The 144,179-nt window shown below is 42.2% G+C and overlaps 4 protein-coding genes and 1 pseudogene across 10 annotated transcripts; 2 read left to right on the forward strand and 3 right to left on the reverse strand.

Annotated features, from left to right (window-relative positions):
• Window positions 1–271: 271 nt before the first annotated feature.
• Window positions 272–16,347, forward strand: SYNC (syncoilin, intermediate filament protein). The gene is made up of 4 exons (XM_028113816.2): window positions 272–324; window positions 5,690–6,839; window positions 14,537–14,661; window positions 16,275–16,347. Exons 1-4 carry the CDS (start codon window positions 272–274, stop codon window positions 16,345–16,347), a joined length of 1,401 nt encoding a protein of 466 aa, XP_027969617.2.
• RBBP4 (RB binding protein 4, chromatin remodeling factor) lies at window positions 15,954–39,852 on the reverse strand. Its single transcript, XM_028113817.2, has 12 exons — window positions 39,712–39,852; window positions 38,978–39,125; window positions 33,782–33,927; window positions 26,793–26,966; window positions 26,328–26,443; window positions 26,050–26,210; window positions 25,829–25,955; window positions 25,613–25,690; window positions 22,897–22,973; window positions 22,726–22,783; window positions 22,528–22,638; window positions 15,954–18,256 (listed from the first exon to the last, which is right to left on the reverse strand). Exons 1-12 carry the CDS (start codon window positions 39,725–39,727, stop codon window positions 18,191–18,193), a joined length of 1,278 nt encoding a protein of 425 aa, XP_027969618.1. The 5' UTR covers window positions 39,728–39,852; the 3' UTR covers window positions 15,954–18,190.
• Window positions 39,853–40,467: 615 nt separating this feature from the next.
• Window positions 40,468–93,484, forward strand: TSLIG1 (tRNA splicing ligase complex subunit 1). 7 transcript variants are annotated; one of them, XR_015768001.1, is made up of 12 exons: window positions 40,468–40,610; window positions 50,214–50,238; window positions 50,512–50,633; window positions 51,088–51,170; window positions 52,137–52,189; window positions 53,692–53,728; window positions 68,642–68,753; window positions 79,754–81,462; window positions 83,319–83,433; window positions 88,508–88,848; window positions 92,695–92,913; window positions 93,290–93,484. XR_015768001.1 is itself a non-coding variant. In XM_028113736.2 (8 exons), exons 1-7 carry the CDS (start codon window positions 40,517–40,519, stop codon window positions 68,705–68,707), a joined length of 480 nt encoding a protein of 159 aa, XP_027969537.1. In that variant the 5' UTR covers window positions 40,468–40,516; the 3' UTR covers window positions 68,708–68,753; window positions 79,754–84,060. The 7 variants fall into 7 exon arrangements, 3 of the variants coding, with proteins under 3 accessions (XP_027969537.1, XP_027969536.1, XP_027969538.1); XR_015768002.1 differs by having other exon boundaries at window positions 83,331–83,433; XR_015768000.1 differs by having other exon boundaries at window positions 79,754–83,433; window positions 92,647–92,913.
• Window positions 71,361–116,059, reverse strand: ZBTB8A (zinc finger and BTB domain containing 8A). The gene is made up of 4 exons (XM_028113740.2): window positions 115,969–116,059; window positions 79,746–80,576; window positions 76,032–76,201; window positions 71,361–71,693 (listed from the first exon to the last, which is right to left on the reverse strand). The coding sequence occupies exons 2-4, from the start codon at window positions 80,566–80,568 to the stop codon at window positions 71,361–71,363; spliced, it is 1,326 nt and encodes a 441-aa protein (XP_027969541.1). The 5' UTR covers window positions 80,569–80,576; window positions 115,969–116,059.
• A 19,601-nt stretch (window positions 116,060–135,660) lies between these two features.
• LOC114217249 (U2 spliceosomal RNA) lies at window positions 135,661–135,762 on the reverse strand (annotated as a pseudogene).
• Window positions 135,763–144,179: the final 8,417 nt, after the last annotated feature.

A 144,179-nucleotide genomic window follows, 5' to 3' on the forward strand; every position in this document is an offset into this window, starting at 1 on the left:
TGAAGAGAAAGAAGGTTCGGGAAGAGCTCGGGGCGGGCCGGTCTGGGCGACGCGGATCGGCCACCCCCCACCCCCGCCCCCCGGCCGCGCGGCCCGCTCCCTCCTCCCGCGGGCGGGAGCTGGGGCCAAGTGGGCGCGCCCGGCCCGGGGCGGGCGGGATCCGGTGTCGGCGGCAGCTGCCAGTGCGGCCGGCGCGGGCGCGGGCGCGCAGCGAGCGGCCCGTGGGGCCGGCTATTAATAACGCGGCCGCCCAGCCCGGGGTCGCGCAGCCATGGCCAGCCCGGAGCCCCGGCACGGCGGGGACGGCGCCGCCCAGGCCGCGAGGTAGGACCGTGCAGGGCCCGCGTCGCCGTCCGGTGGGGAGGGGGCGCTGGAGGAGCTCCCCTCCCCCGCCCCCGCGAGCACCTTTCTCCTGGCTGGGGGTGGTGGGCCAGCCGGGGTGTGGCAGTGGCACCCGGCGGAGCCACCGGCCGAGGGGGATGGGGAAGGCCCGGGGTCCCGGCACCTCTGTTTGTCCGTGGCTTTTTATAGCCCCCCCACCCCCTTCCCGGGGCTGGGTGAGAATGAGTCCTTTCGAACTGGTGGGCATCAACCATCAAATGCCACTGGGCCGGAGTGGCCAAGGACGCTGGCTCCTCGCTTTCCTTCATGTCTCACCCCAAATGCAACTGGAGAGGGAGGTCTCCGGCTGCCGAATTCGCTGTGTGGAAGAGACTTGGTGCAAGGCTGGGCGGCTGCCAGTCTGGAGTTAGGAGTCTGTTCTGGCAGCTCGCTCTCTCCTGTTTGAGGTCTGGGATGGGGGCTGGGGGTGGGGAGGGTCGCCCGTCCCAGGCCAGGAGGAGGACCTTGGCAGCCGGCCGAGGCCCTCCCCGGACCATCCACACTGTCAGCTCACCACTGCTTAGGGGGAAAGGGCCTGTGGCTCAGGGATTTGGGGCCAGTAGGGAGGATTTCTGCCCCAGGTCAGACTGTACCCCGAAGAGGTGGAGGTGCACGTACACCCACGCCATCCCCCTTCAGTGTCACGCACAGCACAAAGCTGAGCATCGTTTTGCACGCATGATCGCCTGTACTGCTATATACACATACAGGTACACACAGTCAGATACACACCAACTCATGCCTGCACTGTGTCACAGACACTCCTAGCGGTGGCGTTGATGCAGAGTAGGGAGCTGCTGGAGTCCTTCAGCACCAGGAACCAAGTGGCAGAGGCAGGCTGCTTGGAGCCCAAGGAAGCCTGAGGTCAGGGCCCCCAGCTGAGCCGGCTCCCTGGCCCCTAGACCTCCCATACTCTACTTTCCCCAGTTCTTAGAGACAGCTGTGTGAGGGCAGCATCTAGCAGAGGCCTGGCGCGGGGGGTGGGAGGGTGGGGGGGTGGGGGGGGCGGTAACCGCGGCAACCACAGTGTGTGGGGTAACAGCGCTGCCTGGGGTCAGGGGGCCAGGGTTCTACGTCCAGCTGGGCCACTTGACCTTGCAAGTATCCTCCTTGGATCCCAGTCAGCTTCTGCCTGAATTCCCTCTACAGAGCCCCACCCTGAGGTCCCCAGGGAATGAGAGCTCTACTTGTCCTTAGGAAATGGACTCTCAGGGGACACACGGACACACTCACTGCTGTAATACAGAGTGCCAAGTGCAATGATGAGCTGCACACAGAGGGCCTTGAGAACGCAATAATGGGTTTGCGAAATACTTTGGGGGAGAGATGCAGTTTCAGCAGGGCTTGAAGGATGAGCAGACATTTACGCGTAGGTAAATAAGTCTATTTTGAATGCTAAGCTGCGTTAGACCTGCTGTAGCTGTTGCACCTGTTTTGGAACTCATGGCTGTTCTGGGAACAGAGGGGTCAGCGGGAGCTCCATCCAGCTTTGGAGCCAGAGGCCATCTTCTGCAAGCTCCACCACTTACTTATGAGTCATGGAACTTTGAGTGAGTTCTTTACTCAGTGCTTTGGTCTCCTCACGTACAAAACGGGGGTAAAAGATGAGCATCATATACCTGACTATTCATGTGAAAGCCTTGGAATCCTGCCTTGAACACAGTTACGTCATTCCAGGGGAGAGGACTCAGCAAGAGCGTGTGAGGGCCGTCTGCTGGGAAAGCAGGGGCTCTACTGAGGATCGAAGGGGGTCTGGCTGGCTGAGCAGGTGCATCCTTCCTGTCGCTAGGAGCTCTACCTTTCCAGGTAGTGCAGGACTGTTCTCTAATCGGGTGGCCTACAAGGAGCTGTATGTTCTCAGCTGGAGCCTTTAGACATAGTGGGCTAGGAGTAGGAGGTGTGAAAGTGTTACCGCATGTTCTGGCTTGTCAAGCCCTGGGTGGGCGGCAGGGAGTAGTGTGAGCTGAGGTTGAAAAGGTCTGTTGGGGCCACATCATTAAGGGCTTTGGATCTATGCTAGGCAGCGGGCTGTCTGTGCGTGAAGTGGTGCAACACGGCTACGTCCTGGCAAGGGCTGGGGCACTGTCGAGAACGGACGGGCGTGAGAAGGAAGAAAGCCCGTCGGAAGGCTCTCACGCAAGTGCAGGTGTGTGGTGATGACTTGGAGTAGGGCCCCGGCAAGGGAGTGAGGAGGGGCCAGAGACTGGAGACTTTCTGAGATCGGTTGGTTCTCAGAGAGTTGGCTACGTGGGTGAGGGAAAGAGCTGCTTAAGGATTATTTGCCTCCTCAACCTGCTGTATGGGGCTGTGCTTTTCCGAGCCGGAGAATACAGGTGTAGCCAGCCCAGGGATGAGGATAGTTTGAGATGCCAAGTGATGCCAGGTGAAGACATCTAGACAACACCCTCTCTGGTAGAGGGATGGGGACAAACTAGGTGACTGTTGAGGCTGTCTTCAAGCTTTAGGTTTCAGTGCGGGTGCTGGGTGGTGTGAGGCCAGGGACGTCTGGGGTCTGGTGAAGCCACACTTATGGTTTCCCGAGGGCTACCGTGAGACACAGAATGGGAAGCCAGGGATTCCTGGGGTGTTAGAGAGGAGGACAGAATACACAATGATTTAGAAGGAAAATAATCTGGGGGCACCTGGGTGGCTCAGTCAGTTAAGCGTCTGACTCTTGATTTCAGCTCAGGTCATGATCTCATGGTTGTGGGATCCAGCCCCGCGTTAGGCTCCGTGCTCAGCATGGAGTCCGCTTGAGATTCTCTCTCTCCCTCTGCCTCTGTTCCTCCCACTGCTTGTGCATGCTCTGTCTCTCTCTCTCAAAATAAATAAATCAAATCTTAGAATAAAAATAATCTGTAGTGGGAACTTGGAGCTAAGATATAGAGCTTAAAACCTGGACACAAGTAGGCCTCTTCTTTCTTTTTTTTAAATGTCTTTTTTTTTTTAAGATAGATGTATATATATGTGTATATATATATATATACACATATATATACTTTTTTTTTATTTGAGAGAGAGTGAGAGCGAGCACGAGCGGGGTGAGGGGCAGAGGGAGAAGCAGACTCCCTGCTAAGCAGGGAGCCCGATGCGGGCCTGAATCTGGGACTCCAGGATCATGATCTGAGCCAAAGGCAGACACTTAACAGACTGAGCCACCCAGGCACCCCACAAGTAAGCTCTTTCAAGACATAAATTCTTTGATACAGGGGCTTTTCATTTATACTTTATATCTAAAGTAGTTTTCTTGAAAACTATACTCAAATTTAGACTGTCTTATAACTGGTGCCCAAGGAGTATCTGAGTTCCCTTGAGCAAACTACTTAATCTCTCTCTCTCTTTTTTTTTTATTTGACGGAGAGAGAGACAGTGAGAGAGGGAACACAAGCAGGGGGAGCAGGAGAGGGAGAAAGAAGCAGGCTACCCGCGGAGCAGGGAGCCCGATGCGGGGCTCGAGCCCAGGACCCTGGGACCATGACCTGAGCCGAAGGCAGACGCCCAACGACTGAGCTACCCAGGCGCCCCACATATAAGATCTTTATAAGTGTAATTTATTGTTGTTATTTCCATGGTACTTTATATTTTCAAAGAATTGCTCAGAGATCCAAGGCAGATAAGATGCATTGGAAACAGGAAGGACCAAAGCCATCTGAAGGCCAAAGAAGCAGGAGGATATTCCTTAACAGGAACTGGTTGAGCTAGCAGGCAACTGGCAGCTGGGTTAAGGAGTTTCTCTGTCAGAATCACAGAATCTGAATTCAAGAGCCTTTGATAGGCCAGACGATGGGCCAATCCTAACAAGACGAATGAAGTTTTGTTTTGTTCTGTTCTGTTTTGTTTTGGAGAGGGAGGGGGGATGGGAAGGGGCAAAGGGAGAGAGAGAATCTCAAGCAGGCGCCACGCCCAGAGAAGAGCCCAACACGGGGCTCAATCCTACAGCCTTTTGTCAAATGCCTAACCAATTGAGCCACCCAGATGCCCCAACAAGATGAAAAGTTTTACAGGAACAAGAGATGTGATTTAAAAGCACTTGGTGTGAAAAAGTCTTAAGGCTTTTAGTCAAACTCAGTATTTGTCAACGATATGATAGAGCTGCTCTATATTGGCAATGTTAGCCTTTATCAATAGGAGTATAGTGTCCAGAGATTCACTGCTCAGAACACATCTGGGTACTATTTCCAATACCCATCCCCAAGGGACAGTGACAATTTGGAGCCTAGTCAAAAAGAAGTGATCCAAATGAGGAGGGCACTGGACACTTTGGCATGCATGGAATAATTGAAAGATGTTACTGTTCTTTAGGTGTCTAAAGAACTTACATGAGGAAGTAGTTAGGTTTGTCTGATTCTAGAAAGAGGAATGAAGTCTAGGTAAAAATTGCAGACAAGGAGCGCCTGGGTGGCGCAGTCAGATAAGTGTCTGACTCTTGGTTTTGGCTCAGGTTGTGATCTTAGGGTTGTGAGATCAAGCCCCGAGTTGGGCTCTGTGTTCCATGTGGAGTCTGCTTAAGTTTCTGTCTCCTTCTCCCTCTGTTCCTCCCCCCATCCTCACTCTCTCATTCTCTCCCTAAAATAAATAAATCTTTTAAAAAAAATATTCCATCCATTTACTTGACAGAGTGAGCAAGCCAAGCAGGGGCAGCAGCAGGCAGAGGGAGAGGGAGAAGCAGGCTCCCTACTGAGCAGGGAGCCCAATTCGGGGCTCAGTCCCAGGATCCTGGGATCCTGACCTGAGCCAAAGGTAGATGCTTAACCAACTGAACCAGCCACGTGCCCCTAAAATAAATAAATCTTTTAAAAAACATTGCCGATGGGCATCTGGGTGGCTCAGTCAGTTGGGCATCTGTCTTTGGCTCGGCTCATGGTCCCAGGGTCCTGGGATCAAGCCCCACCTGCTCGTCGGGAAGCCTGCTTCTCCCTCTCCCTCTGCTCCCCCTGCTTGTGCTCACTCTCTCTCTCTCTCTGTCAAATAAATTAATAAAATCTTTAAAAAATAAAATTAAAATTAAAAAATTGCAGAGAAGGTTTTACTTCAGAAGACACTAGAATTTTCTTATGACAGCGGAACAAATTGGGGCGGCTCAGGTGTGAGTTTCCCGGCCTTGAAGGTATGTATTTATGTATGTAAGCAGAGACGAGACACTGATATCATGGGGATGCTGTCAGGGGACCTGAGCGGTGCGTGGATGGGGGAGGGAGCAGACAAGTGCCCTCTGAGATGTGAGACCCGGATATAACCCTAAAGGCTCCCATTGCCAACCATCCTGGAATTGTGGCTGTCCTCTCACTTTAAGTCATTTCTCTTGCAGGGAAACAAGAGCAGAAGGCAGTTCTCCTCTTGAAGAAGAGAACTCTGAATCCCCCCATGAGGCGGGGACTTTGGACCCAGAAGTGACTCTGTCTTTGAAGGGGACCTTGAACTTAGAGGACATTCTCTCCCTGGGGGACACAAGTGACCTCGATGAGATAGATGAGACACTCTGTGTGGAAGAGACAGAGAAGCCCGAGGAGACACTGCACATCGAGGAGACCAGGCAGCCAGGGGAGGTCCTGGACATGGACGAGCCTGCGAAGCCAGAGATCCTCTATGTGGAAGAGCCCGCGAAGCCAGAAAAGACCGCAAGCCCAGAGCAGACCGGTCATGGGGGAGAGACGGGCACGAGCGAGGAGAAAGCTCGCCCTGAGGAGGGCCTCAGCGCTGGGCCTAGTCCCAGCACAGAGAGCCTGAGCATAGAGGATCTGGAACTGCTGGAGGAGCGTTTCCAGCAGTGTGTCCAAGCTGTGGCCCAGCTGGAAGGGGAGAGGGACCAGCTCATCCACGAGCTGGTGTTGCTCCGGGAACCAGCCCTGCAGGAGGTGCAGCGGGTCCATCAGGATATCCTGGCTGCCTACAAGCTGCACGCCCAAGCGGAGCTGGAGAGGGACGGGCTAAGGGAGGAGATCCGGCTGGTCAAGCAGAGGCTGTTCAAGGTGACCAAGGAGTGTGTGGCCTACCAGTACCAGCTGGAGTGCCGCCGGCAGGACGTGGCCCAGTTTGCCGAGCTCCGGGACGTGCTGACCACCCGGGCGGCCCAGCTCTCCGAGGAACTGGCCCAGCTCCGGGAGGCCAACCAGAAGCAGAAGGAGCAGCTACAGCAACAGCTGGAAGCGCCTCCAAGCCAGAGCGACGGGCACTTTCTCCAGGAGAGCCGGAGGCTCTCTGCCCAGTTTGAGAACCTCATGGCGGAGAGCCGCCAGGGCCTGGAGGAGGAGTATGAGCCTCAGCTGCTGCGCCTTCTAGAGAGGAAAGAAGCTGCGGCCAAAGCTCTACAGAAAACCCAGGCCGAGATCCAAGAGATGAGGGAGGCTCTGAGACCCCTGCAAGCAGAGGCCCGGCAGCTCCAGCTGCAGCACAGGAACCTGGAGGACCAGATCAGGCTTCTGAGGCAAAAGCGGGATGAGGAGGTGCAGCAGTACCGGGTAGGCCCCCTGGGCGTCCGCACAGTGCCGCCCGTCAGCCCGGGGGTGGGGGGGAAGACGTGGCCGGAGCGGGAAGTCTTCCGGGCACTTTGAAGGATCCTCTCCTGTGCAGGAAGGATGGCTTACTCTTTGGGGCGTCCACTCACTTCTTTACTCCACTCTTCATTCCACTCAGTCAGGCCTGTGCTAGGGGCTGAGAACCGTCTGCACCCCTAGTGCATGCAGCACCCTGACACTGTTGTCACTCGGTCCTCTCGTTAATCCTCCGAATCAAGTATTATCGCTTTCATAGACGAGGGCGCAGGCTCAGTGAGCTGGGGATTTTCTTTTTTTTTTTTTTAAGATTTTATTTATTTAATTTTTTTTTAAAAGATTTTTATTTATTTGACAGAGACACAGCGAGAGAGAGGGAACACAAGCAGGGGGAGTGGGAGAGGGAGAAGCAGGCTTCCAGCAGAGCAGGGAGCCTGATGTGGGGCTCGATCCCAGGACCCTGGGATCATGACCTGAGCCAAAGGCAGACGCTTAACAACTGAGCCACCCAGGCGCCTCTGAGCTGGGGATTTTTGCCCCCTGGTCTGACCAACCCTGAATATTTCAGTGCACTTTCCACGGTACAATTTTCCAATTCTTTTTTTTTTCCTTTTTTAAAACAGCTTTATTGAAGTGTAATTGATATACAAAAAAGTGTACATACTTAATGTGTACAATCTGATGAGTTTGGACACATACATACACACAAGAAACCGTCATCACAATCAAGGTAATAGACGTACCCATCACTTTTAAATGTTTCCTTGTGTCCTTTTTGTATATGTGGTAAAAATGTTTAACATAAGCTCTACCCTCTTAACAAGTTTCACATTTCTTTCCCTTTAAATTTTTTTGTTATGTTAATCACCATACATTACATCATTAGTTCTTGATGTAGTGTTCCGTGATTCATTGTTTGTGCATAACACCCGGTGCTCCACGCAGAATGTGCCCTCCTTAATACCCATCACCAGGCTAACCCATCCCCCCACCCCCTCCCCTCTAGAACCCTCAGTTTGTTTCTGAGTCCATCGTCTCTCATGGTTCGTCTCCCCCTCTGATTTATCCCCCTTCATTCTTCCCCTCCTGCTATCTTCTTTTTCTTTTTTAACATATGTTGCATTATTTGTTTCAGAAGTACAGATCTATGATTCAACAGTCTTGCACATTTCACAGCGCTCACCATAGCACATACCCTCCCCAATGTCCATCACCCAGCCACCCCCTCCCTCCCACCCCCCAACCACTCCAGCAACCCTCAGTTCAATTTTCCAATTCTGCATGAATTGTGCTTGGGTACAGAGAGCAAGAGGGGCGAGGCTAAGTGGCGTGTTCCTTCTCTCCCTCCCCCTGCACTCACCCTCAAGTCCCACCTGTCCCATCTCTGCCTGAAGCTTCCCAGTTTTAAAATTGGGATGAGGGACACCTGGCTGGCTCTGTTCAGTAGGGCACACAACTCTTGATCTCAAGGTTATGAGTTCGAGCCCTACACTGGGTGTAGAGATTACTTAAAAACACACACACACAACTGGGACGAAATCTATAAAGCTCTAGTCCTCATTTTGTTTTTAGTGCATTGTCACCATTTCGCTTGTATTCGAGCTACTTCTGATTAAGTGTGAGCCAGTTTTTTGGTTTTTTTTTTTTTTAAGATTTTATTTATTTACTTGTCAGAGAGACAGAGAACACAAGCAGAGGGAGCGGCAGGGAGAGGGAGAAGCAGACTCCCTGCTCAGCAGGGAGCTCGACGCGGGACTCGATCCCAGGACCCTGGGATCATGACCTGAGCTGAAGGCAGACGCTTAACCAACTGAGCCACCCAGGTGCCCCCTAATCTCTTTATAGACAGAGTGGGATATAAATACTAAGTGAAAACACAATTTTGTCTGTCTGTCCCACAGACTGTGAGCTTTCAGAGGGAGTATGGTTTACTTACTTCTGCCACTCCGGCTCAGGGGACATATCAGTTTAATGCTGACGTAAGCACCGTGGACCACTGTGAGAGCCTTTCAGAGCAGTATTTTCATCTTTTGAAACACACATCCTTTGGATAAACTTAAAAAGCTTATGCCCTTCCAGATATTGATACATCCTTCAAGGAACAGGTCCTCTGTTGAAAATGGCTGCATTCACTTCACTCAAGATTTTGTCAAGCTTTCTATAGTTTGTATCATGAAAGCAATGGGGTTTTTGGTCCTAAAAGTGAATGTATTGTGTACTACCCTCAATCCCCTCCCCCACTGCTTGCTTATTGGTTCACAACGTAGTCAAAGAGCCTTTTTTTTTTTTTAAATAAATACTATCCTTAATAGCTTGTACTCAAACAGACAATAATTGTAACCCAGGGGAGAAAGCAGCATGTGATTTAAGAGAGGTGCATCTAAAAGTGCTATAGGATAATGAAATTATTTTAGTCATCGGTTAAAGCACAGAACACTTCATGGAAGAATGGGTATTATTTGAGCTGGGTATTGAAATTTAGGCAAGACCTAGACCAATGTTGTCCAAAAGAAATATGCAAGCCACATACGGAATTTTAAACTTCCTAGTAGTCACGTTAAAAAAGTAAAAAGAAATAGGTGAAGGTAATTTTAATATATTTAACACAACATATGCAAAATATGTGAGAGGTGAAAAACTGAAAGGTGGGGTGCCAGGGTGGCTCAGGTCATGATCCTGGGGTCCTGGGATGGAGCACCCCTCCCCAGCATCAGGCTCCTTGCTCAGTGGGGAGTCTGCTTCTCCCTCTGCCCCTCCCCCAATCATGCTAGCTCGCTCTCTCTCGCTCTGTCTCAAATAAATAAAAGAAAATAAAAAGAAAAACTGAAAGGTGATTTGAACTGAAGAGCTAGGTTGGGGCAGATCATATTGGACTCTGAAATCCAGACTAGGGAATGTGGATTTCATTCAGTAGTCAGCGGCATCAGTAAAGGGAGTAACATGACTGCCTCTCTACTTTTAGAAAAAGTACTGGTGGCAGTGTGCAAAATGGGCTGGAAACTTAGAAGCGAGGGGAATAATTAGGAGGCTATGATAGGTAAGGGGAAGAAATGGTAGCGGAATACAAGAAAGGGGAGGGCTTCGAGAACAAATGCAGGATAAACGTGGCCCCTGAATGAAGGGGGCGGAGGTGAGAAGTCACAGAGGGTGTTGAGACCTCAGGCAAGGCTCACTGGGACAGTGGTTCCATCAACAGGGAATCCTCTGGCGGAGCTTTTTTGTTTTTTAAAGATTCAATTTATTTGAGAGAGCATGAGCAGGGGGAAGAGCAGAGGGAGAGGGACAGACTCTTGTGTTGAGCGCGGAGCCTGACATGGGGCTCAATCTCACGACCTGAGCCAAAATCAAGAATCAGGCACCCAACCCAACCAACTGAGCCATCCAGGCACCCCCTCTGGGGGAGTTTTCTGACACAAAATGAGGGTTGTAGAATGTTTCCTCCCTTGGGGTGTCTGGGCGGCTCAGTTGGTTAAGCGTCTGCCTTTGGCTCAGGTCATGATCCCGGGGTCCTGGGATTGAGTCCCACATCGGGCTCCCTGCTCGGCAGGAGGCCTCCTTCTCCCTCTCCCACTCCCCCTGCTTGTGTTCCCTCTCTCGCTGTGTCTCTCTCTGTCAAATAAATAAAATCTTGGAAAAAAAAATGTCCCCCCCTGTAATTTTCATCACTGTACTGGATTTGTTTCAGATCTGATGGTTGCTGCAGCTTTCCAAAGATCATTCTATGAAAAACACGCTTGATGAAATGTCTCCTATTGCTATATCATAAAGTGGGAATCAAGGTCTAAGTGAGCAAATTCTTCTTTCTGAAATGGCTTCCCAGACTGTTTGCCAAAGGTCACTTAACGGCATCTGACTACTTTTCAAGGGTACACTTCACTCTTGCAGTTGTAAACTTTGCCTCTTTCATCACCATCACCTGTTCATTCAACAAATACTTTCTTAGTGCCTACTTACCATGTGCCAGGCAATGAGTTAGGTGCTGGCAGAGGAGATGAGAAATGGCTGGCGGGGGGGTAGTTCCTGCCCCCAAATGGTTTATAGTCCAGGAAGGATACCAGATAAAATGAATATATTTCATAAAATCTAAGACACTTGTTTTTAAAATGCACCCTGACCTGAGATGTTAAAATGTGAAAGCCTTAGAATCAATGAAATAATTAATATTCTTCAATGTAATAAACACTGTAATAGTTGTAGGAATAAGGCACTGTACCAGTGAAGTAGATTTGTGAATCCCAAGTGCCTTGGGAAGCACAGGGGAAATTTCATGAGGATTAACAATAGCTAGCATATATTTTTAGTTCTTTACATGTATTAATCCATTTAATCCTTGCCTGTCTGTGAGAGAGGTACAAATTAGTCACTGTGAAAAATGAGGAGAGAGATGAGACAAAAAGTTAAGTCATTTCTTCAGGGTTATATGGCTAGGAAGTGATGGAAGGAGGATTCTGACCCTGGGCAATCTAGCTCAAGTTCACATTCAGCTTCACAAGGTGTTTGAGCTGAGCCTTGAAGAATAAATCCATTGGGTAGACAAGGGAAAGGCATTCCAGGCAGAGGGAACAGCTTACACAAAAGCATAGAAACACAAAAAGACATTGTTAAGGGAAGTGAGCTCAGTGTGGCCGAATCATAAAGAATGTAAGCAGTAGACAGATGTGGCTGGAGAGGTAGACTGGGACTGGACTGTAAAGGGTTTGATGTATTCAGTCTGGTTTTCAAAAAAAGGTTTCCTCCAAAGCCACAGACCCATTTCCCCCAAACAGAATCTTGTATGGAATGGTAAAAGTGAGGAGCTACTTTCTAACTGTGGCAAGGGCACTTCAATATGGCCTCCTCCTGGGGTTTCAAGCACAAGTCTGAGGACCACTGAAGAGCCGATAGATAAGAAGGCGGCGAAGCAGTTGCACAGCATGAGCTCTAAGCCAGCGGCAAATCCTGGCTCTACCACTTTTTTTTTTAAGTTTTTTTTTTTTTAACTAATCTCTACACCCAACATGGGGCTCACTCATGACCCTGAGATCAAGAGCCGCTTGAGCGGCTCTTCTGATTGAGCCAGCCAGGCGCCCCTGACTCTACCACTTCTAACTGGGAAACTGGACAAATTACTTAACCTGTGACTCCACAGTCCCTCACATGTAAACTGGGATTAGTAATAATTCACATCATAGGGCTCGTGCAAGGAATGAGGTAATATTTGTGAAACATTTGCAATGGTGCCTGGCACATAGGTAAGTGCTCTTAAAATTGGCAGTGTGCAGGATGAATTGAAAGAGCCTGGAAAGACCACTTTGAGAGAGAGATAATGTAAGATACGTGAAGTAAAATATTTGTGTAGGATTTGGTGACTGGTGCAGTAGGTGGTACAAGGGATTTGCTGAGAACATTGTCAAAGTTTTTAGCTGAAAATGGTAGGTCGCTTATGCTTAACTATGGAATGCGTACTATCTACATATTTCACATCAAGCATTATGTGTAGGGTGCTGGACAGGAACCTACAATCTGATTGGGAGTTAGACATGAATAAAAAAGATAGTGATATAACATAGCAGATGCTGTTTAGGTGACAGACCCTAGTTCCAGTACCTGATAGCCACATGTGGCCTGTAGTAGTTTCCATACAACATGGTGCAGGCTAGAGCAAAGTGTTCATATGAAAGAATAATGGAGGTTCTAGTTAGAGGTAGGGGTCAAACTAGAGGGGTCTGAATGCCAGACTAAAAAGATGGAAAGCTTTTGAAGACTGAGATGATAAAGCAGTTTTTGGAAAGTTACTCTGGTTGGTACTACACAGTGTTAAGACTGGAGGTTGTCTTTTTTTTTTTTTAAAGATTTATTTATTTGACAGAGAGAGACACAGTGAGAGAGGGAACACAAGCAGGGGGAGTGGGAGAGGGAGAAGCAGGCTTCCTGTTGAGCAGGGAGCCTGATGTGGGGCTCGATCCCAGGACCCTAGGATCATGACCTGAGCCGAAGGCAGACGCTTAACGACTGAGCCACCCAGGCGCCCCAAGACTGGAGGTTGTCTTTAATGCCAGTCGCTCTAGCAGTATTTACTTCATCCTGTGACATTGTTCCTGTCAGTTTATCACTGATGGTACAGACTGCCTTCCCAAGCAGATACTTTTATGCCTCACCAAAATACAGGTTTGCTGGCTTGGGAAACTGGGGCAGAGGTATGCAGATGCTTCCCTTCAGAAGACAGGCTTGGATGGTAATAAGGCTGCTTCTCTGTGTGGTGCCAAAGTATGGCTAAGGCACTAAAAAAGGGCCTTTTGATAAGGTTGATGGAAGCTGAGATTCAGCCAGAGTATCAAACACTGCAGACTGATGTGCTACAGGTATACTAAGGATGACTCATAGAACCAATTATTTAGACCCGTCTAATAACAGCATGTACCCAAACTGGCTTCCTGTCTTATTCTTCAAAATCTGAGGTGAAATCATTACCCCTTTAAAATAGGCCTTCCAACTTCAACTTCCCTTCCCATCTCCCTCATGCTTCCTAAGGATCCACACCAGCTAGCAACTATGCCAGAGACTGATTTGCTGACATCTTCCTTACCTCACTCCTCAGGCATTAATCCTGGGCAGAGACAGTTTACAGAACGTATCCTGTCTGGTTTTGGCAGAATGGGAAACTGACAGTTATCTTACGGCTCCTGAAGGCCTCCAGGGCATTGCTTCTTCATCTTCCAATTTAGCACTTTGGAATGAATTCACTTTTAGTGTAATGAGTACAGGATATAGGAAATTAACAATTGTGATAGCCAACATCCTAATAAAGCACCTATGTGCATAGGATGTTACAGTTAAGTACCAGGTAGAGCTATCTTGGACTTCAAGGAGGTTCAAATATAAAACTTGTATTTACTGTTTTTCCTGTAAACAAGTGGACTTCTAGTACTTGAACTCTCCTGGAATTACAGTTAATAATTGCTTACAAAGAATTGATTTTTTTTTTAAGCTCCACACCCAACACGGAGCTCGAACTTAGAACCCTGTGATCAAGAGTCGCATGTTCCACAGACTTGGCCAGCCAGGTACCCCAAGACTTGGTTTCCTTTAAGTTGCAGGATGATATATAAAAACGGATTATCCTAACAAAAACAAACTTGCACCGAGCCAGAGGTCCATGAAACTCTCAGTGTACCAACTAGAGGACCAAAATCCTCCCCACACTGAAAACTGCAAAACAGGGGTGCCTGGGTGGCTCAGTCGTTAAGCCTCTGCCTTTGGCTCAGATCATGATCCCAGGGTCCTGAGATTGAGCCCCGCATCGGGCTCCCTGCTCCACGGGAAGCCTGCTTCACCCTCTCCCACTCCCCCTGCTCGTGTTCCCTCTCTCGCTGTCTCTGTGGCAAATAAATAAAATCTTTAAAAAACAAAACTGCAAAACAAACAAAAATCCCTCTGAGCACCCACCCACCCTTTGCAGGATCCTATTAAACTGTCATCTGCAGGTACAGACAGGACTCCTTTCAGGTCACCATTGGCAAAAGTAGGATCGCTTTGTCCAAACACCTCTTTGAACCTGTTTCTCAACCTCAATACTGGTGTGAAGGTTAAACCATGTGGAAGAAAGTGCTTTATCAACTGTAACGGACAATGTTCGTTTTTTACTGTTCTGTTCATTAGAGATGTTCTTGGCCTTCTCACTGCAGGAGCAGCTGGAAGAAATGGAAGAACGACAGAGGCAGTTAAGGAGCGGGGTACAACTCCAGCAACAGAAGAACAAAGAGATGGAGCAGCTAAGGATCAGCCTTACTGAAGAGCTCTCCACTTATAAGTCAGTTTCTGCTGCTACTCAGATCTTTACCAACACTGGCTGAGGGGTGGTGGTGAGGGCAGATGTTGCTCAGGGGAAATTTCACTTAACAGGGAAAAGCAAAAAAGTGACTTGGGAAATGATTTCCAAATTGTGCTCATCCATGACAGATGGAAAATGGATCTCTTTTTTTAAAGGGCTATGCTACCCAAGAGCCTGGGACAAGCTAACGCTCCCACTTCTCAGGCAGGTGGAACCGAGACACAGTCTCAAGGTGATCCTTGAGGGTGTAAGAGTGGTGTTTGCATTATTGCTGCTCCTAACTTAACAATACTAATGCCTTAAGAAAACTTAAGAGTGTGTCAAATGACAAGTCTGTTAGAAGTAACACATACCTCCACATTGCCTGGTTTCAGCATTCAGGGGTCACTTGGAATGTTTGTTTCTAGCAGGACTCAAAGTATGCTCTAATTATCGCCAGGAATTCTCTAACAGGATGACATATCCGGGCTCTGTGCATTCTTACTTTCCTTGGCCTATCCTACCCCATCTGCTATTCATAAATAGCTTCCTTAGAATAGCAGAGAAGACAGTTATGCTACCTAATTCAGACTGTGACAAAGGAGGCCAAAAGGCTAAATTAATCTCGAGTCATAAAAAAGGCTCAAGTGGATGTTGTTATATTATAGCCTGTGGGACAGGATTATTGCTTAAAATATGAAACAAGCAATACACCTATTCATTCATTTCTTTATATACTAATGTTCTTATATTCTGTATAAAGTCCTAGATTCTCTCGGATAAAGAAACTAAGGATTAAAAAAGGTTTGGGTCAAGTTGTATACTAGACAGATGCCCATAAATATTATTCTTAATTTCCTGGTTAATCTTGTGTCTTGGATAAAAACTCACAAATAACAATTGTAACTGATACTTTTCCTAACTTACTAGCATTTTCTTTTACCCTGTTTTATCCAGGCATGACTGATTATGCTTATAGTTTGGGAGATTAGGAACCTTGTAAATAAGGAAAATGATATGTTAAACACCTTTGTGTGGATCAGATTTAAAAGTACAATAGGGAAAGGGCAACAACTCATCTTAAGAAAACGAAACTACAGAATCCCAGTTACTCTAATACCCATGTATGGTTAACGTGGGCAGAGAAAATCTCTAGCTAGCCCCTCCCATCACCACCACATAGGTTACCATTCATTCTGTTTTGTAAATAGGAGGCACCCAAATAGGCATTTGGTGAGGAGAAATGCATCACTAATCATATGTAAATTATACTCTAGCAATCTCTCCCCAACTTAAATTTTTTTTTTTAAGATTTTATTTATTTATTTGAGAGAGAGAGAATGAGAGACAGAGACCATGAGAGGGAAGAGGGTCAAAGGGAGAAGCAGACTCCCTGCTGAGCAGGGAGCCCGATGTGGGACTCGATCCTGGGACTCCAGGATCATGACCTGAGCCGAAGGCAGTCGCCTAACCAACTGAGCCACCCAGGCGCCCTCTCCCCAACTTAACCAGCACTAACTAAACTTCAGAAGTTTGCTGTGATGAACTTTACACTGTATTACTTCAAGCTGCACCAAGTATGAACTTAATTCTTTTTTTTCTCAACCTTGCAGGGGCTGTTTAGAAACGTATGGCCGAATCTGTAACCCAGAAACAACAAAAAACTTTTTAGTAAAGGATCACTAAGTACCCTTTGGACATACTTTTTTTTCCAGAGAAGGGAGTGCCAAGGACTTGGCAAGCAGTTCACCCTGGGAAAGTTACAAATACTGGCTGACCTGTTTTAAATGAGCCTTCTGTCCTCTGACAGCAACTCCCACGTGCACAGAGTAAATAACGGATATATGGACACTTTAGTGTTGTGAAGAATGTATCTTGCCTTGTGTTGACCCAAAACTAAACTTTTTGGAGCACAGGTAGGGTCAAAAAGGCAGCCGATTTTCATGATATGGGTTTACAATTTGAATTCTTCTGTGCCATGAGTGTTAGACTTTTAAAATGAATCCTTTTACAAAGTTTAAGTCTGTGTGGACTCATACAGTTTACTCCTGTGTCAAAATAATTTTCACTACACTCAGAACTACTAACTTGGAAAAAGAAACCAATCTAGATTTGAACCTAAAGGTTTAAGGATATTCAGATTTTCCCAAAGACTGTCCCTCATGAAAATGATTTTGGGTCAAAGTGATGTACTCCGTTAAATTGAGTGACTGGCAAAGAACCAGGCATTTTATCTGGTTATGGCACTTGGTGATAAAGACTTGCAAGAGCCTATTATTTCTAACCTCTAAATACAGGCTCCAGTGAAAAACATACTGGGGAGAGTCAACCTCTCTACGGGCAAAGGTTCAAACACCTTTTCCAAATTTAAAGTCTGCCTTAAATGCTCTCTGCCACATTGCCTTTGACAGTCTTGAAAGTCTACGTCTTGCACTTTCCCTGGGAAGGAGTAAAGCTCTCTTCTATAGCTCTGGATCTATTATATTTAATTCTGCTCTTGATAGTCAAAGACCATACACAGTAACTGTCCTCTGAACAACTCTTCAAGAAGCCAGACTGGTGTCTGATAAATGTTGTATACCAAATAAAACCCATCATGGGGTTACGTAGAAAAGCAATTTATTCCATTATAAGCACTTACACAGTTAGTCATGGAGAGTAACAGGCCTGCTGGTGAAACAGGTCACCCAAAATAGAGATGGTACCAAACTAGTGGTCAAAGACTAACTCCTAAAAAAAAAAAAAAAAAAAAAAAAAAAAGCAACTCTTATCCAGGATTAATTTAATTTTAAAAACAAATACAAGCTATCAATTCACTCTTCTCAACTCAACTGGACAGTCTACCTGTGGTATAACTGTCAGGTAAAAACATACATCTTTACAACTTGGTGGTCCCAAGTTTTTTAAAAAACCATTTCACAGAAAGGAAAGAAATATGAAAACAGCTCAAGAAATACACTAACAAGCAAAAATATATGGGGGAAAGAGGAACACATAGTTTTGACTTAACTGAAGAAACTGAGAGGAGACTGGTCTACATAGCAAAATGTGCATCCTGGAAAGTCAGGTGGGAAAATTTTAGAATAGGAATTTATGACTTGAATCTCCCCCATTTCCTGAATAAAAACGACATCTTGTGGTATTTATACTTCATGGCTCAGACACCTACCTTACTTGGCTCTACTCCTTCCTTACTTTAGCCTTTACTTAAAGGAGTCTGAAAAACTTGGGGATATAGCCTAAGAAGAAAAATAACCACACATAATATTCCCCTTTCTGTGGCTACTTGAGACCTGTGTTACTAGAAAATTCCTAAAGAAAATTTAAATATTAAGTCTGTGGCTTTACTGAATCAAGTCCCCTAGTTAATATTTAGAAAACACCCTCTGTTTGGGCTAATAACATTGTTGATGGTACCTATCAGAGGGATAGCCAAACAAAGTCTGTGTCTCAAAACCAGTGTTAAATCAATCTCAGGGTTGAGAGGAAAAAAAAGGGGAGTCTAAAATCACAAGAAGTGCAGACATATCTAGGACCCTTGTCCTTCTGGATCCACGCTTCCTTCAGGATCTTCATCATTATAAATGTTCTCTGCCTGCCCAAAAACAAGAAACAGAGAAAAAGGTATTCAGTAAACATGAAGGATACTTCTTGAAGTTAAAGTTTCAAAAAACAGACTAGGCCAGGGAGACAGACCGTGAGCCACAGTCTCTGTAGCAACTATTCAACTCTGCAGTTGCTGCATGCAAGCAGCCAGGGACCATCTGAAAATGAATGGGTATGAATGGCTGTGTCCCAACAAAAACAGGCAGCTGGCCCACAGGCCAACTAGATCAGGACATTCCCACAACACCGAAGTACGGTTACTATTTGTCTTGATACTCAACCTTCAGGAGTCCTTCTACTGGACATTATTCACAAGAGTCAAAAAGTAAAAACAACACAAATGTCCATTAAATGACCAATGAATAAATAAAAATGTTATCTGGCAATAAAAAAAGCTACTCACATATTGCGTTTTTAATTTATATTAAATGTCAAGAACAGACAAATCCATAAAGTAGACTGGGGGTTGCCTAATGCTGGGAGGACTGGAGGAAAATGGGGAGTGATGCTTAATGGGTAGGGGGTTTTTCTGAGGGGTAAATTACTGTGAGGATGGTTGTATAATTCTGTGATTATAGTAAAAATAAATAAATTAGAAAGTCTTCATTAAGAGCCCACCCTCAAACCATGGGTTCCAAAACTCAATTTATAAATATTTTTAAAAGAAAACTGCTTTAGCATAAAATCAGCTCTACTTCTATTACTTGATGAAAAACTTGCATCCAAAGGCATAATTTTTTTTTTTAAGATTTTATTATTTATTCGACAGAAAGAGAGACAGCAAGAGTGGGAACACAAGCAGGGGCAGGGGGAGAGGGAGAAGCAGGCTCCCCGCAGAGCAGGGAGCCCGATGCGGGGCTCAATCCCAGGGTCCTGGGATCATGACCTGAGCCAAAGGCAGACGCCCAGTGATGGAGGCACCCAGGAGCCCGAAAGGCATAATCTTAAATACAGAAAACACTTACATTTGGGCAAAGTTTACTGTTCTTACTTAGCATCTACTATGCACAAATCACTAGGCTACGTGCTGCAAAGGATGGGATAGTCTTCTCTTTAAAGAGCCTGTAATCTGACTGCAGGAATAGGAAAATATACAATTGTGTAATGTTTCTGATGACAAATATATAGTGTCTTTTTCACCCAACTGGGTGTCTAACAATTCAATTCAATCCTGACACTAAGTGCACCTGAAAGTAGCGTCAGACTCCATAGGTTTAAGGGCCTAGTCCCACAAGACTATGATCCTCACTTCAGAGGCCAGTGTCAAGCCCTGAGTGCCTAGACTACCCATGCACTTCTGTCCAACTTGGCTATCAACTCAGGAGTTTCCACAAGCCATCCTCCACCCCCCACCAACCCCGCCACCTTAGATTTGATAATTTGCTGGAATGACTCCTGGAGTCATGAACATGCTGCCTTGCTTACTATCAGCAGTTTACTATACAGCTTACAACTCAGGAAAAGCCAAATGGCAGTGAAGCACTGGGCAAGGTGAGAAGGGAATGCAAAGCTTCTAGGTCTTCTCTGGACAGCATCAATATATTCAACAACCCGGAAGCTCATCGAATCAAGAGGGTACATAGAGCCTTTTCAACAGTTTTACAGAGCTCAATCCCCTCTGCCTGTGGGTGGGAGGGACTGAAAAGTTCTCCAATCACCTATTTGGTCTTTTGGGAGACCAGCCCCATCCTGAGGCTTGCCAGGGGCCCTAAGTTACCTCCTGAGCCTAAACTCAGGTGTGGCCAAAAGGGGCTCCTTATAAACAGCAACAGAGACTTCTACCACTCAGACAACCCCAAGGGTTTAGGAACTTGGACAAAGACAAAATATTTACTTGTTTTACGGTTCTTTTTTTTCTTTTACCACAATTCTAAAAAAACTGAGTAAAGGAACAACCTGGCCCGAAGGTGATACAGTTCAATCTCCTACAACATTCCCATGGCAACTACTAAACTATCTTTAACTGACAGGCTATCCAAGGCAGCACATTTCACCTTCCTGTCAGAACTCTCAACTTTTTATATTATACGTGGGTGTATTACAAGGAAAAGGTAAGGTAGATCTTCTGTTTACACATGTAATACATAATTTTTACAAATTATAATACTGAAATGTATAAAGAAGAAATCCAAAAACTGCCTAAATATACCACCCACATTATGGCAAACAAGTGTCTAAACAGTTACATGTAATTAAATTCAAGACTAGCTACAATTTTATTTTACTTTTTTAAAAGTATTTATTTATTCATTTGAGAGGAAGAGGGAGAGAGGGAAGAGTGTGCAAGTAAGGATGAGCAGGGGTGAAGGGGGGCGGAGGGAGAAGCAGACTCTCCGGTGAGCAGGGAGGCGGATGTGGGCTTGATCCCAGGACCCTGGGATCATGACCTGAGCAGAAGGCAGCGCTTAACCAACTGAGCCACCCAGGCACTCGAGCTACAATAATTTTAGTACGAGGGATTATAATTGTTCTACAATCCGCTTTTTCCCTACTTCATGGCATAAATATCTTATAAAAAACTAAGCATATTTCTTTTTGATACATGATATTCCAAAGTATGGATATACCATATAATTTGTTAATCTCATAGACCACGAAACCTCTCATCTCTTTTTCATTTTATTTAACTAAGATTAACAGCGCTATTTTTTTTTTTTAAGATTTTATTTATTTATTTGAGAGAGAGAGAATGAGAGATAGAGAGCACGAGAGGGAAGAGGGTCAGAGGGAGAAGCAGACTCCCCGCTGAGCAGGGAGCCCGATGTGGGACTCGATCCCGGGACTCCAGGATCATGACCTGAGCCGAAGGCAGTCGCTTAACCAACTGAGCCACCCAGGCGCCCTAACAGCGCTATTCTTAAGATTTTATTTATTTGAGAGAATGAGAGAGAGAGCACGAGAGGGGGAGAGTCAGAGGGAGAAGCAGACTCCCTGCTGAGCAGGGAGCCCGATGTGGGACTCGATCCTGGGACTCCAGGGTCATGACCTGAGCCGAAGGCAGTCGCTCAACCAACTGAGCCACCCAGGTGCCCTAACAGTGCTATTCTTTAAGAAAGTTCTGTTTTAAAGATTTTCTATTTGAGAGAGAGCGAGCAAGTGCATGCACAAGCAGGGGGAGCAGCAGAGGGAGAGGGAGGAGCAGGCTCCCTGCTGAACCAAAGGCAGACGCTCAACCAACTGAGCCACCCAGACACCCCAAGAAAGTTCTGGTTATTAAAATATTTTTCCTCGTGTTGAGCCAAAACCTTTCCCCTGGAGCTTATTCCTGCCTCTAGATCTATCCTAAAACAACAAAATCTTTTTTCTAAATCTTTTCATTAATCAGGCTACCATCATTCAAAAGTTATGCAATTAAAAAAAAAATTTGTGGTAAAATACATATAAAATTGCCCTCTTAACCATTTTTAAGTATACAGAGTTCAGTGGCATTAAGTCCATTCACCTTGTGTGCACCTGTCACCACCATCCATCTCCAAAAGGCAAGTGTTTCTTATATTGCTATACATAAGACATTACAGTTACCTTTATTATAAATTCCAAGCACTCTGGAAGTTCGAAAAAGGGTGATCACTTCCCAACTGGGATATTAAGAACAGGGCTGTTTTTGGAGCCTAGTAATATTTCATGGAGAAATGGCAGTAGCTGATGCTGTGCCACTGTGGTAGAAACTGTGCTAGGCATGTTCAGCTCCAAGCCACTTCAAAGGAATGACCATTCCCAAAGACTCAACTGCTAGCAAAGCAGGGAAAGCAAGAGGCCAGCAAAGAGGCTACTGCAACAGCCCAGCAAGTAGTAATGAGAAGCTGACCAAATAACCAGGGTGTGGAGTAGAAACAGGAAAGCTGGGTACGTAGTGTGCTCTCTATAAGATTAGTACAGGTATGAGCACAGTGCAGATAGACAACGTAAAATCTGGTAAGTAAACCAGACCTAGAGGTGAACAGATAATGAAGAACTCTTGAGTTTTCAAGTTGGTTGAGCTGGGGGGGGGGGGCGGTGTGATGACACTGGAGCCATATAGGAAACAGGAAAATCAGGAGAAAACGGGAATAAGGAGAAGGGAGAAAGAAGTTTGAGATACCAGTGGGATAAGCAGATAAAGGTAACGAGCACGCACCTGAAAATGATAATGTGCAGCAAGTGCTAAAGTCATACTTGGGAGTAAACTAACCAGAGATACCAGTTGTATTCATAAAGTCTGTAAGTATGAAGTGATACTACATCTTATTACCTAATGTCCGAATAAATGACAACACTTACCATTTGCCACACTTGCATGATATTGTCTTCTGATACAGAACAAATCACCCAAGGTTCATTGGGATTCCAGGAGAAGTCAGATATCTTGGCAGTGTGACCACCATGAATAAACTGGAAGAGGGAGGAAAACAAAGATATGAAAAGCAGAAGGCAATAAACAACGGACTATATTAACACTACTCAGTGTGCAGAACATACCAACAATTCTGGTGGCCCATCTTCTGCATCTTCTGGGGATTGTTCCTCTCCAATTTTACTAGCACAAAAAGATTTTTAAAAAAGTTAAAACAGATTTATCCCAAGTAACTAATTTGGAAAACTATAAATAAAGAAAATAACTCCACAAAGAGTAACCAATGCAAGACTTACCTTAAATCCCAGACATTCAGTCTGCGATCAGTACCACTGGAAGCCAAAATAGTCTCATTGTGAGGCGACCACTGAACCTACAGTAAGAATGAAGTAAACAGAAAAGCTGTTACTTAGAAAATTAAGGGGAAAATACCTAAATTATACTTAACAGTTAAAAAATTTCATAAATAAAAAAGAAATCAAAGTATTTTAGACATTATAATTAAAATTGACAGCTGGAGGGGGTGTCTGGATGGCTCAGTTGGTTGGATCATGCAACTCTTGATCTCAGGGTTCTAAGTTTCAGCCCCAGTTTGGGTGTAGGGATTACTTAAAAAATAAACAAACAGAAAAAAACAAAAAAACCCAAACCTTCCCCCCATGAAAAAAAACCCCCCAAACCCCAAAAAACACAAAAACACCATGACAGGTAGGTAAGATGGTTTCTTGTATGAAGATAACCTATCACTAAAGCCAGGATGTCAGCTTTTGTTCTACTTCATTATCTATCTATCTATCTATCTATCTATCTATATCTGTGTGTGTGTGTGTGTGTGTGTGTGTGTGTGTGTGTGTGTGTGTTAAAGATTTTTAGGGGCGCCTGGGTGGCTCAGTTGGTTAAACGGCTGCCTTCAACTCAGGTCATGATCTCAGGATCCTGGGATGGAGCCCCACATCGGGCTCCCTGCTCTGCGGGGAGTCTGCTTCTCCCTCTCCCTCTGCTGCTCTCTTGCTGGCGCTCTCTTTCAAATAAGTGAATAAAATCTTAAACAAATAGATTAATTTTAAGTAAACTATTTCATCCTACACACACACACACGATTTTTAATTTTTAGGTAAACTCTACACCCAATGTGGGGCTGGAACTCATGACCCTGAGATCAAGAGTCACATGTTCCACCTACTGAGTCACTCAGGTGCCTCTCATCTTATATTTTTGAAGATCTGATCTTAATCTAGTTTTACTAATTCTGGCTTCTGACCAAATGTAATCCAATTCTGACCTCAGAACTAAAGTACAGAACACACACATACAGTATCTATTTTCTCAAGTACTTATTATAAATTCAGTATTACACATAAAACTGATAAAAAATTAAAACAAAGAAACCCTGACCCCTTACAATAATGATTTTATTAAAGTTAGCTACCACACGTACAACAGTCACACACTGTTGCACTGTTCGATAAGAAGTCCTAGCTTCATGTACAGACAAAAGGGCACAGTGACCAACACTTAGGGAAGAATTTAGATACTGTCCAGGCAAGAGCACCATTACAGGCAAGGACAAAGAGACAGGATAAAGATATAATGTTCACTGGAGCAGCCTAAGAGTAGAAAGTAAGGTTAAGTGAGACCAAGTGCACAGGAGTATGGCTCACCTAGAGCCTAATTCAGAGGCCACTTTCACACACCAAAATTAACTTTGACCACCCTTAAGTTCTTTTTTTTTCTTAAGATATATTTATTTATTTGACAGAGAGAGAGAGTATAGCGCACAAGTAGGGGGAGCGGCAGGCAGAGGGAGAAGCGGGATTTGATCCCAGGACCTTGGGACCATGATCTGAGCCAAAGGCAGCCACTTAATAGACTAAGCCACCCAGGTGCCCCCTCCTCCCATTTTTTAGATTTTATTTACGAGAGAGAGAGAGCACGCACACACAAGATGGGGGGAGGGGCAGAGGGGAGAAGCAGACTCCTCGCTGAATAAGGAGCCCAATGGGGGGCTCAATCCCAGGACCTCGGAATCATGACCTGAGCCAAAGGCAGACCCTTAACTGACTGAGCCACCCACCCGAAAGCGCCCCCACCCTTTAGTTCTTAACACTTAACAATCTTCTGTTAGGTGAATCTAAATGGGCCTTTCCAGGCTATAAAACTGTAAGCTTTTGTTTTTTTTAAAGATTTTATTTATTTATTCATGAGAGACAGAGGGAGAGACAGAGGGAGAGAGAGAGAAGCAGGGGGAGAGGCAGGCTCCCAAGGAGCAGGGAGCCCGATGCGGGACTCGATCCCAGGACCCTGGGATCATGACCTGAGCCGAAGGCAGATGCTTAACCATCTGAGCCACCCAGGCACCCCTGTAAGCTCTTTTTTAAAGATTTATTTATTTGACTGAGAGAGAGCAAGAGAAGGAACACAAGCAGGGGGAGTGGGAGAGGGAGAAGCAGGCTTCCCGCGGAGCAGGGAGCCCGATGCAGGGCTCGATCCCAGGACCCTGGGATCATGAGCTGAGCCGAAGGTAGACACTTAATGACTGAGCCACCCAGGTGCCCCTGTAAGCTCTTTGATAGCAAAGACTATATATAACATATTCCTCACAGTGTCCTGGCAATAAGCACTGAACATAGTGCCATATTTCTTGAATTGAGTCAGAGAGCTTTTTGCATGTTAAGAAAGGAGCTTAAACTGATGAGGCAGAAAACATGGAGCTAGTACTTTTGGCTTCAACTGCAAAATCAACAGACATGGCAAGTTCTGGAAATAAGGGAAGAGACAAATGTCAGGAACATGAATACAATTATCGGGCACCGATTTTCTTAATACCTCAAGAGTGGCCAGTGACCAGTTTGAGGAAGTATAGAAATAACAATCCCAATTCCTACAGAGATTATCATAGATACGTAGAAGATTTCTATTATTGATAGTAAGGGGATAAAGCACAAGTGTGCCTACTCACACATCCAGGTTTTCCTTAAACAAACACACAAATGCAGCATTAGTTTCTCTTACCTGGAATATTTCATCCTTATGTGATTCAAAGGAATGCAACTTAAGTTTCAGATTTCTCAGATCCCACAAGGCAACAGTCTATGTACAAAAAGAAAAGCAAGTGCAATCAATAATTTTTTTATGAGAAAAAAACCTGCAATTGAAAGAGCTCTGTGCATTCAAAGGAAGCAAAACAAATTTACCCAATGTTTTTTTCTTAAAATAAACCAAACTGACCTTGTCGGCTGATCCTGTGGCCAGAATGAACTCACTATAAGGATTGAAAGATAGGCAGTTCACTTCAGCAGTGTGAGCATCAACTGAGTGGCTTGGTTTGGAAGTATTGTTTGAACGAGTATCCCAGCTTTAATAAAAAAGGAAAAACAAGAAAAAAGCTTGAAAGGGGTAATATAAAACCTAGAGAACAAGGAAAAAACTAAAACATGGATTCTACTCACATCATAAGTTTCTGATCATCAGCAACTGACCCAAACAGAGACTCATGGAGCAAATGCCAGGAAACATCTTCTACTACCGCTGTATGTCCTGTAAAGATGGTCTTCGCATCCACCACTTTTCCTTCCTTTGGAACAGCACTGATGTCCCAGAGGCAGATGGTCTTAAATGTAAAATTAACTATTATATAAATGGAAGATTCTCACTTCCCCACATACCTCAGAAAAGAAACCAACTGATAACCAGCCCAGATTTGCATCAAAATGAGAAGGATACGTACATGGTCGTCTGAAGCACTAAGTAAGTGCCCACTGAGATTTGGGTTCCAAGAAAGTCCATAGCCTTCCTTCTGATGTCCACGCAGACGCAAGTCTGGGTTGCACTCTCCAGAAGGGTCTGCAAATTAACAGACATATCAAGACTATCCAGAGTCTACTGCCTCTTTGGGTCTACAAAGCATAATGGAATTTTGATGAAGAGGTCTAAAGCTCTTCATATTTATAGCAAAACAGACCCATTATGATCAAATTTTTAACAGTTAAAATGCACCATCATTTGTTCTGTGTAAAAAAAAAAGCATTTTTTTTTCACCTAGGTAAGAACAAAGGAAGAATATCCACATATACCAGTATACATCACAGGATGTTAAAATATACAAATAACAAGCAATTAAACCCAGATTGAGTGGAACAGTGTACTCCCATAGTGACTCATTATCTGTATTTGAACTGAAGAGGGCAGGTACCTGGTTTGGAAGGATGTTTTGTATAGTCAAAAACAAGAACATCACTGGATGGAGTCTTTGTTGCAATGATGCAAGGGTTCTGGGGCATATAACGTGCCCGGTTTACTTCTCCTTCATGGTTGATCTTGATTTCTATTTCAATTTTTCCACTAACTGAGCCAAAACCTCCAAATTCTGTAAATAAGAAATTGCAAATGAGGACAAAGCAAGAGCTACTCTGTCACTCAAATTATGACACAGGCAAGCTTTTTATCAGCAAACTGGTATAATTCTAGAAATAATCTAGACATTTGTTAATAGTATAAAGTGTTTTTATACCTCTTATTTCATTTGATTCTTACTGCAGCCCTACACAGTAAGGAAAACGGTTAATATCCCCCAAAATTTTACCAAGAAAAACAAATTTGGAGTACCTACACTAATCTGTTCTTAGTAACAGGACTATGGCTGAACCTAATGTGAATTCCCATTTTCCTGATTCCTAGCCTAATACTCTTTCAGCTGTACCTACACCAATTCTAGATAGTATTAACTATCCAAAAGTAAGGAACACTACCATTTCCACTTCGAAAGTAGATTCTCAGTAAGCAATTTTCAAATCTCATCTAAAGTAACAAAAAGTGCTGAATAAATAAAACCCAAGTTACTATTTTATTTTTTTAAGATTTGAGAGACAGCCAGCGATAGAGTACGTGCATGAGAGCATGAGCAGGAGGGGCGGAGGGAGAGAGAATCCCAAGCAGACTCTGCACTGAGTGCAGAGCCAGACGTGGGGCCCAATCCCACGACCACGACCTGAGCTGAAACCAAGACTCAAGATGCTCAACTATCTACTCCAGCCATATGCCCCTTAAGTTACTATTTTAATGAATATTAAAGTACACAGTGTGCCAGATACTAAAGAGTCCCCTTTACACCATCTATTTGAAGCTGTAGTTTGGAATGACCTTCCTGAAATACCATCACACTGTTATCTTTTCCCTGTACCATTTCTCTTAGTCCAGCGAAGAAAAACAGAGCCACAATAGCTAGTTGCATTTTCCTTAACCCCCACTTATACATGCCAACCACAATCATTAGCTGAAATAAACCAGGCAGGCAAGGACTAGATAAAAACATTTTCATTCACATTTGACTACTGTACGCACTTAGTTCTCCCAAGTGCCATTATAAAAGGTATAACAATATAATTTGTGATTATGTAAATCCTGGCAAAACAACATATAAACAAAGGTAGTTAATGATTAGTCGAAGAATTACAAAAAGCAGCATGATAAGATACTTAAGAGTCGGACCTTGGCCTGACTGCCAAAGCTTGGTGATTTGGGGAAGGCCTTCAATTTCTGAGTCTCAAATATCTTCTCCATAAAGAAAAGTTGTGAGAGTAACTTATAAATTAAAACCCTGTCAACAGCACTGTTATACAAGTGTCACACTTTGAAGGACAAAAATCTTTTCAAAAAGCAAGGACATAAGATGGGTAATATGGTTGGCAGATTAGATAACTTTCAATTTCCAAATAACTTTTTACAGTTGAAATGCAAATGTTTCATAAAGACTAAAAATCTAAAGTTAAAAACTCAGAATAGACTCTAAAGGAGAAAACAATCCCACATTAAACGAATTTTCCCCCAGAACTCTAGACCTTGAGTATCTACAATGTAAAAAAGAAAGCATAAGATAGGGGATTGCAAGAAACTTTCAGTCTAAACACAGAGAGAGAAAACAGAACTACAGATGACTATGACAAAAAAGCCTAACTGCCAAAAAAGCCTAACTGCCAAAAAAGCGATCCCGATGACAAGGGAAGGGAACAGCTGCAGCCGAGCCCGCAGAGCAAGGGCACAGACTATATAATGTGGGGTATTTTGGTATTGGAGACATACTAAACAGAGGGTGTCTCCCTAACTGCTGTTAAAATACAGTAGTAAGTCAGCTTAAACGATTCACAATGGAGTTTTTACAAAGATGAGGACTCATCTATTTAAAAAATAATTAGGAGTTCCCAAGCAGAAGCTGACAGACGAAAGGCCAAATCTGAAGCAGGAAACAAAGACTGAGGTATCAATGTACAATAAATGACTATCAAGGTCCAGTTGTATTCCTATTTTGTTTGCTTCTCTCCATATAAAACACTATTAAAAAAACTTGGGGGGGTGCCTCGGTGGCTCAGTTGTTCAGCGTCTGCCTTCGGCTCAGGTCATGATCCCAGGGTCCTGGGATCAAGCCCCGCGTCGGGCTCACTGCTTGGCGGGAGGCCTGCTTCTCCCTCTCCCACTCCCTCTGCTTGTGTTCCCTCTCTTGCTGTCTCTCTGTCAAATAAATAAATAAAATCTTAAAAAAAAAAAAAACCACAAAACTTGGGGGGGGGGAACTTGAGCTATAATGTACCAAAAGTGCCTAGCTTGACAAATTTTTACAAATGTATACACCAAGAAAACCAGCACCCAGATCAAAATATAGAACATCTCCAGCTTCCCAGAAAGTACTATCATGTCCCTCCCAACAAATATCCACCCTCCCCCACAAACAGGTAACCAGCAGTGATTTCTACCTGTAAGCCACTCTTTGAGTCCCTAAACACCTTTTTATCAAAAAAGAGTAAACTCTAACAACAAATATTCAATTATCTCACCATGATTTAATAAGTTTATTTTATACAATTCAGAAAAAAAACTAAAGATATCCTAAAAAAAATTCTCCAAATAAATTGCTAAAAATAAACTTGTTGATACTGAAAGATCTTGCTAACAGTGTCATAAGTAAAATTTTACACCTATCTATTTGACAAGGGCTTAAAATGTGACTATAGCCAGGCTGACCCTAATATAAACACACAAATTCTTTTTACTGTCAAAACAGGACAAAGCCAGTTTTCAGTTTTCACTTTGAAAGTTCAATGATCTTTTGAAGCTGTCTGCCATCCACTACCTAAAACCAAATGGGGTCAAGTGGATGGTAACTAATTACAATAGTTCAATCTGAGAGCCCAGGATATTTCATCTGAGAGCAAGACTGATAGTAAGCTAGGAATGGAATGTGAGTGTTCCTCAAGATACCTAATAACCTAATAACCACCCAAGAGACATTAGGATATTATCTACCTCCACCATTGTTAAGACCATACAGAAGAGAGCACCACCTCTCTTTAAAGCACCAAGCCTATCCAGTGATCTGAAACTGGGGGGGGGGGGGGGGAGTAAAAGGAAGAGAAGAGAGAGAAAGTGAGATAAGCTCTGTAACTTTAGGGCAAGTTACAAAACAACTATTGAGTATCAGTTTCCCTATGAGGATTAAATAGGGTGATTTATATAGTTGTACAAATATATCACGCATTATTAAAGTATTTTTTTAATTGTTCCTCTGTAATTAAGCATTAAGAGGGATAAAGCAAAAGTTGGTTTGATGTTATTCAAAAAACTCAGTTACCAGAGAAAGATGAATACATTATGTTAAAAAAAAATGCCACCTCAACAACCAGTGAAAACAATTTGCCAGCAAATGGAATTTTTTTTTTAAAGATTTTATTTATTTGACAGAGAGAGAGAGCGAGAGCAGGAACACAAGCAGGGGGAGCAGGAGAGGGAGAAGCAGACTTCCCGCTGAGCAGGGAGCCCGATGTGGGGCTCGATCCCAGGACCCTGGGATCATGACCTGAGAGCCGAAGGGAGATGCGTAATAACTGAGCCACCCAGGTGCCCCAGAATTTTTTTTTTTTAAAGTAGCCTCCACGCCTAGCATGGAGCCCAATGCAGGGCTTGAACTCACCACACTGATATCAAGACCTGAGCTGATCAAGAGTCGGAATTAAGCTTAACAGACTGCCTTCGGCTCAGGTCATGATCCTGGAGTCCCGGGATTGAGTCCCGCATCAGGCTCCCTGCTCAGCAGGGAGTCTGCTTCTCCCTCTGACCCTCCCCCCCCATGTGCTCTCTCTCTCTCTTTCATTCTCTCTCTCAAATGAATAAATAAAATCTTTAAAATAAATAAATAAATAAATAAAATAAAATAAAAAATTGCTAACCACTTAGAAAAATGCTTGGATTCCTACTCTGTACCCAATGCCAAAACAAATTCCAGAAAGATTACAGTTTTAATGGCCAAAACATAAAGCAGTACCAGAAAATAACAGGTAAATATTTTAAAATCTTGGAATGATAAAAGTGTTTCCAAGAATGACACAAAATCTGAAGGATTATCAGACGAAAGTTGGGACAAGTAAATCCAATGTTGGCAAGGACATGGAGAAATACACATAAATACATCGCTATTGGTGGGACTGTGGATCTTTTTTGGAGGGCAACAGCAGTTATTAATTTTACTTGAAAACGTTCTTGCCCTTTGATCAGCATTCCACTTAGAAAATTATTTTATGGGCGCCTGGGTGGCTCAGTTGGTTAAGCGACTGCCTTCGGCTCAGGTCATGATCCTGGAGTCCCGGGATCGAGTCCCACATCGGGCTTCCTACTCGGCGGGGAGTCTGCTTCTCCCTCTGACCCTCTTCCCTCTCGTGCTTTCTATCTCTCATTCTCTTTCTCTCTCAAATAAATAAAATCTTTAAAAAAAAAAAAGAAAAGAAAATTATTTTATAGCAAAACTATGCAAGACATATGGTACAAGAACTGTTTTTCAAGCCAGAAAACTGGAAACCACTTAAATGTCAAATAAGGGATGGTTAATTATGACACAGTATACAACCATCAAAAGGAGATACATCTTACACAAAAAGATGTCCAAGATACATCAGATCAGAAAAGCATATTCTATGCTGCATCCTTAGTACCAAGAAAAAAGCCTGGCGTACAATAAGTACTCAGCATATATGTTGAATGAGTGAGCCAATAAATGGGATAGATAAATCATTCAAAAAACAATTTAACAGTGATCTACATGTAGAAGATAGGTTTATGGCAGTGGCAGGGTCCATAGTTCTCTATTTGCTTTGATTTCTAAAAAAAAAACTTATTACATTACCAGAGTATTTGTTTTGTCACTAAATAACCAAAAATCCTATTTAAAAATAATTTATCTTCATTTAATAGAAAGGAAGCTGATACTCAGAGAAGCTAAATGATTTATCCAAAACCACACAGCTAGTGAGTGGCATAACAGGATCTCAAGCCCAAGACCTCTTAAGTTCAGTGTCCATCCCCACCCCCACCCCAACACTAATGTCTACCCAGAGAATAACTTCCCAATAATTGTATCACGCATAGTTGGGTCAGTGACACAGAATTGTATTTGCGGACCTTTATCTTAAGAACTTACTACTTTGCATTCTGTATCACCCTAAGGAAATATGGAGCGATCAAAAGATTAACTGCACACAAGAATCGTGGCAAGTAACTGGAGCCCAAAAGAACTTAGATAATCTAAGAATGGATTCTACTAATCAGGAGAAATTTAAGAAACAGTAAACATCCATTTTTTAGATCACACATCTTAATGAGAGCGTATCTTTTCTCTCTTGGTATTAATTTGAGTTTAGGGATAACAACAAAGGTAACTCATCCATTTCTACCTCTATTAAAAGGAAGAGTTAAGTATTTCATGAACAGCTAAACCCTTAGATTATCTCCTAATATAGAATTAAATGGCTCATTTAATTTTTATATACATATCAAGTGTCATGATTGTCATTTGTACCACTTCAAAATGGAAAGGGTAATTTAAGTCATTGTTTCTCAATCTCCCCCCCCCCAAAAAACCTTGTAAGACATCTTTTCTGTCACTCCTGATGAAATTTTAATACCACAGATATCTTGTGTATTTATGTATACCATGTATATCTGTGCTTTATACGTTTAAAGAATAAAGATTGTTGGGGAGCCTGGGTGGCTCAGTCGTTAGGCACCTGCCTTCGGCTCAGGTCATGATCCCAGGGTCCTGGGATTGAGCCCCGCATCGGGCTCCCTGCTCCGCGGGAAGCCTGCTTCTCCCTCTCCCACTCCCCCTGCTTGTGTTCCCTCTCTCACTGTGTCTCTATCAAATAAATAAATAAAATCTTAAAAAAAAAAAAAAAAAAGAGGAAACACAAGCAGGGAGAGTGGGAGAGGTAGAAGCAGGCTCCGTGTGGAGCAGGGAGCCCACACGGGGCTCGATCCCAGGACCCTGGGATCACGACCTGAGCCGAAGGCGGACGCTTAACGACTGAGCCACCCAGGCGCCCCGTTGTGTTCCCTCTCTTGCTGTGTCTGTCAAATAAATAAATAAAATCTAAAAAAAAGAATTAAGATTATTTTCACACATCCCCCTTTCCAAGAACCAATTTTCATCCCTTTGGGGCAATTATCTCCCATGCTGAGAATGCACAAATGCATGCATGCACAGCAGTAATAAACGGTGGACTCTGGAGGCACCTGGCTGGCTTAGTTGGTAGAGAATGTGACTCTTGATCTCGGGGTTGTGAGTTGAGTATAGAGATTACTTAAAAGTAAAATCTTAAAGAAACAAAAAAACCTATGATGGTAATAATTTGCAATATGTGAGTGTATCAAATCAATACCTTGTACAACTTAAACTTACATAATGTTATATGTCAATCACGTCTCAATAAAGCTGGAAAAAAAAAAGCCCCCCCTTCCCCCCAGTAAAGGGGCACCTGGCTGGCTCAGTCAGAAGAACATACAACTCTTGATCTCAGGGTCTCAGGGTTGAGTTCGAGCCCCACACTGAGCGTAGAGATTACATAAATATAACTTAAAAAAAAAAAAAAGAATGAATGAATGGTGGATTTTAGCTTCTTTCAATTCTAGACCCCCTCCATCTAGTAGAGGAAGGTTTCTAGAAAAGACACAGAACCAAGTATGCATTAAGTATGTCTTCTGATATCTAATATCTGTATTGCAAACGCAGGGTTTCCAAAGCTCAAAATCTTATTACTAATTTGACAGGCTACTTAATCAAACTTTACACCCTTGTCATGATAATTCAAAGGTATGAAAGATATAACCCACACATCATTCCTTCTTTCAGTCTGAGATTCCTACCTCCTTTCTCACTGTCGTAGTGTGAGGCATCAAACTGAGCATCATCGTTAGGGAGCTGCACACTGGCTATCACAAGATGGTTTTGTTCATCTGACGTGTGTGTTCCCAGGACAAGTCGATGAATGCTGAAGTCTTTCCCTTCCGGTCTGTAATAGCAATACATGGTCACTATTCAAATTAGTTAACGCTAAGAGAGACAATGAAGTCAGTGATATACATGGTATGCAAAAGGCACTATTACAACTAGGTTTTGGGAAGAAAAACTTAACAAGAGCCACATTTCTGGGATGCCTGGGTGGCTCAGTCGGTTAAGCGTCTGTCTTCGGCTCAGGTCATGATCCCGGCATCCAGGGATCGAGCCCGAATCGGGGTCCCTGCTCCACAGGGAGCCTGCTTCTCCCTCTCCCTGCCGCTCCCCTGCTTGTGCTGTCAAATAAATAAATAAATCTTTAAAAACAAACAAACAAAAAAGCCACATTTCTGACTTTTTAAGATTTTATTTGTCAGAGAGAGAGAGAGAGAGAGAGAGCGCGCACAAGCAGGGGGAATGGCAGGCAGAGGGAGAAGCAGGCTCCCCGCTGCGCAAGGAGGCTGATGTGGGACTTGATCCCAAGACTCTGGGATCATGACTTGAGCCGTAGAGAGATGCTTAACTGACTAAGCCACCCAGGCATCCCCATATTTCTGACTTTTATTGTATCTTCCATAGAGGAGTATAAGGAGGATCACACAGCACTTAGTTTTGTAAATATTTCTTAAGTTGGCCAAAAATTTACAATTCCTTTGGGGAAAAATTCTAACGGAATAAAATGTGAATTAATTACTCACCCTTTACAATAGGTTGGGGGTAAAGAAAACAATTGCTGGATACACTAACACTTTAGGTTACTTCATTAAAAGGTAAAGGAAAGAAAATAACATTAGGTAAACTAATTGTTCAAATATTTACCAAGTACCTAATCAGTAGACAAATTGTGCCAAATACAATGAAGTACAAAAATGATTAAGACATGATTCGTGCACTCGAAAAGCTAGAGGCAATTAGATAGCCACGTACATAAATAATTAAAATATAAGTTGGAGGGGGAGATGAACCATGAAAGACTATGGACTCTGAGAAACAAACTGAGGGTTCTAGAGGGGAGGGGGGTGGGGGGATGGGTTAGACTGGTGATGAGTATTAAAGAGGGTACGTACTGAATGGAGCACTGGGTGTTATATGCAAACAATGAATCAAGGAACACTACATCAAAATGTAATGATGTAATGTATGGTGATTAACATAATAAAATAAAATTTAAAAAAATCAATTAGCTAAGGAGAAAAAAAAAGTCAACCAATATTACATGAAAGGCACACAAGAAGATGGGAGTTTATATGAGAAAGATTACTTCTGGAATTAAGGAAGTGTCCGTTAAAGAGGTGGTACTTCAGCAGACGTCAAAATGAGAGCTAAAACCCAGAAGCGACAAGGGCTCTGGTAAACAGTATTCCAAGGAAAGGGAACTGAGCATAGGGCAAGTCCACAAAATCCCAGACACCTAAGCTGTTTACAAACCATGTATCACTTAAAGATGAAGATACCTGAGGTTTAGGAAAAGTAGGCAAACTTGTTTAAGATCATACAACTACTAGGACTGATATCCCAAATTGACTTTGGATGTGGGAAAATGCAGTCAAAGAGAGAAGGCTAAAAAACAGATTCTAGGGTGCTGAATGCCACCTTAAGGCCTTCATGACTCTAGACTGCAGGGGGAACAAGGGACCATGGAAAATTTCTAAGGAACCTAACACCATCTGAATTACCACAGAAGGATTAATCTAACAGTGTAAAGCAGAGGTTCTTCAAGTGTGGTATCAGGACCAACAGCATCAGCATTACCTAGGAACTTCAGCTAGAAAGGCAAATTAAATTCTCAGATCCACTCCAGACCTACTAAATTAGGAACCTGGGATGTTGGGCACAATGGCCTATCCTAGAATCCCTCCAGCTGATTATGATACATGTTCAAGTCTGAGAACCTCTGGTCTAGAAAAGATATAATAGAATCCACTGGAGCTTGTAAATGAACTGTCAAGTAAAAAAAAAGAGAAAAACCTAGGAAATGTCAAGCCAAAGTCAACTATGATAAAGAGAAATAGGAACAATAGGAGAAAGCTGGAGTGGGACTCTATGGAAAGTATATACTCAGTCTGGAACATGTGATGTTGGGGAAGACTCTAAGATACTCCAGAGAAGACACCAGCAGGCAGCTGAAAATTCAGGAAAAGCTCAGAAGTTGGGTCTAGAGATAACCAATAGGAATTCCTCTGCACAGAGGCAATAGATATCTATATCCTACATAGAAAAAGTAGAGGGCACCTGGGTGGCTCAGTCGTTAAGCATCTGCCTTCGGCTTAGGTCATGATCCCAGGGTCCTGGGATCGAGTCCCTGCTCAGCGGGAAGCCTGCTTCTCCCTCTCCCACTCCCCCTGCTTGTGTTCCCTCCCTCGCTGTGTCTCTCTCTGTCAAATAACATCTTAAAAAAAAGGAAAGGAAAAAGTAGAGGAAAGAAAGAGAGCTGTCAACACAAAACTGGGAATGCCTGCATTTAGGATAAACAAAGAACCACAGGAAGTGAGGGAAGAAAAGTATTACAGAACTACAATTGTATTAAAAAAAAAAGATATGAATAAATACCACCACTACCACCACACACACAAAAAAAAAGAATGAAAAAAAGACACCAACAGACACAAAAAAATTAAACACTTGGTATTAGGTATGCTTGCTTCTAAGTAATCCTCATCTTAAAAAGTAAATTAGTACTGCTGGGGCACCTGGGTGGCTCAGCCGGTTAAGAGTCCAACTCATGATTTCAGCTCAGGTCATGATCTCATGGGTCGTGGGATTGAGCCCTGTGTGGGGCTCTGAGCTCAGCAGGAGGCTGCTTGAAGATTTTGCCTCCTCCTACTCTCACTCAAAATAAATAAATAAAATCTAAAAAAAAAATTAGCATTGTTATATGTGTGGAATCCAAAAAAAGGAAGGTAGAGGCTGGGTATTTGGACCAACGTCAAACACTACGAAAAGGTTTATTTACCTAGTTCTGCTAAAGTAGAAAGTTACTAAGATAACACGGATTTCAACCTTGGGGAATTTAGTCTAATTCATTGCTTTCTAAGTTGAGCTAATTACTGCATTATATGGGAAAGTTTTTAAAAATATGGCTCCAGAATGATTTAGTAGGTGTGGGGTGGCCAATGTTGATCCACTGATCGAATATGATACAGCTCATGACTGTGGAACCACCATTCAACTATTTTTCATCAAGTATTCTGCCACCAGTTCCTAAATGGTTTGATTATTACTGAGAACTCTTCAGAGAAATGACTCCACTTAACCTGAACTCAAAGAATTCTTTTTTAAAAAAAAATTTATTATTTATTTTTAGAAAGAGTGTGGGGGGAGGTGCAGAGGGAAAGAGAAGCTTAAGGAGACACCCATGCAGAGCCCGACGTGGGGCTCGATCTCACAACCCTGAGATCACAACCTGAGCAGAAACCAAGAATTGGGCAATTAACCAACTATGCCACCCAGGCACACTGAACTTAAAAAATTCTGATCAATTAGTTGAACATGGGAACTCCTGGTCATGATGAAGCTTCCGACTCTAAATTTCTAGGTATTAATTATTAGGAGTTTGGTAAACATCATTAGGGCAGACTTCTTCATTTTTTAATGAGACTGTGAAGGTAGCAACCTCTTTAAGTTATTAGTAAAATTTGTATCAAATTTCCATTACTTGAGCTGAAACATAGCCTAAAAACCACATTCTGCAAGATCTTGAATTCTGAAGACATGAATTTTGAAGAAATTAGTTATTCAGCACATAATATAATTTTTAAATGCTATTCTGAATGGTGAAGCAATTTTATAAAATACCCATTATCCCAACAGGCGTATTGGTCTTGATAAAATCTTGTATTTAAATTCACCTTCATCTTTGCACTGTCACTTCCTCCTGGAAGCCTTTCACGATACCCTAGGTTGAGGTGATTTTTCCTTGCCGTGATCATTTTATCTGTGCCACTCTTAAAATTATTTTTTACTGTAACACAGTAGCCCCCCCATCCGTGGTTTTAGTTACCCGCGGTCAACCACAATCCCCTCCGGAAGTAGATGATCTTCCTTCTGACTTAACATGAGGTCAATAGTAGCCTAATACTTCATCACAATGCCCATGTCATTCATCTCATTTTATTTCATCACATAGACATTTTCTCAACGACATCACAAGAAGGGTGAGTACAGTGAGAGATTTTGACAGCAAGAGACCACAATCAGATAGCTTTTATTATGGTATATTATTATAATCACTGTATTAATTATTAGCCTCTTACGTGTCTAATTTACAAATTAAGCTTTACCGCAGTTATGTATAGGAAAAAACATAATATAGAGTTCAGTACTATCCATGGTTTCAGGCATCCACTGGGGATTCTCAGCCATATTCCCTACAAATAAGGGGGGGGTGGGGATATGTACCATACTATATATACACAAGTCAAGGCTAGGGGGGTGTCTATCTAAACTCACACACCATGGTTATGTGGTAACTACCAGACCCTAAATAAATGGAAGGTAAACTTAAGTATGATTTTATCTTCTTAGAGGTAAGCTTCTCAGGTGTAAGACCTACCCTGCAAGTGATTAATCTCTCACTATGCACAATTCCCTTATATAAATACCATTCCACCTTCAGGTTAGTTCTAAACATCCTAAGCATCTCTGTAAAACTGCTCTTAGCACATGTAAGTATTAGTTTACATCAGCCTCTTCAACTATACGCGTGCTCCTTGAAGGCAGGTACCATGTCACATAAATGTTCGTACTAACCAGCTACCACCTCTAGATTCCAATGTTTTGCTGAAAAAACTGAACTCATCACAGCATTTTTTTGAAAGCTGACACATTTTACATTATTTGGTCAACTGTAGTTACAACAGACTATTCAATTCGTTATCAGGAAAAGTTTTCTCTTATCAGGTACATTGCAAAACTATTTTTACATTTTGTCTTATTTTTTGGCCCAGAAAAAAACGTCACCAATAGGTTTTGATCACGTGCTCGCTTTGGGTGACTGGAGAAAATCAACGTGAGAAATCTACACTGAGGAGGACACAACAAGATAACGTTCAAAAGATTCACATCACCTGGTTACATCTGGAAGCCACTGTGCAGTTAGGCTAGGCCACTCCAGAGCATGGGTCATCACCAAATCGTAAAGAAAAGGGGTGTTCTTTTTCCATATTTTGTACTCTTCGTTGATCACACGTTCTTCTACTGCGTCATCAAAGGCTGCTAAAAAGTTAAAAACAAATTAAGTTAGCGAACACAAATGGAAACTGAGTCAACACTTCCAAAGCTACCGGCCCTGCTCCAGTCCAGATTCTGAAATGGAAGAGATAGGTGTAAATCTCCCCCGCCGCGGAGGTACCAACACCCCTCTCCACCCGCGCGAGCCCGCAATTACTCTCGGGCTAGCCAGGCCAGTCACTCCGTTAGCCGTTCGGGCGACGGCGCCGGGCCCCACGAGCACGCTCCCGTTCGCGCTGAGTCTACAGAAGCCCCGCGGACGCCCGCACACCGGCCCCTGGGGTGGGGAACGGCGCAGGCAGAACCGGGAGAGGCGGGCAGACCGACAGGGACGCGGGGAGGGACCAAATAGCGGCCGGGGCCCCCCCACCAGCTCCACGCCGCGGCGACAGGCCTCCGCGCCGGAGGAACTGGCGCGCCGTTAGCCCGCCCCGCGGGGCGATCTCTCCTCACGCCTTCGATGGTGGGGACAGCACTCAAGAGTCGGGCTTGTCTTCACTGCTAGGCCCTGTCGAGGCCGCGGCCCAGCCCGGCACCCCCCGTCCTCCTCGGGCGGCCCCAGCACCCTCACCTTCCTTGTCGGCCATGGCGGGCAGGCAAGCTGGGGGGATCCCGGGGTCGAGCGTTGCGGGAGGGGCGGGGAGGCTACGGGCGCTCGCTCTGCGCGCGCGGCCTCTATTGTTTCCTGTGGCCCCTGCGTGAGGTCCGACTCGCGCACCTTCGCGCCAACACTGGCCAATCGGAGCGCCCCAAATGGTAGGGTGGGCGGGGAAGCCGCGTTCGCAGCCTATCCAGACACGCAGAGTCGCTTTCTGCGGGTCCGAGGCGCGCGCCCCTCCCCTGCCCCCGTACGGCCCGGAGCCGACTTCCTTCGATTGCGCGCGCGCGGAGCCGGTGGGAGTGCGACCGCCGGGTCACGTGAGAGGTTTAGTCCGCACTCTCCAGGGGGCAGCCATTTTCTTAAAGGCCGTTTAGCTCCCGATACTGTCAAAATACTCAGATGAGAAATGTAGGATGCTTTCGGGTCTAGTTAACAACTCTGGAAGTGAGGCGGAAAGAAAAGGCTTCCAACCACTCAGACATAGGGGTGTCTAGTTCAAGTGTCTCCCTACTCCTAGGTCCTCCAATTTCTTTTTCCTTATTTCTTAGAACGGATGAAGTAAACGCAGAAAATAGGGCCTAAGCCTATTAAAGATGTGCTCCCAGCAGCAGGCCCTAGGATAGAAATCTTAGGGTATAAAGTACATAGGCGAGAATGGAGTCCTGGTTCTTTAAGGGGGCGTGCCAAGGGGGGGCGGAGTCTAGAACGGAAGTTGTAATTCAGAGCCGAAGTCCGGCTAACGAAGGGCGGAAGTAGAGTGTAGAGTGCTGCAATTATGGCGCAGGAGGAAGATGTTCGAGATTACAATTTGACTGAAGAGCAGAAGGCGATCAAGGCCAAGTATCCTCCAGTCATTCGGAAGTACGAGTGTGAGTAGGTGGCTCGCTTCTCTCATGTTCTCTCTCTCCTTGCACAGGTCTTCCGGCCTAGCCTTCAGGCTTGATCCCGTTTCGCCCTGTATTGTAGGTCCCTGTCTGGGGGATGCTGAAGGAAAAAGCCACCTGGTCTGAGAGTCGGGAAACTGGGCTGACACATTTACAGTCTCTTGAACTCTTTCTACATTTACCTAGTCACATTACCTTGTGCGAATTTTACCAGTGTATTCATTCTAAAGATAAGCATATTTTCAAGCGTTTGCCCGGTTGTCGCCCGTATGTATCTCCAAAAGTGGGGTGGTTAGAGTGTGGTTACGTTAGAGGACTTATAGAAAGCCGAGTAGGGAACTGCTAACTTGGTGATTTACCTGGATCGTGTTTTTAGTAAAAAGACTTGGTTTTGCCATGAACAGCTTTGTCAACTTAAGGCAAATCAGATAACCTCTCTTTGCACCTTAATTCCTTCATCTAAGGAGTAAATCAGATAATACACCTGAAAGTATAGTGCAGATTCTGATCTTCTATATAAACGTTTAGTTATCCTCCCTAAAGGTTGCTATGGTTTGGGGAGCACAAATCTGACTTTTATTTTTCTACTTTAAAATCTCATTAATTTGGGACACCTGAGTGGCTCAGTCGTTAAGCGTCTGCCTTCGGCTCAGGTCATGATCCCAGGGTCCTGGGATTGAGCCCCGCATCCCGCTCGCTCCCTGCTCGGCGGGAAGCCTGCTTCTCCCTCTCCCCCGGCTTGTGTTCCCTCTTTCGCTGTGTCTCTCTCTCTGTCAAATAAATAAATAAAATCTTTAAAAAAATAAAATCTCAATTTTCTTTTGTCCTCTGTAGAGTTTATTTACCATGGCATACTGGGTTCTGAACCCACATATCTCCCTTGCTCATTTTTCTCTTAAAAACAGTTTTTTAAATATTTTAGTTGTTTGAGAGTGATAGATCGCGGGATCACGAGCGGGAGGAGGGAGAGAGGGAGAGGGAGAATCGGACTTCCCACTGAGCAGGGATCCCTACTTCGGCTCCATCCGAGGACCCCAAGATCATGACCTGAGCCAGAGGCAGCCACTCAACTGACTGAGCCACCCAGGCGCCCCTTAAAAACAGTTTTTAATAAGTCTTGTATCTGGGGACGCCTGGGTAGCTCAGTTGGTTAAGCGGCTGCCTTCAGCTCAGCTCAGGTCATGATTCTAGAGTCCTGGAATCAGCCCCGCATCGGGATCCTTGCTCTGCGGGGAGCCTGCTTCTCCCTCTCCCTCTGCCTCCCTGCCACTCCCTCTGCTTTTGCTCTCTCTCTCACTATCTCTCTCTCTCTGTGTCAAATAAAATCTTTAAAAAAGAGTAAGTCTTGTATCTGGTTCAAAAAGTACGAGAGGTATACTGTGTGAAAGTCTCTCTTAGCCCTGATTCCCGACCATCTAGTCTTACTCGCCAGGTCAACATCAACAGCCCTTACCATTTTCTTACGTATACATGCAAAGATGTTCTCTAACATTTACTTTATTTAACCAATTTCCAGCTGATAGACATTTGTGTTATTTCTAGTCTTTTGTTATTAGAAACAATGCAGCAGTGAATATACTTGTGCATCTATTGTTTTGCACATGTGCAAGTATATCTGTGAATTTCCAGAAGTTATGCTGCTCTGTCAAAGGATATGTACATTTTTATTTTTAACACTTATTGCTAAATTGATCTCCAGTGAGGTTATGCCAGTTTATACTCTCATTAGCATTGTGTGAGCGTGCCTCTTTCCTCACACTTCTACCCATTTATTGCATAACCATACTTTTTGGTCTTTTCTAATTTAAATGTCTTGTCATATTAGTTGCATTTTTTCTTATTATAAGTGAAGTTGAACATATTTCTGTATGTGTGGAGCTATTTGTTATGTCCCTTTCTGCGATGTGTACATTCATATTCTTACCCATTTTTCTGTTGGGTGGTTTTTGTTTGTTTTACTATAGAAATTTATTTTTATGTAGTGAAATTTATTAACTTTTTATGGCTTCTGGGAAGTCATACTTAGGAAGGCTTTGCCCACTCTGAGATAGTAAAATAACTCTCCTGTGTTTTCTTCTAGTACATTTGGAAATGAAAACTTTTTTTTTTTTTGTAAGTAAGCTCTACACCCAATGTGGGGCTTGAACTTACCACCTTGAGATCAAGAGTTGCATGCTCTATGAACTGAGCCAGGCAGGTGTGCTTGGAAATAAAAACTTTTATTGAAGTATAATACACGTACCGAAGAGTGCATATATCATAAGTGAATGTTCACAAACTGAATACACCTATATAACTGACCAGATGGATAAACAATATTACAGCTTCCCCGCAGCTCATCTCATGCTCCTTTCCAGTCACCACCATTCTCCCTACTCCCATTAGCCTTTTTTTTTTAAAGATTTTATTTTTAAGTAATTTCTACACCCAACGTGGGGCTTGAACTCATAGCCCCCAGATTAAGCCTCTCACGCTCCACCAGCTAAGCCAGCCAGGACCCCCCCCCCATATTGGCCTGACTTTTAACATCATAGATTAGCTTTGCCTGTTTTTGTACATTATATAAATGGAATTATACAGTATGCCTTTTTTCTTTCTAACTTTTTTTTATTTTAAGTAGGCTCCATACCGAGCGTGGGGCTCAAACTCACAACTCAGAGGTCAAGCATCACATGCTCTACTGACTGAGCCAGCCAGGCATGCCCAGTATGTCTTCCTTTAGTGTTTGGCTTTTTCTTGCTTGTATTTGTGAGAACCATATTTTTGCTAATAGTTATAGATTGTTCTTGTTTCTAGTTTTTTTTTTTAAAGATTTTATTTTTATTTATTTGAGAGAGAATGAGAGAGAGCACGAGAGGGAAGAGGGTCAGAGGGAGAAGCAGACTCCCTGCTGAGCAGGGAGCCCGATGTGGGACTTGATCCCGGGACTCCAGGATCATGACCTGAGCTGAAGGCAGTCACTTAACCAACTGAGCCACCCAGGCGCCCTAGTTTGTTTTTTTTTTTTTTTTAACATTTTAATCTTCAAAACATCAGAATTAGAGTAAGGTAGAAATTAGGTATCTGATTTAATTATTTTCCAGGTGACTTACCAGATGTTCTGACTTCATTTCTTCAGCAGTCTGTCTTTTCTCCTGTGATTGAAATGGGACATCTTTCTCATATACAGAATTCTCCTACCTATATTTAGGTCTGTAGCTGGACTTAACTATTCTGTTCCTTCCTTCTGTCTCTTTTTATGTGCCAGTGCTGTAGTTTTAATTATTGAGGCTTTATTCTATTAATATCTTGTAGGACACTCTCCCCTCACTATTTGCCCCTTTCCTGCCATTCTTTTTTATTTTGGGGGGGCAGAAGAAGAGAATCTTCAGCTCTTAAGCAGCCTCCACACCCCGTGCAGAGCCCAACGTGGGGCTCGATCTCACAACCTGAGATCATGACCTGAGCCAAAATTAAGACAGGGATGCTTAACCAACTGAACCACCCAGGTGCTCCCCCTTTCTTGCCATTCTTGCTTTTTTTTTCCTGTATAAGGATAAACACCAGCTATATATAAATGTAGACAAAACTAAGGGGATAGTATGATGACTTCCACGTATACATCACTCAGCTTCAGCAATGAAGAACTTGAGCTTACATAGCATCTTGACAGGAGCAGTAATTTTGTAGAGAAATGACAAGACAATGGAAAAGCACTTTGTACTTGTGGGGCAGCCAATTGTGGGAAGATAAATATATGGGGGAACTAATGGAAGATGAGGGCTAGTTAGGAAACTTTATTATGTTGATTCCTCTGGTGCTGACTCTGGGTGGATAGGGGTCTAGAGTTTTCTCTGATGATTAATTTCCTTGCTGATAGGCAGTGGGGAGCACCTTTACAAAATTCTGTTTTAGGCATATAGTGGGGAAGGCAGAGAGTTTTTCTTGTATCTTCTCTCAGTCTTCAGCTCAAAATGATCTTTATGCCAGAGTGGCATTTATTTGGCTACCTTTTCACCTCCTTTCCTATTATTATTTTTATTTTTTTTAAGTAGGCTCTGTGCTGCACCCCACATTGGGTGTAGAGATTACTTAAATAAAAACTTAAAAAAACCCCACAGATTGAAAAATTACTATTGGTATTTTTCATTCATATTAATTATGAATTTAGGGAGAATTAAAGCTTTAATATTTACATTAGTTTTTTTCTCCAGGGATAGGGTATTCAAATCTTATTTTGTGTATCCTGAGAAGGTTATTTTTAGGTATTTCGTCTTTTTTGTTTTTTTTTGGGTAATGTCTGTGTCCAACGTGGAACTCAAACTCATGACCCTGAGATCAACAGTTGCATGCTCTAAAAAAAAAAAAAAAAAAAGTTGCATGCTCTACCAACAGAGCCAACCAGGCACTCCACATCTTTTTGTTTCTGATGTAAATGTAAATGATCCTTTCTTCATGCTATCATCTCTGTCTATCCTGTTAATTGATTAAAATTGTGAAAGCTATTGAGTTGTATAATTTTTTACACTGCCTTTTTATGGAATTCTCTTACAGTTAGTATAACTTTCAGTTGATACTCTTGGGCCATCATCTCCAATTTTTTTTCGTTGCACACTTTGAATTTTGTATGCTTTACTGCATTATCATAATATATGCATTATAAAACATCTGTTTTCTTTCCTCTGACACCACTCTTTTTAAGATTTTACTAATTTGAGAGAGAGCTGGGGGGAGGGGCAGAGGGAAAGGGAGAGAGAATCTAGAACAGATTCTTCGCTGAGCCCAGAAGCCGACTCGGAGTTCGGTCCCACGACCCTGAGATCATGACCTGAGCCGAAATCAAGACCTGGACGCTTAACCAACTGAGCCACCCAGGCACCCCCTGCTAACACCACTCCTGACATGAAATGTACGGTTTCTCCACATCAAGCAGTTTTCCAGTTCTCTGACACCAACTAGGTGTCCATCAATTCAATTCAATTCTGACACTAACTCCCCAGAATTAGCACAGACCCCACTGGTTAAGGGCTCAGTTCCACAGGACGGCTCCCACTTCAGACCAGCCCCAAATGGGGCACCCAGGCTACCTACACTTCTGCCTAGCCAATTGCAATTTCTGGTGGTCCCACGTATCCCTTCCAGCCCCCCTTCGGCTCAAGTTCAGTAATTTGCTAGAACAATTCATGAACTCAGGTAAATGCTTTACTTGGGTTTACCAATTTTATTATAGGGGGTACAACTAAGCAACAGTCTAATGGAGGCCATGCATTGGGCAAGATAGGGGGAGAGGGGCTTGGAGCTTCCATACCCGCTCTGGGCTCGTCATCCTCCTAGCACCTTGATGAGTTCATCAGTGGGATGTTCTCTAAATCTCTTTACGAGTCTATAGCTTAGTCTCTTGTTCCACCCTCCACAGGCCAGACACACACTCATTGCTGGTGAGGGGGTGGGGCTGAAAGTTCCCACTCTTTAATCATGTGTTTGATCATCCTCGTGACCGTCCCATTCTAAGGTTATCTAGGAGCCCTACCCTGAGTAACCTTAAAAGCATAGACTCACGTGTGGACAGAAGGGGATAATTAATGAATAACAACAAGACACTCCTATCATTTAGGAAAATCCAAGCGTTTTAGGAGCTTTGCCAGAAACCAGGGACAAAGACCAATTATATATTTTTATTATACCACAAAAACATTCAGTAAATATAGCAATTAAGAATGAGAGAAGGAAAGAGTTTAACTTTTTTCAATTTGTTGTACAGAAAAAATCCTTTTGCTCAAAAATCCTGTTAATATTTTTATGATACATTTCATGATTATATCTATGGAGCGGATCATATATGAGTTACATTAATCTGTTTCCTAATAATTGAATCTTGGCGTTCTGGAATAAATCCCACTTGATCATACTGGATTCTACTTGCCAACATTTTGTACAGTCTTTGATGTAATGTGAGATTGGTCTGTATTTTCTCCTAGTTTCATTTCTTTCCACAGATGACCCCCAGACCTCCTCCCAAGCTTATCCTGTATGTAGCTCTGTTTTTCCGTTTAGACTCAGCATAGTTACCATCTCGTTTATTCGTTCAGCAATATGGTTGCACACCTGTTATGTATCGGGCACTGAGCAGAAATTGGGAATAAGAGAATGAGCAAACAGATTCAGAACACCCTTAGTCTCTTGGCTCTTACAGTGTTAAGTCTTGTTTCCTTTGGGAATTCTTAACCCCTCAGTCCAAGTTAAATTTATTTCCTATTCTTCCATAGTTTTCAGTTCTCAAAGTGTGGTCCTTGGACCCTCGGGTTTCCCAGACCCTTTCAGAGGATCTGTGATGTCAAAACTACTTCCATAATAATGCTGAGCTATTTGCTCTTTTACTCTGTTGATAGTTGTGCTGATAGTGCAGAGGCATTGGAGGGGTAAAACTGCTGTCCCTTTAGCACAGATTGAGGCAGTGGCACCAAACTCTGCTGGGAGTCACTTTATTCCTTACTGCCTTGTAGTTAAAAGAAGATTTTTACTTAAAGATGTCCTTGATGAATCAATAAGGACTGTCAGTTTTATTAAATCTTGACCACTGAGTACATGTCTTTTTAATGTTCTGTGAAACAACATGGAAATTATGCATAAAGTATTTCTGCTGGTTGTCAAAGTATTGATTACCTTGAGGAAAAGAACCTGTGTAATCGAGCTGTGAACTGTTTTTGTTTTGTTTTTGTTATTCAGATGGGTATTTGGCAGATAATTTCTTTAAATAAAATGCTGTCACATCAAGGAAAATAACATGGTATTTGTTGGCAATGATAAAATTCAAGGTTTTGAGTGAAATTCAAATTTTGGAAAACTTGTATATACCATCATGAGCTTGACAGTTTCCCAGTAATTAAAGATATTTTTGATGAGATTGGTGGCACCTGGCTGGCTCCGGCGGCAGAGCATGCCACTCTTTATCTCAGGGTTGTGAGTTCGAACCCCACAGTGGGTGTAGAGATTACTTAAAAATGTTTTTTAAAAAAGTTCGGTAAACTGATACATACATGTATTTATCATTGGAGTGTGTTATACATTGGATTGTAACCAAACTTCAATCAGGCTATAGAACATTTCCATTACCCTAGAAAGTTCCCTTTTGCTTTTTTCCTGCAAGGCCCCACATCTTTACTTTGAGGCAGTTTGGATTTCTATCACCAGAGCTTAATTTTGCCTGTTCTAAGAGTTTCACACAAGTGGATCCACACGGTATAGATTCTTTTATGCCTGACTTCTTCACTCAGTATCAAAAATAAATGCAGCTGGACGTTAAAGTGGTGAATGGGATTTTATTCAGTAACTACAGTAGGAGAAAGAGCTGAGCTCCATTCCGAATTGCACAGAGGTGATGGGACCTTTTAAAGGGCAAATGCAGAAGAAGGGAGAGTGGGAGCTCAGTAGAGTCAGAGAAGTGAAAAATCACTAATGGTTAGTCTGTAAATTCAATTAGGCCTACAGTATGGTAGCAGGCAGTTACCGAAGTTCGAAGTTCAGATTCTATCTTCCCACAGGGACTGGGAGTCCTTCCAGATGATTACATTTCAGAGGAATGGCTGTGGAGTCCTTGAGAAGGACCCTGCTGAGTTGTAAGAGATAAATATTCACTGTTGTAAGCCCTTTTTAGTAAATGCTGTAAGAAAGGGAGGTTAAGGGCCTATTGTCAGGTTTGGGCTGGAACAAACAGTAAATTCTGGCTGTGTAGCACTTTCTCCAGCAGGTAGTCTAATGCGCTCGGGCTGGGGTGATTCTAGGAGCAAGGCTTATGCTGTTAGAAGCCCATCTGTGCTAAAGTTTGATCACTCTTGGCACAGGAGTTTTGGATACGGGTGTTAGGTGCTGAGAGTTCTGCAGTTTTCATTTAACGTTTTTGAGATTCATGTTAATGCATGAGTCCGTAGGTCGCACTGTTTTATCACTGAGCAGTACCGCCTTGTGTCTTTGTTTTACTCAGTTTTTATTTATTTATTTATTTTTATTTTTTAGAGATTTTATTTATTTATTTGAGAAAGAAAGAGAGCAGGAGAGGGGGGAAGGTCAGAGGGAGAAGCAGACTCCCCGCTGAGCAGAGAGCCCGATGCGGGACTCGATCCTGAAACTCCAGGATCATGACCTGAGCCGAAGGCAGTCGCTTAACCAAGTGAGCCACCCAGGCGCCCAGATACTCAGTTTTTAATTTGGAGGAATAAATTGCTGTGAGCATTCTGGACAGAGGCGTTCATTTCTCTAGGGTTAATACCTCACCTTTTCGTTTAACTTGTTTATCTTCTCTCCTGGTCATCTCCTAGTGCCTCAAACGTATTAAGTCCACAGGAATATTTTTGAATGAATTAAAGACGGATTTGAACCTTGAGTGCCACCAGAAGACTATATGTTATGGTGCAAAGTCTACTAGCCTGGTGCTTGGGACTTCTCAATTCTATGCCCACCTTTGCCTCTAATCAACAGTAGTCTTTAACAAGTCACACGATCTCTTTGGATTTCAGGTTTTTTCCTTTTTGAAAAAAAAATTTTTTTAAATGATTTTCTACACCCAACATGGGGCTTGAACTCATGATCCTGACCAAGTGTTGCATACTGTACAGACCAAGCCAGCCAGGCGCCCCAGGTTTCTTCTTGTAAGTGAGGGAATTATAATAAATGAGCTACACGGCTTCCTTCTAGCCTGACTATTCTATGATCCCAAGTGGGAAGAACTGATAGAAGTCATGATACCAGTGAAGAACAGACTGTGAAACGTTGAGATACAGATCCAGTAGGAGTTTGTGATAGGAGCGGTTGTTAATTTTAGGTGGGGATATCAGGAAAAAGCTCACAAACATATTGCAGAGTTTACTTTCTAAAACCACTTTATTAGCCAAGGGTATCATTGAGGAGACTTCAAATGAAAGAAATCAACAAATAAAAAACTTGGCTCTTATTTTAAAAAGACAAACCTGTTTTGTATAGGATTTGGTTAGCTGTTCATGAAAAGGTAAGACAGAGAAATCTGAAATTTTATATCTTTGATGAAGTGGTTCCTAGAATTTTGACCATTCACACAGCAGATATTTAGAAAAGATACTGATTTGTTGAGGAAAAGTAACAAATGGCAGGAAATGGCATTATTGAGATACTACAATGTATTAGACACTTTAGATCACCTTGAAGCTCCTGGCCCTGCTGCCTCCTAGAAATTGTTATTTAAATACAAATCTTGACCTTTTAAGAAGTAACCTTTAAGAAACCAATTAACTTTCTTATGTAAATGATAGCAAAAGGTGAGGTTTGCCCCACATTTTCTTGTTTTTGAAGGATAATTTTTTTTTTTTTTTAGGATTTTATTTATGTATTTGAAAGGGAGAGAAAATGAGCAGGGCCGGGGGAGGGGCAGAAGGAGAGGGAGAAGCAGGCTCCCCGCTAAGTTTGGCGCCCAATGCGGTGGCTCCATCCTAGGACCCTGGGATTATGACTTGAGCTGAAAGCAACCAACTGAGCCACCCAGGCGCCCCAAAGGATAATGTTCTTAATAATGAACTAGAGTTTCTTGTGATTTGCTAGTCAAGTTTAATGACATAGTGTATTTTTCCCTCTTTCCCTCAGATTTGGATCATACAGCAGATGTCCAGTGAGTACACCTGCAATTTATGCCTTTGAAATCATGTTCTTAAATAGGAAGTCTGATGTTTTAATCTTGCTGTCCCTAGTTTTAATTCTCTCTTCCTATTTTGGTTCCTTTACAACATGAAAATGATGATTTAAAAGAACCTGGTTTCCATGCCATTAGATTGATTGAGGCCTTTGGATTTGTATTTATCATGCTGATTTTATTTTGACCTTGCTGTAAGTTTTCTCTCTTGCTGTAGATTTTATTACACAGGGCATAAATGTATTTCCTTAGGTTACATGCGTGGGGAGATACTCTGGAGGAAGCATTTGAACAATGTGCAATGGCCATGTTTGGTTACATGACAGATACTGGGACTGTGGAGCCCCTGCAAACAGTAGAAGTAGAAACCCAAGGTAACCAATTTATTCACAGGGAAGAAATTGTCATGCAAATGTACAGTGTTCTGCATAACTTAAGTACATTTTCACAATAAGAACGACAAAATTAATTATGAGCCTGTTCTTCCTCTTTTGGCTAGCCTAAGAATTTGCTCTTTTATTTTATTATTTTTTTAAACTATTTGTTTTTTTGTTTTAAGATTTTATTTATTTGACAGAGAGAGACACAGCGAGAGAGGGAACACAAGCAGGGGGAGCGGGAGAGGGAGAAGCAGGCTTCCTGTGGAGCAGGGAGCCCGATGGAGGGCTCGATTCCAGGAACCTGGGATCATGACCTGAGCCGAAGGCAGACGCTTAGTGACTGAGCCACCCAGGCGCCCCATTCCTTGCACTTTTAAATTCAAACAAGTTTTTAGAGACAAGAATTATTAAACCTCATATTATCGTGATTCTTCTTGATCCTATGTAGGAGATGACTTACAGTCTCTGCTGTTTCACTTTTTGGATGAGTGGCTTTATAAGTTCAGTGCTGATGAATTCTTTATACCCCGGGTAAGCAAGGGTTTTTCTTTTTTACTGAGCAGTGGGTTCTTAGTTCAGATTTTAAAAGAAAAAGTGATTGAGAATAGAACACATGCAAAACGAAGCCATATGGATACATAAGATGATACTGATTTGAAGAAAATAGGGACTTCTTGGTTAACCTGACTTGCCCTATGTATATGCATTTTGTAATATTTAGATCTCTTACCATATACTTGTCACTAATCAGGATTGTGTGATAAGAATGCACCTGCTGTCTTCACCCACACTTTTTTATGTCTCCCAAGTATGAACTATATTTATGTCCATCCATGTGTTCCCTTGTCCCATGCAAAATTTAGTAGTTCTGCCATGTTGGCCTAAATTTAAAAATTGTTCTCAGCTTTCCTTAACATGAAAAAGGAAAAGCGAAATGGATATTGCTTGTTGCCATCAACCTTGAGAAGGGAACCCCTCTCCAACATCATTGTTAACCTAAGACACAGGGCCCTCCTTGCTTCCACACCCCTCCATTCTCTCCCTTCCCAGCCCCACTACGTACACTCTTCTAACTGGTCACTTGTCTTACAGAGGTCAAGAGCCTACAGTGTTATTTACAAATGGGCTGAGAATGATTGAAATCCTGTATCATCCTATTCTGTTTTACAGAGAAATTTCTTGACTCATGTTTTTAGATTGTACATTTTTCAAGAATATTTCCCTTAAATATGTAAGAGAAAGCCTTATTTCCTTGAAATATATTTCATTTGTTCTACTTTAGTTAACATTTTAATTTTCTTTGCTTCAGAGAAGTAGTATGCTATTGATTTCTAGGAAAGGGGATAACCTAGGCATGTTTTTGCAAATTTAAAGTATAGTTGATATAAAATATTAGTTTCAGGTATACAACATGGTGTTTTGACAATTATTAGACATGTTTTAGTAGATGGTCTGTTACAAACACTTTTTAAAATTAAATTTTTTTTTCCTCTTTAGGAAGTGAAAGTACTTCAGATTGATCAAAGAAATTTCAAATTACGGTCAATTGGGTATGTTTTGAAAATCTTTTTGTGCTCGCTTTGGCAGCACATATATGAAAATCTTTTAAGTAGCAAGTCATGAAGGTTGTTAAAATTCTGCACTGAACCTAGGATGCCAGAAGACAAAAATATGAAGTCAGAGGTCCAGTCGCATCCCAGTGGAGCTCTGCAGGTTAAGCTTTATGAGCCCTGGAAGCAAGGGTTTTGGTTCTCAGCTTTGGAGGACCAGAAATTTGTCAGAATGAAGTTGATACTGGTTCTTGAACCTGATTCCCAATTTATTGATTTTTAGTGTAAAATTTTTTTGCATGAAGCCTGGCTGGGTGACAGGAAGCACTGATGCATCCTTTTTGTAGATCCTCACACCTGGACTCTGTTCAAACTGGTCCCTTCTGTTAACAAATTATACTTTTCCTGCTAGAGTTTCAAACACTTGATTAGATCTCTTTGATTGGACTTGGTGTTTCCCGAATCTCTTCAATCACTTAAGGATATCTTTTAGGTTATTTCTATATAAAGTCCATTTCTTCCACTTTATGTTGAATTTGATTTGTTTCTTTTTGTAAAATGAGGTCTTTTATTATTTCCCCTCCTTTTCTTTTTTCTTTCTTTTTTTTTTTAAATGGGTAAGGAATCCGGCTTCTCCAAGGGTACTTAGCTAATACATAGTTGAACAGAATTTTAAAGCTTTGTTCTTTTGGGGTGTCTGGGTGGCACAGTCACTTGAGCGTCGGACTCTTGGTTTTGGCTCAGGTCATAATCTTGAGATGGGACCAAGCCCAATGTTGGGCTCCACACTTGGCAGAGTCTGCTTGGGATTCTCTCTCGCTCTCCCTCTCCCTCTGCACCCACCTGAGCCCTGCTCTCTTCCTCTTCTCTCGAATAAATAAATCATTAAAAAAACCCACAAAGCTTTGTTCTTTCTGCTACCACTACTGCTTCTCCTCCTGTGATCTCTAGTCACATTCGTGTTAAAGGGAGAGGAGATACTTATCCCAGGTTCTAGGAGAGTACCTTTTTAGGGCCTTCTATATACAGACCATGGACATTTTCTGAAAAGTTATAAAATGCAAACCGATTTAAGATAATAATATTACAGCATGTAGTATTTTGCCTCTGCAGTACTCAGACCTGCTTTCTGCAATAGGAGATAGTAATTAATTAGTTCTGTAGCTTTGAGTACAGTGAAAATTTTGAACATGCTACTGTATTATAAAACAATAGTCATTAAACAATGTGTATTGAGAATCTACCACATGCACACTATACAAGGGCACTTTTTTTTTTTTTACGGCAACCATCAACCTTGTTGAAATAGCTATAGCACATAAGTCCCTCAACAGCTGTATTTACTGGCAGTCAAACTGAAATTAATAGCTGCCTTACCCCCCCCATCTCTTTTGGTTTCTCATATCTTAACCACATTGATAAGGTTTATTTTAAAATATGTAAAGGATAAATAAATATTAAATCTTGGAAGTCTTAATCATGTTTTAATTTTCCTTCTCAAGGTGGGGAGAAGAATTTTCATTGTCCAAGCACCCTCAGGTATGTTTTTAAATCCAGCCATTAAAAACATTTTATACTTCCTTACCATAAAGTCAGTATATGATGGTAAACCTCAGTGAGTTCTAATAAATTGGTGTAAAGTCGTAAGGTTTCCTCAGACTTCTCTGACCCTGTTATGTCTAAACACTGGGACATCACTCATCTGACTTGGTGGATTAGGAGTCAGTACTTGGGTTCTAGGGTCAGGCTTGTTACAGATTTTTGTAAGACTTAAAAGTCCCTTTGCCTTTTCGAGCTTCTGTGTCTCTCCCTTTAATGAAGGTGTTGGACTGAATGTTCTCTAAAGCACCTTCTACTTTCTGTGCATCTCCAGATTCTGTATTTGCCACCCTGTATGGCTTTACTCTATACCAGTCAGATCTGTATGGAGGAATAGGGGCAGGCACATGCTTTCTGTAAAGAGCTAGATCATGTTTGAAGCTTTGTGGAACAAGAGTGATAGAAGAGCAATATTCAGCTCCTCTGTTGACCACTGCGGCTACCACAGACAGCACAGAGATGAACGACTGTGGCTGTATTCCAGTAAAACGTCATGGCCACTGAAATCTGAATTTCATATCATTTTCAAATGTCATGAGATATTCTTTTGTGGGTTTTTTTTCCCCCCAACCATTTAGAAAAGTAAAAGCCATTCTTAGTGGGGGGGGGGGCTGTACAAAACCAGGTAGCCGGCTGGATTTGGCCCGTGATTTGCAGTTTGCTGACCCCTGTTTAGGCCAAGGAGACCTAAATTAGTTCAGGGTGACTGAGGACTCCTGGTTGCTTCTAGGACTTGCGGTATCATTTCTTCAAGCACAACATGATGAAGTGAAGCCTGGTGAGGAAACCTTGGGAGAGAAGCAGTAAAGAAGAGAAACCAGGAGAGGGGGCCATGTGAACTATAATACAAAAGACACAGTGGAACTTTCTTTTGAACATACTATGTTTGAGGTGTATATTAGATATCTAAACGGAGATGTCGCATAATAGGCACTTGTCTGTAGGATGACTTGTTTGGGAGATAGGTGGATCTGGAGATCTCAGTCTGGAAGCCATCACTGAATGGACGGTATTTATAGCCATAGGACTAGATAAGATTACCAAGGAGGGAGCTACAGATACGAGAGAGTATGGAGAAGACTGAGCTGTGGGCCCCCAACTTTGGAAGGGACAGAGCCAGAACGGAAAGGAGAAGGAGAGCCTCATGAGAGGGAGCAAAAGAAGGGTGCCCTAAAGCCAGATATCACATGCCCTTGAGTCTGCTCAGAGTGAGATGAGGATTGACAGTTGACCTTGGATTTACTAATCAGTGGAAAGATGTGTGGGTCAGAGAGCGAATGAATGAGAGAGAGGGAAGTGGGGGCAGCATATTGAGACGATTCTTTCAAAGAGTTTGCAGAAAAAGGGAACATATTGGATAGACCAGTAATAGCCAGAGGGGAATGTGGTGGGGAAGGGAAAAGTTGTTTTGTCTTGTTTTGGCAAAGAGGTTTGTAGCAGCGAGGAGTAGTGTAGTCTACGTGGAAGTGATCTAGGAACTCAGGGCAAATGGATCATGCTGGAGAGGGAGAGAATAATTTCAGAGCAAAGACCTTAAGTTGGTAAGGGGGGTAGGGGACAGAGTGTCCAGGGTCAGGGGTCAGCCTTCTGATAGGAGCAGGGCCGGGCTGTTCGTTGTAACAGGAGGCAAAGCTCATGTGAGTCGAGATGCCGGAGATGGTAGATTTGATGGGAGAAGATGAGCCAGTTCTTCCTGATCGCTCCTGTGTTCTCTAGGAGGCACGGCCTGAGGGTGAGAATGAGGGAGGGATGCTGGTGGTGAAGATGGAAAGTCATGCTTTCAGAGGGTGAGAAGGTCTCAAGTAGGTTGAGGACCCTTCTGAGACTGTGGACATGATTTCAGGTGATACCAGTTTAGCATGGTGCGTGCTGCTGTAGCAGAAAGTTGAACTGGATTTAGGTTGTGGTTTCACCAGGTGATTAGGGCAGAGGGAAAAAAAGCAAAAGTGGGTGCCTTTCAAATCTGTCTGCAAAATCGTCAGATTTCTTTTATGCCACGGAGCTAGCAAATGCCAGTCACCTATTGCCTGAGACATTTTGCACTACACGGAATTCTTGTAGATTCTTTTCTAGAACAGGAAGGAACTAAGAGGATGTCTAATCCTGGGGTTCTAAACCGGGGCCGGGTTATCAAAGACATGGAGAGAACCCCATGATAAAGTGAGTGGGCAGCGGAGGAGGAGAGAAGAGTCTGTGTTCCTCGGGCCCGGGTCACACTGCAAGCAGGAGGTCTTGAGCCCTGAGCCAGGCAGTAGGAGAGCTTTGGGCTCCTCCATTCAAGCCATTTGATAAATGGGAAAGCAGATGCTGGAGAGGTCAGACACCCTCCGTAGCCAGGCGGGAACAAAGCCAGGCCTCGAGCTGCAGCTCTTAACCGCCCAGCCGGCTCACTTTCCCTGTGCACACGTTGCATTGTTGCTGGATGAGTGGAGAATGCTATACAAGTAGCTGCTTGTTTCATGTGGCTTTTTAGTTTTTCAGAATAATAGTAAAAGTTGGCCTTTCTGCCAGTTGTTGCTAGAATTAATAATTCTGATTTCGATGTTCACTTTTTCTTTCTTGTTTTTTCTCTAACCCCTGCTTTAGGGAACTGAAGTCAAGGCAATAACCTACTCAGCAATGCAGGTCTATAATGAAGAGAAGCCAGAAGTTTTTGTGATCATTGACATTTGAGATACCAAAAAACAAAACAAAAATCCCCTCCTAAAAGTCCCTCCTATGAAGAACTGTTTTTTCCTCTTCTCAGAAGATCCCGTGATATAAATTCTACAGTATCTGTTGATAATATGGAGATTTGCAGAACAGAGCTTTTTTTTTAAGATTTTATTCATTTATTCGACAGAGAGAGCGAGAGAGCACAAGTGGGGAGCAGCAGAGAGAGAGGGAGAAGCAGGCTCCCCCCTGAGCAGGGAGCCCAATGTAGGGCTCGATCCCAGGACCCTGGGATCATGACCTGAGCCGAAGGCAGCTGCTTAACGACTGAGCCACCCAGGCGCCCCAATTTTCTATATATACATTAGGAGAGGTTGTGCTTTAGATTCCTGTGGGACAGAGCCATCCTGTATTCCACTTGATTTTCTTAGAAGAAATAATTATAGTTTAACAATTGGGAGACTTCTCTAGAAAGAGCTCTGAGTTTCTCTCTCTCACATTTTAAAGCACTAATGTATGGACACTTTACTGTTTTCCCATAAGAAAAATTAAATACCCTTACAAATGGGCCCTTCCTTCTAACATGTAATTTTATATTAAAGCCAGTATATTTATACACTTAGAGAAGAAAATAATTGTTTTAACATTTTTTTTTAAATTACCGAAGATCTTCGTTGTGGGAAAACCATGGTAAAATGATCTGAACTTTTCAAAGGAGGTAACTTTAAAAAAAAAATGAAACTTCTTTTGTTTGATTTGCAGCGTTATTCTACTGTCTATTCATTGATTGAGGTATTCTTTGTTGCCATGACAAGAGTTTGCAAAGTTGCTATTTATTCACACATAGATGAGAAAAGATTGCCACTGGGTGGTGCCAGCTATCATTATAGCATGCTAAACTTGACCTAAAAGGAAGAGATTGTCTGTGAGCTTCCTAAGTATTCTAAGCACTAATATTTTTCTTTGGGTATTTAACAGAAAGTAGAGGTAATGGAGACTAGGCCAAGAACCATGGTTTGAATAGTAGCTCTTCAAATGAATACATAGCAGCATAGTTGGGGTGGTGCTTCTTAGCCTTTTTTATTGTTAGGCACATTTTGTAAATTTGAATTGTGGTCCTCCGAGCAAAAACTGTCTATAAGAATCTCTTTACCTTTTGTTAGGATGAATTTCCAGGCAGACATAGGGCTCTTTTTTTTTTTTTTTTTCCCATGGACGCCTTTGAATATCATGCGCTGTTTGGGGCATTGATTGTGAAAATGTGCACTGGAATACTGTGAGTCTAATGGAAGAGCTGAATCCAGAATAGGAAGAGCTCTTGGGATATATTAAGCCAAGTAGGGTACAGACTTGAGTAGGAGAAACAGAGTAACTACACCTCTTACCACCAGTGCTATATAATGGGGTTCAGTAAAAGCAAGTCAGTTGTAATTATGTGATACAAATTATGTTTCTTTTCATTTATAGTAAATTTATAATTTGTTACAATTTTGTGTGAATTTTAAAATGTTTGTGTTTTGGGTTGCCTGGGTGGCTCAGTTGGTTAAGCATCTGCCTTCATCTCAGGTCATGATCCCAGGACCCTAGGATTGAGTCCCGCATAGGGCTCCTTGCTCAGTGGGAGCCAGCTTCTCCCTCTGCCTGCTGCTCCCCCTGCTTGTGGGAGCTCTCTCTCTCTCTGACAAATAAATAAAATCTTAAAAAAAAAAAAGTTTGTATTTTTAAATATGCCAAAATGAAGATACTGAGTAGAAGGAGAATGAGTATGTTGCCCTTTGTATGTGAAGTTGGCATTCTTGACTTACGAGCAGCACACACTTTATTTTTGTTCATTTACTGAGATGGTTGCACCAGGCTCTCACCAGACTCTCATACTAGAGTCAGGTATGTGTCTTGGCCTAGGAAACACGTCTTTCCCCTTTGGAAGGCAGCTCCCCCACCCTATAACATACCCACTCATCTTCACTTTTGTGTCTTATTCTCCTATCTGGGCTGTCTTTCCCATTTCCCAAAACATGAATAGCACATTCACCGCCCAGGGAGTCAGGGGCGTAATGAGAATGAACTGTGGGTGTTTAGCTGAGGATTTATGCCTCTCAGCTCTTGCCCTTATTGCTAAAGTGAATATAGGCCTAGTGTTGCAGTTTTCATGATACTCCAAAATAGGGATTTTCATATGAAAGCTCCCGAGTTTGGGGGGGAAAAACAACAACAACAACCCACTATGGGTCATCACAGTGGAATACAAACAAATTGTGGGTGGGCTGAATCTTGTCCACAGGTTGCTGGTCAGAAAGCTCTGCTTGAAAGCACAGCTCAAGTCACATTTTCTCAAAGCTTCCCTAACCCTTCCAGCCTTCAGTGGTCTTTAAACTATGCCTCCTTATGGGGCACCTAGGTGGCTCAGTTGGTGAGGCGACTGCCTTTGGCTCAGGTCGTGATCCTGGGGTCCTGGGATCGAGCCCCACATCGGGCTCCTGGCTTGGCGGGGAGCCTGCTTCTCCCTCTCTCTCTGCCTGCTATTCCACCTGCTTGTGCTCTCTCTCTCTCTCTCTGTCAAATAAATACATTTAAAAAATATCTTTATAAAATAAACTATGCCTCCTTAGTTAACTTTAAACCTTTGCAGCCTTAATTTTATACTTGTTCAGTGTTTGCAACCTTGTCCCTCTGAATAGAAGGAGCGGTTCCAGGTGGCATATAATAATAGATGGTCAGTCACTACCTAACGGTTCCTGGGCTAAGTAAGCATCTTGGAGTTACATCAAACTCAGGCAGAGCCTGCAGGTGAGCTCCTTGAGCAGATCTACAAGACTGGAGGATCGCAAGTCACAAGTCTCAATCTCTAGCCCTCAGTCGGCTGTCTGACCGTGGACCTACTTCCTCATCTATGTATTAGTAGTGCTCGTGATTCCTTAATTCCTTTCCAGTTCTAAGTTTCTGTGATCCTGTATTACTGTATTTTAAACAGCTGAGAGCAGGAAGGTTTCTGTTCCTGAGACAGTTTTTGGTTACTTAGCCTAAAAGGTCCATATCACACCATGAGCATCTTCTCCTTCACTCCGATTAGATGGCCTTTGTCATGAGTATGGCAGTGGCTTTTCAGGGAAGTCATCGTGACATGACCTTTTCTCCCTGGTGCCTCTCCTTCCAAGCGGTATAAGTGGTTTTGTGTCCCTACGGCCACTGTTGCCAATTCTCTTTCCACCTTGCTATTACCACTTGGGCTTTGGAAGAAAATGTTCAAAAAGGGTGAGAAAAGAACAATTTATACCCTCAAAGTGGGGCATGTGCACCCAGTGAACTAGAGTTCTGGCCCCCTCCCCACTTCTGAAATCTGAGCAGAAGGCTTGAGGATTTCCAGATTGAGAATTTTGTTTCTTCATCTAAGAAACCAGAAAATTGGAAAGGACGTCCTCCAAAAGCTCCTTCCAGAGCAAACATCCACAGAATTTAGTGACTATAGTATTTTATAAATGTTTCCCATCTAATGTACTATGAATAGCTCTTACTTTGTTACCTATGAAATGAACAAGGTCAAATTCTGGACAAAGAAGAAAGTACTCTTAGAAAAAAGGCCCACATACTTATTTTTGTCATAAACATGTATCCAGGATTCATCTGAACAAACTACTTTCCCAAGTGCTTTCAGTATGTTGTCCATTTGTCCCTCCAGTATTTCTATATGTGGTGCATTTATCTTGCATTTTACAAAGATGGAAATTCGTAACACCTAAAACTACCCGGCTGTTAAGGGGAAGATTTGGGACTTTGTTTATTGTCTTCATACAACATCCTTTAATGTATAACAAATCACACCTACGTTCTGTTCTTTTGATCCATGTAATAATCCTGTGAGGTTAGTATAGCAGCTGTTACGTTTTGTATATAAGGAAACACTTCATGTTTGGGTGATATTTGTGAGATACAACCCAAAAGGAGACGACTGACAGACTGCCATTTTATTTGACACTTACTCTAAAAGTTCAAAAGCTAATGTTATTTAGCAGAAACTTTTTTTTTTTAAGATTTATTTATTTGAGGGGGGAGGGGCAGAGGAGTAGGGAAAGGGACCAGCAGACTGCGCTGAGCGTGGGGCCTGACACGGGGCTCGATCTGATGAGCCTGAGATCGTGACCTGAGCTGAAACCAAGAGTCGGATGCCTAACCGACTGAGCCACCCAGGCGCCCCAAAAACATTTGAACTGTAGAAACAGTTTCATAGGACAAGACAGTAAAGAAGAATAGATTTCTATTGTTTCTTCCCACTGCCAAATAAATATACAACTGTGTGTGTGGTTTGTTTGTAAGTAGACTCCATGCTGGGCGTGGAGCCCAGTGCAGGGCTTGAACTCACAACCCTGAGATCAAGACCTGAGCTGAGATCAAGAGTCGGATGCTTAACTGACTGAGGCCACCCAGGTGCCCCAATGTGTGTGGGGTTTTTTTGTTTTTGTTTTAAGATTTTATTTATTTGACAGAGACACAGCGAGATAGGGAACACAAGCAGGGGGAGTAGGAGAGGGAGAAGCAGGCTCCCCACTTAGCAGGGAGCCCGATGCGGGGCTCGATCCCAGGACCCTGGGATCATGAGCTGGGCCGAAGGCAGACACTTAACGACTGAGCCACCCAGGCATCCCAATGTGTGCGTTCCAAGTATAAACGTTAAGGATGTTAGAGTCGAATTCCAATGCTGACTCTGTCATTCGTGAAATGTATGACTTTAGGAAATTTCCTCAACCTCTCTGAGGCTTAGTCTCCTCAACTCTGAAATGGGTAGGATGACTACTGTCAGACCAGGTTGCTGTGTGATGCTCCGGTATTGCTAGGGTAGTGAAGAACCTCATTTTGTAAGCGAAGAAAAAGGAGTCATTTTGGAATTATACTTGGAGCTGTGGCATTTAAACGACTGTGCTAACATTATTTGGAGGACTTGGGGTGTATAGTGGTTGATAGCACAAACTGGAACCAGATCACTGGGGGTCAAGTCCTGGTTCTGCCATTTACTAACTGTCCACTTTGGACACGTTGCTTTGCCACTCTGTGCCTTAGTTTCTTCATTTTAAGTGATGATGATAGTACTTGTAGGGTTGTTGAGAGAATTAAATAAATGTGTACACATAAAGCTCTTAGGACGGCACCTGACACATAGTAAATCCTCTATAAGTAAGGGCTAGTATTACTTTTGACAAGCATAAATGCTAACAGCTCCCTTACTCTTTCTCCTTATTTAAAAAAAAAAAAAAAAAAAGTCCACAGTGTTCATTCAGTTAGGGGCTGTGGCCAGCCTAGAGACAACCCTGGCGGCCGGTGCTATTCTGCTAAGGTCTGTGTTTATGAAGAAGGGCAAAAAAGCCACTTCTTTCTGCTTCTTCCCTCTTCTGTTTTCTCTTTAGACTTCTTTTCCTTTCCTGCTGTTCTGCTCCATGTTTTTCCTGTTTAATTAATCTAGTTTCCTTTCTTCCATATGTGAGTTGAGCATCCATCTTCAAAAGCTGCGCCCATCTCTTGATGCCAAACCAGTTTCCCTTCTAAGGAGCTCCCTCCCATTTGTCCCTTCCTGATCCCCTTGTAGCTCACATTCAAGGGTGTAATGAAAAGAAAGATGAACAAGTTATCGGGCAGCTTTGTTTCTGCCTTTATCTTTGTTCCCCTGGCCCCTTCAGAGCCCTCTCGGGACCAGTGGAGCCCCCCATCACCCACCAGCTAAGTTCACATAACACCAGTTCCTACCTTTGACTTTTTACCCTGATTGTTTTTATAACAGCTTCAGTGAGATATAACTCACATACCATACAATTCACCCACTGAAAGTGTACAATTCAATGGTTTTTAGTATGTCTTCACAGTTGTGCAACCATCATCACAATCAATTTTAGAACATTTTCACCCCCAGAAGAAACCCACTACCATTTTTACGCCCTCACCCCGCCCCCCAGCCCTAGGCAATCACTAATCTACTTTCTGTTCTTTAGATCAGTCTATTCTGTTGCCCAGATTCTTACCTGCCAACCCTGTTCCTTTTCAAAATCACTGGAAATTCACCTTTCAGAAGCTATTTGGATTCATCCCACCTGCTTTTGATCCCAGCTTTACTGGGTTCCCTCAAGTCCAAAGAAATACTTAGACGATGTTCTAAATATTTGGATACATTGCTGCACAAAGCTCCTTAAGTCATTATATGAAGTCACAACTCTTTTAAGTTGTTCCTGAAGCAAGGGAACTGACTTCTGGTTATGATATATACCTTATTTGAACCTTCTATCTTTAGTGGTGTGTTTCAGTGACACTTAACCCAGGTCTTCCTGGATTCCAAAGCTCCTGGCAACATGCTCCTTAAGAAGAGATCCTTAATGTCATGTTTTCATATCCAAATTCCATATTCCTTATTTCTATCTATAGCGCCCTTGGCCTCCCACTCCCCAGACTGCAGCTGTCTTGGATTCCTCTTAGACTTTCATTCCCTGCACTCATTCCTTAGTTATATTGATCAACCAACCCCCTTTTCCCTTCTTTGTGTCTCTTAATTGGATGTCCTTTCCATTCGAGGCATAGCTCAAAATCATCTTTTCTCTTTCTTTTTAAATCAGCAGATGTTATCTGTATGTTGGGATGAATGACGATTTTTGTTATCTATATTCGTTTTTGTGTAAAAACAAAATAAATGTGACACTCTCCCCACCCAAATTTGTCTGAATTCCATCTAGAGATCTGTGTGCTTGGAGGAGGCTACAAAGGGTAGATATTAAGATAGCTGTTGGATGAACAAATGAATATGCTTCCGGCACTTGGTACTTTCTACCTCACTCACATCATTTTTAGCCGTTTGCCCGTCTCCCCACCCGAAATGTAAAATTCTTCCGCTCATTTCATTTCATTCCTACACCGTGCACGTGACAGGGGTTCCCCAAGTCATTTGAAATGCCTAATCTTTCCATATGTACGTAAATGTAGGAGCCGGGGCTATGCTTCCAGTTTCCTTCTGGAAACTTAACCCAATTCTGGTCTTGGCCAAGTCTTTTCATTCTAAGGGTATTTCTTCATCTGCCATAATAGCACCTACCTCACACTGCTGGCATGTTAAAACGTTTGTTGCCCAGTGTTTCGCTTAAAGAGTTATGACCCCCCGAAAATGGGGCAGGGGGAGAGAAGAGGGGCAAAGAAAACAAGAGAAAGGGCATTCACGCTAGATAAACTTGAGCACCGCAGCGAGGTCCTGGCTGAGTCTGACCCGCAGGAAGTTCCGGAGTGGCAGGAGTTCTGGCCAACAGCGGGTCCTGGCTCCGCCCCAGGTGTCTTTGCCCGGCTCCTATTGGCTTGAGTTCGGACGCCCGGAGCGCCTAAGGCTCTCATTGGCCGCCGGGGCCCGCTTCTCCAAGCCGCCTGGCTGGCCCGGCGCCGCGGGCTCTGTGGTGTCTGGGTGTCCGCTGTTGGGGTGTGAGGGTCGGGGACTCGGACGCAGTGAAGCGCTGTGTCGCAGACACGGCAGTATGGTAGCCGGAAGTCGGGATAAAATAGACTAGCTGTCCCTGGCCTGGCCACGATTTTAGGCACCTGTGGGTGTCCCATCGCATGGGCTCAAATCCCTGCCCGGCCGTCTGTCAGGGTGGCTCTGGGGTCAGTCATTCAACTTCCCAAGCCTGTTTCCTCCTTCTGTGACGGGGAAACTGAAGCACTCCATAAAATCTGCTTTTTGTTCCTTTTCCTGCCTACACCCCCACTTTACACATGCCTCATCATGCAAATAGCGTACGTCCTCCTTGTAAGGGGCAGGAATTAATGATTTCTTTGGAATAGATAACATCTAAGGAAGGAGCAGGGGAGAATGACCCGGAGAGGCTATCAGATGCGCATTGCAGACCCCTGGCGCTGCCCAGCTCCGGGCCAAGAGCCCTGGCTCTAAGGAATAACACCTGGACCCTCGTCTTTGTTCCAGGGTGCCCAGATGCCTGGGAGGACCCGACATCAGACCACAGTCCTCAATAAAAAAAAACCCAGACCCCAAGCAAAGGGCTCTCTCCTCTCCTGAGTCTCCCAGGCACTCTGTACCAGCACTCTCTCTATAGCTTCAATAAACTCACCTCCTGCTGGCTCGAGTTTGGTTTCTAGATGGCGCGCAGCCAGGGACCCACTTGGCTGGTTCCCCCAGGACCTCCTGTGGGTCCTCACCAGAATGCAGGCATCACTTCCAGTTGAAAATGGGGCCGGCGTGAATGCCTGCCTCAGAGGACTGGGATCCAGTAGACACTCAGCAAATGTGGGCTCTTTTAATTGGGCACCCACTTTGCAGGACAGACTTTTCTGTCCCCCCCCGAATCTAGCCTTGGGGTGTCTGGTAGGTCGCGGGCCTCTCTCGAGGTCGAGCTGTGGTCTACTTTCCAGGAAAAGTAGTTGTGGGAGAAAACAGGACTGAAAAGGAAAAGGGAGGTTCCTATTACTCACTGCTGTAGTCTTCCCTTGTAGAAAAGAAGATAGAAAGCCACGCGGGTCACCCACCTGAGCTCAAATAAATGTCGCGAATGGTTATAGGGGGTATAATACTGGAGCTTCTAGTGCCAATACGTATAGGCGCCGCTTTCCACTGTTTTGTTCCTCATGGATTTTTTTCCTCCAGGGATAAAAAAGTTTTTTTTTTTTAAAGATTTTTTATTTTATTTATTTGAGAGAGAGAGAATGAGAGATAGAGAGCACGAGAGGGAGGAGGGTCAGAGGGAGAGGCAGACTCCCCGCTGAGCAGGGAGCCTGATGCGGGACTCGATCCCGGGACTCCAGGATCATGACCTGAGCCGAAGGCAGTCGCTTAACCAACTGAGCTACCCAGGCGCCCCAGGGATAAAAAAAAGTTTTAAGTCCACTCAAATACCCAACAAAAGCACAGTATCTATTTTTATTTCAGCATTTAATCTTTTTGGAAATTTGCAAAAAAAAAAAGTGCCACGTCGCTATTGGATGAAAACTTGTTTTTGTAGGAAACTAAGCCAGAGAGTGTCTGTGTATACAAGACTGACGAAGGGATATACCTATCCTATTTGAATTGCAAGCACAACCTTAGAGGTGGGCATGAGGATGGTACTCTACTCAAAAGTTGATCTAGAAAAAAAAATTTTTTTAATGGCAATACTTGAAGGAAGAAATTTACTTTTGTTTCCAAATTTGTCCTCAGCCTTCTTTAAATAACACATCTTAGTATGGAGTCCTACCTCTCCAGTATGACATTTAACTTGAATAAAAAATGATTTAATTCAATTCATTGATGGAATTCTAATGTGTAGCAATTAAGTTCTATAGTGCTTAGAGAGTGTCCTGGTTCCTTCTTCAAAAACAAAGAGAACAGGGGTGCCTGGGTGGTTCAGTCGTTAAGCGCCTGCCTTCAGCTCAGGTCATGATCCCAGGGTCCTGGGATCGAGCCCCGCATTGGGCTCCCTGCTCAGCGGGAAGCCTGCTTCTCCCTCTCCCACTCCCCCTGCTTGTGTTCCTGCTCACTCTCTCTCTCTGTCAAATAAATAAAATCCTTAAAAAAAGAGAGAGAGAGAACATTAAAGCTTGTAAAATTTCAGGATATAGTATTTCAGCCACCTATTCCTAATGCAGGTCTTATCAATCTGAAGTTCTGTGTGAATTCCCAGGATGCAATACCCATAATCAGTTCATCCCAAAGTAAAAATGGACTAGTTTAAGACTACCCAATAATTTAGTGTTATTATTTACCCTAATAAAAAATTTAAATAAGGGAACATATACAGTATCTTGACATTTCACAAAAATTACTATGTTCCTAAGGTTGAGAACCAGTAAACTGGAAGGTCAAATGGTCTGAATGCCCCTCATAGCATCTGTATGAGGACAGAGGGAAACCTTGAAGAGGGGACCTGTTTTGCACAAAAGACACTGGGAAGGTTTTTAAAAATACTTCATCCAAGCCCCATCTGCCAAAGATTGTGATTTGCTTAGGCATCTGTATTTTTATTTTCTATTTCTTAAAGATTTTATTGATTTGAGAGAGAGAGACAGAGCATGGCACGAGGAGGGGGGAGGGGCAGGGGGAGAAGGTGAAGCGGAGAAGGGAGTCTGCCGACAAGGGGCTCGTGCCAGGACCTAGCTGCCCAACCAACTGAGCCACCCAGGCGCCCCAAGGCATCTGTATTTTTAAAAGCTTCACAAGTGATTCTAATGTGCAGCCAAGGCCAAGAACTATGGTCTAGGCAGAAATGTTCCATTTTCCTCTGAATAAAAATAAGTTACTCTTTAATAAAGAAACTAAACAGTTGTAAATAATATCGACAAGGAATTAAAAGATTTTCCCAATGGGAAAATCAAGAAACTATATTCCAACAAAGGAATTCACGTATCTAGAAATCTGAAAGAGCAAAGCAAAGTATAATAAATTCTTAGATGTATTTTATAAGTTGTATTCCATTTAATAATGTTTGTAAATAATCTAATCAAGACCAAAGGTAGAAGTGACTGGCATTATGTTGGTCACTGGTTTCCAATCTAAAGGTGTTAAGTTTCCAATGGCTTTTGAAACGGGTGTGAAAATAAAACAGCCAAAAAAAGATGGAGAAAGGTGTTTATCATGCTATTTCAGTATTGAAAAGCCTTGAAAAGTTAAGAGGCCCTTGGCTTCTCTGGTGTGTGGTTTATTGTTTATTAACATATTCGACCTATTGTTGTCATGAATACAAATTCTGTAGGGAAAAGACTAACATGTTCGAAGATGAAGTTTATAGGTCCTCTGTGGATTTCATTTTTCTGGTCTATTCATGGCTCCATTAGCATGAATAGTTAAACTCCTATATCAAAATAAAACATTAATTATACTTCACAATATATAAAGCCACTGGCTAAATGGTGCTGTTTCTGTGATAACCTGAATTTTATCATTAAAACTCCTATAACTAAAGTCACATCCTTTACATAATATTTATTCTGTATAGGATTTATCCACATACAATGATGTCAACTTTAAGACAATTGACTATTATTTGTATAAAGGCATCTTATAAAATAGGGTAATACACAACACACCTCAGTGAATTAAGCTGATATTCTAGGGTTCAGAAAATCTGATCATTCTTTTTTTTTTTTTTTAAGATTTTATTTATTTGACAGAGAGAGCACAAGCAGAGGGAGAGAGAGGGAGAAGCAGGCTTCCTGCTGAGCAAGGAGCCCGATGTGGGACTCGATCCCAGGACCCTGGGATCATGACCCAGGCCGAAGGCAGCCGCTTAACCAACTGAGCCACCCAGGCGTCCCAAAATCTGATCATTCTAATTCCTATTTTTGCCATTGTTTCACTGGGTTGCCTTAGGGAGGTTGCTTTACTGTTCTGTGCCTCAATTTCTTTACCTTTCATGTGAGATAACTGTCCTATTTCATAGATATGTAAAGAATAACATAAAAATTATTAAATACTTTGCAAATATAAAATGCTATATAAATGATAAATAGTAATACTGATCCACTCTAATATAAAATAACATTTATAATCTAAAGTTTGGTCCTCCAGTACCTATCATCACCCCTCCCAGTTAAATACCTCTTACACTATATTGCTTTTAGTGATTTTCCATAGTATTAAATTTCCATAGTATTAATTTAGGATATATATATATATATATATGTATACACACACATATATATCCAATATGAGTGGAAATTTCAATGTATCTTAACATGACTTTGCAAAATAATGAATTCAGTTCTGAGCTCTTAAGTAACTGACACACCAAACTTTCTTCATCCATTAAGCAGTAACTTCATGGCATAAGAGCAGTTACTATGTTTGTTTTGATTCTATTACTCAAAAATACACTGTTGAAAAGTATGCTTTTCAAAAGTCTTGAGACCTGATAACTATATACGGAACATTCTATAGACTAAGGATGTGATCTGCTGCTCTAGAAGACCCTCTGATTACCAGCTTGTAAGCACAGTGAGTAATAGGGGTAATGAAGTGAGACCCCAATGCTCAAAGGGAATTCAAAAAGCTCTCCTGTTCCAAGGTTTTCAGTGCTGCCCTCCCGAGTTCTGCAGAGGTGTCTGGTGAAAGCTAGTAGGAGGCTATAACAAAAGCAGCTCTGATTTTACAGTTTCTCCCTTAAATGGTGAGGTTCTCTATGAAAGGGTTTGAAGAAAGGGTTTCTTGGGTAAAAAAAAAATCTCTTAAACCACTGATCTAGTCCATTTTGCTTCCTCCAGCCACTAGGCATGACTGCAATGTTGCTTTATTTTGCAAGACTTCTTCCCATCACCACACACTCTTGAGGACCAGAGTTAGAAGGACGTTCAGAAGCTGATCAACAGCATTACTGTAAGAGCAAATTTTGTTCTAACCAACTCCCACTATTTTGCTAATATTAAAAAAAAAATCCTTGGCATAAATAAAGCTTATATTAACAGATTATACCCCTACATAACATTTTCCCACATTTAAAAGCCAAAGAATTTTGTTTTCTCAGAAACCATTAATTTGACAGTCTCACTCTAGGAAAGAATCGGTCTCTAGTCTTAGATACATATGATATGATAACTGGAGTTATTATTTACAACTTACAAATGTCACAAATGTTCTTTCATGATACTAAAATGGTAAAACAGATACACTGTCTAGTTTGATGAACTTGATGGCTGTTTTGTGGGGAGAACTTGATGCTTGTTATAAACAATGAGAAAGCATTATTTCAGATAAGGCTGTCCAGGTGCTGGTGGCAGTGTGTTCCGTGGACTTTGCTGACGTTCATGCTGATGTTTGCATGCAGAAGCGTTAAGAGAACAGTTAGATCACAGACGAAAGTGTGTTATAGCATACACATGCACTACTTCATTCTCATGAGTAAAGCTCCAATCACTCATTTTTCCTATTGGCTCCAAGGACTAAAAATCAGATAATAATTTTAAAAAAGATGTTACCATCTGGTGAGACTAAAGAATGACAAGTGTTCCCTCATTTGGATACAACTTAATTGTTAAGACTCCTGATTCAGGAACAGTCATGCTGGGAGATAGTGAACTCGGTGCATGCCATCCAGTCTTGAATCAACTGGAAATTTACCATCAGGGGAATCTTGGAAAGGTCTCAGCATTAAGTACCATAAAACAAAAACAAATGGTTATTCATTCTATTTGTAAAAAATGTTTTAGAAATGAACCATTTTAGCCCTCCAATCGGTATCAAGGACAATCAGTAATTAAAGAATAAGAGAAAAAAGAAAATGAAAAGTATCATCTTGAGGGATGTAATGACATTTAGAAATACAGTATAATACATGGAGCCCTATCAAAATTAAATTATATCAAGCTTAACTGTAATAATTTGAAGCAACCTTCAGTAAGGTTGGTTCTTCCGGGATTCAGATTTTATCTTCAGAACTAAAATAATGCTTCTCTGATTGAACTTTACTTTTAGAATGTTTCATAATTCATATAGGGAAGGAGTTTATTTTATATAAAAAAATTTTTTTTTAAGTAATCTCTACAACCAACTTGGGCTCAAACTTACAACCCCCAAGATCAAGAGTCACAGCCAGGCACCCCTTACAGGGGAGGAGTTTAAACATATCTTTATATCCTAGGAGAAAAGTTTGTTTTGAAAAATGATATAAACAAGATAAGAAAAATGCTTAAAGCATGTAAGAGATAACTTCTTCAAAGAGTGTTATACATAACATTTACATATAAATAACCTGACATTAAAAACAGTCAGTAGACGCTGGAGGGACATCTCTGAGCACTCTTGGGTAACTCTAGTCCAAGTTATTATGTGTTGTTGAAGCTTATTAATTTCTTCTTTTATACTTTCTAATTCGAATAGGCTTTTTTTTCTAATTACTGCAGATTGGTGAGGTTTGACTTCAATTCTTTGCCATTTCAGGAGACAATACAGGGACAATTGAAAGAGGGCTGTTTAAAATCAAGACCTGTCCATCACCGGTCCAGCCACTTAAGCTTTCTGATTAATTTCCTCACTTGTAAATTAGAGACAATAATATCTAGCTTGCTGATTAAGTGAGAAAATGCGTGAGAGAGCACTTTAGAAATAATATAGCAGAACAATAAATGTTAGAAATTACTCTTAAGAACTGGTAACCTCCAATTTTCTTGTTCATCATTTTTGGTTTTTTGTTTGTTTTCCTTTAGAGAGGAAGAGAATTGTATTGACAGATCTTCACAAACTACCTTGACTTTTAGGCAGTATTTGTTTCCTGCTTTAGAAGATGATGTCTGTATGTAATCTCTGGTCTGCCTCTATTTTAGGTTTTGTTTTGTTTTAAACAATACTGACTACATAAGAGTCATATTTACCTTAATGACAAAAAATTCAAATATGAACAGTTTCACACATTTTAGATTTGTCTGCCATAATCCTAAAACAATATCTACAATATTGGGATACTGAAAGGTTGTTTTAGATCTGAAATTAAATTAGATCTGAAATTAATAGAAAGACTTATAATTCAGTCAGGTCAGGGTGCCAGACCCTTAAATGTGCTCTTACCTGGTTCCTTGTGAAGATTCAATATTGGTAGTTTGTGTTTTTGAAACACCTTGAAATTATCTTACTATAAAGTCTGGTTGTGGTAAATTTATTTAAAATATTTTCTTTGAGAAAAGTTTGCTAAGTAGATCTTTCAATATTAAAAGAAAAAAGGTATCTCTGTAATAAAAGGAAGAGCATTAATTGTTCATCCATCATGCCAACTCAAGCTAGGTCTTTCTTTCCAGTGCAGCAACGTATTTTAGGGCAACAAAGTTCAGAATGGATACCATGACCTGTTCGGAAAGCATGCAAGTTATATTAGGTCATCACTTTTAAGTCAGTCTGATACCTTTGTGAGCCAGACTCTGACCACGGAAAGAGAGAGATACAGGAAGTCAGCGTAAGTTGCAGACATGCCAGCTCTGTTGGTTCCCACGTTAGCTACCTAATGTTAGGCTTTATCTCCTTCTCTTCTTCCTCTTCACTATCATCAACCTGTTGTATGACCAGATCAGCAGATCCATCCTCTACAATCTCCACGTATGATCTATTCTCATCTTCACTCAAGTGCCATCTGGAATCCTTATCTCCATCTGATGGGGACATAAGATGCTGTTCAGCTTCCAAATCAATGGGGAGGCTGTCTATGCCCACTTCAGCGAGGCACTCATTACAGAGTCTGTAGCGCCTGGTTCCTTCCTGGACCACTTGCCCTGTTAGATCAGTCACGTGGCGTTTGCATTTTCTGCAGATTAGTTTGCATGCCTGGTGAATCTGTATAGAGATTGAAATAGTGATAAAAAAGGATTTTTCAAAAGCAGCACAGTTGGATATCTAGGTACCAGTTCATAAACTTAAGATGTCCAAAGCCAAGTGCTAATATTAAATAAACATCTAATTAGTAGAAAAAGATCACAGGTTTTGGTGATAAAGTGACATCACAAATAAACACCACCTTTCTCTAAATGATGGCTATACCGTTTTTATGATTAATGAAACATGCTTAATAATTTCACACATCCCTTAATCCAACAGTATTTTGATATCTGAGGTAACAAGGGACACCTTCCCAGAATAATAATCATTGCAAACACTAAATATATCACTATTCTAAGGGCTTTTTTTTTTTAAAGATTTTATTTATTTATTTGAGAGAGAATGAGAGATAGAGAGCATGAGAGGGGAGAGGGTCAGAGGGAGAAGCAGACTCCCCGCTGAGCAGGGAGCCCGATGTGGGACTCGATCCCGGGACTCCAGGACCATGACCTGAGCCGAAGGCAGTCGCTTAACCAACTGAGCCACCCAGGCGCCCCTCTAAGGACTTTTTATACCTTAATTCTGGCAAGGGAGAAACCTCATTTCATGTGTTAATTTACTGTTATCAGCTAGAGAAAAATATATTGTCTCAAATTTAAATTTATCAAAACATACTTTTGGATAGAAGGATTATTTGCCACTTCTATTAATGAAAGATCCTGTAGAAAGAGGACTAGATTAGGAACAGGAAGGCCTGGGTTCTAGCCCTGTTTTGTCATTTACTAGCCATGTACCTTGAAACAAGTAATTGAAAACAATATAAACCTGCTTCCAGGGTGACAGGCAAAGTATTTAACAACTCGTAAGGTATGGGCACCACCCAAACAGAATGGAAGCCTGACAGTCAAAATGAACATTGGTCCTGACAATGACCCTGGTGGTTCTGCTATATATCAGCCTATAATTATCTCTACCTGCTTCCATCTTACTAATGAGAATACAATTCAGGTTGTGAGGACTAAATGAGTTAGTATGTGTGAAGTGCTTTAGGAAAAAATTGTAACTGATAAATAATTACATAATTATAGTTACTAATAAACAACTTTAACAGCTGTCAGAGCAGATTATGGGTTCTACTCTAAAAACCATTACAATTTTATAATGTCGAATTAATATTTATGGCATATTCATTTAGATAAAATCAGAACAATATGGAAGTAGGCCACCAAACACAAATAGCAAAAAAATTAAAAAAAAAACCAATCAAGGAAACTAATGCGGTCTGGTAAAATATCTAAGAAAATGTATGGGACTACGACTTAGTATAGTTCTTATTTTCTGCTGAATGGTTGATACATTAATCAGTAAATATTGAAAGTACACAATTTTAGTGTACCCGTATTGCTGCCGAGATAGTAATGTTATGGGTATCATATGTGGTATTGTTTTTGTTAGAAAGTTCTGGCACAGATTTGTGTTTATCCTCCAGCCCCTCGATTCCAATACAGTTACTAAGTCAAAGAAATTAAGTGAAACACTATAATGTTAAAATTGAAAATATCATCACAAACTCATTATTCAAAAAACACATATCTTCTAGCTCTGTCCACTGAAATAATGGAAGAGGAATGACCCCCTAGTAAAAGGGAGCACCCCAGGTATCCAAAGTTTGGTTTCTAATTTTACTCCCCATTAAAAGGAACCAAATGTCCTTTAAGAAGTGGCTGGTTCCAGGTTTGTGACAGGGAAATACAAGGTGAGCCTAGGGAAATCTGAGGGCCAGAGAATGAAGCCACCTTGAATATGTAATGGAGTTATGACAAAGGGACACAAGAACCAGCTTCAAGTTGTCCTCACTGGACAAAACTGAAAATTTGAGTATCAAAAAGAATAATAATTGCTGTAGATCCAAACAATGAACCAATGAAAATTTATGAGACTATATGCTATTTAAAAAAAAAACAAAGCCAGAAAAAATTCATATTACCATTTGAAACTGCTATTAAATCAACTCTTTACTTTGAAAATTGATAATTAAAGGGAAAGAATTAAATATTTATCCTGTTTCTCCTCTAGTAACTGTATTTCAAAGTAACTGAATTGTCCCAGGTGATGGAGGAAAGTTTTACTTTATAGAATTCTAGCTAATAATGTGAAAGAAATGATAAAATTAGTAAGTCATTCTACAACCCAAGTAAAATTAATCATCTGGACAGAGTTTATCAACTGATATTAATACCATTAAATGCATGATTGATGGGGAAATGGATAGTAGCGTAATGCCAACATAGCTCCACACAGATTCCTTTCTAATCACAAGGTGGCACCTTTAACTGAACAATGGCGGGATCACAGTATCATTACCCTAACTTAGTGACCAATCTTAACAATATGAATGATGGGTCCAACAGATATTATGTGTCTCCTAATGTGAAACATTATGAGATAAATAATTTCATCCTTGATGTATTCTAGCTGAAAGTATTTACCTCGAATCCATTAAGCCTTTATTTATTTATTTTTAAAGATTTTATTTATTTATTTGAGAGAGAAAGAGAGTGTGTGTGAGCAGGGGGATGGGCAAAAGGAGAGGGAGAAGCGGACTCCCCACTGAGCAGGGAGCCCATCGAGGGGCTTGACGCAGGGCTTGATCCCAGCAGGACCCTGAGATCATGACCTGAGCTGAAGGCAGACACTTAACCGACTGAGCCACCCAGGCGCCCTTCCATTAACCCTTTAGATAAAACATCTAGTTTATAGAAAATGCAGGGGGACAGAGGAACAAGCTAAATGACACCAGTGAAAGCAAGCAGAGAAATCGAGAGGTAGGTTATTTTGTAAAATAATTATCTTGGTATCTTCAGTAAGTCAGTGTTACGGAAATGAAAAGGGGGGCAGGGAGGACTATGCTCTCTTAAAAACATATTTAAGAGACTTAAGGAGATGTAATACAGGATCCTGCATTGGATACTGGTTTGGACAAACAAACTATAAAAGGTATTGGGGGATTACAGGGAAATTTGAAACTGAACTGGATGTTATATAAAATTTTATTGAGATGGAAAGGTAGAGATTGTTCACTAATGATAGCAGGCACAAACAGTATGATCTAATTTGGTTAAAAAAAAAACCCATACATATGCATGTGATAAAGTCTTAAGAATGGTAGTATCTGAGAACACCTGGGTGGCTCAGTTGGTTAAGTGTCTGCCTTCGCTCGGGTCATGATCCCAGGGTCCTGGGATTGAGTCCCACATCAGGCTCCTTGCTCAGCAGGGAGCCTGCTTCTCCCTCTGCCTGCCGCTCCCCCTGCTTGTGCTCTTTCTCTCTCTTTCTGACAAATAAATAAATAAAATCTTAAAAAAAAAAAAAAAGAATGGTAGTATCTGGGTGGTGAAAATAAAGTATTTTTATTTTCTTATTTTTACCTTTTATAATGCATAGTCATTGCTTTTGTAATAATAAAAGGTTCCTTTTAATTAAAAAAATACAAAAACCTAGCTTCATAAGGTTAATGAAGGCAGAGATTCCTGGCACTGAGAACACCTGCAGGATACCTAGCACTGAGAAAAGGGGCGGGCACATAGGTGCTCAGTATGTATTTGCTAACTAACTATAGAGCAATGCATGAAGAAATCACCTTCAGTGAGCCACTGCCCTTTAAACTTAAAAGGGGCTGATATAAATGGAATAGAAGTATAAGCAATAGAACACAGATTTTGTAAAACATTCTTGCCCCAAGACGAACAGCAGAGTAATCCGAACGTCCCTACCTCAGCCGCCCGCCAGAGCCCTGAAGAGCAAATTCCCTGAGATCTTCCTGACTGCTGACGATCCCGTCCCTGATGGAAGTGGCTCTACTGCCCATCTTGCTCCCTTCCTTGAGGAGACTAGAAAGGGGGTACAGTGGCCAGAGGACGGACAGCAGAAACCAGACCGAGATCCTACCAGAGAAGCATTCAAGAACCACTAGTAGATGCAGAGCATCTGCAGTGGTGATTCTGACCTGGAGATTCAGATATCTTTAGTTTACCTTGTCTTTGGCTCTTGAAAAGACCAGTATATAAAAACGTATTCGATTTTAAATGAACTAAAATGCATATTCCAAAAATAAAAAAATAATTTAAAAAATAAAATGGATATTCAAAAGAGTATCTCCTACTTAAAGGTCTCAAGGGTGAATAAAAATATATCTATATTAAATTATGCATTATGTGCAAAGTACAAACATGTCGGAAAAATTTCTAATACAGCAGAGTTGTATGAAAAGATTTCCCTCGGTAAAGTAGATTATCTGACAGCAGATAAACCCACACATTTCCTAAGAAGGAAAATGATGAAAAATCATGTACGTACTGTTCGGAAGTGGCTACTGAGGTGGTCCAGCCTGCTAAATCTCTTCCCACAGGCTTGACAGGGATAGGGTCTTTCTCCCGTGTGGCAGCGAAGGTGACGCTTCAGGTCCGCCTTCCGCTTCACCACGTGTGTGCAGTATGGGCACTTGAACCGCATCCGGGGCAGATCATCTGTCAGGAGACAGTTTGATTAAATCACTGGAAAGTTCATCACAACAATTCTAATAACATGAAGAATCCCAAAGGAGTTGGTGAGTCCAATCTTAGAAAGGCAGGAGAAAAGGAGAAGGAAGAAATATTATTAAGACTCAATTGTCCATGCAATCCTGAGTCCAGAACTGTAACGGCGGCACTTGGGAGATTTATAAAGTTGGGGTAAATTTACACTCTCGCAATTATCTTCTCATTCAGTGTTGTAGAGTCACTGGATTTGAAATGTAAAAAGGTAGTGCTGGATTTTTAAAACTGGAGATACAAAAAAAAAAGACAAAAACAAAAGAATTGGAGGTACAACCCAAAAGTATTTCATATTACAGCTTTTAGTAATGTGTTTTATTCACATATTTTTTTAAAGATTTTATTTATTTATTTGACAGAGAGAGAGACAGCCAGAGAGGGAACACAAGCAGGGGGAGTGGGAGAGGGAGAAGCAGGCCTCCTGCCGAGCAGGGAGCCCGAAACGGGGCTGGAACCCAGGACCCTGGGATCATGACCTGAGCTGAAGGCAGACGCTTAACAACTAAGCCACGCAGGCACCCCTTATTTACATATTTTTATCCCCTTCCCTCTACTTTTCGTACACTCATAATACTTTTAAAGGTAAAAAAATGTCAAGGACATTTAATTTTTTATTTTAAAACTCATGTATTCAAGGGGAGCCTGGCTGGCTCAGTCATTAGAGCACGTGACTCTTGATCTCTGGGTTGTAGATTTGAGCCATACGTTGGGTGTAGAGATTAGTAAAAAAATATATAAACTTTAAAAAATAAAATACGGGGTGCCTGGGTGGCTCAATCGGTTAGGCGTCTGCCTTCTCCTCAGGTCCTGATCCCAGGGTCCTGGGATCAAGTCCTGCATCTGGCTCCCTGCTCAGCAGGGAGCCTGCTTCTCCCTCTGCCTGCCTCTCTGCCTACTAGTGCTTCTATCTCTCTGTCAAATAAATAAACAAAAAATCTTTTAAAAAAATAAAATAAAAAATAAATAAAATAAAACTCATGTACTCAAAATGTTAGTTATGACTGGAGGCAAACGTCATCAATTAAATAGCCATTAAACTCAGCTGTTCATTATTGAAGTTAGGTTTGCATAACCTAGATTATCAAAGTACAGAGCCCAAAGAGAGAAAAGATCACTCTTTTCCAGTTTTAAAATGCAACAAAGATTTCTCATTTTTGCTCTGTTGTTTCTGTATGTCTTGGTCAGTGGTCAGAGCTCAGCAGAACTTTCAGTAAGCTCTGTAATAGGATACAATTTCATGTATTTTCAGGTTAGTACTACAGGAAAATGCAGTTAGTAAAGATCCAGCTGGTTGCTTCTTATTTTAAAGTATGTTATCTACAACCAAATTATTTTTAAAAATTTATGTGACGGGGTGCCTGGCTGGCTCAGTCATTAAGCATCTCCCTTCGGCTCAGGTCATGATCCCAGGATCCTGGGATCAAGCCCCACATTGGGCTCCCTGCTCAGTGGGAAACCTGCTTCTCCCTCTACCACTCCCCCTGCCTGTGTTCCCTCTCTTTGCTCTCTCTCTCTCTCTGTCAAATAAATAAATAAATAAAATCTTTAAAAAACAAAAAAAAGGAACTGTTAATTTTGTTTAGGTACAATTATGGTATTGTAGTGGTTTCGTTTTTTTTTTAAAGACAACTTTATTTTTATTTTTTTAAGTAGGCTACATGCCCAACATTGGGCTTGAACTCACAACCCTGAGATCAAGAGTCGCATGTCCTGGTTTTGTTTTGGTATTTTCTTAGGGGTGTGGAGGGGCAGAGGGAGACAGAGGGAGAGAATCTTAAGCAGGCTCCATGCCTAGCATGGAGTCGGAGGTGGGGTTCAATCTCACAACCCTGAGATCATGACCTGGGCTGAAATCAAGAGTCGGATGCTTAACTGGCTGAGCCTCCCCTCCTTTTTAAGACTACATTTTAGGGACACATTCTGAAATATTTACAGATGAAAAATTATGATGTCTGCTATTTGCTTAAAAATAATAAAGGGAGGGGTGAGGAGTTAACGATACAGATGAAACAATATTGGAAGTGAGTAGGAAGTTGTCCAAACTGGGTAAGGGGTACATGGAGGTGAATTATACTATTCTCTTTCCTTTTGTGTATGTTTGAAATTTTCCTAAAATAAAAACAATTTTAAATATATAATCTGAATCTTATAATCTGTAAGAGTTTCATCTTACAATTTTCCTTTAAAATCACATGTAAACTATTAAGCAAGTTTGCTACCTGATTAATTGGGGCAGAACTATATGACATGCATTTCTTTTTTTTTTTAAGATTTTTAAAAATTTATTTACTTGGAGAGAGAGAGAGAGTGTGAGCAGGGGGAGGGGCAGAGGGAGAGAGAATCTCAAGCAGCCTCCATACAGAGCTCGGAGTTGACGTAGGGCCCGATCCCACAACTGTGGATCCCACTACCTGAGCCAAAACTGAGTTGGCTGCTTAACGGACTGAGCCACCCAGGCACTCCTGTATGACATGCAATTCTAATTCCTGTTCTCTACTACAGTCTTATGGTGGTGAGGGGTGGATTACTGAAACCAACAATCTAAATAATCTTTCTGCATTTTACTACTATCATAAAAATGAGATGTCTCCAGCTGTTGTTGCACACACAGGATTACAGTGTAAATGTTATGGGTTGTGTGTGGTTTTTAAATTATGTCTTTATAGCTCAGTAAAATCAGATGTAGTCCAATTTCTTTAAGTCTTGGGTCTGTGAACTTTTGTAAATATGCATCGTTGTTCTGTTTAACTTTTCTGTATAAAAATACTCCTCCTAAAAAAAATAATACTCCTCCTGAGTGAATACTCAGAAAAAAATATACAATTTAAAGTAAAAATACGCATCTTAGGGATTGAACCATTTAGAAAAGAGCTATAAAGGCTTAACAGTAATCTAATCATCTGCTGACACAGGTTGGGAAAATCTTGGGCTTTGAAACTCAGAACTCTATTGTTTTTTTGTTTTGTTTTTTAAGATTTTATTTATTTATCAGAAAGAGAGAGAGAGAGGCAGGCAGAGGGAGAAGCAGGCACCTTGCTGAGCAAGGAGCCTGATGTGGGACTTGATCTCAGGACCCTGGAATTATGACCTGAGCCGAAGGCAGATGCTTAACCAACTGAGCCACCCAGGCGTCCCAGAACTCTATTGTTTTGACGTTATTCAGTTTATCCTTTTTTTTTCTTTTTTAAGTAGACTCCATGCCCAATGTGGAGCTTGAACTCATGAACCTATATTCAAGAGTTGCGTGCTCTACCAACTGAGCCAGCCAGGTGCCCCTATCCAATATTATTTTTAATTAGAAATTTAAATTTATGTTTTATGAAATAAATTTCATTAGAGGGGTATGACTTAAAAAAAAATCACTTGGTTCAACTGCCCATAACACTTCAAAGTAAGGGCATGTTGAAATAGGATTGATTTGTATAGGAGCCTTAGAACCTCAATAAGGGGACTGATTTTTTTTTTTTTTTTTGGATACCTGGAAAGCTTCTGGATGTGACATCAGATCCTGGACCATACGGATAGCTAACAGGAGTAGAGTCCATGTCAGCATCAATTTGTGCTTGTTCTTCAGATTGGGAAATGTGGCTGGAAGAATCTGATGTTCGTGCTTCTCGTTTGCTTGACTTATAAGGAGCAACTTCAGAAGGCTGTGACAACCTCAAATGTTTGGACTTTTTAATGGAATCTTTCCTTTGTTCATGCTTGGTCAAAGGCTGTTGAGTATTCCTTTGGGAGGCTGGATGGTAATTATACTTACTCCAAGATTTTCCACTTATTACACCTGTTCCTTGATCTGAGCTTAGGTGAGAATGCGGAGAACTGCTTTCTTCTTGCCAGCCACTGCTATAAAAGGAGGAACGTTCTATACCGTTAGAATTGGCGTCTTTATCGGAGAGACTGAAATAGCGATCTTTTTCTTTCTCACTAATGTCTAGCGAAGATTTAATAAAGGTCTTACATACGCTAATGACATCAGTCATCTGAAGGAAGCTAGCGGCTGACATCACTTCTATGACGTTCTGACCAGTGAGAGAGAGTTTGCCGGAATAGACGAAGTCCAGGATAACCGTAAAAGTGTCAGGGGAGAAGGCCTGAAAAGTAGCTGTGGTTGGCTGACTTGTCTCCTTTGAATTCTGAGAAAGGAGCATTTTGAAGTAGCCGCTGCTAGCAAATAATACATTTCGATGCGCTTTGAAGACCTTCCCTTCAACCAGAATGCTGCAATCACAAAAGACATCTTGCCTGCGCTGCTCATTCAGTTGCTGCAGGAGGTGGGACTGATGAGAGGAGATCTCCATTCTGGAGAGGAAAAGACACGTGGTTACCAAACCGAAGTGACACGCCTTTTCCAAGCAGAGTCAACCGAAATAACCATCAGAAACCGCCCTTATTTCCACTGACACCACTTTCTTCTTAGAGAATATAAGACTCCAAGACACAGAGAATCACTTAGTACTATACTATTAGTTATGTGATTTTTGGACAATTATTTGTTCAGTCACCAACCTTTACTGAGCATCTTCTATGAATCAGGTCTTCTGCTACGTGCCCTCCTTGATACCCATCACCCATCTAGACATCCCTCACCCACCTCCCTCCGGCAACCCTGTTTGTTCTCTATCGTTAACAGTCTCTTATGGCTTGTCTCCCTCTCTCCTTTTTTTCTTTTCCCCCTTAAAACAGTCTCTTATGGCTTGTCTCCCTCTCTCCTTTTTTTCTTTTCCCCCTTAAAATTCCCCCTTTTTCTTTCCCCCCTTTCTTTCCCCCCGTTAACAGTCTCTTATGGCTTGTCTCCCTCTCTCCTTTTTTTCTTTTCCCCCCCGTGCCCTCCTTGATACCCATCACCCATCTAGACATCCCTCACCCACCTCCCTCCGGCAACCCTGTTTGTTCTCTATCGTTAACAGTCTCTTATGGCTTGTCTCCCTCTCTCCTTTTTTTCTTTTCCCCAAACGTTTTAAATGTATGGCTGGGCTTGCAAGAAAATGAGAAATCCCTAGATGCCGGCAGTGGAGAAGGAGCAGAGGCGGAGCGGTAATATGGCTTCAGGTTTTTATCTGTAACAAGCTGGAAGCCTCTAAGGACCACGACCTTAATGAAGAAAGACTAGTAAACTTTGCCCATAAATCCCGGGAAAAAACAAAGTTTGTCTTTGCGGGGCTTTCGTTGGGGAAAGAAAAAAAAGTACCTAGGTGAGATATCAAACCCAAGGTTGTGCTTTTTGAGGTTCTGGAATCCAAATTTATTTTACCTGTTTGGTGTGAGAAACCTCAAGGTGAAAATTTAACAAGGAAATTAGTCCTGGGCTGGTGGGGCTGGTGGGGCCCATGGGGCACGCGGCAGAAACAAATGCGAAACTGCTTAGGAGGGGTGTTCTCAGGACCCAAGCCAGGTGGGAAATAATCTCACGCTGAACTCAAAATCATTCCCCTCTTTATATAAAGTGCATCATTTCTTTTTTTTTTTAAAGATTTTATTTATTTATTTGACAGAGAGATAGAGTACAGGTAGGCAGAGAGGCAGGCAGAGGGAGAGGGAGAAGCAGGCTCTCCGCTGAGCAGGGAGCCCGATGTGGGGCTCGATCCCAGGACCCTGGGATCATGACCTGAGCCGAAGGCAGACGCTTAACCGACTGAGCCACCCAGGCACCCCAAAGTGCATCATTTCTAATATTGTACCATCATGATGTCTATTATCTCCTATCTTACAAACAAGCAAACAAAACCTCCCTTGCTTTCCCATCCATCTCTGGCTACAACTCATTTCTTTTATATATATATATTTTTTATTTTATTCTAAGTAAACTCTACACCACATGTGGGGCTCGAACTCAAAGACCCTGTGATCAAAAGTCACATGCTCCACCGACTGAGCCAGCAGGTGCCCCAGGTTACTACTCATTTCTCTGCTTCCTTCACACACAACTCATTGAAAGAGGTTTTTTTTTTAATATTTTATTGATTTCTTTATTTGAGGAGGGAGGGGCAGAGGGAGAGGGAGAGAGAGAGAACCTCAAGCCTACTCCACGCTGAGCGCGGAGCCTGACGTAGGGCTTGATCCCACGACCCTGAGCCAAAATCAAGAGTTGGACGCTAAACCAACTGGTGCCCAGAAATCGTCTTTTGGTTTGCTCTTTTCATTTGCTGTCTTCACTTCTCCCGTTCTCTTTCGACCAGGTTTCATCCCCATCCATTATAATCATTTTTTTAAAGATTTTATTTACTTGACAGATAGAGACATAGGGAGAGAGGGAACACAAGCAGGGGGAGTGGGAGAGGGTGAAACAGGCTTCCCGCCGAGCAAGGAGCCTGATGCGGGGCTCGATCCCAGGACTCTGGGATCATAACCTGGGCTGAAGGCAGACGCTTAACGACTGAGCCACCCAGGTGCCCCCAATGATTTTTTAAAAACATCATTAGTAACTTGCATGTCAAATCCAATGGTCATTTCTTTGTCCTCATTTTACTGAGGCAGGAGGTGATTCTCTTCATCCTAAAACACTTTCTTTACTTGATGCCAGGACACCACTGCTCCGTGTTCTTCTCCCATAGGCTGGCCACTCCTTCTCAGTCTCCTTTGCTGGTTCTTCATTTTCCTAGCCTCCAAGTGCTAGGGGATTCAGGACATGCTACCCCAAAATATGGCACCTTGGCGTACTGAATATTTTGAAGGAGTTTGAGAAAACAGCAGAAGCAGAAAGAGCACTCTGATCCCTCCTCCCTTCTCCCCTGCAACTAAAATAACCCTCAGATGAGAGGCGCCCTCCTTATACCCAGAGAAAGAGCATCCTTATCTCAGAAGACAAAGGGACGCTAAAAAGAATCTGCACAAACAGGCTTTGCCGGGCTTCTCCAGTTACTAAATTCATCTCATACTCCTTAATCTACCATATTCCTCCACGACTGTCCACTCTTCATGGAACCTAGCATAAAAATATGCTCAGGTCTAACGATTCTCCGGGTCTTCATTTCCTTATAAAGGGGTCCATGTCATGTAAAACTATTGGGTAAATTGGTATGCATTTCTCATGTTAATTTGTCTTTGTCAGTTTAATTTCCAGACCCAGCCAGGAAGAAGGTCAAGGAAAAATTTTCCTCCCCTACCGCTGGAATGCCCCAAGCCTCAGGGCTCAGACCTCTTCTCTACTTAACACCATTCCCTAGGTGAGCCCATCTAGTCTCATAGTTTTAAATACCATCTTTGAATTTATGACCCATAAAAAAGCCTCCAGAGGCTGCCCATCCAACCTCAAAGTTCTCACGCCCTCAAAGGCCCTACCTGATGTTCATCCGCCCTGTCCAGGTATCTCTCTGCTCTCATCTCCTCTGCTCCACCCTCCTACACTGCATTCCAGCTACAAAGACCTCTGCTCATTCCTGAACATTCAAGGCCTATTCCTGCCATGCAGCCTTTGTCCTTGCTCTTCCTTCTACTTGGGAATTCTCCCAGATAAACACATAGCTCACATTCTCATATTTTCAGGTCTCTGTTGGAATGTCACCTTATCAGACAGCTTTCCTTTGCCATCCTATATATAATCACCCCTTCCCATTCTCTATCCCCTTATTTGTTTGCTGTCTGTTTTCTCCTATTAGAATTTAAGGTAAGAGAGCAGAGACTTTGCCTGCTTTACTTATGTATCCCCAGCTCCTTGAACACACGATACATGCTCAATCAGTGTTGCTGAATGTGCATCAAACACGTTAAAACATACAAGGAAATCGTTCTTTATAAAGAACAATCAGCAGGAGAACAAACAGGAGAATCAGAACACCAACAATTTTAGAAAATAGAATAAAAATCTAACAGACTCTAAAATAAGTATGTTTAAGGGATGCCTGGGTGGCTCAGTCAGTTAAGCGTCTGACTTTGGCTCAGGTCATGATCCCAGGGTCCTGGGATTGAGCCCCATTGGGCTCCTTGCTCAGAGAGCCTGCTTCTCCCTCTGCCTGCCACTCCCTCTGCTTGTGCGTGCGCTCTCTCTCTCTCTGACAAATAAATAAATAAAATCTTTAAAAAAAATAAGTATGCTTAAGATGGGCAAAGAGATAAAATATATAAAGAGTAGCATATAGTTTTTTTTTTAATATTTTACTTTTATTTATTTGAGAGAGAGAGTGAGCACAAGTGGTGGGGAGGAGCAGAGGGAGAGGGAGAAGCAGGTTCCCTGCTGAGCAGGGAGCCCAATGCGGGGTCTCGATCCCAGGAGCATGAGATCATGACCTGAGCCGAAAGTAGACGCTTAACGACTGAGCCACCCAGGTGCCCCAAGGGTAGCATATAGTTTTGAGCATAGACGCTAGAGCCAGGTAGCTGGATTTGGAATTCTGGCTCTACCACTTAATAGCTGCGTGACCCTGGGCAATTTATTTAACCTCTGTATCCATTTCCTTATCTGTAAAATGCAACAAAAAATAGCTCTTATTTCAAAGGATTATTGTGAGGATTGAATGAGCTGATGTACACATAGCACTCAAACCTACATGTAATAAGGACTTCATAAATGTTAGCTATTCTCCTTTTGCTTTATTAGTATCCATAAGAAAAGAAACCGGGGTGGGGGCGGGGGGAAGAGGAGGTAGGTTTGAGGAGGAGCCAAATGGATTTAATATATGAAAAATACAATTAATGAAATTAAAACACCTCATGTTGCAAGATGGTTGCCCCATCTCCAGCCTGATGTCCACATTCCTGGCAGGAAGAAGAGGAAAAGACAAAAGACAATTACCAACCCAGCCTGTCTTCTTTTTTTTATCAGAGGGAAAAAAAGCTTTCCTGGATGCCTCACCTAGGGAACTTACACTTGCAACTCAATAGCCAGAACCATGTCACCTGGTATTTAAGTGTAACTCCCATTAACAGTATATATCAATTACTACTTCTCATTTTTGTCAGTACTTAATATTATCAGACTTTTTAATTTTGCCAATCTTACAAAAATGCAATGGTATGTCATTGCTTTTATTTGTGTGGACTGAACAATTAATGTTTATTGACTATGATTCAGTGAATTACTTGCTCATTACAATGTTGTTAACTAACAATGTATAACAATTAACTACAAAAAATAATGTTATACAATAAGTATTTATTTAGCTCACAAACCCGTGTGTTGGCTGATTTAGGCAGGGCTTGTTAGGACAGCTCTGCTGATCTTGCCTGGGCCCACTCACCTACCTAGGAGTCAGTTGATTCTGGGGTGGTTGTGTTATTACATGGTCTCCTTTCTTCCTCCTGGGACCAGTTGGCTGGCTTGGCCAATTTCTTCTCATGACAATGCCAAAAGTACAAAAGACCAAGTGGAAATATATGAAACCTCTTAAGGCTTAGGTCTGCAACTGGCACACTGTCACATCAACCCTACTGTAATAGTCTCAAGCAAATCACATGGCCAAAAGTAAAGTCAAAGGAAGAAGAAACACCTGCCCTGTTAGTGAGAAGAACTGTGAAGTCACACAACAAAGGTGTGAATATTGGCAGGGGGTGATTAATGGGGACAATTATGCTATCTACACAGTATCCTTTCTTATTTTAAGTTGGATTGTTTGTCTTTTTCTTATTTATTTATAGGTATCCTTTAAATGTCCAACACACTATCCTTCATCAGGTACATACTTTGCAAATATCTTCTCTCAGTCTGTGGTTTGATTTTTTAACTTCATTTAGAGTGGTTCTCATTAAAAAGAAGCTTTTAGTTTTAATATAGTCCAATTTATCAATCTATTAATGCTTTCCATAACTTGTTTAAGAAATTCCCGTCTCAAGGACATAAAGATATTTTTTAAAGTTCTGTTTCTCACTTTTAGTGTTTTAACCCACTATTTTTTTGCATATGGTATTCTAATTTTTTTCATGCAGATACCCAATTTTTCTGGCACTATTACTGAACAGTCTATCCTTTCCCCACTAATCAGTAATACTATCTCTGTAATACATCTAGTTTACATAAATTCATGAATCTATTTCTGAGCTCTCTGTTCAGTTCAGTTGGTCTATTTGTCTATCTGCATCAATACTTCACAGCATTAGTTACCAAATTTTATTTATTTATTTACTTTTTTAAGATTTCACTTATTTATTTGACAGAGAGAGAGAGTTAGCAAGAGCAGAAACAAGCAGGGGTAGTGGGAGAGGGAGAAGCAGGCTTCCTGCTGAGCAGGGAGCCCGATGCAGGGCTCGATCCCAGGACCCCGGGATCATGATCTGAGCCAAAGGCAGACACTTAACTGACTGAGCCACCCAGGTGCCCCTTAGTTACCAAACTTTAAAATGAATTCCCCCACCTAGTTCTTCAAATAACATTAAAAAAAAATTCTGATTGTCTCTTGCTTCTTCCATATAAATATGAGGATAAGCTTATCAAGTTTCACTAAAAAGAGAAAAAAATATATCCTATAGGCATTTATTTTGGAATTGATTTTATAGATTAATTTATGGGAAAACTCACATCTTTTATGATATTGGGTCTTACCATCCATGAACATAGTATAGTTCTCCACTTATTTAGGCCTTCTAAGTAATGTTTCTTCTAAGTAATGTTTCCTTATTTTCTTTATTAAGATCTTGCATATTTTTGTTAGATTTATTTCTATTGCTTATTGGCTGAATGGAAATGCTCCTGAAATTTCACCATTAAGAACAACGTCTAGCACAGGTTTGTTTGATGGGTATCCTTTTGTTTCCAATTTTCTAAAAATGCTTATCATAAATGAGTGCTAAATTTTATTAAATGCTTATTTGGTATTCATGTTTTTTTTTCCTCTTAACCTATATATTCATTTCCTGGGACTACTGGACTAAAGTACCATAAATTGGGTGACTTAACACAACAGAAATTTATTGTCTCACAGTCTGGATGACAGATGTCTGAAATCAGGCTGTCAGCAGGGCCATGCTCCCCCTGAAACCTGTGAGAGAGGAATCCTTCTTTGCTTCTTCCTAGCGTCTAGTGTCCCCAGACGTTCTTTGGTTTGTGGCAGCAAAACCCCAATCTTTGTCTCCATCTTCACATGGCTGCCTTCTCCCTGTGTGTCTGTGTCTTCACAAGGAGCTCTCTCCTTGTATCTTCACAATGTCTTCTTATGAGGACACTAGTCATTTTGTACAGCCATTTTCTTTTTCTTTAAAGGAAGCTCTAGGCCTAACGTGTTGCTTGAATTCATTACCCCGAGACCAAGAGTCACATGCTCTACCAACTGAGCCAGCCAGGCACCCCAGGACACTGGTCATTTTGGATCAAGGGCCCACCCTACTCCAATATGACCTCCTCTTCACTAACTACATCTGCAACAACCTATTTCCAAGTAAGGTACTGCAGGTTAGTACTTCAACATATCTTTTGGGGGGAACACAATTCAACCCACAACAATCCGTTAAAATGGTACTTACATTTTTTGGGGTGCTGAATGATCTTTGCATTCCTAGAATACTCTAATCCAGTCTTTATCTTTGTTTTTCTAGAGACTGAAAAGACAAATGTTCTGCTTTTTCACTTCTCTAATAATGTGAGGTTGAACTAATAGTGGATTGAATACTGTCCCCTCAAAATTCATGTTACCTGCAACCTCAGAATGTAACCTTTTTGGAATCAGGGTCTTTGCAGAAATAATCAGTTAAGATGAGGTCATTGGACTAGGGTGGGCCCTGTAGCCAATGACTGGTGTCCTTATTAGAAGAGGAGAGTACACAGAATTACAAAAACCTTGTGAAATAACAGCTGGAGACTGGAGTCATGCAACTACTAGTCAAGAAACACGTGGAGCCCCCAGAAGCTGGAAGGATTCTCCTCTAGAGCCTTCAAAGGGAACATGGCCCTACCAACACTTTGACTTCTGGCCTCCAGAACTGAGGGAATAAATTCCAGTTGTTTTAAGCAACCCAGTTTAAGGTACTTTGTTGTAGCAGCCCTAGGAAACTAATACAAACTGCATGAAATTGCCAATATTCAACTGTTTTGACCAATAGAAATAGTAATTTCATATAGTTGACCTAAAATCTCGATTTAAAATGAACTGGTGAAAGGGAAAAGTATTTATTTCTGTATTAACAGAAGAAGCTGTAGCTATTTAAAAGCTGTTATTTTAATTCTTTCAGGGGAGGTTTTTGTTTATCAGCCTGTTACACAATTTCCCTTTTGTTTACTCATTATTCTGACTCCTCCCTCTTCTCATTCAATACCTTTTTCTGGTAATTACTTCCCAATTTTTCTTAAGAGGATCACTCCGTCACCTCTTTCAGTTCTTAGGTTTGGGAGATACTGATTCAACTCATCACTCCAGATGCCAAGCTGTGACCAGACTTGACAAATCAGAGCACTGCATTCCCATGGCCAGTTACTGGCTTGGGGATGGACACACCAAACAAGGCAAGCAAAGGAGGTTCAATTAAAGTGAACCTAGCACTTTTATTGGAGCAACTGGAAAAGAAGAGGACTCCTTTGAGGATGTAAGCCTGGACCTATCTATTATGGATGCACTACCACCATGACAGAGCCTACATGAGAAAGGACCAACCCTGAGGAAAGCAGAGAGGAGAAACAGAGGAAGACCAGATCCAATTGACATCATTTTGTTCCCTAGGTTGGTCATTTTTTTTTTCCTGTAAAAGGCCAGACAGAAAATATTTTAGGGCTTGTAGGTATGAGATTATTATCTATAATAAATATATATTTTGGACTTTGCCTATGGTTCCTGGCCCAGAGCTCCCCTAACCCTTGTAATTTCCTAAGCAATAAGAGCATCTTTTGTTTTAATATTTGATCTTTCATCCTCAGTTTCTGAAGTCATTTCAGAGCCATAAAGTTACTATAGGTGTCTTGCTATTTACCATAAGTTCCATTCAACCACAGCTGAGTTTATGTTAATGGGGTAACTCTTAGAAGTCCCCTAAGATGCAGGGGTGGGGGCGGGGTGTGCCAGGGAAACCAACCATTAGATAAGATTTATTAGACTAGAGGGTTGGAACTTTCAGTCCCTCCCTATGACCTCTGGAGAAAGGAGATGAGCTGGAGGTTGAATCAGTCACCAACAGCCAATGATTTAATCGATCACACCTATGTAATGAAGCCTCCATAAACCCCCAAAAGGACAGGGTTCTGAGAGCTTCCAGGTTGGTGAACCAGAACGCATCCACCTGCTGGCTCCAAACTCCATGGGACAGATGTTCCTGCATTTGGGACCTGGCCCTATGTACCTCTTCATCTGGCTGTTCATCTGTATCCTGTAATATCTTTTGTAATGAACTGGTCATCTAGTGAGTAAACGGGTTTCCTTAGTTCTGTGAGCCACTCTAGCAAACTAATCGAACCCAAGGAGGGGGTCCTCTGATTATGGCGTAGGTCAGAAGCACAGGTGGTGACAACCTAGACTAGTGATGGGCACCTAAGTGGAGGCAGGCTTGTGAGACTGAGCCCTTAACCTGTGAATCTGACGCCATCTCCACGTAGACAAGTGTCAGAACTGAGTTAAATTAGTGTTGAAGAATTGCTTCATTTGTAGGAAAAACCCACACATCATAGTGGGCCAGAGGTCCTTCTCACAACTCCTCAGCTTCACCACTATATTACTCAATTCTGCCACTGTAGCACGAAAGCAGCCACAGACAATAGGAGAAGCAATGCGTATGGCAGTGTTCCAATAAAGCTTTATTTACAAAAATAGCCACAGGTCGCCTTTTGCCAACCCCAGCCCTAGTCCCAGCCATGCCTTTGGCTATATCTATCCTTGGACTTTTCAGTTACCTGACCCAATAGATGTCATTCTTCTTAAGCCAGTATGAGTTGGCTTTCCTTTTGTTTGTAACCAGAGAATCCCAATTTAGAAGTTATTTCTAAAGATTCTGAATTCTTTGATAACTTTCATCTAATTATTAGTGCAACTTTTCTTTAAAATCTCCTAACTCTGAAAGGAATCAAGGTTGGTTTCATAGAGAAATGATTAATTGATGTCCAAGACATTGCCCATTCTTCTTCAGATGTGAAAGTGTTATAAACATGCTAACTCTATTCTTAAAAGTTTTAGTGAAAAGTTAATTCCTTGGTGGAAAAATGGAACTTTTTTTTAAAAGCTTTTATTTATTTATTCATGAGAGAGAGAGAGCAGCGGAGGGAGAAGCAGGTTCCCCGCGGAGCAGGGAGCCTGATGTGGGACTCGATCCCAGGACCCTGGGATCATGACCTGAGTTGAAGGCAGACACTTAACCATCTGAGCCACCCAGGTGCCCTGGAGCTTTTTTTTTTTTTTTTTTTTTAGTTTAAGTTTCAGTAAGAATTCGCTTTCCAGGCAACTTATAGACGTTCTAAGTGAGCATCAGTATTGTTAAGTGTTACAAAGAGTAGTCACTGTGTGCAAATTTTTTTTTTTTTTTTTTTTTTTTTTTACTGTGTGCAAATTTAAACAGGCTCCTGAGAGTCGATAGGGAGTGGGAGGATGTTTAATAGTGAAAGCCAAGTGGGAAATTGTCTCCTGACTGGAGGGACCTGAGCACTGCCTTTGACAAGCAGAAGGAGGAAAAGAGGAGCTCTGAAGGAGAAGGCTGAGGCCTAGGGCAATGACCAGCAGCAGACCGTGTCAAAGGGCAGTCACAGGACTATTCCCTAAAGTGAAATACCCACTGGCAGCTGAACTCCCAGTGCCAGATACTCCAGCCCTGAAAAGGAGGCTATAATTCCAAGACAGGATTAAGAATAAGTTTAAGAGCTTAATGAAAAAACTCCGAGAGATAAGAGGGAAAAGGCAATTCACACTCGAGTGGACACACACGCAGGACCACGACCAGGTAACACACATATGGCAGGGAGAGCCAGAGAACAAACAAGGGTGACCCCAGGGTGTACAGTGTGAGTACTGGCGGAGCAGAGGTCTTGTCTGCTGAAATGGGAAGGACTAGGAGGAACCTGTGGGGACTGGTCTCTGCAGCTCAAGTTTGGACAAGGTTCATGTGTCCTGTTATCCATCCAACAAGAGATAAAGGGTGGGCAGTTGGATATATGAGTAGAGTTGAGGAAATGGATCCAGGCTGGGGATGTGAGACTGGGAATCAGCATTTGGGTGGTATTTAAAGTCAAGAGACTAGATGTGACTACCAAAGGAGGCAGGCCATGTGGAACAGAGGTGAGCCCCTGGCCCTCTGACAGATACCCGAGGAAAACCAAAAAGCCAGGAAGACATCCTGGAAGTGAAGAAAGTGTTTCAAGGAGAAGAGGCGATCAGCTGTGTTTGCTTTGGTAAGACAGGGACTAAGAGTCAACCACTGAATGTATCAGTGGTGTGTGTGTCCGTGTGTGTGTGTGCACACGTGCGTGTGTGTCTGTGTGCATGTGTGTGGTGTGTCTGTGTCTCTGTGTGTGTGCGTGGGGTGGTGCATGTGTGCACCTGTTATCTGTGTGCGTGTGCGTGTCTGTGTTAGGGTGGGCTTCAGGGAGAATGGGATGAGAGGAACAAGTACCCACAACTCTTTTCAGGGAATTTTGCCGTGAAGGGAAGAATAAGGGAGATGGTGATAGTAAGGGGAGGTGTGGTCAACACTGAAGAGGAATTTGAATATTTTGGAAAGAAAAAGTACCTAAAGAAATAAATTTCCAGATAAAGCAGGGAGGAATGAGATTGAGAACACACTAAAATGGTCATCATTGGAAAGGATTAGTGAGGGGTAGGAGGAGAGGGTACCTTCTTTTTTGCAACAGGAAGAGAGAATGAAGAAGTGTACTGATCTCTAGGGAGATGATAGCAGAGTTCATTTCAGATGCCTTAGATCTCTAATAAAACAGCATTATTAGTGAAAATGATGATGATATGGGAAATACGATAGAATTACAGTAAATATAAAATGTGTATCTGATGGGGCGCCGGGGTAGCTCAGTCGGTTAAGCATCTGACTCTTGATTTCGGCTCAGATCGTGATCTCAAGGCATGAGATCAAGCCCCAAGTTGGGTCCACACTCAGCAGGGAGTCGGCTTGGGATTCTCACCCTCTGCCCCTCGCCCTTGTGCTCTCTATCCAAAATAAATAAATAAATCTTTTTTTTAAGTGTATCTGATTTTTAATCTATTCTGATTTATACTTTCCACTTAAATCACAAGATTAAAGTATAATAGCATGAGCTCAGCTTACAACTATAGTGGTAGTAAATATTTAAGGGATTTGTAATGGGGAAACTGCTTCATTGGTAGACTATAGCAATTGACAGGCAGGAGAAGCTGCCATTTTTCTTTAACCTACCCATCTATGGCTGAGGAGTTTTTCTTGGCCCTTGTAAGGAAGCAGCGCCCTCATAACCAAGGCAACTGATTTTGTTTTCTGTATCAGTTATTTACCTATTGTTTTTAAGCCCCCAAACTGCCTTTTTATATTCTGCTCTGTTCTGATGGGGCTGAGAGGCTGCAAACTACATGGCCCAGGACCTCTCACCAGCTGGCTTCCTGCAGGATACGGAAAATGGGACTCAGAGAACCAGAGGAAGAGGGAAACTTCCCGCTCTACCTCTCCCCCTTGCTGGTGGTTGCCGGATAGCAGCAGGCCGGCATGACTGTGGACTATAGCAGCTCAGGCAGATGCAGAATCTTTCGGGTGGTTCCAGCTCTGATCAAAGTGGTACCTCTTCAGCGGATCCAGGACTGGCTGTGTCTCCAAAAGTGCAGCAGGAGGTACGTGCTCGTGTGCTCCAGTTTCAAGGGCCATTAGCAGCTTGTGATCCTGGGTCTCATTCCCTTCTTTCTTTTTGTTCCTCCAGCCCCCATCCTCATCTGTGCTCTTCCACACCTTCCCATACTTGTATAACTTCCAGTCTTAAATTATCTTTGTCTGAAATATCTAGAATGGCTTCTGTTGTCTGGATAGGACTCTTACTATATAATCTTGGTAACAGAAAAGGTCCCAGGAAATAGACTCTCCAAAGTAGGGTTTGGGGATTGGTTTGCTGACTATTTTGAGCTTGAACAGAATGATGGCCGCTGAAGAATGGAAATGCTGGTAATCCGTGTCATGTAGTGGCATTATGATTACTTCTCAACCTTTGCTTAGGGTGAAGTCCTATTGAAGGCAACACTTTGGGTGACCGAGGGGCTGCCGTATTTGACCATGATGTTTATAATGATGACTACAAGGACTCATCCTCATCAAGTGAGCTGCTTCTGACTGTACTGGGGCACTTACAGAAAGGAACCTCTATGAAGCCACAGGATGGACAGAGCTAAAACTTAGACACTAAATGTAATTGTGCAGGTTGTAAAATTACAACATAAGTTGATCTTACATCTGACCAAGTCTCTTATGTGATGGGTATTGATGGTGAAGGAGACCTTGAGACTTGGAATGGGAACATCTGAATAGATTCCAACGATCTGAGAACCTTGAGTCTCTACATTCCCATGAGTCTCCCCCTTGCCAGGGAGCAGCCTCTCCTTTGTCTGAGGAGACTAGCCTTCCCTTGCTTGAAGACTCTGTAATAACACACCGGAGGCAATGACCTTGCAAGGGGATGCCAATTTTCCTCCTGACACACCTCATCACCCCTCATTGCCACCAGACCATAACCAGAATCAGCATTTCCCAAAGGGATAATGAAAAAGTATCACGTGGGAGGAGATAATTTATACATAAAATATTGCAAGACTTTCCTAATTCACCTTGGCACAAACATGGGAATATGTTTAGTAATGGATTCTGAGGGATAACAATGTTGCTACAGGCTGGATTTACTGCTGGGGGTGCACTTAACCAGAGATTGTGGATTTTATGTGTTAGTTCAAACACTTGGGAATGGCTCTAAAAATTTGTTTCATGGGCAGACCACAACTGGAACTCAAGGATGGACTATATTCAGTGAAGTTGAGATGCCAGAAGCTCTGGGATAATGTGGAGGGAGAAACCTGGATGTCCAGAGGATACTTCCTTCACTAAGATATTGTGGCTGTCATCTATAGGATGGAAATGGCACAAAGGGAGATGTCTTCACCGAAATGGGGATGATGAGGTCCCAGGGTGGCAAAGGCCAAGTGATAGTGGTTAAATGCCAGAGACAATGTGTACGCAATTACCATATATATACAACAGGGGTGGATCTTTGGTGATGGCTAGTTGATCATGTTGTCTCTAGGAATTATCTAGATGAACAGCTTACTAAAGTATTAAATTGATCTATATAACCAAAAAAATCCAACCAACAAACAAAAGCAAAAACAACCAGAAACTCTAGGTCCCTTGAGCATGACTCTGACCTGGTTTGCCATACTGGAGCATGACAGCCTGTCATATACACTTCAGACCTAAATCAATTACAGAACTGGGTTTATTGAACCTTTGATCTAAGTAGTACCATACTACCACAAGTACATACTAGAACATTTCCTTCACGTCTTCCTCAAAGAGACCTGAAATAATGTCCTAGTAAGTCATTACTAAATGAATGTAAATGAAACCACGCAGTAAGGTGACTGAAGACTGGGAAAGAGAACTATCTGGACCTTCCAGGGATTGCCAGATATTGGTTCTGAATTGGTGTTAATCCCTGGGTACCCAGAACACCATTGTGACCCACCAGTCAAAGGAGGGGCTTATTGAGGTCAAGTGATAAATGAGGTTCTGGACTGAATTGATCTCACCCTATGGCAATTTCCCCAGTTTCTGAAGTATAGTTCCAAAAAGTCCTACTTAGCAACTGGCAGAAGCCCCACATTTGCTCCCCGATCATGGTGTGAGGGCTATTACGGTAAGAAGGAACAAACTTCCTCTCCCTACGAGGATAAACTAAAACCAATACTGCATCTCTAGGGGACATGCAGAGACTAGTGCCAGCAGCAAAGGCTTCAAAGATGTTAGGGTGGTGATTCCTATCGCTTCTGCATTTAATTCACCATTTGGCCTCTGTAGAAGGTGGATGGGTCCTGGAGACTGTAGATTACAGTGTCCTTAATCAATGAGTAATTCTAATTGTAGCTGTTTTCCAGACGCTTTCCACTGTAACAAATCAACATAGTAGCTGGCACCTGGAAGACAGCCACTGACTTGGAGAGATGTTTTTGTCCCTGTATGGATTAGCAAGAAGCATGAGTAGCAGTTTGCTTTCACCTGTCAGGGACATCACACTTGATGATTCCATGCTGACTGGACACAATGAGCAGAACACAGCCACTATCCTCGATACCTTAGTAAGACAAATGCATGCCAGAAGGTAGGAGACAAAGACCATGAAGATTGAGGGTCCTGCCTCCTTGTTGACATTTTTAGGGGTCCCACGATCTGGGACAAGTTGGGACAAGCCCACAATAAAGTGAAAGACAAACTGTTGTACCTTATGCCCCCCACCATAAAAAACAATTTGTAGGAATCTTTTGGTTTGGGAGCAACACTATACTGCATCTAGGTGCTATTCCAACCTATATACTGAGTAACTCATAAGATGGCGAGGTTTGTTTTGTTTTAAAGATTTTATTTATTTATTTGACAAAGAGAGAGAGCACAAGTAGGCAGAGAGGCAGGCAGAGGGAGAAGGAGAAGCAGGCTCCCTGCTGAGCAGAGAGCCAACGTGGGGCTCGATCCCAGGACCCGGGATCACGACCTGAGCTGAAGGCAGACACTTAGCTGACTGAGCCACCCAGGCGCCCCAAGATAGCGAGTTTTAACTGTGGCCCAGAGCAAGAAAAGATTCTGCACAAGGTCTAGGCTACAGCGGAGGTTGCTCTGCTTCATAGGTCTAATGACCCAGCAACTCCAGTGGTGTTAGAGGTTTCTGGGAAACAGGGGATGCTGTATGGAGCCTACAACCAGCCCCAGCAGGGGAATCATAGCCCTTAGAATTTGAGAGAAAATTCAATACTTCTTGTATTAGTTAGTGTTCTCCAGAGAAACAGAACCAAAGAATGCATATATGATTTATTACAAGGAATTGGCTCAAATGATTCTGGAGGGTAATAAGTCCAAAAATCTGCAGTTGGCAAGCAGGAGGCCTGGGGGAGCTGACAGTGTGGTTCCAGTCCAAGACTGAAGCCCTGAGAACCAGGAGAGCCAATGTGGGCGAGTTCCAGTTTGAAGGCTGGAAGGCTTGAGACCCCAGGAGAGCCAATGTTTCAGTCTGAGTCCAAAGGAGGGAAAAAACAATGTCCCAGCTCAAGGTAGTCAGGCAGGAGGAAATACTCTCTTCCTTGGGGGAGGATCAGCTTTTTGTTCTATTCAGGCCTTCAACTGATTGGATGAGGCCCACTCATATTAGGGTGGGCAATCTGCTTTACTATCAATTTAAATGTTAAATGCATTCAAAATCATTCTCACAGAAACACTCAGAATGTTTGACCAAAGTACTGGGTACACTGTAGACCAGTTAAATTGACACATAAAATTAACCATCGCACCTCTCCAGCAGGTAACTATTCCCCTTTTGAAAAAGTGCTTTTGGGATGCCACCAGGCCCTTATATTAGAGCTTGATGCCTGATCACAGACATCAAGTGGCTATGCCTGAGTTGCCTATCATGGGTGTTACTGATGCACCAAATTATACACCGGGCCCTGTGCAGTAGCATCCCATCACCAAGATGAAATGTTATGTACAAGATTGGACTGAACAGGTCCTGAATCCACAAATAAGTTCATGAGCAGGGGGCACATGCCACAGCTCCTACTTCTGGTGCATTGCTGCCTTTCCTCCACTCACACATATGGTTGTTGAGTTCCCTAAACTAGCTGACTGAGGAAGAAACAGTTAAAGCCTGATTTACAGATGGTTCTGCACAATATGCTGGCAGCAGCTGGAAGTGGATGGCAGAAACATCCCAACTCCAATCAGGAGTGTCCCTGAAAGACACTAGTAAAGGAAATCTCCCGTGAGCATCTGACTGTCCACTTAGCATGGACAAAGACATAGACACAGGGCACAGATTTTACCTTGATCATGGACAATGGCTAACAAGTTGGCCAAACAATTAAGGATTTAGAAAGAAATGAATAGAAGGACTGGTGGCCATGTGAGGAAGAGGCATGTGGGGGAAAGACAGGTGGATAGACCTCTTGGAGTGGGCACAGAGTATAAAGTTTTAGTGCTCGTGTCAATGTTTAATAAAGGGGACCCACTACAGAGGAGCCTTTCAGAAATCAAGTGGACAAGATGACCTGTGGCTGTCAGCCAGCCTCCTTCTCTGGCTGCCATGAAACTTGCCATGTACTCTGCCACCCAGAAGCAGCTCACCTGATAAAATGGTAGAATAACCAACTGAATATTCCATTATGACCCCATCTGAGAGATGATACTCTGAGAAATAATGGTGCTATCCAAATGGATGTGGTATATGCTTTTAACCACTGACCAATATATAATGCTATTTTTTCCATAGCTAGAATATTTAATTCTAGAAATCAAGGGATGGAAGTGTTTTCACTTTTACCTCTAATAACTCACTTACAGAATCTTTGCTTTCTCTCCCTGCCAAGGTCTTGGCTCCCAAGATAGGAACATTTCCAGCAGGGAAACATCACATGATTCCATTAAAAAAAATTTTTTTAAGGGGGGTAGGGGCAGACGGAGAGAAAGAGAGAATCTTAAGCAAGCTCCATGCCCAGTGTGAGCCCGACATGGAGCTCCATTTCACAACCCTGAGATCATGACCTGAACAGAAATCAAGAGTTGGACACTTAACTGACAGCCACCGAGGTGTCCCGATTCCATTAGATTTGATTATGACTGACCTAAAAGAGGAATTAACATCTCCCATTTTGGGAGAGGGTGAGGGCATCTTTTTTTGTACTAAGGATAGTTACATAATGTAAAGCAGACTCATGAATTTGCTTAGAATTTTAAATATGGGGGGGGCATCTGGATGGTACAGTCAGTTGGGCCGCTAACTCTTGGTTTCTGCTTGGGTGGTAGTCTCAGGGTCGTGAGATCGAGCCCCATGTTGGACTCCATGCTCAGCGAGGAGTCTGCTTGAGATTCTCTCTCCCTCTCCCTTTGCCCCTCCCGCTCATACGCACACACACTCTCTCTCTCAAAATAAGTAAGTCTTAAAAAAAAAAAAGAATCTTAAATATGGGAAGAGTGGTATATACAGATGACAGGTTGCCCAGAGGGTGGTCTCTGCTGGTCATTTACATGTTGTCTCTCCACTCAACACCTGCCGTGCTCTACTCTCTACTGATGGAACTGGAATTCTACAGATGGCATTTCCCAGGCTTCCTTCCTTGCAGCTGGCTTCCTGTTCGATTCTATCAATAGGAAGCACTGATAGGAAGTCAGTCAAAGGAAAAGAAGTTTCCTGTTTGGGGCAGTAGAAATGCAGCAGTTGCTAGTGGCTGCTGGTTGTTGGGTGTAGTGGCATAGGGCTGGGTGATGCTGGACTCCACAGCCTCTCTACCCTTTGGACTTTCCATCTCTGATAGAAGTGGCAGCTCTTTGGCAGACCCAGAGCTGATCGTGACGGCAGCTCAACTGCCCAGCAGCCAGCACAGACTTACGGGCTCCAGGTCAGGGGCACCGCAGCTTCTGATGTATGGTTAGAATCCTTCTCACTCCCCGCTTTTCCATTTTGCTGTTCTAGCCCTTCTTAGACCTTCAGCACCGATTTCATATATTCAATTCCCTCTCTTTGAAATACCCAGAGTGGTTTCTGTTTTCCTGAGTAGACCCTGACTGATAACATTTCTAGGACCAAAAATAGATAAATCAGCTGTCTAAGAAAAGGATCTATCCTGAGACTTGCCCTTCTGGGCAAATGACATGTAATCTTTCCTCTCAGCATCTCTCTCTCTTTTTTTTTTTTTAAGATTTTATTTATTTGATAGGGAGAGACACAGTGAGAAAGGGAACACAAGCAGGGGGAGTGGCAGAGGGAGAAGCAGGCTTCCCGCGGAGCAGGGAGCCCGATGCGGGGCTCGATCCCAGGACCCTGGGACCATGACCTGAGCCGAAGGCAGACGCTTAACGACTGAGCCACCCAGGCGCCCCACTCTCAGTGTCTCTCTTACCTTTTCTTTATTAGAAACTATCGTCACCAACTGGAAACTGCACTTATTTTTGTCCTTAACTTCTTTAAGCAGAATTTTAAACACTCACCAAAGCAGAGTAGGTAACATACGGAATGCTTGCGTATTTACTACCCAGCTTTAACACTGATCAGTTTTGCTGATTTTCCATCTTGTCTCAGCCTCCACTTTTTTTCCCCAGAATATTTAAAAATCATATCACAGGCATTAAGTCACGTCACTCATAACCTTTCAGGAGCACTTCTACATGATCCTCCTTCCATTTCTGTTATTATACTTGGACCTCTGTCATCTTCATGGGCACAGCATCCCTTTCTCTTCCTCGGCATAGGATTCCTATTTTTCTTTTGGGAGCTGCCTTCCACAACTTGGTGGTGCTGCTCATATCTTAGCCTCGCTGAGCCCATGGAGACACATGACCAGACTGGTCAGTCTGAGTCCTCCTTTAGGGCGTATCATGGAAGCTCTCGCTACATGAGAACATGGGCCTTAAGAATCATAAAAGCCTAGAACTATAAAAAGGTACCTTCAACAAGTGATTAACCGACCTAAGAGTGATGTTAACACAGTGGAAAGCCAGACAAAACTGTTCTAGAGAGTCCTGAAGACACTATCCTAACTCCTGGATCTAGCAATGCCTAAAGCCAATGCTCCTTCTAGATTTGTAATTATAAGAGCCAATACATTTCCTTTTCTGTTGAAACTTGAATTTCTATAATGTGTGACCAAGAGTCATTTATTCCTAATTTGTGACACTCTCCAAGGCTGCAACTGCAGCCCATTCAAGAGTACTCTATTTAGCAGAGAGAACACATTTTCATAAATGGGAACATTAATGTACTCAGTGCAATTCAGGTTATCATATCACTAAAGCATAGTCTCTGGTGCGGCTATGTTGCAGTTGTTTTTTCCTTCATATCCCCTGAAGTCCTAGCATGCCTGCGGGCAAAAATTTCCTTCAGTTTCGTTCATGTACATAGTTGTGAATCATTCCTTTGCAGGCTACAATAACTTTATGGTACTTTCCATGATGTCAGAAGTCTTCCACCAGGGGCGCCTGGGTGGCTCAGTTGGTTAAGTGACTGCCTTCGGCTCAAGTCATGATCTCAGGGTCCTGGGATCGAGCCCCGCATTGCGCTCCCTGCTCGGCGGGGAGTCTGCTTCTCCCTCTCCCACTCCCCCTGCTTGTGTTCCCTCTCTCGCTGTCTCTCTGTCAAATAAATAAATAAAATCTTCAAAAAAAAAAAAAAAGTCTTCCACCAATCTCTAATTAACAGCTGACAAGCTTTTTGAAGGTGTTCTCCTGGCTCAAGCTACTGTAAAATATCCATTTTATTTTGTTTTTAAAGATTTTATTTATTTATTTGTGAAAGAGAGCGAGCACAAGTAGGGAGAGTGGCAGGCAGAGGGAGAAGCAGACTCACCACTGAGCAGGGAGCCCGATGTGGGGCTCGATTCCAGGACCCTGGGATCATGACCTGAGCTGAAGGCAGACGCTTAACCAACCTGAGCCCCCCAGGTGTCCCTAAAATATCCATTTTAAAATCTGAAGTAATATAACTTTAGCCTTAACACTTGCATACCTGTGATAAGTCATTATGGGCCAAAACCATTTAGCAGAACATGTAATAATGACAGAAGGGGAGATCATGGCCTAGGAACACAAACAGATTAGTGAGGCCTCTCAAACTCAGGAACATACAATCTGCGAAATCAGTTCTCATCAGTGCTAACTGTATTGAACTGGCTGGGCAGTTCTTTTAAAAACGCATTAACAACAATGCAGTAGTGTATCAAATGTATAAATATGAACATATTTAGAGGTGAAGAGCATTCTAATAAATGAATGCTCAAGGAGCTATGTCTATAATGAAGTTTCTTCCATGTTTAATGTAATCCAGATTCTGGCTAATAGTAGGCTTCAAAATCCCACTTCAAAATCCAGAAATTATTATATAAAAAAGACTGAATCAGATGGTTAGAGATTGGGGCCTCTGTATTCTCATTCTATGCCCAAAGACCCAGCCTTTTCTGAGTTCTTGTATGCCTCCAGAGCACAGACAAACAAGGACACTATGCTAACAGAAGGAGAACATACTCAGGGCTATGCCATACACCTGCCAAAACAAGACATCCGGGAATATTGCTAGAGAAACATCAAATCAATATCCAATTTTTTACTATCACATCCTGTCAGTTAAAATCTAATAATTCCTCTATTCTCCTTTGAATCATGGTCATGGGTTATGACTTTACAATTTTTTGCTATTATAAATGATACAGCAACGAACACGTTTGCACACAGATCCTTGAGCACTTGTGAAATTACCTGATTCCTAGAAGTGGAGTTGCTGAGTGGGTGCAGATTACCTTTCCAAAACATTATATCAGTTTGTATCTTCACCAACAGAGAGTCTTTTCCTCCAATACTTTCATTAACTCCCAATGTTATCTCTTTTTAAAGTGCTTTCCTATCTACCCTTAGGGAAAAATACCAGGAAAATATCAATACTATTATTTAACACTGTCCTGGATGTACTAGCCAATGAATTAGGCAAGATAATTAAATATAAAATATGAATATTGGAAAGGATGAAAGAGTTATTGTTATTGCAGGTGATATTATGTATTTTTAAAATGCAAAAGTCGGGGCAGCTGGGTGGCTCAGTCAGTTGGGTGTCTGACTCTTGGCCACAGCTCAGGTCTTGATCTCAGTGTCATGAGTTCAAGCCCCACATTGGGCTCCACGCTGGGCACGAAGACTACTTAAAAAAATATGCAAAAGTAAAATTAGAAAACTATTTTCTAAAGTAAAATACTTGGGCTTTTCCCATGTTGGAATAACTGGTACTAGACTTGGCATTCTGCTATAAACAATTAGAAAACTGAATAAAACACATGAAAAAATGTTTTTAGACAATGAAAACAGGAAAAGTGAGACTATGATCCCTGAGAATCAAATGAGGTAAGCCAATCACTTTGGCTTTCTGGACCGTGATACAGGAAGGGGAAATCAAAAGGGACTGAACAGGGGTGTCAGGCTGGCTCAGTCCATGGAGAATGTCACTCTTAATCTCAGGGTTGTGAGTTCAAGCCCCATGTTGGGTGTGGAGCCTATTTAAAAAAAAAAAATGCAGAGGTGGGGGGTGGGGGCTGAGGTACCTGGAAGTTGTAGGGTAAAGTACCAGAGGAGACAACCACACAGGCAATAGGGTCAATAAATCTGTATAGGAATATTCTAAGTCTGTGCTAAACATTAATCTGTACGTGTAGTGTGAAACTTCAAGAGTCTAGTAAAGAGAAGAAGAAGCCTAAGCAGAAAAATTCCCAGAGCTCATGGAGAGTTAAAAGACAATTAAGTTTTGACCAGCCAGAGTAAGAATTCTTCACTGAACACCGAGGGAATTAAATAGAGAATGCAGAACAGTAACACCTTAGTAGAAGGACTAACCTAACTCAACAGTAAAGATCATTCTAGAACTGTCCCCTAAACTCAAAAACAGGCCTTAAATCATCAAGCTGATCCCTTAGCAACTTAACAAACAAGTAAACCAAAAATTCAAAGTCTTTAAAGATACGAAATTCAGACACTCAAAAACACGTTTACTTTGTCCATCATCCCATCAAAAAGTACTAGACATGTGAAAAAAGAAGTCATGCTAGAATCAGAAGAAAAATTAGTCAATAGATTCAGAAATGAATGCTAGACTTAGCAAAGATGTAAAAAGTTATTATATATATATTCAAAATTTAAAGAAAAACATCAATATAGAGAAAAAGAAGATATTAAAAACAATCAAGTAAAATTCCTAGAAACAAAGAATACAATATCTGAAATTAAAAATTCACTAGATGGGCTTAATAATAGCAGGTTATGAACTGCAGAAGAATAATCCATGAATGTGAAGACATAGCGATGGATTATTTGATGTAAAAAAAAAGAATGATAAAAAATGAACAGAGCCTTAGTGACATGTGGAACAATATTAAATGGTCTAATATGTTTGTAACTGGGGTTCTGGAAAAGACGGAAGCAGAAAAACTATTGGAAGAAAAGATGAGAAAGAGAAATACATTATATATCAGAGGTTTGCAAACTTTTGCTGTAAAAGGCAAGATAGTAAATATTTTAGGTTTTACAGGCCAATGGTCTCTGTTGCAACAACTCAACTCTGCCACTGTAGCACAAAATATACCATAAACAACACATAAATGAATGGCTGTGGTTTTACTTATGAAAGCAGATAGGGATCCGGACTTGACCTGAAGACTGTAGTTTGCCAACCCCTGGTATATGTGAAGTGGTGTGATATGTGATGAGTGATAAATGCATACTGTGATGAGGGAAATGCGTGTTGTAACCCTTAGAGCAACCATTAAACATAAAACAAAGAGTGTAAGCTAATAAGCCAACAGTGGAGATAAAATGGAGATAAAGTGGAGAATACAAAAATTACTCAATAGTCTTTATCGAGGCAGGATAAGGAAAAGGCAGAAAAGAGCAGGAAAGAAACAAAATCAGATGATATAAATAAAGAACAAACAGGAAGATAGCATATGTAAATCCAACTATATTGATAATTACATTAAATCCAAATATTCAGAACTCCACTTAAAAAGATTATCAGACTGGATGAAAAATGACCAAATATATGCTATCTACAAGAAATTCACTTTAAATATAGATACAGATGTTAAGAGTAAATAAATGTAAAAAGGATACCATGAAAACGCTAACTGTAAGAGAGATGGATGATTATATTAATATCAGACAAAGTAGGCTCAAGACAATACTAGAGCTAAAAAGATTTTATAATTATAAAAATATTAATTCACTGAGAAAATATAACCAAAAGTATCTATGTACCTAATAACAGAGGTTCAAAATACAGAAAGCAAAAACTGGCAGAAGTGAAGAGAAATACTGAAATTCATATTTATTGTTGTATATTTCAACACTCCTCAGTAATTGATAGAAGGAATAGATAAAAAAATTGATAAGTGTATAAAACACTTGGCCAACACTATCAACCAATTTGACCAAATTGATATTTATAGAACACTCTACACAACAGCAGCAAAATATACATTCTTTTTAAGTGCATTTCAAACATTTACCAAGACAGACTATAGGCTTAGCCATAAAACAACTTTTAATATATTTAAAGGATTGCAATCATATAAAGTATATTCTCTGACCATATGGAATTAAATTAGACATCAATAGCAAATGAAAATCCCCCCAAATTTGGAAATTGAAGGTTAAACTTCTAAATAACCTATGTATAAAACAAATCACTAGCAATTCTAGAAAGTTTCTAGAATTTTCAAATTCAAACTTTTTGAAGTGCGTGAAACAATATATCAAAATTTGTTATTTTCAGTTAAAGCAATGTTTAGGGGAAAATGTATAGCTTCAAATGCTTATATTAAAAAAGAAAAAAGTTCTAAGACTCAGTGAGTTAAGTTTCTACATAAGAAGCTAGAAAAAGGAGATCAAATTATACCCAATATAAGGAAAAGGAAGAAAATAATTAAAGACAAGATCAGAAATAAATGAAATAGAAACTGAGCAAATGAAAGAAAATCAATGAAACCAAAAGCTAGTTCTCTATATCAATATCAATAAATTGATCAATAGTAATAAAACTGATATGAATATCAATGAAATTTATCAATCTCTAGCTTGACCAATTAACAAAAAAAAAAATGCAAAATTACCAATATCAGGAATAAAAGAGGGAAACATCATTACAGATCCTATAGACATTAAAAATATATATACATATTATGAACAACTCTTTGTCAACAGTTCAACAATTTAGATGAAATGAACACTTTTTTTTTTTTGAGAGAGGGAGGGGAGGACTGAGGGAGAGAGAGAGAATCTTAAGCAGGTTCCACACCCAGCACAGAGCCCAACATAGGACTCAATGTCACAAGCCTGAGATCATGACCTGAGTCAAAATCAAAAGTTGGACACTTAACTGACTGAGCCACATAGCGACCCTGAAATGAACACATTTCTTAAGAGATATAAATGGTCAAAACTGATACAAGAAAAAATAAAAAGTCTGAACAGCCATATATCAATCGAAGAAACTGAACATATACTATTAAAGAAATTAAAAATGTAATTTTAAAATCTGCCCACAAAAAAGACTCTGCCCAAATGACTTCAATGTTAAATTCTATTAGACATTTAAGGAAGACATAATACACAACCCATACAAACACTCAGGAAATAAGGAAGGAGGAAAACTTCCCAACTCTTTTTATGAGGCTGGTATACTGGTACCTAAACCAAAGACACTGTAAGAAAAGAAACTACAGAATAATATCCTTTGTAAACACAGACAGAAAAAATGCATAACATTATATTAGCAAATCAAATATATAAAAAGACAACAACAACTGTTTTACTCCAGGAATGCAAGATAATTTAACAGTTGAAAATCAATCCACGCAATTCACAATGTTAACAGAATAAATTAAGAAAAAAAATGATTATCAATAGATGCAGAGGGGTGCCTGGCTGGGTCAGTCGGTTAAGTGGCTGCCTTTAGCTCAGGTCATGATCTTAGGGTCCTGGGATCAAGCCCCACGAGCGGCTCCCTGCTCACTGGGGGGTCTGCTTCTCCCTCTCCCTCTGCCTCTTCCCTGCCCATATGCAGGCGTGCTCTCTCTCTCCCTCTCTCTCAAATGAATAAATAGATCAATAAATCAATACATGCAGAAAAAGCATTTGAAAAATTAAACATGCATTCATAAAAAAAAACACGCATTCATGATAAAAACTCTAGCAAAACAGGAACAGAAGGGAACTTCCCCAGCCTGGTAAAGAATATCTACAAAAAGCAAAAGATTGAATGCTTTCCCCTCTAAGACAGGGAGCAGGGCAAAGATTTGTGCTCTCACCACTTCTCTTCAACATTGACCTGTGTCTTGGTCAATGTAATAAGAAATGAAAAAGAAATAAAAGACAGTGAAAAGGAAAAAAAGTTTTGTTTACTCACTGTACAAATAAGTAAATCCCAAGAGAAATCATGTACATAGAAAACCCCCAGAGATCTACAGAGACTCTTCTAGAACTAATAACGGAATTTAACAAGGTCATGGGATATAAGGTCAGTCAACATATAAAAATTAATTCTACTTGTATAAGTTAATAATGAACAATTAGAAAATGAAATTTTAAAAAAATGCATTCATTAAAACATTAAAAAACATGAAACACTTAGGGATCAAGTTAATAAAATATATGCAAACTCTGTATACTGAAAACTACAAAATGGCTGAGAAATGTCAAAGATCTAAATAAATGGAGAGACGGGCTATATACACAAATCAGAAGACCAAAACAGTTAATATGTCAATTCTACTCAAATTAACCTATGGAATCATGTAATCTCAATCAAAATCCAAAAAGCTTCTTTTTGTAGAAATTACCAAGCTGATTCTAAAATTTATAGGATATGCAATGGACCTAGAATAGCCAAAACAATGTTGAAAAGAATAAAAGGGACTTGCCTTACAAGGTTTTAAAATTTAATATAACTACAGTGACCGAGACAGTGTAGTATTTTTTTTAAAGATTATTTATTTATTTTAGAGATGGGACAGGGGAAGGAGCAGAGGGAGAGGGACAAGCAGACTCCATGCTAAGCACAGAGCCCTACTTGAGGCTTGATCCTACAACCTTGCGATCATGACCTGAGGTGAAATCAAGGGTAGGATCCTCAACTGACTGAGCCCCCCAGGCTCCCTGACAGTGTAGGATTAACATTAGGATAGGCACATAGATCAATGGAATAGAAGAGAGCCCAGAAATATACGCACAAATATATTATCAATTTTATCAAATTTTTAAAAAGGTGCCACAATAACTCAATGTAGAAATACTAATATTTTCAAATAAATGGTGCCAGAACTCGGTATCCATTACAGGAGAAAAAAATGAACCTTGACCCTTACTTTACACCACACACAAATTTTAAACTCAAAATGGATCACAAAACTAAATGTAAAAGTCAAATTTCTAGAAGAAAATATGGGAGAAAATCTTTAGGACTTTGGGGTAGGCAAAGATTTCTTTCCTTTTTTTTGAGAGAGAGAGAACGCGTGAGTAGGGGGAGGGGCAGTGGCAGAGGGAGAGAGAATCTCAAGCAGGATCCACACTCAGTGCAGAGCCTGACATGGGGCTCAATCTCACAACCCTGAGATCATGACCTGAGCCGAAATCAAGAGTTGGTTGCTTAACCAACTGAACTACCCAGGCATCCCTCATTGTTTTTTTAAAGATTTATTTATTTATTTGAGAGAGAGCAGGCGGGGGGGTGGTGGCAGAGAGGGAGAGACAGTCCCAGGCAGATTCCACACTCAGCACAGAGCCGGAGGTAGGGCTCAATCTCACGACCTTGAGATCACATCCTGAGCCGAACCAGGAGTCTGAAGCTTAACAGACTGCACCACACAGGCACCCTCTTTTTTTATTTTAAAGTTTATTTATTTTAGTAATCTTTACATCCAACGTGGGGCTTGAACCCATGACCCCAAGATCAAGAGAGACACACTCTTCCAACCAAGCCAGCCAGGCAGCCATAGACAAAGATTTTTCTTTTTTTTTTTTTTTTAAGATTTTATTTACTTATCTGACACAGAGAGAGAGCACAAGCAGGGAGAGCAGCCGGCAGAGGGAGAGGGACAAGCAGGCTCTCCGCTGAGCAAGGACCCCGATGTGGGGCTCAATCCCAGGACCCCAGGATCATGGACTTGAGCCAAAGGCAGACGCTTAACCAACTGAGCCACCCAGGCGCCCTAGACAAAGATTTCTTAGCACACAAAAAGCATGGATCATAAAAAAAATTTGACAAATTCTGCACTTTGAACAATACTATTAAGGAAATGAGAAGCCAAGCCATGAATTAGAATACAGTATTTGCAATACATATATCTGACAAAAGACTCGTACCCGGAATATATAAAGACATCAAACAACTCAATAATAGGTCAAACTATATGACATTGGCAAATGATTTGAACAGATATTTCCAAAAAGAAGATATACAAATTAGCACATGAAAAGATGTTTGACGTCATTCCTTTTTTTTTTTTTTTTTTGAGAGAGAGAGAGAGAGCTCGCGTGGGCACCGGCACGGAGAGAAGAGAGGCAGACAGAGAATCTTCAGCAGGCTCTATGCCCCGTGCAGACCCTGATCAGGGGCTCGATTGCATGACCCTGAGATCATGACCTGAGCCCAAATTAAGAGTCCCATGTTTAACCAATTGAGCCACCCAGGTGTCCCTAACATCATTCTTCATACACTTCATACAGGAGATGAAAATTAAAGCCACAATTAAATGTCATTATACACAGGGGTGCCTGGGTGGCTCAGTCGGTTAAGCCTCTGACCCTCGATTTCAGCTCAGGGTCGTGGGATTGAGCCCCACCTTGGGCTCTGCACTCAGCGTGGAGTCTGCTTGTCCCTCTCTCCTCTCCCTCTCTCTGTCAAATAAATAAATGAATAAAATCTTTTAAAAAAAAGTCATTACACACATACTATCCTGGCTAAAACTAAAAAGATGGACAGTATCAAGTGTAGTCAAGAACGTGGAGAAACCGGATCTCACCACTGCTGGCGGGAATATGAAATGAGACAATCAGTCACTGGAAAACTGTTCAGCAGTTCTAATAAAGTTATATCAGCTTTTGAGCCAATGATTTCATTCCTAAGTATTTACCCAAGAGAAATGAACACATACGTCCACTAAGAGACCTGCACAAGAATTTTCATAGCTGCTTCATTCATACTAGCCCCAAACTGGAAAGAAAACATCCATCAGCTGGTGAATAGCTACACTGTGGTACATCCGTACCATGTAATAGTACTGAGCAACAGAAAGGAACAAACCTCGGATACACACAATGACCTGAATGAATCTCAAAAGTGTCAGCCTCAACAAAAGAAGCCCGACACAAAAGAGTACATACTGGGAGATCCCCTTTAAAAGAAATTCTAGAACAGGCGAAACTAATCCAGAGTGACAGAATTAGGAGATTAATAGTTGCCTGGGACTGTGAGTGAGACAGATAGGGGGGTTTAGCTACAGAAAGGCATAAAGGGGAAAAAAAAAGGAGGGAAATTTTGGGTGATGGAAATGTTCTATATCTCACTTACGGTGACTGTTACACACGAATATATGTCAAAACCCATTGAATTGTACACTTCAAATGGGTGCATTTTATTGAATGTAAATTATACCTTAATAAACTCAATTAAATAAAAACTTCTAGAAACAAAAGAATCTGGTAAGATAGTCACTTATAAAATTAATACACAAAAATAAATAGGTAGTTAGCAGATACAGTGGAAGACCCCTTCCACAAAAATAGTTGAAATGAAATATTTTAATAAGAAGCATGCAGGAAGTTTATGACAAAAATAGCAAAACCCTACTGAGGATCATAAAAGAACACCTGAGTAGAGAGATTACTGTATTAGCTTCCTGGCTGGTCTCTGCTTTTTCCAGAGGGATCTACTCAAACCCAAGTCAGAGCATAGCATTCCTCTACTCAAAACCACCACTTGGAAAGGAATCTGAAATCTTTACCCTGGTCTAGAAAGGTTGGAAGATCTCCTTTCCTCCCACTTTATCCAAGTCTTTGCTTTCAGTGTCACGTCATCGGAGGTTATCTTGACAAGCCCGTCTGCAGCGTGACCACAGCTCATTATGGCTCCCTGGCTAGTGTCAGAGAAACTACGTCCTACGAGGCATGGTCTAGAAACTGGGGGAGAGGATTCAAAGGAAACATGAGAGTTGTCTTCCCATACTGAAGGGCAGTTAGGTAGAAGAAGCAGACTTCTTCTTTCAGTCGCTCCAATAGACAAATCCTCTGGACCAATTGCTAGCTTGTAAGCCCCCAAAGGGCAAGGACTCTGTTTTGTTCACCTCTGCATCCCTACCACAGAGCAGAATGTCTGGCACATGGTGCTCAATCAGTATTTATTAAATGAACATTCAGGGTGGTTCTGAAAAGCAAAGCGGACAAATGGATGGGACTTCAGGAGCCAGATTTTAGCTCAATCTAAAGAACAGCTTTTTAGAAATGAGAACTTAATGGGCTTTTTTGAGCTCAGGTGTCCCGATCTAGTGCCTTCATATCTACATGCAAGCAAACTGAGCTTTGCTAAGCATTAAGTCAGTAGTTATCATTCTGCTTGTCTCAATCCATTACTGGGTTTTGAAATCAATTTAGTGGGTGACAACTAGGATTTAAAGAACACAAATGGAATTTAAAATGTTAGAGCTTACTGCAAGTAGTAAGAATTCTTTCATGAATTTTTTTGTTTCAGATAGATTAACATGCAGAATCACAAATATGTGTGTACTGGGTCATGATGTAAAATACATTTCTTACCACGGGCCTTGGTAAAACAAATTGAGAAGTACCGGGTTCAGCAGTTCAACAACAGAATTTGCCCCTTTGCAAAGTAACGAGTCCTATACTTCTGTTGTAGCAGAGGCGGAATGTCAGTGATTTAGGATGAATGCACTTGGGGTGAGGTGGGACTGCATGATTTCAGGAATTTCTATTTTTTCTTTATATTCATCCACCTTTTCCAAGGTGATTATCTCTCTTTTTAAAAGCAATTTCAAGTAGTTTTAAATAAAATACATATGCAATGTTTTTAAAAATAGAAATTAGAAATTTAAAATGGAGGTGAGATGATTTCTGTACATTTACATTTAACACCATTTGTCCTGGAATCCAAGGCAAAAACAAAAAACAGGGAAACGAATGATTTATATAGTGCTCACATAATTTCCCCAGTAAAAATGAGCATTTTTCTGGCACTAACTTCTAGGAGGAATTTGTCACATGAATCCTTATATGAGGATGCTAAATGTCATCAGAGAGAATATTTGAACTAATACAATAAACTTCCTAATTGGTCTCCTGGCCTTTTATCTTTCTCCCTTCAATCCACCCTGAAGTATGTTATCTTTCTGGATTCTGCTGCTTAAAATTCTTTAATAGCTCCTTCCTGCCTACTGGATAAAGTCCCTATTTGTATGACTGGATCGAATACTCTCTGGGACCCTGCTTCTGCCAATCTCTGCAATGCTCATCTTCTACCACCTACCTCGCCTCCTGTCCTTAGGTACAATGCCAATTCCTGGGCACATGATACCCTTCATGCTGCCAACCTTTTGTCCATGTTGTGCCTGTGCTGTAGTAAAACCATCCTTCTCAATCTGAGAAGCTCTTGCTTCTCCTTCAGAATCAGCTTAAACAGCACCTGCCTTGGGAAACTTTCCTTGACTTCCCTGGGCTAATGTTAACTTCGATTTCCTACATACAGTACTATATACATGTACTTCGTGGCAATTGCTGGACTGCATCTGTCTATTTTAACATATGTTTCCCTGTGACACTGCAATATCCATATGAGTAGAGACTACGTCTATGTGTAAGCCTGGCCTTAGTTTAATGTTTGGTATGTCGGAGGCACTCGATCAATATTCTCACCAGTGTCCTTACTGAACTAACAAAGGTTCTTTACATGACTTTCCCTATATGTTGGCTCCAAGTCAAGGACATCCTATAATGAATTTAATGAAAGCATTCCAACGCGAACTAATAATAGGCTTTAGTATCTTGTTCTTTGGAATTTGATCTTGACATGGGGCTCAAGCTGATCAGCTATCAACCTTTCTCATGCCTCCACTATACTCCACATAACTTTACTGTGACATCTATAACACTAATTTGTGTATCTGTCTTTTCCTGTAAACTCTTTAAAGCCAGGTAGAGTCACTCATTTTCTTTTTTTAATCTCTATTTTATGATACAGAGTCTGGTCTATAATTGGCTCTCAATAAAAGCTTGTTGGTGATAAAATATGTCTATTTCAGTCTAAAACCTAGCATCTGAATAGAACATTCCAGTAAAGTCAACAACAGAACAAGAGTGACCACTAATACCACGATTACTTAACACTGTTCTAGAGGCATTAGCCAAGGCAATTAATTTGAGAAAGAAACTAGAAAAAGAACCGCTGGAAAATAGGAGGTAAAATTATCATCATTTGCAGCTAATATGATGGTATACCTGAGAAATGCAAGAGATTCGACTGCAAAATGACCACAAACAAGAAGCTGGGGAAAGAGGTTATAAAATGAGTATTAGAAATCAGTAACTTTCATATATACAAAAAAGCCCACATTAGGTAAGAGATATAATGGAATAAAAGACTCCCATTTACAATAGCACCAAAATTATAAAATACCTGGGAATAAATTTAACAAGAAGCGCATAAGACTCATATGAAGAAAACTAAGAGACATAAGAGGAGACTATGGAAAGCCAAGACTTTTGAATTAGAAAATTCAACATATTGGGTGTCAGTTCTTCCTAAAATATGTTATAATAACATGACCATAATAAAAACACCAGCAGGTTATTTTAAGATCAATACAAGTTGCTGCTAAAGTTTTATGGAAAAATAAACAAGAATAGCTAGTTGAATTATGAAAAAGAAGAACAAAGAGAAGGAATTAGCACCAACATCTATTTAATTATACTTCCTCAGTAATTAAAACCGTGATGCTGGTGATAAAGAAAATGGCCAGTGGAATATATTTGAAAATCCAAACATATGCTCCAGTATTGGTGGGAATTTAATATATGATGAACCTGTGGTGAAAAAAATGAGCAGTTTAACAAGGGGCACTGAGGCAATTTTAGCTTTCCAGAAAAAAAAAGTTAAGCTGGATTTATACTTCCCATCTCATACCAGGATAAATTCCATATGGATCAAAGATTGAAGTGTGAATACAAAGCCATAGAAGTTCTAAGAGAAAATATGGGAGACTCTATAAACTCAGAGTGGGAAGGGCCTGGGGCTCAAAATGCAGAAGCCATAAAATAAAAGGCTGATACATTTGATTACAGAAAGATGAAACATAATCCTGCATGGCCAAAACATACCATAAGCAAAGGCAAAAGACATATCACAACGTGGCATAAAAGTCTACCAGAGAAAAGGGTCACTCCACCGAGCTTCTAAGAAATTGGCAAGTCAAATAACAATAACCCTAAGACAAAATGAGACAAGAGACAGTTCCCAGGAAAAGAAACACAAACGTCCCTTATCACATGAAAAGTACGTTTAACCTTGGTCATAAAAGTATAAATGCACATTAAAACCACATAGATGTGTCATTTTTCCCCTCCCAAGGCATCAAAAAATCCAAAAATGTGACAATATCGGTAAGAACGTGGGAAAACAGGGGTGCCTGGGTGGCTCAGTTGGTTGAGCATCTGACTCGTGATTTCCACTCAGGTCACAATCTCCTGGGTTGTGAGATCGAGCCCCGCGTGGGACTTCGCACTCAGTGGGGAGTCTGCTTAGGATTCTCCCTCTCCCTCTGCCCCTCCCCCCACCCATGTGCTCTCTCTCTCTTTCTCTAAAATAAATAAATAAATAAAATCTTAAAAAAGAATGTGGGAAAACAGGTACCCTCAATCATTACTGGTAGAAATATAAACTAGTATGACCCCACGGAGGTCAAACTGGCAACAGTGCTCAAAATTACGGATGCATATATTTTCTAACCAAGCAATTTCACTTCTGGGAGTTTATCCTACAGCTTCACCTGTACATGATCAGAATGATACACGTACGTGGTTATTCGCTAAAGAACTGTTTGTGATAGTGAAGGATCAGAAAAATGTCCATGAAGAGGGGAGAGTTACATGGAAAGATAACTATGATACATAGTTAAGTTTTTTTTTAAAAAAAGCAAGGAAGAGAGTGCATATATAGATATATCTATATAGGGGGAAAAGATAAGCGGAAACTCTGAACCAGATAACAAGAAACAGAACGGTGGCTGTGAGCTGGAAGTGAGACGGGCTCTGGGAGGCAGGAAACAAGAACGGGATGGGGACTTCGCATGGTATACTTTTAAATATGTTGAGTTCCAAATAATAAAAATGTATTCAAATATAAAAATTTTTAAAGTTTGTCAAACAAGTGGGTACAATATTAATGAGTCTCACAGTTAGCCAGACCTAGGTTGTAATTAAGATATTTTGGAAGCTGCCAGAATAATGATATTCTGTGTCTTTACTTAAGTCAAGATTCATGTGCTAAATGAACAAGCAACAAGTTAACATTCCATTATGCAAAGTCAAGAGGCTGTATTTCTTGGGGGAGAGAAAGAGAGAAAAGGAACCCAGCCACTTCCACGCAAATGAACAGCTACTCTATTTGCAACTGTCGGTCTGGTTAATGGCCTGAATGCCATGAGGATGGCAGGAATGGGAAGGAAGGAAAAGATGCAAACCAACATTCCCATACCTGAATGGGAAATAGATCCATGGGTCTTGATGGCTGATTGAAAAACCCTACTACATATGTCCAGAAAGCCTCACTGCAGTCACTCAGATATTTTGTAACTTATTTAATTTGCCAGACTGTACTACAGGGTACCACAATTTGTCATTGACTGTGGAAGGCTGGAGAGCTATAAAAAGACACGATGGGGACGGCTGGGTGGCTCCGTCGGTGAAGTGTCTGCCTTTGGCCCAGGTCATGATCCCCGGGTCCTGGGATCGAGTCCCACATCAGGCTCCTTGCTCAGCAGGGAGCCTGCTTCTCCCTCTCTCTCCCTCTGCTTGTGCTCTCTCTGTCAAATAAATAAAATCTTTAAAAAATAAAAAAAATAAAAAAGAGAGAACACGATGATTTGTAAAGCTTAGGCCTTTGGTGGTATCACTAACAGAAATTAGGAAGTCAGGAGGAGAAACTGGTTTGGGGGAAAGGAATGGCTTTGGTTTTAAGTACATCATGTGTGAGGTGAGTGGGAAATCAGGTAGCAATGGCCACAGGGCCACTGGAAATGCTGATCTGAAGTTCAGAGGGTAAGTCAGACCTGAAGACAGGGAAGTGGAAGATATCTGCCAAGAGAGATGGAGGGGCTCACCAGAAGCACGGGCTGAGATGAGAACCTAGAGGACTTCCCTCAACTGTGGAGCAAGATGGGGAAGAGAAGCCAGTGCTATAGAGACTTAGAGGGAGAATCAGGAGAGCATGGTGACCATTAGCCAAGCTGGGGAGTTTCAAGAAGCAGTGAAGGGATCAGCCCAATGAGAAAAAGGGCCAGGAACAATAATAACAGTAGCAATATATATTGTCTTCTTTAATCTTCACACACCACAACCTATCGGGTAGGTGGTACTATTCTCCCCATTGGACAGAATGGGTATTAACCGAGACAGCGACTCCTAAGCTGCAGGACGTAATTGCTGAGCTATCCTCCTACGCAACTGTCAGGGGACGCGCTGGGACATCTGACACTAGCTCTACCATTCAGTTAGCTCTATGTCCACGGACTTTACCTTTACCTTTCTAGGCTTCATTTCCTTCTCTGCAAATTGAGGGGACTGGTCTAGATCATCTCTAGCTCTTACGTCATATGAATCTTTGATTAAGGTAGAATGGAAGAGATACACAAGAGAGGCAATGAATTAAAAATTTAGCAATAAGTGAACAGGGAGACCTGGCCAAGAAAATCAGAATGCTGAATGTTTTATACAGTAACTGTTCAAGCAATAAATCCATACTCTGATATATAAAATCTATAATTGCAAAACTCTACTTTCTATCTATATATTTAAGTTAGATATAATATCAAGAATTAAAATGGCTCATACCTGAAAATTTACGAACGCTGCTCTTGAAACCCTGCTAAGTCAATTGAGTGGAGTAAAAAAGGGAAGATTCCAAGTCAAACACACTCTGTATATGAAGGATTGTCCTGTAGAGAGAGCAAATAGCTATTTATAATGTACTTTTGTAATGAGAGACAGAAACATCTGCTAAGGTACTTAATAGCTACTTATTTAAATAAACCACATGGCAGCACTAATCAGGTATCATTTTTTAGCAGGTAAAAATAGATAATTGGCACAGATGATGAATTAACAGAAATAAATAGATTTGCTTATTTTTAACTGAAACCTTAATATGAAAATCTGCAAGAAGTGATTTCTGGTGTTAAAATGAATTACAGCAAATTGCAAGCAGACATACTTTTTAACTTTGACAATAAAATAAACTTCTTAAGACAACAGCTATTCAAAGGCAGACCAGCAGATGAGGTACCACAACAGCAACACATGTCTTATCACCCTTTTCTTGCAAGTGGCATTAATATGATTTGCAAGAAAACCAAACAGAAGAACTTGAAAGATTCAACTTGAAAAATTCAACATTTCTTAAAAACTGCATGGTTGCAGGAAGTGGGAAAAAAAAAATCCTACCGCATATGTTCAGAAAGCCCTACTGTAGTCACCCAGATCTTTTATAACTTATTCAATTTGCCAGATTGTACCAGAGTGTGCCACAATTTGTAATATCAGCTGTAACAACTCATTAACAATTTTTCAGTTTTTATTCTATTCCAAACCTTTTTAATTGCCAAAAAAAAAAAAATCTGTTTGACTATTTTCTTCGTTGACCATGAAGTTTTGTTAATCAAAGAGAGTGGGAGGCTTTATGTCCATAGGCAGCGAGAAATGAATTTGATGCCTTTTAAACTAACCAATTAAGCTAAGAAGTCTCACCAAAAATTTCTTGACTGACGTAATGGAATCACTTTTTAAGATAATATGTATTTTTTTTCTGATTATGAAAGTATTATATACTTACAGAAAATTTAGAAAATACAGGCAAGGAGAAAGAAGAAAACAAACTGAAATAATTTTTAAATGAGTGTCCTGAAACCACCAGAGAAAGGAGAGCTGTTCAAATATATTTAAACTAGTAAAATGACTGCATCGACTATCCACTCGTGAGGAGGTCTGGATTCCGGCAACTTCAACTATTCAAAACATTGCTGCCTAGAGGCTTACAAAAATTTTTGAGCAGAAAACTGTAGTTGGGGAAATAAAATTAATAATTTTTTTAAGATTTTATTTATTCATTTGAGACACAGAAATACAGAGAGAGAGAGAGAGAGAGAGAGAAAGCATGAGCAGGGGGAGAGGCAGAGGGAGAGGGAGGAGCAGGCTCCTCGCTGAGCAGGGAGCCCGTTGCGGGGCTCAATCCCAGGACTCCAGGATCATGACCTGAGCCGAAGGCAGATGCTTAACCATCTGAGCCACCCAGGCGCCCCTAAAATTAATAATTTTTGAAATTTTTATTTGTCTCAGCGAGAAAGCACAAGCAGGGGGAGAGTAGGCAGAGGGAGAAGCAGGCTCCTCGCTGAGCCAGGAGCCCGATGTGGGACTCAATCCCAGGACCCTGGGATCATGACCTGAGCCGAAGGCAGACGCTTAACAACTGAGCCACCCAGGCGTCCCCAAAATTAATAATTTTTGAGAACAACTCCTCGTGACACTAAAAGCTCATCTATCACCTAGCCCCAGTGAACTAGGAGGGCACTCAGGAAAGGATACTTACTGTGAGAGCTTTAGCTTTACTATTTCAACAATGGTACTTAGCAGCACACTAACTAGTACTGGGGTCTGTATAGTGGCAGGCAAACGTTCTGTGGCTTTTTAAGAAAACTGATTTCTGACCATAGTCTGTGCCCCAAGTAGTTTTTACATACTGTTGACATGTCATTTTTAGGGATAACCACCACCTTCTACCCTAGCAGATATTTTTAAAAAACAAATTTTTTTAAGTAGGTTCCGCACCCAACATGGGGCTTGAACTCGCCACCCTGAGATCAAGAGTCGCGTGCTCGTTGTACTGACTGAGCCAGCCAGGCGCCCCTACCCTAGCAGATGGTAGTTGGTGTATTAACCTTCAGCATCCTTTCTAAATTTCTTTTGGAAAATTTAAAAATACATTTCCCAGACTCCTTTACGGTTAAATTTCCCCATGTGAAATAGGGTCCATCCATCAGATGTTCTTCTGTGAGATTTGGAAGACCGAAATGAGGCGGGGACCATCTTTCTGCTGCTTAGGCATAAATGCTGGCCATCACATTTATGGAAACACTGGATTTTCCTGTAGCAGCCTTTCAGGGTCCAGAGCTTCATGGCTGTTCAGACACAAGTTTGGTGGAGACAACCATCCCCAGTTGGTGGGTGTTGAGGGGCAGTTTTGGAGAAGCAATTTCTTGACCCTTGAATTGTACTAGCGATGTCATCTGGAACACAGCAGTGCCAGCGGTGGCCTCCTGATTCCCTCCCCTGGGGGCCCTGTTTGGCAGTCTGGTTCTGGGAATGATTTCTGCAGGTCCAGCCTGGAGCCCATTCCTCCTGGCCTTTCCGGTGATTTTGTAAGCACTCAATTCCCTTTAGTAAATGAATGAAAACACTAGAGTGGTGTCTTCTTCCTGCAACTAGGCCCAGATGACATATTAATACATCAGCTGCCTCAAAATTTAAGAAGACGGGTGAGTAGTCTGTCTGTGAGCAACAGGACTGGTCAGTGTGTAGTGGGGGAGGGGTAAAGGCTCTGGAATCACACTGTCCTGGTGCAAATTGTGCCTCTGCCACACACTAACTAGGTAACACGGGAAGTTAACCTAGAGCCTCAGTTTCTCCATCTGTAAAATGAAGTAAAAGAAATACCTTCTAGAACTACAGGACAGGGTAAAGGAGAAAATCATTTAAGTAAAGTGCTCACAACAGTGCCTGGCTTAAACAAGCTCTTGATAGATGTTAGTTATTATTATGGTAATCACTATTATTAATTACACAGACCGCTTTAAAACACTTCTTTAGCTGAGTAGAAAACTTAAACATTTTACAGTTTTACTGCCACACATATTCTTGTAGGCTGTAAAATGCTAACTTATACAAAGGTGGACGCAGAAGAAAATGTGACCGGGTCCATCGTATTCGTGTGCTGAGAGAGACTGGTCTTTTCAAAACCACAGTGTACGTGAAGATTGCAAAGCTCCATTCTAGTTGGCCAACTAGTTAAGGTTATTCTAACTAGCTATTGTAGATCTCACCCTAAGGAAGAGTTTTTCTGTAGAAAAAATTGTTGCCATATTCCCCTTTCAAACACTACCTCATTAATTATGCTCTAGGAACCAGGGTGTTTGCTATTCAGATTTTTTTTTCAGCTTCATTAAGATATAACTGACAAAACAGTAAGGTATTTAAAGTGTACATCATGATTATCTGATATACATATATACTGTGAAACGAGTCCCTCCATCTAATTAATTAACACATCTGTCACCTCACTCACATATCTATGGTTGGTTTTTGGGTTTGGTGTGGTTTTTTGTTGTTGGTTTTTGTAAGAACATTTAAGTTCTACTCTCTTAGCAAATTTCAAGTATATAATACGGTGTTATCAACTATGGTCACCGTGTTATACATTAGATCCTCGACTTTATTCACTTTATAGCTGAAAGTTCGTGCCCTTTTACCAACCTCTCCCTATTTCCTCCACCCTCCAGCCCCTCACAACCACTTTTCTAGTTGGTTTCTATGAGTTTCACTTTGTTTTTGAGATTCCACATATAAGTGATAACATGTATTATCTATCTGTCTCTCTCTATCTGGCTTATTTGACTTAGCATGCCCTCAGGGTCCATCTATGTTGTTGCAAATGACAGGATTTCTTTCTTTTTCATCTACATCTCTCTCACATCTTTACCCATCCATCCCTCAACAGACACATAGGCTGTTCTGTTACTCAGATTTTTTTTTTTTAAAGATTTTATTTATTTATTTGACAGAGAGAGAGATAGCAAGAGCAGGAACACAAGCAGGGGGAGTGGGAGAGGGAGAAGCAGGCTCCCCGCGGAGCAGGGAGCCTGATGCGGGACTCGATCCCAGGACACCAGGATCATGACCTGAGCTGAAGGCAGACGCTTAACGACTGAGCCACCCAGGCGCCCCTACTCAGATTTTTTTCAACTGAGCCTGGGTGGCTCAGTTGGTTAAGCTTCTGACTCTTGGTTTCAGCTCAGGTCGTGATCTCAGGGTCCTGAGATGGATCCCCATGTTGGGCTCTGTGCTCAGCAGGGAGTCGGCTTGGGATTCTCTCTCTCTCTCTCTCTCTCCCTCTGCCCTTCCTACTCGTGTATGAGCTCTCTCTCAAATAAATAAATAAATCTTTAAAAAAAATAAAATGTTATCACAGAGGAGATTTCATGAGAACAGGATCTGTACTCCATAAGATTTGCAATCTGAAAGTTAAAATTTCAGGGGCGCCTGGGTGGCTCAGTCGTTAAGCGTCTGCCTTCGGCTCGGGTCACGATCCCAGGGTCCTGGGATGGAGCCCCGCATCGGGCTCCCTGCTCCGCGGGAAGCCTGCTTCACCCTCTCCCACTCCCCCTGCTCGTGTTCCCTCTCTCACTGTGTTTCTCTCTGTCAAAAAATAAATAAAATCTTTAAAAAAAAGTTAAAATTTTAGTGTTTAGGCTTAGGATAACTATTCTAATGTAGATATTAAGAAGGTCTTAGATAAAATTATGGCTTTGTTTGGTTTGCGGGTATCTTCTGATGATGGAAAATACATTGTAGATTTTGAAATAAAGCTTCCCCGAAACATTCTGAAACCGTAAGAACCTTATATTGTACCTTATCCAACAGAACCAGTGAGACAGAGGGAACTGAAGCGGATACAAAGGTGTTTGTCGTACCCTCGATGGCTCAGATGCTGAGAGCCAAGCACTCAACAGCAGTGGAGGCTTTCTGAAGGGTTAGAAAAACAACGGGGGGGGCGGAGCACCGGGGTGGCTCAGTCGTTAAGCGTCTGCCTGCCTTCGGCTCAGGTCATGATCCCAGGGTCCTGGGATCAAGCCCCACATCGGGCTCCCTGCTCAGCGGGAAGCCTGCTTCTCCCTCTCCCACTGCCCCTGCTTGTGTTCCCTCTCTGGCTGTCTCTCTCTCTCTGTCAAATAAATAAATAAAATCTTTAAAAAAAAAAAGAAAAGAAAAACAATGGAAAGAGAGCAACTTCAACCTTTGATTCAATGATTACTTTTACACTGTTCTGAACGCCATATAGCTATATATGTTGCCTTTTCTTATCTTTTAAAGCAAAAATCTTTTATTCTATTTTTATGAGAAGGGCAGATATTCAAAAAAAGGAGAAATGTGTTCATTTAATACGTAATTATCGAGCACCAACTCTGTGCCAGGCTCTCTCTGGCTCTGGGAAGAGTCAGTGCTCTGGAACACCTCAGTGTCTGTAAGGAGAGAGAGTCAGAGAAAGAGATGGAGAGGAAGAAAGAAGCTTTTAAACCAAGTTACACTACAATGAAGAAAATACTCCTAGCATAGGGGAACTCTGAAACCAAGGAAGCAAATGACTGTGTCTAGAGGTGTCCAGAAGTTCCCAAAGGCAGTAACAGTTGAATGGATCTTGAAGCATGAGTAAAAGTTCATTCAGGAAACAGAGGACAAAGGGCATTCTAGATACAGCACCGAGGCAAAGGCACAGGTAGGTATCAGACAGCATGCCTTCTTCAGGGATGATACAAAGTTTGCTGTGGTGGGCGCCTGGGTGGCTCAGTCGGTTAAGTGACTGCCTTTGGCTCGAGTCTGCTTCTCTCTCTGACCTTCTTCCCTCTCATGCTCTCTCTCTACCATTCTCTCTCTCTCTCAATAAATAAATAAAAATCTTTATAAAAAAATTTTTTTTGCTGTGGCTAGAGACGTGGGGCCTGGGGAGGGATAGTGGAAGATAAAAGGAGAAAAAAGTGCATAGGCACCAGATCCCGAAGCCCCTCCACTAAGCGGGTTTGGGGCACTTTTGCAGGATTTTAAGAAGAGTGACATCATTATAGATCTACTGGTGACTGTGTGACTTAGTCAAGTTACTTAATTCTGCGCATCAGTTTCTTCTTTGTAAAATGAGGATATTGACTGTTAAGAGGCTCTAAGGAAGTCTGTTAAGAGAATTAAATAAGATAATAGCTAAAATAAATAAGATTAATAGCAGTAAGAAATAAATTAAGACAAATAGCAATAAGCACATAAAGAGATGTTTAACATCACTGGTCATTAGGGAAATGCAAATCAAAATCACAGTAAGATACCACTTCACATTCACTAGGATCTCTAGGATAAACACACACACAAACAGGTAACAAGTGTTGGCCAGGATCTGGACAAATCAGAACCTTCATACACTGCTGGTGGGAATGTGAAATGATGCAACCATTTTGGAAAACAGTCTGGCAGTTCCTCAAATGATTAAACATAGTTACCAGGGGACCCTGCAATTCCACGCCTAGGTATATATATCCAAGAGAAATGAAAATATACGGGGCGCCTGGGTGGCTCAGTCGTTAAGCGTCTGCCTTCAGCTCAGGTCATGATCCCAGGGTCCTGGGATCGAGCCCCGCATCGGGCTCCCTGCTCCGCAGGAAGCCTGCTTCTCCCTCTCCCACTGCCTCTGCTTGTGTTCCCTCTTTCGCTGTGTCTCTCTCTGTCAAATAAATAAAATCTTTAAAAAAAAAAAAAGAAATGAAAATATACGTCCCCACAGCAATCTGTATACAAACATTTGTAGCAGCATTACTTGTAATAGCTAAAAGATGGAAACAACCCAAATGTCCATCAACGGGAAAATGGAATATCCATATGATAGGATGTCATTCAGCCTTGAAAAGGACTAAAGTACTGGTACGTGCTACAACATGGATGAACTCTGAAAGCATTCTGCTAAGTGAAAGAAGCCAATCACAAAACACCACATACTATATGACTCAATTCACATGAAAGTCCAGAATAGGAAAATCTATAGAGATAGAGTAGATCCTTGGTTGCCTGGGGCTGGGAGGAGGGGCTGTGGGGAGGGGGCTGAGATGAGAGGCCTGATAGCTAAAGGGTACAGTGTTTCCTTTTGAGGTGATGAAAATGCTCTAAAATTGACGGGGTGACAGTTGTACGAATCTACGAATAGACTAAAAACCACTGAATTTTACACTTTAAATAGGTGAATTGTATGGTATACGAATTGTATTTCAATAAAGCTCTTAAAAAACAGTTATATAATCCAGTGATTCCACTCCTAGATATATACGCAAGATCAATGCAAACACGTCTCCAAAAAAATTTGTACACAGGTGTTCACAGAGGCATTATTCACAATAGCCCAAACATAGAAACAACTCAAATGTCTGTCAGTTGGTGAATAGTAAGCAAAATGTGACACATCCATACAACTGAACATTATTCAGCCATGAGCAGGAACGAAGGACTGATACTTGCTAGAACATGGGTGAACATTTAAAACCTCCAGCTACATGAAAGGAGCTAGTTACAGAAGACCATAGATTTTATGATAGTATTTAAATGAAATGTCCACCACGGGCAGATGATAGAGACAGAGTAGGTTAGTGGTTGTCACGAGTATAGGGAGATGCAGGAATGGGGAATGACTGCTAATGGGTATAAGGTTTCTTTATACTATGGTGAAAATGTTCTGGAATTAGAGGGTGGCGATGGTCGTGCAACTCTACGAATACACTAAAAAAACACTGAATTGTACACTTTATTTTTTTAAAGACATGGAAGAATCTTTTTTTTTCAAGATTTTATTTATTTATTTGTCAGAGAAAGAGAGAGAGCACAGGCAGGGGGAGCAGTGGGCAGAGGGAGAAGCAGGCTCCCCGCCGAGCAAGGAGCCCGATGAGGGACTTGATCCCAGGACCCTGGGGTCATGACCTGAGCCGAAGGCAGATGCTTAACGACTGAGCCACCAGGCGTCCCTACACTTTATTTTTTAAGATTTTATTTATTAATTTATTTGAGAGAGAGAGAGAGCAAGTGCGCAAGACTCTGGGGAGGGGAGGTAGAGGCAGAGGGGGACGGAGAAGGAGAGAATCTCAAGCAGACTCCATGCTGAGTACAGAGCCCCAAGCAGGGCTCAATCCCACGACCCTGAAATTATGACCTGAGCCAAAACCAAGAGTCAGACATTTAACTGACTGAGCCACCCAGGCGCCCTCTGAATTTACTTTAAAAGGGTGAATTTTATGACACATGAGTTCTATCTCAGTGAAAATAGCTAATATTTGAATGTTCACCTGGTGCTGTGCTAAACACTGTACACTCATCTTATTGTGGTCCTCACAACAGCCTCACGAAGGGAGAGCTGCTGCAATCCACACCATATGAAGAAACTGAGCCATAGGGAAATTTTTCAAAAATTTTCCAAAATTGCACAGGAGCAAGAGAACAGAGACTGGAATTCTGGCTGACTGACCCCAAACCGGCACCCCTGAGTCTTGCACTCTTCTGATCATAGCGTGTGCACAGTGCCTGGCATGCAGCTAGAGCTCAATAAATATTAGGTATTATTGTTAACGATGATCCAATCTGCATACCCAGACAAAAACTTGAGCAGCATGGAGAGAGAGAAACGGGTGGGCAGGGAGGGCCAGAGAGACCAATTTAAAGCTTAATGTAATTGTCAAAGCAAGAAATGGTGAGGCGCTGAACTAAGACAAGCAGTAGAGCTGTAGGAAGGAGCAAAAACAGGAACTTCTACAAAAAAATAGGAACTGTCCTGTAAGTTGGGTTCATTTACAACATGGTAATATTTACACCCACAGGACATTAACATAACCTGCATTCACAATAGTACTCAAGTCATTAAGAAAGGTTTAAGTTGAGGCGCCTGGATGGCTCAGTAGGTTGAGCGTATGACTCTTGATTTCAGCTCAGGTCATGATCTCAGAGTTGTGAGATCAAGCCTGGGTAGGCTCCATGCCGGACGTGGAGCCTGCTTGGGATTCTTTTTCTCTCTCTCCCTCCCTACCCTTTCTAAAACTAAAAACTAAAAAATAAATTTAAAAAAAGACTGTGGGGGGCGCCTGGGTGGCTCAGTCGTTAAGCGTCTGCCTTCGGCTCAGGTCACGATCCCAGGCTCCTGGGATCCAGCCCCGCATCGGGCTCCCTGCTCCACAGGAAGCCTGCTTCTCCCTCTCCCACTCCCCCTGTTGTGTTCCCTCTCTCTGTGTGTCTCTGTCAAATAAATAAATAAAATCTAAAAAAAAAAAAAAAAGACCGTGGGCTCCAATGTCATCTCTTTTAAGATTGTAGTCATTAAATTAGAATTTAGTATGTCCCATCAGGGTCACCAAAACCATCCCATTAGCTTCCTTAGCAAAAATCCCTGAGTCATAAAGAACTAGAGCTAACTAGCATGGTAATTGTATTCCTTTTTGGATGAACATTTTTTAACCCTGGAAAGATTTAGAATTAAATATAACAACGTTTAAGACAATTGAAACCATAGCTGGGACAAGTCTCATTGAGAAGTTGGCATTTAAGTAAAGTCCAAAGGAAGTGAGATAGTCATGTGGTATCTAGGGGAAGAGTGTTCCAGGCAGATGGAATGGTAAAGGCTCTAAGGTAGAGCAGGCTAGGAGGCCTGGAGGAGCATCAAAGAGGGCAGACCATGCAGGAGGTAGGACATCGTAGGACCAGCTTTTATAAGGCCTTGGCTTTTAAAATGAGTAAGACGGGAACCACTGAAAATGAGGAGGCACTGACCATTTTTGAGCAAAAAAGTGACAAAAACTTCCCTCGAAGGGATCAAAGAAACTTACATCAAATCCTTTAAATATTATAAACACGTAACTGTCACTGAAAGGGTTAAGCCCATTTAACAGAAACCCAGTTTCAAATAGAAAGTAAGACTTAAATTACAGAGGATGAATCAAGTATCACCGGGTCAGAAATTTACCAAAAAAAAAATTATAGAGGATGAATCAAGTATCACGGGTTCAGAAATTTACATGGTCTGGAAGGAGCCCAGGTACTCCAGAGGCTTCCTGCTGACATCTTGTAGTCTAACCCACACGTGCCCATTTGGCCAAGGGTTGCAGGTTAGATTCTCACTTCGCGTTTACCAGTGCTGTGGCCTGGGAGGTTCCCAGGAATAAAAATCTCTGATCCCTGGTTATCAGCCAAGAGCTCTTGCTCCAGGGGTCCCACAAACCCACCCACACTTGAGGCTTGGGGAAGGTGGGACTAGAGACGAAGTTTGAGCCTTAGCTCTCCTGTTGAGGATTTCGGACTCTTTTTCCGATGAAGATCAATTAAGGTTTTTAGAGCAGGAAAGCAAAGTGACCGACTTGCTTTCCAGAAGACTCTGGAGGTGCCTCTAGGAGAGAATGAAGAATAAGAACAGGAGGCAAGGGCGTTGGAAGACTGCCATCGTTCACCTTCTGGTTTAACGCTTACATTCTGCACTTAATGCATTTCCTCATCTGGAAAGTAGAATAACCATCGACCTGACTGGGTGGCTGTTTTATGTGAAATTAAGTGAAATAATTCATATAGCTGAAGGCACTCCATTTACTAAATAAACTTCCGCAAACAGAAACGTTTATTGAGAATAGAATACTGACGTGCGTAGTTAAAAGCCCACTAGGTGGGAATCTATTGCTTCCAAAGACATCTTAAACGAAAACTAACACAATGTTTTATATCAATTATATCTTTAAAAAAAGAGAGAGAGAGAGAGAGAAGGAAAGAAAACCTAACACGTCTTGGAAAGATGTGGAGTCTGGCCACTGGCACAATCAATGCGAAATAAGCGCATTGGAAGGGGAAGGGGCCAAACCGCTAACTAACTTAGAAAAGAGGCAGTCTACACGGATAGAAGGTGCGTTTGTGCGGTTCCGTCATAAAGCAAAAATTATGGCTCAATATGTGGTAGGTGTAGCAAGTCAGCCTTCCATTCTAAGCTCGGATCTGTTGCATCACGATATAAAACCAAAGGATGGAGGATGGAGGAGAAAGTCGGACTACTGCCCAGGGAGCCACCTTGCCGAGGAAGCGCCCGGGGCGCCGGGGAGCAGCGCCGGGACCCCGGCCCGCCCGCCCCCCCGCCGCCCCATTGGGCGGGCCGCCCGTCACTCGCCGCGCAGCCCGAGCCCGGCCGGCCGCCGACCCTCCGGCAGTCCGCGGCGCCCGACGGCTCCACACACGCCGGGCACCGTCCCCGCGCCGCCTTCCCGCCGCCACCGCCGCCGCCACCGCCGCCACCGCCGCCGCCAGGAGCCTCCGCGCGCCTTCCCGCCTTTCCCCGCGCCGCGGTCGGGCCGGGCCGGGCCGGGCGGGCGGCGAGGCGGGCGCGGGCGGCGACGGCGCGGCCATTGTCCCGCAGCCCCTCCCGGGCGCGCAGGAGGGGCTGGCCGGGCGGGGCGGCCGGGCGGCCGCAGGGAGGGCCGGCCGCGGGGTCCCGATCCTGTGCGCCCCGGCGCCGCCCGCCTTTCCCCGCGGGCCGCCGCCCCGAGGCCGGGACCCCGCCGCCAGTCGCCCGCCGCCCGCGCCGCCTTTGTGACCGTCCCCAGCCCCTCGGAGCCGGCGCGCCGCCGCCGCCTCTGCGCCCGGGGCTGCAAATGGCGCCCGGCCGCCTCCGCGCCTCCCGCCGCTTTCCCGGCCCGGGGGACGTCTGGGGGCGCCGCGTCCGGGCCGCATCCCGCCGCCGCCGCCGCCCGCCGCCAGCCCTCCGCCCGCAGCGAGGCTCGCGGCCCGTCCCGGCAGCCCCGACGCCCCGCCCGCCCTCCGCCCGCGCCGCGCGCAGCCACTTACCGCGGGCCGCGGCGCACCGGCGGGTCGCGCGCGCGGGCTCGGGGAGGATTCCTGGTCCTCGGCAGGGGAAATACCCACTTTCGAAGCCGCTCCTTTGCGCCCTAAAACAAGTAGCCCCAACGTGAGAGAAACAAAAGGTATTTGCTGACGTGGGCGTTGGACAGAAACGCCCGAGGGCTGGGGACACAATTAAAGGGGCAACGCACAGATTTCAGGCACCAACCAGCGGCTTCGCCCACTCCCCCTGCCCTTGCCTACACCCCGCTGCACCCTCCAGAGGCTCCGGGGTGCCCAGGTTCCCTGGCAGTTGACCACGGAATCATTATTTAGTCAGGAGCTTAAATTTAAAATTGTACTTTACGTTGGGAAAGGCGCCTCCGCAGGGCAGAAGGGCTGGATTTCTAGGATCTGGGGAATTTGGTTTAGGAAAGAGGGAGGGACTTAGGCGTGCCCACAATTACTGTATAAGTACATGTGACATTATTGTACTTAAGTTTAGCAACGTCAAATGTAAGCGATTTCACAGAATTCTTCCCTTTATTGAAGCACTTGTTTTGGTTGGGGATAACCTTTTCTAAACCTCTACAGGTCACAAGCATTCTATTTGAAGAGGAAAACCCAGAGAGTCTGAGATAAAATAATTCTTGCTTAAGTTCAGAGAAAAATATAAAACTAGTAAAAATAGCAGGTTTTGTGTTTTCGAATAAAAAAATTCATTGTACATCGACTTTCTTTTGACATATTTATGACCCAAAGTGCAAACAGGTTGTATATTTTCTAAAATCTTAAATCACTGAATTTTCCCTGCAACTACAGAAACATGAATTCTATAAATTAGTTTCTAGTTCCTTATGTTGGGTCAGGTACTGAAAAGCACTGTGATGTAACAAAACTGGGGGAAAAATGTCAAAACCTTTCATTTTTTCGATGGCTTCCTCTTCTATGTCATACTCAGTCAAATTGGACAAAGCTCATTGCTTTGGTTCCATCAACAATTAGCTATGCATTTTGAGGATCGGATGTCCTAGGAGAGGGATACAAAATATTCACAACGATCTCTTAATGTCACTTCCTTATTACTGTAAAGGTGTTCTGCTACTTAGCTGCATTCCTTCCCATTCTGAACAGGTAAATGGAAACATGTTTGAAAACCACTAATTATCAGGAGGGTTGGATGTATTCAAGCTACTCTGCAAGCATCCCCATTGAGAATTCTCCCAGAAAGACCTGGGCATTTTATAGCACAAGGTTTTATTTCAGCCTTAGTTAATTAAAACATGCAAAAGAGTTCTACAAACTTGTTCCTCAGGAGAGCACATCAGATTGGTGATAAACACCTTGTTGCAAGGAAGAAGTAATAGGAGTTTTTCCTCCTCACCTTCCCCCTCCTAGCTTCTGAAACTCACTTACATATTTGGAGAATGCCTAACCTTGTGATTAATCGGTGGCAGGTAGAATCTGCCTTCTAACAGAATCTGGAAATGCCAGTGACTTGCTTTCCCAGAATCCCCACAGCTAGGACAGTGCCCATGCTCCACACTTTGATAAACAGATGCACACACCAGGGACTTTGAAAAGGGAGCTATGAGACCAAGAAGGAGGAACCTCAAAGAAACTTTTCTTGCAGTGGTGACAGCCACAGCAAGATCGTATCTCCAGGCACCATCGTGGGAGGGCTGTTCGTGGTAGCAGCATCCACTGTCCACGGCTAGGGCTATCAGTGGTGGCAGCTACCACATCTCTGCTGGGAGCCCTGTCGGTATCCTCACCAGGCCAGCTCTGTGCTCTGACTTGGCTGTTGTCTCTGCCTGCTTAGCAGAGGCTCCAACCCCTGTGCTCTCCTCTTTCTGGGATTCTGTGAACTTTTCATCCATCTATTTCTGCTTAAATCAGCCATGGCCAGTCTGTGTGCAGCTGAGAACCCTGACCAGTACAAAATGTTAAGAGGGCATCTGGACATATGGTGTGGAGCTTAACAGATAGAATTGTTAGAGATAAAATGTTATCACTGATGTCCTATGGAGGGGAATTAGAACCATGGGTATGGATAGAGAATACAAAGTGAGAAGAGAAGGCTTAGAACCGAGCTGCTGCCACTTCATCACCCAGTGTCTGGTTGGAGGAAGGTGAAATTGCCAATGACACCGAGAAGCAACTAGAGAGGAAGGAAGTGGCCTGGGATGCCACCTACGGTGGTGTCAGAGAAAGTAGGAGAAGAGTGACTCTAAAAGGAAGAATTGGACAATAGTGTTAAATACTTCTCTTGACAGGCTAAGAGAAAGTGTCTATTAGATTTAACAACTCGGAGATCATTGACTTCAGAAGACTTAACCTTGAAAGAAAGGAGCAAAATCCAGATTAGAGGAATAAGTAGGGGATAAAGAAACAGAGGTAATGAGAAGAAACAACTTTTTTTTTTTTTTTTAAGATTTAACTCATTCATTTGAGAGAGAGAGAGCAAGCACAAAGGGCAGAGGGAGAGAGAGAAGCGGACTCCCTTCTGAGCCGGGAGCCTGACTCATGGCCAGGACCCTGAGATCATGACCTGAGCCAAAGGCAGATGCCTAACCAACTAAGCCATCCAGGCACCCCGAGAAGAAACAACTCTTTAGAGAGATTTGGGTATAAAGGGGATGTTCCAGTTCCAACCCAAACTTAATGGCATAAAACGAAGCTATATTATTATGTTAAGGGATTCCATGGATCAAGAACTGAACAAGTCACAGCAGGGATGGCTTGTCTCTGTTTCACAATGTCTGGAGTTTCAGCTGGGAAGACCCAGATGGCTCGGAGTGACTTGAACTCCTGGGAACTGGAATCATCTGGAGGTTTCTTCACTCACAGGTCTGGCACCAAGACTGGGATCCCTTGAAAACTGACTCAGCTGTGACTGTTACCTGGAGCACCTACGCGTAGCCTCTCGGTGTGCCTTGGGCCACTTGCAGCATGGTGGCTGGGTTCTGAGAGGGAGGGTCCTCACAAGAGAGCATACCAAGAGGGGGTATCCAAGAGAACTAGGAAGGAGCTGTGTGATCTTTTATACCTATCAACAGAACTTACACGGTGCCTCACTTGCCATATCCCATTGGGAAAAGTAGTCACAACCTACCAAGATTCAAGCAGAAGGGGACATAGCTGCTATCTCTTAATGGGAAGAATGTCAGAGAATTTGGGGACATGTCTTAAAACTACTACAGGCAAAGAAAGAGGGTATTAGCTAGAAGGGGATATGGGTAAAGACTTAAAAATAGGGGTGCCTGGGTGGCTCAGTCAGTTAAGTGACTGCCTCCAGCTCAGGGTCCTGGGATCGAGCCCCACATCTGGCTGTCCGTTCAGCGGTGAGTCTGCTTCTCCCTCTCCAGAGCTCTGTGATCTCTCTCACTTTCACTCTCTCTCAAATAAATAAATAAAATCTTTTAAAAGAAAAAGACTTAAATGCTGAAGGAAAGCATGAAGATAAAAGGGAAAGATTAAATATATAGGAGGAATAATTAAGTGGCTGAATTTCTGCAATTGAGTGAGAAGGAGATCAAAATCTCAAACAGAGGAACAGTGCCTAGACAGGAAAAGTGAAAACTCCACTCTCCCCCTTGGAGTAGAGGGCAAGGAGAAGAACATGGGTAGTGGTGGTTTTTACATGCCTACATATTCTTTGACACTGCTCCCTTCAAGAGGGTGGTCCCAATTCGCCTTTGCATGAGTGTGAGCTGGACTTAGTGAGCGCTTCTAAAGAATGGAATAAAGCAGAAATGATAGTGTGTGATTTCAGAGTGTTGGTGATAAGAGACAACACAGCTTCCTGCTTGTTCTTTCTCTGTCTTGGGTCTGCTGTTCTGGGAGAAGCCAGTATCCTCAGGCACCATGTGGAGATGAACTGAAGCTTTCTGCCAACAGCCATGAGAGTGTGCCACCTTGGAATGGGTCCTCCAGCCCCAGACAAGCTTTCAGCTGACTGCAGTCCCAGCTCACAGCTTGAGTGAAACCTCATGAGAGACCAGACACAGAACCAACCAATGAAGCTGCTTCCAGATTCCTGACCCTCAGAAATCTTGTGAAGTAATTAATATGTGTTCTTTTAAGCCATTAAGTTGTGGGGGCAACTTGTTATGCAGCAACAGATAACTTATACAAGTTGTGGTACCTGAAAGTGCTACCATAACAAAAAACCTAAAAACATGACTTTGTAACTGAGCCGTGGAAGGTGGAAGGACTCTGAGGGAGTGTTAGTGAAACTTGAGCCTTTCAAAAAATAGTAGAGTCTTGATGGCCTTTGACGAAGCTGCAAGGGAGGGCCTAAAGGAAAATCATAAAAATCGGGCACCTGGGTGGCTGAGTTGGTTAAGCGACTGCCTTCGGCTCAGGTCATGATCCTGGAGTCCCTGGATCGAGTCCCACATTGGGCTCCCTGCTCGGCAGGGAGTCTGCTTCTCCCTCTGACTCTCCCCCCCCCTCATGTGCTTTCTCTCTCTCTCATTCTCTCTCTCAAATAAATAAATAAAATCTTAAAAAAAAAAGAAAATCATAAAAATCTTACTGGACACTGAAAGAAAGGGGTCCTTGTTATGTATTGGCAGAAATTTAGCAACACTATTGCCTGCAGTGAGGTGAAAAATGGAAAATATACCTAATGAATCGGGTGATCTAGCTAAGGAGATCTCCATGCAGAATGTGGAAGGGGCTGCCTGGTCTCTGTTTGCCACTTGTAGTAAAATCAGAAAAGAGAGAGAGAAGGTAGGGGCGTCTGGGTGGCTCAGTCTCTTAAGCGGCTGCCTTCAGCTCAGGTCATGATCCCAGGGTCCTGGGCTGGAGCCCCACATCGGGCTCCCTGCTCAGTGGAGAGCCTGCTTCTCCCGCTCCCTTTGCCTGCCTCTCTGCCTACTTGGGCTCTCTCTCTCTCTCTGTCAAATAAATAAATAAAATCTACCAAAAAAAAAAAAAGAAGAAGAAGAAGAAGAGAGAGAAAGATAAGGTAAAGGAAGGACTATTAGACAAAAGGAAGCCAGAACTTTCTGGTTTTGAAAATCTCCAGCCTGTCCAGGTGGCAAATGATGCTAAAATTAAGAAATGGCTTCTGAGCAAAGATTAAATGCAGGACAATGCCAGGAAAACACAGTCCAAAGGTGAAGTGAAGGGAATAGCTGTAAAATCCTTTGTCAAGACCTAAGAAAGAGGGAAGGTGTTAGTTACCTCAGAGTACTGTTCATTTAGATAAAAAGTCCTCTAAAGATTTAAGGATATGCCATGAATCCTCATTCAAACAGTAGGATTCTAAGAAGCTTAAGGGCAGGGGCTCCTGGGTGGCTCAGTGGGTTAAATGACTGCCTTTGGCTCAGGTAGTGATCTCAGGGTCCTGGGATCAAGCTCCACGTCAGGCTCCCTGCTTAGCGGGGAGTCCGCTTCTCCCTCTGCCCCTCCCCCTGCTCGTGCTCTCTCTCTCTTTCTCAAAAAATAAAATTTCAGAGAAAGAAAGAAGCTTAAGGGCATTTATTGTCCCTCAACAGAAGCTCAAGGTTGTAGAAGGGTTTGTCTTGAAGAGCTTTGTGAGGATATCTTTTGTCTAATGGAGTGAACCTCAAGAAGATTCAGAAGAGTCCCATGTTTTTAAAATGTGTTTGGGGGAACACTGCCCAGTTGGACTGAAAGGATCAGAGGCATTACAAAGTGAAAAGATATCTTCTGACCCTCCAAATTCTACTAGTAAAATGCAATCTGTGAAAACTACACAGTTGCAAATTTGGACTATTTTCTATGCAAAAGGAAGGATGACTCAGAGGGCAGAACCAAGAGCCCAGAAGGTAGAACCAAGAGCCATGGATGATTATCTCCAGTCCTTGAGTCCTAATCAAGGAATTTCCAACATTTGTCCAGATGGACTTCAGAATTGCTATGGACCAGTGATTCATTTGTGCCAGCATCTCTATCCTTTTTTTTTATTTTTCATTTGACAGAGAGAGAGACACAGCGAGAGAGGGACCACATACAGGGGGAGTGGGAGAGGGAGAAGCAGGCTTCCCGCTGAGCAGGGAGCCCGATGTGGGGCTCGATCCCAGGACCCTGGGACCGTGACCTGAGCCAAAGGCAGATGCTTAATGACTGAGCCACCCAGGCGCCCCCATCTCCATCCTTTTTGAACAGGGATGTCTATGGTGATTATCCTATATGTAGCACCATTGCCTTTTGGGTAAATATAAAGCAGATAACTTGTCTCCTTAGTTCATGGGTCTTCAGATCAAGAGGAACTGTCTTCGAGGAGCTGTATTTAAGGAACTACAACCTTGGGAGTTATTGTAAGTTGTGCATTAGCATGATCAGAGACGGAATAATATGGAATTTTAATCCCGAAATACAAACCAGAGATTAATGGTCAGAAAGGAAGGGTGTATATTCTGAATGGTTTATTGGTCATTGATTCATTGAATTAGATTTGGCTGAGAGTGACAGAAAACCTAACATAACAATGGCTTCAACAAGTTATCAGTTTATTTTTCCCCTACATAAAAAACCTGGAGGTAGATGATTCAAGGCTAGTATAGAAGCTCCATTCTATGAAGTCCTCAAGGAAACAGGCCTGTTGCCAACTTTCTGTTCCACCATACCTAGCATGCAGCCCTCATGCTCCTGTTCTAAAATGGACCACCAACTCTACATTCAAAGCAGAAGGATAGAGAAAGGGGGAAGAATGGGTAAAGGGCATGTCCTTATTATCTCTTAAGGAAGATTCCTGGAATCTACCACATCACAATTTTATTTACATCCCATTGCTCAGAACTTAGTCACATGGTCACATCTAGCTGCAAGAGAATCTGGGAAATACAGTCTTTGTATGGGGTAATAATATGTATAGTAAAAATTCTCTTACTAAGGAAGAAAGAGAGAAAAGATGTTGAGGTAGAGCTAACAGTCTTCTAGAGTCAGTATTGTTACTTGTAGAGAATAGCGTCCACTCTGGGTAGTTTAAACAGAAAGGGCTTTATTAGACAACAGTAGATGGCTTATGAGTATCCAGGTGGGCCAGAGAATCATGCTTAGATGCTGAAAGTTCGGGACAATAGCAGCCATGAGAAATTCCCAACCACACCACATGGCTATTATTGTAGACCCTCAAATGCTGCCACCGTCTAATACTATGACATTAGGAATAGACATTGAAATCTCTGCCAAGCTGCCCCAGAAAAACCAGTGCCTTCAAACTATGCTTGCAAGAAAAGCTGATGTATCGATAGGCATGACTTTTGTCTCACACTTCTCATTTCCTTCATTCCAGTCTTATGTGGATGCATCTATTTGAAAAATACCTCTAGGGGAGTCTGGGAAATGTAGTTTTTAGCTTTCCAGCCTATACAGTATAGGAAGACATACAATATGGGGATTGGACACTGTGTTAAATGAGCCAATACACAGTATAGGCCACAGTCCATCATTGTGTGTACTAGTTATCCATACAAACTTCCCATACTTAAATTTCAAAAAACAAAAGTAACAAAATGTTCCCATCTCATATAATTCAACTATCATAGAAAAAAAATTCTCTCTCTATGAAAGAGACTACCCAATGACTCATGAAGAACAACATCACTCAGAGAAATAGTCATGTCTTATCAATTATAAGTCATAATATGATATTCTGTAATCAAGAAAGAAAATGTGCATAGCTAATACAGTCCTTGTTTCTAACACTGGTCACAGACAATAGCTGGCATTTATAATTTCCTTCCTCTACTTCCTATGTTAAGTTCCATAATATCTTTTGTCTTTTATGACTTTTTTTTACTTTAAATCCTATTTTATTACATATTAGGATTGCTACCTTCTGGATTCTTTTGATTCATATATGCCTGGCATAACTTTTTCTTTCCTATTTTCAAATTTTCCATTTCTTTTGGTTTTAAATATACGCTTTGATAAATTGTATTGTTGGATTTTTAAACTGATAAGAACAGATACTACACTTGATCTTAGCCAAAAGGCCGAGAAGCGATGTATTGTTGGATTTTTAAAAAGTAGTCTGAGAATCTTGGCCTTTTACTTTTGAATTTAATTCAATACATTATTGTATTTACAGTTAAATTAGGATTTACTTCTGTCATGTTATTTTACATTTGCTTCATATTTTATTCCTTTTATACTATTGTCACTGTTCTCTTTAGTCTGTTGGCTAGATTGAGTTTTCTGTTTTTTTAATATTTTATTTACTTATTTGAGAGAGAGAGAGCAAGAGAGAGAGAACAAGTCGGGGGAGGAGCAGAGGGAGAAGCAGACTCCCTGCAGAGCAGGGAGCTCGACTCAGGACTCAATCCTAGGCCCCTGGGATCATGACCTGAGCCAAAGGCAGACGCTTAACCGACTGAGCCACCCAGACATCCTAGATTGAGTTTTCTTTGGCTGATTGAAAAGTTATATATTTGGGGGTGCCAGGGTGGCTCAGTCGATTAAGCTTCTGACTCTTGGTTTTAGCTCAGGTCATGATCTCAGGGTGGTGGGATCGAGCCCCATGTCGGGCTCCATGCTCAGCACAGAGTCTGCTTGAGATTCTTTCTCTCTCCCTCCCCCTTGGCTCCCTAAATAAATAAATAGAATAAATAAAAATTTTTTAAATTAAAAAAATAAAATAAAAGCTATATATTTGTATTTTATTCATGCTGTGGGTTTTTTGTTTAAGGTTTTATTTATTCATTTGAGAGAGAGAGAGAGAGAGACAGATAGAGTACAAGCAGGGGGTGAGGCAGGGAGAGGGAGAAGCAGACTCCCTGCTGAGCCAGGAGCCCAACATGGGGCTTGATCCCAGGACCTGGAGATCATGACCTGAGCTGAAAGCAGACGTTTAACCATCCGAGCCACCCAGGTGCCCCACATTGTGGTTGTTCTTAATTTATTACTTATATTCATGGTTTTTTACTCTTATGAACAATTAAATGTATCAATATCTATTTCTTCCCCTTAATAAGAAAGTAATACGCTCATGTCTCTTTTTCTCCACCACCATCCAGTATTGATATTATTTGTTATAGATGTGTATTCTCTTTTCATCTTATTTGATACAACCCCTTTTCTTTAAAGACAAAGATAAACTTTACCAAAGTATTTGAACACTCTTTTTTTTTTTTTAAGTAAGCTCTATACCCAATATGGGGTGTGAACTCAGGACCCCAGGATCCAGAGTCACAGGCTCTACCAACTGGGCCAGGCAGGTGTCCCAAAGCATTTGAACACTGTTATTTCTCCAGTCTCTTGGAGCATCTCCTTGATTTGTGTCTCATCTTGATTACTTTCTTCAAGATTGTTCTCAGTGTTTGTGTGGCAAAGCTTCCAAGGCTTTGTGTGCTGGAGAATATTTGTATTATGCTCTAGCATTTGAATGAGAATTTGATGGGATATAAAAAATTCTAGAATCAAAGTTCTCTTCCTTTGATACTTTAAAACATATTGTTCTATCCTTACCTTGCATCCAGTGTTCCTGTTGAGTAGAATGATACCGATTTGCCCTTTCTCTTCCCATAGAATTCCCTTACAATTTTCTCTTTGTCTTTGATATTCTTACATTTTACACTGACAATCTTACATTTTGTTATAATGTGTCTCAGTGTAGATTTTTTCTTAATGCTCTATTTGGCATTTGATGGGTCCTTTTAATCTAAGACCTTTCATCCTTCTTTAATTCTGGGAAGGTTACCTTCACTATTCAAAATATAATTTATTCCACTCCGTGTTTTCACCTGCCTTCTGGAACCCCTAATTTTCCAGATGTTGGCATTTTTATTCCTGTCCTCCATGTCTCTCTACTTCTTTTTGTATCCTTTATCTTTTTGTCCTTTCTTGCTTTTTTATGGGAAATCTCCTCAATATGATCTTGAAATTTACTAATTTTTCTTTAGCCATATCTATTCTTCTATTTATTCTATCTCTATTTTTTCAAGATTTTATTTATTTATTTGACAGAGAGAGACACAGCGAGAGAGGGAACACAAGCAGGGGGAGTGGGAGAGGGAGAAGCAGGCTTCCCGCGGAGCAGGGAGCCCGATGCGGGGCTCGATCCCAGGACCCTGGGACCATGACCTGAGCCGAAGGCAGATGCTTAACTGACTGAGCCACCTGGGCGCCCCTATTTATTCTATCTCTTGTGTTCTTTCCATTTTCAATCCTAGCATTCCTTCTTGGTTCTTTTTTATGATTTCTCATTACCTCAGATGTATAATCAAATATAATCTCTTCTCTAAGTATTTTTATAATCCTTATTTTAAATTTCTGATTTTTTTATTTCACTAATTCTTAGATTATATATATGTGATTGTGTGTGCATGTGTGTCTCTGTGATCCCGTTTGTTGTTTTTCTCATAATGGTTGTATATTGGCCGGTGAACTCCTGTCCCCTGAAAGTATTGGCTACTCTGTCTACTGATGAAAGTGCTTCTCAGACTGGGGTGAACAACTAGATTGTTTTTGTTCCCAATCTGTTGCAGGCATATTTATTATATAAAACTTCTTAAATTTTTACTTACTTTCACTTTCTACACTTATTATAGACCAGGGACATCAGTCCTTGAGCCACACTTTGACGTACTATCCTAATGCATACTGGGAATGGGTCCTGGTGCAGGATGGTATGTTGTATAAGCCTTTCCAACTAGTCCCTTCTTTCCCTCTGAGAGGATTATATGTCACCACCCATTGCTGTGTGATTTTCAATGCCTCTTTGGAGACAGCACAGTTCCCTGCTCCACTGTCTGGTTGGGTTTTGTGACCTGCTTGGACCAACAGAATATGAGCGGTGAGAGCAGGCCAGTTCTGAGCAGGAGCTTAGGAGGCATCATGTGTTTACCTCCTGTGTTTCCAACTCTCGTTCTTCCTCTCTGCTGCATGAATAGTGTGACTCAAATAGGGGCCGCTCCTATAGCCCAATGTAGGTCCCAAAGTGAGGTGCTTTGAGCCACAGAATCTGACCTGTAATCACCAACATGTAAAGACAGCAAGAAACAGATGTTGGTTGTTGTAAACGAAGGGTTGGCAAACTACAGTCCATGGGCCAAACCCAAACCAGTGGCTGTTTCTGTAAGACCCATTAAGCTAAGAATTTCTTTTTCATTTTTGAAAGGTTGGAAAGTAATCAAAATACACATAGAGGGTCAGTTAACTTACACCAAAGGAGCCAAGAGTATACAAGGGAAAGGGCAGTGTCTTCAATAAATGATGCTGGCAGAACTAGACAGCCACATGCAAAAGAATGAAACTGGACCATTATCTTATACCATACACAAACATTAACTCAAAATGGATTAAAGACTTGACTGTAAGACTTGAAACCATAAAACTCCTAGATGAAAATATAGGCTATAAGCTCCTTGACATGGCACTTGGCAATGTCTTTTTTGGATTTGACACCAAAAGTAAAGGTATCAAAAGCAAAAATAAACAAGTGAGACAACAACAAACCAAAAAGCTTCTGCACAGCAAAGAACATGCTCACAAAAATAAAGGCAACCTTGGGACACCTGGGTGGCTCAGTCAGTTAAGCTTCTGCCTACGGCTCAGGTCATGATCCCATAGTCATGGGATCCAGCCTCGCATTGGACTCCCTACTCAGCGGGGACACTGCTTCTCTTTCTCCCTTTGCCGCTCCCCCTGCTTGTGCTCTTTGTCAAATAAATTAATTAAATCTTTAAAAACAAACAAATAGGGTGCCTGGGTGGCTCAGTTGGTTAAGCGACTGCCTTCGGCTCAGGTCATGAGCCTGGAGTCCCAGGATCGAGTCCCACATCGGGCTCCCTGCTCAGCAGGGAGTCTGCTTCTCCCTCTGACCCTCTTCCCTCTCGTGCTCTCTATCTCTCATTCTCTCTCTCTCAAATAAATAAAATCTTTTTAAAAAATAAGTAAATAAAAAATAAAAACAAATAAATAAAGGCAACCTACTGAATAGGAGAAAATATTTGCAAATCATATATCTGGTAAGGGATTAATATCCAAAATATGTAAAGAATTCATACAAGCCAATAGCAAAATAAAACAATCTGATTAAAAAATGAGAAGAGGACCTGAATCTACATTTTTCCAAAAAAGACATATAGGTGGCCAAGTACATGAAAAGGTGCTCAACATCACTCATCATCAGGAAAATGCAAATCAAAACCACAATGAGATATCACCTCACACCTGTTAGAGTGGTGGTTATTAGATAAGAAGACATGCTGGTGAGGATATGGAGGACAGGGAAAGTTTGTGCAGAGTTGCTGCGAAAGCAAACTGGTGCAGCCACTCTGGAAAACAGTAGAATTTTCCTCAAAAAATTAAACATAGACATACCATATGATCCAGCAATTTTACGTTAGGGTATTCATCCAAAGAAAATAAAAACACTAACTTGAAGAGTTGTAAAAACCCCCATGTTCACTCCAGCATTATCTACAGTAGTCAAGACACAGAAGCAACCTAAGTGTCCATTCATGGATGAATGGATAAAGAAAATGTGGTATGTACACACACACACACACACACACACACACACAGGAATATTATTCAGCCATAAAAAAGGAAGTTTTGCCATTTGCAACAATATGGATGGACGCTGAGGACATAATGTTTTTTTGTTTGTTTTTTCTTTGTTTTCCTTTTTTTTAAGATTTTATTTATTTATTTGAGAGTGAGAGAGAGCCCAAGAGGGGGTAGAGTCAGAGGGAGAAGCAGACTCCCTGCTGAGCAGGGAGCCCGACGTGGGACTCAATCCCGGGACTCCGGGATCATGACCCGAGCCGAAGGCAGTCGCTTAACCAACTGAGCTACCCAGGCACCCGAGGACATAATGTTAAATGAAATAAGTCAGAGAAAGACAAATACTATATGACCTCATCTATATGTGGAATCTAAACAAAACAAAACAAATCCATAGATACAGAGAACAAATTGGTTGCCAGAGGTGGGGGGGGGTGAGCCCAAATGGGTGAAGGAGGTCAAAGGTTACAAACTTCCAGTTACAAAATAAGTAAGTCATGGGGGATGTAGTGTATGTGTGGTGACTATAGTTAATATGTATTGTGTATTTGAAAGTTGCTACAAGAGTAGATCTTAAAAGTTCTCGGGGGCACCTGGGTGGCTCAGTCGGTTAAGCATCTGCCCTCGGCTCAGATCGTGATCCTGGGGTCCTGGGATCGATCCCCATGTCAGGCTCCCTGCTTGGTGGGGAGCCTGCTTCTCCCTCTCCCTCTGCTGCTCCCCCTCCTTGTGCTCTCCTTCTCTCTGTCAAATAAATAAAATCTTTAAAAATAAATAAATAAAAGTTCTCAGCACAAGGAAAAAAATTTGTAACTGTAAGGTGACAGGTATTAACTAGACTTACTGTGGTGATCATTTTGCAATATACAAATATCAAATCATTATGTGGTACACCTGAAACTGATATAATACTATGTTATATGTCAAGTATATTTCAATGAAAACATAATCAAAAGAAGAACAGGATTTAAAAACTATATGAAGTTCAAGTTTTAGTATTCATAAAGTTTTGTCAGAACATGGCCACACTCATTCATTTACATATTGTCTACGGCTTTCTTGCTCTAAGGACAGAGCTGAGCATCTGTAACAGACACCGGATGTCCCACAAAGCCCAAAATATTTACTATCTGGCCCTTTGCAGAAAAAGTTCTCCAGCTCTGTTGTAAGGTCGAGAGATTTTGAGGTTGGTTGTTACCTCAGCAAAAATGACTAATGTAGTCAGAATGAGCTTAAGGAGAGAGAGGGGAGGAGCCCCAGAGAAGGGAGTGCCAGGCACCACAAAACTACTCTGGATCATCCCATTTGCTGTCCCTGTGGACCAGCAGCCTTTCTGAGTGTTCACCTTTCAACCCTCGAGAAGCAGCACTGGGATGAGGTAGTCTCTTAGCTTGTTATTCCTTCGCCTTGAGTATTTGCAGGAGAGGTTGGCCACGAGAATGCCTACGTGCTATAGTCAGTTCACCACCATTTGTAATTCCCCAGCAGGACTTGGCACTGTCCCCACATTAGTCTGTCAGTCCGGCTTTTGCTCTCCGCACTGCAGCCTGAATGTGTTGAAAAGATTTTTATTTTTCTGGGCCCTCCTCAAAGTTGTCCATCCTTTGGAATACTTAGTGAATGGATCAGAGCAGTTGCAGAAGGCCGAGGGGAGCATCGGCATTCTCTTAAATGGAAGAGAAAGAGCTAGGATTAGAGCTAGGAATTTTGTGCAACACACAGCCTATCTGCTCTAGGCTATAGACGGTAATGAGCAACCATTACCAATGTTCCATTTCTGGCTGCAGCAACTATAAATTACAGATGCTTCGTTACACCCTCGAATTAGGGGAGGGGTGTTTCAGCAAAAACCTGGCACAGGTATGGAACTGTTATGAATATGAATACCATCTGTGGTGGGTGTCTTGGTCGGGGAGCTAGGTTGAGAATCTCTGGCCTGGAGCCGTAAATGCAAACTACTTAAAGTGACTCACGATACCCTTCACGTTCCTACCATTCTCTCCTGCCTCCTCTGCCCCAGCCTCAGGGAGCTACCACACTTACACTCCCCAGTACGTGATGTGCTTCCTCTTGCCTCTGGACATACTTTCTCCCCTCCATCTGGATTATACTACTCTCCACCTTCATTTGCCTGGAAAACCATGTTCCTTCAAGGTTCAGTTCAGACATCACTCCTTCCATGAAGCCTTATAACATCCCATGAGGTAGGTGTTCCTTCTTCTCTGCTTTTGCGTGGCCCTAAACAAACATGTCCATCATAGTTCTTTTTTTTTTATTTAAGATTTTATTTATTTATTTGACAGAATGAGACAGCCCAGGTAGGGGGAGCGGGAGAAGGAGAGGGAGAAGCAGGTTCCCAGCTGAGCAGGGAGCCCGACGCAGGGCATGATCCCAGGACCCTGGGACCCTGACCTGAGCTAAAGGCAGACGCTTAACCGACTGAGCCACCCAGGCACCCCTCCATTATAGTTCTTATGAAATGTTTTCATAACTTTTCCTTTGTCCATTTCTTTCAACTACTGAGGGAAAGTACTTTATCTTATTTTACTATGATCATCTTCATGTATGGGCCCTATATCATGTACACTGCTGATATCAGTCAGTGTCTGGTCAGGAGACAGAAACCACACCATGAATTTAAACATGGAAACTTTAGTATAATTATTAACTAGTGAAATATATATATATATATATACACAAAAGTTATTTATTTACTTATTTACTTATATAAAGAGATTTATTATAAGGAATTGGCTTACATGATTATGAAGGTTGGCAAGTCCAAACCTGCACTTTGGGTCAGAAGGTTCGAGACCCGGGGTGCCGGGTCAGTTAAGCATCTGCCTTCGGCTCAGGTCATGATCCCAGGATCCTGGGATAGAGCCCCGCATCAGGCTCTCTGCTCATCGGGGAGCCTGCTTCTCCCTGCCCCTCTGCCCCTCCCCCACCTCATGTTTGCTCTCTCTCTCTCTCTCTCGAATAAATAAATAAAATCTTAAAAAAAAGAAGAAGAAGAAGAAAGTTCAAGACTCACAAAAGCCAACGTTCCAGTTCCAGTCCAAAGGCAGCCTGCTGGTGAAGTCCCTGTTACTCAGAAAGGCCAGTCTTTTTGTTCTTCAACTGAATGGATAAGCCCCACTTACATTATGGGGAGTAATCTGCTTTACCCAAAGTTTGCCAATTTAAATGTTACTCTCATCTGGGGCGCCTGATCTTTTTTTAAAAAAAGATTTTATTTACTTATTTATTTGAGAGAGAGAGAGTGGGGGGAGGGGCAGAGGGAGAGGGAGAGAATCTCAAGAAGACTCCCCATTGAGCTTGGAGCCCAACGCAGGGCTCGATCTCATGACCCCGAGATCATGACCTAAGCCGAAATCAAGAGTCGGACACTTAACTGACTGAGCCACCCAGACGCCCCTCAGGAATAAATGAATGTTTTAATCACCAAAAACTGTAACTCAGTAGGAGAACCTTGTGTTGTCTGAGATACTCAAATGAGAAAAACTTTAAAATTTAATAAGGAGGGGTGTGGGGCTTTTCACTGGAAGAAAAGGAGGAAATAGCCTGTAAGGCTCCCGGTGACCAGCGAGATCAGACTAGCAGAGAGCAAAGAGCAGAAGATGGGCCAGATTCCTCTGACGTTTTACTAGCTCTTTAACAAATGTAATTATCTTACCCTCGTCCCAGAAGCAGAAACCTGTACTTTGTGTGCCTATTATCCCAGTGACCATAAATCCATTCCCATGCCACAATTCAAAACACATCATCACAATGAACTATTTTCCAGTTTTTGAATTTATTTTTAGGAGACTATGTACAAAGGAGATAAAAATTAAATCTCACTTTGTTTCATTTAATGTATTGCTTTCCCTAAAATAATATCTTACTTAGGGGCGCCTGGGTGACTCAGTCAGTG

Source organism: Eumetopias jubatus, unplaced genomic scaffold (assembly GCF_037043125.1).
Source record: "Eumetopias jubatus isolate StellerSeaLion01/CBP00866 unplaced genomic scaffold, mEumJub1_p1.0 scaffold_4, whole genome shotgun sequence".
Taxonomy (NCBI): Eukaryota; Metazoa; Chordata; class Mammalia; order Carnivora; family Otariidae; genus Eumetopias; species Eumetopias jubatus.

What these genes read in the sequence shown, in the direction of transcription:
- SYNC (XM_028113816.2), top strand. Translation starts at nt 272, where the DNA reads ATGGCCAGCCCGGAGCCCCGGCACGGCGGGGACGGCGCCGCCCAGGCC. An exon ending in GGCGCCGCCCAGGCCGCGAG is followed by an intron (nt 325 to 5,689) that starts GTAGGACCGTGC and finishes TTTCTCTTGCAG; the next exon opens with GGAAACAAGAGCAGAAGGCA. An exon ending in AGGAGGTGCAGCAGTACCGG is followed by an intron (nt 6,840 to 14,536) that starts GTAGGCCCCCTG and finishes TTCTCACTGCAG; the next exon opens with GAGCAGCTGGAAGAAATGGA.
- RBBP4 (XM_028113817.2), bottom strand. An exon ending in TTAGTGCTTCAGACGACCAT is followed by an intron (nt 26,211 to 26,327) that starts GTACGTATCCTT and finishes TTTACATTTAAG; the next exon opens with ACCATCTGCCTCTGGGACAT. An exon ending in CTGAATGTCTGGGATTTAAG is followed by an intron (nt 22,784 to 22,896) that starts GTAAGTCTTGCA and finishes TTTTTGTGCTAG; the next exon opens with TAAAATTGGAGAGGAACAAT.
- TSLIG1 (XM_028113735.2), top strand. Translation starts at nt 40,517, where the DNA reads ATGGCGCAGGAGGAAGATGTTCGAGATTACAATTTGACTGAAGAGCAG. An exon ending in GATCATACAGCAGATGTCCA is followed by an intron (nt 50,239 to 50,511) that starts GTGAGTACACCT and finishes GTATTTCCTTAG; the next exon opens with GTTACATGCGTGGGGAGATA. An exon ending in AGTAGAAGTAGAAACCCAAG is followed by an intron (nt 50,634 to 51,087) that starts GTAACCAATTTA and finishes GATCCTATGTAG; the next exon opens with GAGATGACTTACAGTCTCTG.
- ZBTB8A (XM_028113740.2), bottom strand. Translation starts at nt 80,568, where the DNA reads ATGGAGATCTCCTCTCATCAGTCCCACCTCCTGCAGCAACTGAATGAG. An exon ending in CACATCCAGAAGCTTTCCAG is followed by an intron (nt 76,202 to 79,745) that starts GTATCCAAAAAA and finishes GTCTCCTGACAG; the next exon opens with ATGATCTGCCCCGGATGCGG. An exon ending in TCAGTAGCCACTTCCGAACA is followed by an intron (nt 71,694 to 76,031) that starts GTACGTACATGA and finishes ATCTCTATACAG; the next exon opens with ATTCACCAGGCATGCAAACT.